The 136,202-nt window shown below is 45.8% G+C and overlaps 2 protein-coding genes and 3 pseudogenes across 2 annotated transcripts; 4 read left to right on the forward strand and 1 right to left on the reverse strand.

Moving 5' to 3' along the window:
* Window positions 1-5,570: 5,570 nt before the first annotated feature.
* LOC132477522 (PRAME family member 8-like) lies at window positions 5,571-9,957 on the forward strand. The gene is made up of 4 exons (XM_060079918.1): window positions 5,571-5,634; window positions 6,788-7,107; window positions 7,553-8,125; window positions 9,136-9,957. Exons 2-4 carry the CDS (start codon window positions 6,821-6,823, stop codon window positions 9,692-9,694), a joined length of 1,419 nt encoding a protein of 472 aa, XP_059935901.1. The 5' UTR covers window positions 5,571-5,634; window positions 6,788-6,820; the 3' UTR covers window positions 9,695-9,957.
* A 7,239-nt stretch (window positions 9,958-17,196) lies between these two features.
* LOC132483577 (cytochrome c oxidase subunit 2-like) lies at window positions 17,197-17,862 on the forward strand (annotated as a pseudogene).
* Window positions 17,863-18,111: 249 nt separating this feature from the next.
* Window positions 18,112-18,815, forward strand: LOC132483576 (ATP synthase subunit a-like; annotated as a pseudogene).
* A 1,591-nt stretch (window positions 18,816-20,406) lies between these two features.
* On the forward strand, window positions 20,407-23,964 carry LOC132502406 (NADH-ubiquinone oxidoreductase chain 5-like; annotated as a pseudogene).
* A 31,710-nt stretch (window positions 23,965-55,674) lies between these two features.
* LRRC38 (leucine rich repeat containing 38) lies at window positions 55,675-119,808 on the reverse strand. Its single transcript, XM_060118316.1, has 5 exons — window positions 119,667-119,808; window positions 118,511-118,579; window positions 90,301-90,464; window positions 89,063-89,882; window positions 55,675-55,928 (listed from the first exon to the last, which is right to left on the reverse strand). The coding sequence occupies exons 1-5, from the start codon at window positions 119,806-119,808 to the stop codon at window positions 55,675-55,677; spliced, it is 1,449 nt and encodes a 482-aa protein (XP_059974299.1).
* Window positions 119,809-136,202: the final 16,394 nt, after the last annotated feature.

Here is a 136,202-nt window from a genome sequence, read left to right on the forward strand (position 1 = left end):
AGGATAATCATATTTTTTTCTACTGATTATTAAGATTGTGTTGTAGTTTCAGTTTGCACATTCATTTTTATTATTGTTGGGGAAGAAGAATTCCTCTAACCTTCTACTTTCTTCAACTGATCTAATAATCAAGTTGACATAAGACAGATTAACACAAGAAAAAAAGAAGTTTAACTGGGAAAGTTCAGGAGTCCCACAAGCACAGTGAGACCCCAGGAGAAGCCAAGCAATGGAGGCTTATGTATGATCTCATGACACAGAATGCGAGAGGGGCCCCAGGCTTCAAAGGGGAGGAGGGTGATTCACAGAAGAGCAGGTATTTGGTAATTAGATGTTTGTCCAGCCATACAGGTATGTCATTCAGATGAAGTTATCTCTTGGTAATAACTCTCTCTCTGGCCAGAACCCCTTTCTAAATTCTTTTAGGTAGTGCAGAGAGAGGGAAAAGATTTTCTTTGTTTCAATTGGCTGTGTCTTGATCGTCTATAGCTCCAAAAATATGCATACTAATGTGGCACATTAGGGGGGTGGCGTTTTTAATCCCTTCACCCTCCTGCACTACTGTGGTCTAGGTACAGCTCTGCTTGTATTAAATTTATTTTTCAGCTTATGTGTTTTTTGCCTACCTCAATAGAATGTAAGGTCTGTACATGTGACCTAACATAAGAGTGGGTCACATTCATTGGATGGTTCCCCGACACCCAGAGTAGCAGTTGGCACACTCTAGATACTAAGTAAATACATTTTTCTAATTGAGTAATGATTGACAAATATAATCGTAGATATTTAAATTGCACAATGATGATGATGTGATCTATTGCACATATACATTGTGAAAAGGTTACCAAGATCAGGATAATTATGACATCCATCACCTAATAGTTAATTCTTTTTGTGTGTGTAGTGAGAATGCTTAAGATCTACTCTCAGCAATTTCAAGTATACAATATTATATTATTAACTGTAGTCACTGTGTGTGTCTTCGATTTTTGAAGAGATAACTGAACACCCATGTTTATTGCAGCATTATTCACAATAGCCACAATATGGAAACACCTAAATGTCTTTTGATGGATGAATAAATAAAGAAAAGGTGGTATATGTACATAATGGTATATTATTCAGCCATAAAAAGAAGGAAATCCTGCCATTTGTGAAAACATGGATAAAGCGGCAGGGCATTATGATAAGTGAAGTAAGCCAGAGAGAAAAAGACAACTATTATATGGAATCTTTATATGTAGAGTCAAAAAAGAAAAGAACAATTTCACAGAAACAGAGAATAAGATGGTGGTTGCCAGGCACTCAGCCAGGGGGAATGGGGAGAAGGGTAAAACTTTTCAGTTATATGAAGAATAAATAAGTACATTTAAATGGATCAAGTAGAAAGGAGTGAGGAGGCAGTATTGGGTATTAGGGGCTGTCATGTGCGCTAGATACTTCCTAGTGAAAGTGCCCACAGAGTCCCCACCTCGATGGGTTCCTGCTGTCCTCAACCCGGTCATTAGAGGAGTTTTCCCACAAATGGGAGGCCAGTGCCCCTGAGGCCACTGCAGGTCGTCCCTGCGCTCCTCCTTCATTTGTGCTGGGCAAGCAATGGATCCTGGTTTGACTTTTATTTCCCATGACCTTTCTATGGGTCAAAGTAGACAATCTGGTGTCACTTGGATGACAAAGACACAGTGTCGGACCTCCTTCTTTCTCATTTCCTCCTGAAAAGCACAATTCTCAAAGTATGGAGGCTGTGTTGAGTGACGACACTAAGTGGCAAAATTTCCAAAGAACATCCCTTTCCTTGGCCTAAATACCAAGACGGGGATCCTCCACTTCCCACCTAACTTGCGCATCATCTTTGCATCAAGAATGGGTGCTATTTACCCTCTCTCTCCAGACTGTCCATTGGACAGAACCTGTGACTTTGGGCTGGAGGTAGGGGCAGCCACTGGAGCCTAAGGCAGGTCAGGCCAAGCAAATCCAGTCTCTTGGGAACTCCCAGCCCCAAGCACTGGCCCTCAGTGCTCCCAATGGCCTCAGACACAAGTCCCAAGTCTTGAAGGGATACAGCCCTGTGAGTGCCAGAGGACATGGTCTCCTGCTCAGCTGCCATTTCTCTTTTCCCCCCTCATTCTGGGCCCTACAGCAGCTCCTCTGGAAATTCTCTGCCCTCTCCCTCTTCCTTCCTTCAGTCCCCATGGTCCAATCCCACCTGGCGAGGGTCCCAGATATCCTCCCCACCCACCATGTCTCTACAAACCTCTCCCTCGGGATTAATTGCCTGGACCCAGGGTAATGTTCTCATCAAACCTTTATTGATGAGGAAGAAAGAGCAACAGCTCCTTGTTTATAGCAAGTTATTAGTGGATCTAGAATGGAACCAGAGCCTGTTGAGAACTAGAGGGGGCAAGGAAGGCCAACACAGAGACCTGAACTTTAAAAAAGGCAGAGAGGACAAGACATCTCAGGGCAAGAAGGAATCTGAGTTGGGAGAGAAAAAAGACTTACTGGGCTTGAGCAGAACTTTGTCAGATCAAGGGTTGGAACAAGAGAACCACTGAGGGGAGATCCTCTGCAGGGGACTGGTCCCCAGGGCCTCCCGTCAGCTGTCACCTCTAGGAAGACCAGAAGAGTCAAGATCCTCCTCTGTAACTTGGGAGGGGTCTCCCCCCAGCATTTCTGGGTGCCTCAGTGGATCCAGAGGAGCAGTGGGGAACTCTATGCCTTGGGGTTAGTCATAAACTCCAAAATAACTCAGAGGAATTAAAGCAGAATTCCTTGATTTCTGCTGATACCAGTGGAAGGGGGGCCCAGCATTGTAGCCAGGCTCCAGTTTCTAGAAGAGGTGATGTTGGTGGGCTGCAGAAAGAGAGGACTGCCGAGTTTCTTCATCCTGGAAAGGGAACTGGATGCACAGAAACATTCTAAACCCCTGAACAAAGACCCTGGAGCAATGATTTGGAATCCCTCTTGAGATCCTGTGACTGGAAAAGCAGGACAGGACGTGCCCCTGATGGGTTCAGAGGGCTGCTCTGACCTGGGCTGCAAATGAGGTCATGAAGACAGGGAATCAAGACAGGGTAGAAATGCGAAACCCAGGCTCCTCACCTGACCCTGGGAGTGCTGCTGGGCCCAGAATTGAGTGGGAAGGACGACACCTCTATGCACTTGTGCTCCCTCCTCCTCGATGCTCCGTGTGTCCCCTGAGCAAACAGGCTCTGAGTGGATGTGGACAGAGGAGGTTACACTCTACCCAGGGGAAAGGGAGAGGTCTGGGCTTTTTTCTAGGACATTCCAACACTTTGACCCCTCATAGCTCCTTGGATCTCACAGAAGCTATGATCCTATAGAAACATCCCTGGCTTGGACTCTGCTATTTGCCCATTTACACTGACATAACCTGAAGTCCATCAGTCAGTCCTTCCTACCACTTAGGTTGTCTGACAACTCGGGGGGCCTTCTGTACCCCTCACCTGAGGGAATCTACCAATTATTCACAGTGTGGAAGTGGGCAGGTTTCTCTTCCAAGCCCACACCTGAATCCACCAGCCTAAAAATGGGAGAAGAGCAGTGAACCTTTCATTTCCTGTGAAGGTTAATTGAGGTAGTGGATAAAAAGTGCTGACACGGGCCTCCTGGTGGCGCAAGTGGTTGAGAGTCCGCCTGCCGATGCAGGGGATACAGGTTCGTGCCCCGGTCTGGGAGGATCCCATATGCCGCGGAGCGGCTGGGCCCGTGGGCCATGGCCGCTGAGCCTGCGCGTCCGGAGCCTGTGTTCCGCAACGGGAGAGGCCACAGCAGTGAGAGGCCCGCATACCGCAAAAAAAAAAAAAAAAAAGTGCTGACACCATTGCTCACCACGTTGTGTTCAATAAACAGAGAGGTTTATGATTATCATTGTTACTAATCTCACTTCATTGCAGCTTATTAATAAAGGGGTTTGGTGGCCTGGGAGTTAAAATGTCTATTGAGTACAATCCAGTTTACCCCAATTTTATGCAAAGGTTATTTATACCTATAGCAGAAATGTGGTGAAAAGAATCTTCTGGAAAGATACCAAGGTGGAGAACACTCTTCAAAACTCCTAGCCTTCTTTGGCAGTTTTATAATTGAATTACTTGGACATCACAGTGAATGGAGGAAAGGAAGGCAAGAAGAGCTCTTAGGGGTGGAGGGAGGGTCACATTTTCTTTGCATACTGAAACTGCAAAAAAACTCCATGTGATGAAACCCAAGGTGGGAGTCATCCCTGACTGTGGCAGATCATTAAACACCCAATATAGCTTCTGAACTTTGTAGGGAAAGGTGTTGGTATTTGTGAACAGTGTTTGTTCACAAATATGAGAAGAACAAAATTTTATTTCTGTGCCTAATGGTGTCACTTTGATCAGAACTTGCGTTGAACTTTCTCAATTTTGAGGAAATAGTAATTATCAACATATACTTGGACAGGGGCCAATGGGGTAGTGATTCAGCTGCCAGAGGTCCTGGACAAAGGCTGTGGCTAATTGCCATCGGGGAGCGGCCTCTGTGGGAAGAACCTAAAAGAAAATATTTACTGGTAGCAGCCACCACGATGAGGACAGGGTTTGGTGCACCTTATCCACGTTCATGTCTCCCCCTGGGTCCAAGTTCCCAAACAGCGCACAGTGCCCACCCTCAGGGATCTCAGTCTTGGAAATGTCTGACTTCCCAGGACTCCCAGCCTCTCCCTCTGCTCACATTCTCAGATTTAGTCTTTTCTTGCCAGTTTGCTGTGCTAATCCCGTCTTTCTGTAAGGAAACACCCCAAACATGACACTATTTCCCTTTTTCATTGCTAAACTCCACCAAGAGAAAAGTCGTTTAGTCTCCCTCTTCCCCAAGAGAGAAAAAAAATATTTCACACTGTTTGGGTCATTCAAAGGGTGCCTTTAGGAATGGCCTACTCCACACTGCTCAGTCCCCACCCTTACTCCTTATTGTGATTTTGACCTGACTTCTTTCAGAGGAGCCCTGACTTTAGCCTGGGGGACCATGAACATCTCCAATTGCATTTCCCTTGCTCCCTGAATAGGCTCTTGATCTGCTATGTTTCTGTTGTAAAATCTAAGTGACAACTTGATACAGATAGGAGTTTATGTTGTTTCCTTTGGGAATGACCCCAATGTGTTTTTGAAGTTGCTTTAATTGTGGGACATTTTGATTAAGTTGATCTGGCCAAAGATTCCCCAACAATGATGCTTTCAAGTTTTTTCAATCTTTTCAATGTCAGGAACCAATAGTCTCTTCCCTGTCACACACCCTTGCCTATAACTGACCCTATTAGTAAAACTCAATCAATGTTTGTGCAGTGAATCAATGATTGAGTCCTTGAATCCCCTCCCCCCATTTATTCCCACCTGAATGAATACCAGATTCAATCAATTCATCTGGTTATAGGCAAAGATCCACTCAAGATTAACCTGATGGACAGTCTTGAATCTAATCAGGCATCGCTTTCTGATTGGATGGTAGTAGTTGCAAAGGGGGAAGATGTGATTAAAAAGCCTATAAAAGCCTCAGGCACCAAAGAAGATTTGCAGAAACTTCTTTCTCTGGAGTCACTGCCTGGGTTCTCCACCCCATCTGAGGTCTGAGCACCCTGCCACAACAGAGCTGGTAAGTTACAGACCTCACCTAAAGACACTCTCATCTTATCTATGGTCAGCAGGTTTTGAATGATGGCATGTAGCTATGGATGGCAGGGAGATTTTCTTTCTTTTCAGATGTACAAATGTAAGGCTTTGATTTTGCCTCTAAGTGTGGTTTTGCCTCTAAGTGTAATTTTGCCTTAATCCCAAACATGTTGATTTGTACTTTGGTTTATATCATTTAAAAATCTCTTGGGCTTCCCTGGTGGCTCAGTGGTTGAGAGTCCGCCTGCCTATGCAGGGGACATGGGTTCGTGCCCCGGTCGGGGAGGATCCCACATGCCACGGAGCGGCTAGGCCCGTGAGCCATGGCCGCTGAGCCTGCGCGTCCGGAGCCTGTGCTCCGCAATGGGAGAGGCCACAGCGGTGAGAGGCCCGTGTACCGCAAAAAAAAAAAATAAAATAAAATAAAATAAAATAAAAATCTCTTAACCAACCAGATTTTATTTTTTAATGAAAACATCTGTTTGGAATTTTAATTTTTTACATTAAAAAGCTTTAGTTTGCACAGGGACTTCCCTGGTGGTCCAGTGGTTAAGACTCCACGCCCCCAATGCAGGGGGCACAGGTTCAATCCCTGGTTGGGGAACTAAGATCCCTATGCCTTGTGGTGCGGCCAAAAGATTAAAAAAAAAAAAAAGATTTAGTTTGCACAAATGGTATTCATTTTAGGCATATCTGCTTCATCTTTCCCAATGCAGTTAACTGTGGAAACTGAGATTGGAGACTGTGTTGGGCCACAAGATGCTGCTATTCCCATAGTTTTAGGGCCCTAAGTGGTGGTCTGAAAGGCTTCCCCCAAAAAAGACTGGGGTCAGCCTTCGGGCTCATGGTAGCCACTTCCCAATGCAACCTAACTGAGCAAAGCAGTGAATGGAAATGGATGGACGAGTGGTTGGGTTTCTTCCTCCTTGGTACTTGTGAGAAGCTTGTTCTGGTGCCCACAAGGGCAAAGCTATGGCTTTGGGCCCACTGAGCCCAGAGTGGAATTCTGCTAAACAGGCTCTTCCACCACTGCCAGAGCAGTGACTTTGGCTCTGAGTTGGTTCTTCTGAAAGGTGGGGCGACCGAGTAAGGGGTGCTCATGCTTAACCTGAGAAAGATGCCTTGTTCCCTGCAAGTTTCCACAGGATTCCTTTAGGATCAGAGTCACGATGAGTGTCCAGAACCCCCTGAGACTCCTGGACCTGGCGGGAATGAGCTTGCTGAGGGATGAGGCCTCGACCATCACAGCTCTGAAGGATCTGCCCACAGAGCTCTTCCCCCCACTGTTCATGGAAGCATTCTATGGGAGTCGCAGTGAGACCCTGAAGGCTATGGTGCAAGCCTGGCCCTTTGTACGCCTGCCTCTGGGGGGTCTGATGAAGATACCTCATCTGGGAACCTTACAAGCAGTGCTGGCTGGGCTTGATATCCTGCTTGCACAGAAAGATCATCCCAGGTGAGTCTGAGCAAGGTAGCCTAGTAAGGTTTTGGGGAGCCCTGAAGAGAAAGCTGAAGTCAGGAGAGTGGATGGACAAGGGATGGACTGCAGGCTTCTGATGATGCCAATGAAGAAACACAGAGACTTGGCCATTGCTGAGCTCATTTTGGGAAATGCCTTCCAGCAGTGTATGAGTGCCTAAGATGTAGGGGAGTCTGAAAGTACATGTCTCAGCCAGGGATGCGTAAGGGTAATAGGTGTAGAAAGCCAGGAAGGATGGAAGGGGAAAGGAGATGGAGGAATGTGATCCAGAGAGGGAAGAAGAGAGCAAGACAGCAGGTGATGTCAGAGATGCGAAGTAAAAGCTCAAGTGGGAAGTCTGAATGTTGCCTAAATGCTGAGACTGTGGTTTCATTATGTGTGGATCTTAAACCATAGCTGCCAATCTGCTGTTTTCCCACAGGAGGTGCAAACTGCGGGTGCTGGATTTAAGGAATACCAGCCAGGACTTCTGGAGAATGTGGTCTGGATACAGTGTCCATGGATGTTCAAGCTCACTGATGGCACAAGTGGCTGAGGACAGGTCAAGGACAAAACAGCCCGTGGCTCCCTTGGAGGTATTCATAGAACTTCATCTCAAGGAAAGGACCTTGGATGGATTCCTCACCTACCTCCTCAGGTGGGTAGAGCAGAGAAAAGCTTCCATACACCTGTGCTGTAAGAAGCTGAGGATTCTTTCATTTCCCATGGAAAATATTATGAAGGTCCTGAGTATGGTACAGTTGGACTGTATCCAGGAGGTGCAAGTGAATTGCACCTGGCATCTGTCCACCCTGGCCATGTTTGCTCCTCTCCTGGGCCAGATGAATAAAGTGAAGAGACTCCTTCTCTCCCACATCCACATGTCTGCAACTGGGGAGCAGGAAGAGCAGCACTTTGTCCAAATTACCTCTCAGTTACTCAGGCTGCACCACCTCCGGGATCTCCATCTGGAATCTCCCTCTTTACTTGAAGGATGCCTGGACCAGATGCTCAGGTGAGTGTGCACCATTGGCCAGGTAACAGCGAACACAACACTAGAATATCCAAAGCACTGTCCCTTTTGCTTCTCTATCCTGAACTGTGATATCACATAACCACGCAAATCAAGGTAGGGGCCCAAACTGGGACAGAGCCTCTAGAAAGGGACACCCTGGTAGGAAGCTATGGGCTAGGGGTTAGGATCTAGTGGTGTGGGTATATGATTTCTTCTTTAGGAAGAGATAGCTTTGTTTAGATGACTTAGGAAAATAGGTAAAGGAAGGGGGCCTTAAAGAATGAAAACTCCATCAGGCCTGAACATTTCTAAATGGAAGCTCTGTGCGCACCAGTGTTGTGACCACAATGAGCCTGTCTCAAATTCCCTGTTTGCAAAAGGTCGTTTTTTGCTCCTGATGAGGTAATTAATATATGGATAATGCGTGATTCTGGAGATGATCATAATAGATCAGGAGCCTAAAGCAGAATAAAAACTGGTAGATGGTTTGCAGATGATGCAGGAATATAACTGAGCCCCTGCAGACTGGCAACCTCAATTGATGTCATGAGATCTTGCCCTGGTTGGTCCACTATGCACATCACCCAGAAGCCTTACCTGGCCTGAGCTATGCGTGCCTGTGGCCCAAACATGGGCTGAGGGAAACCTGAGTAGGAAGCATTTTATGTATGTATCTTACTATTAAAATTCAGTGATGCCCACTCTTTACTGAGACAAGATGTCAGGCTCTCCCCTGAGCGTGTTTTAGTGTACTCCATTATGTTCGTTCATCCTCATAAGAAGTGTAGTAAGTTTTTCTCTGCTTGACTGATGATGAAAGAGAGCCTTCAACTTGACTCAGTCACACAGGAAGGTGAAAGGACTCAGGTTAAAATGAGACTGGGCATTCTGGGTATTGATGGTTATCAGATGATCAGACTCACCTTGGGCTTGGGCAAATCACTCGTCTCCCTACTTGAAGTCAACTTCCACCTCGATTTCCAAGACCTAATTGCTCTGTTTCTCCCCAGGTGTCTGACAACCCCCTTGGACAGCTTCGCAATAACTCACTGCCTCATTTCGGATTCAGAATTGAGCCATCTGTCCCAGTGCCCGAACATCAGTCAGCTAAAGGGCCTGGATCTGAGTGGCGTCACCCTGACCTACTCTAGTCCTGAGCTCCTCCCAGTTCTGTTGGAGAAAGTTGCAGCCACCCTCCAGGAACTGTATTTAGAGCAATGTGGGATCATGGACTCTCACCTCGAGACCATCCTGCAACCCCTGAGCCACTGCTCCCAGCTCACGTTCTTCAGCCTGCGTGGAAACCTCCTCTCCATGGCCATCATGGAGAAGCTGCTGAGACACACCTCCGGGCTGCCCAGTTTAAGTCAAGAGCTGTATCCTGTCCCTCAGGAGAGTTACAGCTCTCAGGGCATCCTCCAACTGAGAAGATTTTCCCAGTGTCTGGCTGAACTGTTTGAGATTCTGAGAGTCTTAGGACGTCCCAGGATCGTCTGGATTAGTTCCAACCCCTGTCTGCACTGTGGAGATAACACATTCTATCATCCCCAGCCCATCATATACTGCTGAAATACCCCTAACTACTTGGGTGCATCTAAAAGCTTTCTTCTGAGCACTTGGAAACTGATATCTAGGACATAGTTCCATCGTGAAGGGAAAACAGACCCATGGTTTCAGACATCTGCTCAATGTGAATGGGAGAAGAGAAAGTGATGAAGGGGGGGTGCAGGAATGCAGAGGGAAAAGTTGACTCTGACAGATAATAGGCCTTTTGGGGAGATGTGTCTTATAGAGTCAGAAATATGAACCCAAATTTCTGGAGGTGGATTGAGTCTTGAGACCCACGTGTTGGAGTTATCCCTGGGCAGATGGTTGTAAACGAATGGTCAGAAATAAAGAGACCCTCAGTGTAAACTGACTGCTGCTCTCCATGCTGTATTATCCTGATTTCTCAGTTTATACTGCAGGAATCTCCAGATACTGATGGAAGAAAAAAATGGCTCTGAATTGTCTATGATCTCTAATCTTACCATTCCCACCAGTTCTTTAGTCTGGAGCATCTCTTACTTCCTTGCTTATTTCTGTGGCTGTTCAGTGGGTTAATACACACAAAGAGGAACATACTCAGTGGTCAATGAACCACTGGAGTGAAGAGCTCTTGGCAGGGCCTCACTGCTGGCTCAGGCCATGACCCTGGACATGAGCAGTCCTCATGGTTCTCCTGGTGGGTCCATAACTCTTAGTTCTTGAGTTTTCAGTGTGGGGGGAATGGGCTTTACTGCACAAGGCATGGCTCCCAGTTCTGGAAGGGGTCATCCACACTGCAGATAAGCTGAACCTCTGGACCCATGGTGAGTAATGGTCCTTCCTGAATTAATCCAGGTGGACCAGGGAAGTTATACGAATTTCTTTTAGCAAACTACTAAAATCATGCAGGCATGTGACATGGTTTTAGTGTTTTTATACCTCATTAAAAATTATATCCTTTCAGGACTTCCCTGGTGGAGCAGTGGTTTAGAATCCTCCTGCCAATGCAGGGGACACGGGTTCGAGCCCTGGTCCAGGAAGATCCCACATGCTGTGGAGCAACTAAGCCCGTGCGCCACAACTACTGAGCCTGCACTCGAGAGCCTGCGAGCCATAACTACTGAGCCCGTGTGCCACAACTATTGAAGCCTGTGCACCTAGAGTCCGAGCTCCATAACAAGAGAAGCCACCACAATGAGAAGCCCCGCTCGCTGCAACTAGAGAAAGCCCGAGAGCAGCAACGAAGACTCAACACAGCCAAAAATAAATTAATTAATGAATTTTAAAAAATGATATCCTTTCAGGGGCTAGATTATATCAATGAGAGATTGAATTTAGTCCCATAAAACCTCCTATGTCTCACCATCAGGGAAGACTAGATAGCATGTTTTGCCATCAGACAATCAGGATGTATAATGTATAACAAAACACTTGTGGGTGTACGTGACCTCCTGGCCTGTGGTAAGACTGTATTTGTCAGGGTTCTCCTGAGTAACCAACAGCGTACATCTGATTGCTGAGCAATGTGTCAGTGAGGGTTATCACCCCCTTCTCGGTTGAAAAATCCCCATATAACTTATCGTCTGCCCTCCATATCCTCATTTCCACACCCTTGGTTCCACTAACTAGATCCTGTAGAACTATATTTACTCTTGAAAAACTCTGTGTGTAAGTGAATCTGACCATTTCAAACCAGTGCTTTCCAGGGTCACCTGTATATATATTAAAGGAGATTTATTATGGGAATGGGCTTGCATGATTACAGAGGCTGAGAAGTCCCACAGCTTGCTGTCTGTAAACTAGAGAGTCAACAAAGCCAGTGATATAACTCAGACTGAGGATTAAGGCTGAGAATCAGGTAAGCGGATGGTGTGACTCCAAGTCTGAGGCCAAAGACCTGAGAACCAGGGAACCACTGGTTTAAGTTTCACAGTATGGAAGATTGAGAACCAGAAGGTTTGATGTTCATGGGTAAGAAGAGAGAGAAGGAGAGAATGTGCCCTCTTTGTTTCATGCAGAACCCAAGGATTGCATGATGCCCACCCATATTGATGAGGGCAGATCTCTTCACTCAGTGTGCTGTTTCCAATGTTAATTTCTTCCAGAAACACCCTCATCCAGAATTCATTTTTTACCATCATTGTTTTGCACAGCAATATTCATACACAAAAAATTTAACCATCATAGTGACCTTAACAAAGGGCATTCACAGAAAAGCTCCCTGCTGAGGATTCAGGGGCTGGTGTTGTTGACCCAGTAAGGGAGGGGATATAGGGTTGGGGGGACCTTAGGTAAAAGCTCAGTTTTCTTGTGAAAGAAAGACAATGCTACAAACCTAGTTTCTGGGATTTTTTTGTTTTGTTTTGTTTTGTTTCTGGGATTTTTGTAGGATCCAACGAAATGAGGCACTTGTGGGCTTGGCACCCAACCTGGCAAACAGTAAGACATTATTAAATGAGTCTTTTCCTTCATAGCAGAAGCCCCCAGGATTCTTTATCCCTCTAGCTTACCCTCTATTCCTTACAACAGGGGAGGAGAACAAACCCAGGACATGAAATGTGTCTCAGCATTTACATGCAGCCACCAATGAATCATGATTTACCAAGCTGCTCTAGTAGCCAGTGCAGGGAGGGTTGGGTGTGGACATAGGAGTGATTGGATTCATCTCTAGTTATAGACATTCTGAGCCTCAAGTCTCGTAGGCCACCTGCTGGTTGATCAGGCCAGAGGATATAAATTTGACCTGTTTGGCAGACAGCACAGCACGGTTCAGTATTTTTTTTTTTAATCTGCTGTTATGTAAATGCTAGTTGACTAAATAATTGTGCTGTGATTCATTTAAATATTAAAGATATAAATGTTCTTATAAAACTATAAAGGAAATTTAGTATTTTAAAGAATGCATGTGGGTTTAAAAAAATGTTTAACTTGATTTGGAGTCTCAAAACAAATAGGACTTAAAAACTGATTTGAAAAATCAATGAGCATTGGGACTTGCCTGGTGGTCCAGTGGTAAAGAATCCTCCTTCCAATTCAGGGGACAACGGGTTTGATCCCTGGTTGGGGAACTAAGATCCCACCCACATGCCGCAGGGAAACTAAGCCCACGGGCCACAACTAGACAGAGAAAACCTGAACACCACAACTAGAGAGAAGCCTGTGCGCGACAACAAAGAGCCTGCACTGCAACGAAAGATCCCGCGTGCCTCAAGGAAGATCCCAAGTGCCGCAACTAAGACCTGACGCAGCCAAAAACAAACAAACAATGAGCATTAATTTTTCTCCTTTAGAACACATTTAAAATAATAAAATTTTAGAGCTAGAAGGATTACAATTATATTTATAATAGTAGATTTTATTTATTTATTTTATTTTTATTTTTTAATTTGTTTTTGACTGCGTTGGGTCTTCATTGCTGCACACGGGCTCCCTCTAGCTGTGACGAACGGGGCCACTCCTTGTTGCGGTGCGCGGGCCCCTCACTGCGGCGGCCTCTCCCATCGCGGAGCACGGGCTCTAGGTGCACAGGCTTCAGTAGTTGTGGCACACGGGCTCAACAGCTGTGGCTCGCAGGCCGCAGAGCACAGGCTCAGTAGTTGTGGCGCATGAGCCTAGTTGCTCCGCGGCATGTGGGATCCTCCCGGACCAGGGCTCGAACCTGTGTCCCCTGCACTGGCAGGCGGGTTCTTAACCACTGCGCCACCAGGGAAGAGAAAGCTTTCGACAAAATTCAACACCCATTTATGAAAAAAACTCTCCAGATAGTAGACATAGAGGGAAACTTACCTCAACATAATAAAGGCCATATATGACAAACCCACAGCCAACATCATTCTCAATGGTAAAAAACTGAAACCATTTCCACTAAGATCAGGAACAAGACAAGGTTGCCCACTCTCACCACTATTATGCAACATAGTTTTGGAAGTTTTAGCCACAGCAATCAGAGAAGAAGAATTTTAAAAAGGAATCAAAATAGGAAAAGAAGAAGTAAAACTGTCACTGTTTGCAAATGACATGATATTATACGTAGACAATCCTAAAGACGCTACCAGACAACTGTTAGGGCTAATCAATGCACAGAAATCTCTTGCATTCCTATACACTAATGATGAAAAATATGAAAGAGAAATTAAGGAAAAACTCTCATTTACCATTGCAACAAAAAGAATAAAATACCTAGGAATAAACATACCTAAGGTGAAAAAAGACCTGTATGCAGAAAACTATAAGACACTGATGAAAGAAATTAAAGATGATACAAACAGATGGAGAGATATACCACATTCTTGGATTGGAAGAATAAACATTGTGAAAATGACTGTACTACCCAAAGCAATCTACAGATTCAATGCAATCCCTATCAAACTACCAATGGCATTTTTCACAGAACTAGAACCAAAAATTGCACAATTTGTATGGAAACACAAAAGACCCCTAATAGCCAAAGCAATCTTGTGAAAGAAAAACGGGGCTGGAAGAATCAGACTCCCTGACTTAGACTATACTACAAAGCTACAGTAATCCAGACAGTATGGTACTGGCACAAAAACAGAGATATAGATCAATGGAACAGGATAGAAAGCCCAGAGATAAACCCACACACATATGGTCACCTTATTTTGATAAAGGAGGCAAGAATATACAATGGAGAAAAGACGGCCTCTTTAATACATGGTGCTGGGAAAGCTGGACAGCTACATGTAAAAGAATGAAATTAGAACACTTCCTAACACCATACACAAATATAAACTCAAAATGGATTAAAGACCTAAATGTAAGGCCAGACACTACAAAACTCCTAGAGTAAAACATAGGCAGAACACTCTATGACATAAATCACACCAAGATCCTTTTTGACCCACCTCCTAGAGAAATGGAAATAAAAACAAAAATAAACAAATAAGACCTAATGAAACTTAAACGCTTTTGCACAGCTGAGGAAACCATAATCAAGACGAAAAGACAACTCTCAGAATAGGAGAAAATATTTGCAAATGAAGCAACAGACAAAGGATTAATCTCCAAAATTCACAAGCAGCTCATGAAGCTCAATATCAAAAAAACAAATAACCCAAGCCAGAAATGGGCAGAAGACCTAAATAGGCATTTCTCCAAAGAAGATATACAGAATGCTAATAAACACATGAAAGGATGTTCAACATCACTAATCATTAGAGAAATGCAAATCAAAACTACAATGAGGTATCATCTCACACCAGTCAGAATGACCATCATCAAAAAAATCTACAAACAATAAATGCTGAAGAGGTTGTGGAGAAAAGGGAACCCTCTTGCACTATTGGTGGGAATGTAAACTGATACAGCTACTATGGAGAACAGTATGAAGTTTCCTTAAAAATCTAAAAATAGAACTACCATACGACCCAGCAATCCCACTACTGGGTATGTTCCCTGAGAAAACCATAATTCAAAAAGAGTCATGTACCACAATGTTCATTGCAGCTCTGTTTACAATAGCCAGGACATGGAATCAACCTAACTGTCCATCAACAGATGAATGGATAAAGAAAATGTGGCACACATATATACAATGGAATATTACTCAGCCATAAAAAGAAACAAAATTGAGTTATTTGTAGTGAGGTGGATGGACCTAGAGTCTGTCATACAGAGTGAAGTAAGTCAGAAAGAGAAAAACAAATACTGTATGCTAACACATATATATGGAATCTAAAAAAAAAAAAGGTCATGAAAAACCTAGGGGTAGGATGGGAATAAAGACGCAGACCTACTACAGAATGGACTTGAGGACACGGGGAGGGGGAAGGGTAAGCTGGGATAAAGTGAGAGAGTGGCATGGACATATATACACTACCAAATGTAAAACCGATAGCTAGTGGGAAGCAGCTGCATAACAGAGGGAGATCAGCTTGGTGCTTTTTGACCACCTAGAGTGGTGGGATAGGGAGGGTGGGAAGGAGAAGCAAGGGGGAGGAGATGTGGTGATATATGTATATGTATAGCTGATACTCTTTGTTATAAAGCAGAAACTAACACACCACTGCAAAACAATTATACTCCAATAAAGATGTTAAAAATAAAATAAGAAATGTACATCTCAAATCTTTCCACCTCAGACTCCCACATTTTAATAATTCTCTTTGTTACATGGCTTTTACAATTTCTCATTTTCCATTTTTAAAGTGAATAGAAATAGTCTTTTCATGCCAATTTGTGCTGTTGATCCCAACTTTCTGGGAGGAAACACCCTCAAAGATGACTGTTTCCTTTTAGTCACTCCCTTTAATATCTAAACACAACCCAGAGAAAAGTCTTTAAATCTGACTCCTCCCCAAGAGAAAAAAAAAAACACCTATATTTTAGACTATTTGGGTTATTCACACTGTCGCTCTAGGAATGCCCAGCTCCACTCTGCCCAGCCCCCACCCTTACTTCTCATTATGATTTTGGCCTTACCTCCTTCAGAGAAGTCTGGACTTAAGGTTGGAAAACCAATCACGTTCCCCAAAGGAGTTCCCTTGCTTCTTGAATAGGCTCCTGATCTCCCATGTTGCAGACAGAACACACAAGTGACACTTGATAGAGGGACACATTTATTTTTTTCCTTTGGGAACAATACCACTGACTTCATGAAGCAGTTTTAATTCCAGGACATTTTGATACTTTTTTTTATGGCTAAAGATCCCCAAACAATGATGCTTTAAAATTTTGTTTTTCCTATCCACTATCACAAATGGATAACCCTTCCCCTGTCTCACACCCACAGTAGGTAGAGATGTTGACACACGAGCATATTTTACATCAGTCACTATAATTATTGCTATCCCAACAGGGGTAAAAGTGTTTAGTTGGCTAGCAACACTTCACAGGGATAATAGTAAATGGTCCCCAGCCATGATGTGGGCCCTAGGTTTCCTCTTCCTTTTCACAGTTGGTGGGTTAACAGGTATTTTCCTAGCTAACTCATCATATATTGTTCTTCATGATACCAACTACGTAGTTGCATTTTCACTATGTACTCTCAATAGGAGCTGTCTTCGCTAACACAGGAGGGTCTGTGCACTGATTCCCACTATTCTTAGGATATACACTCAACTCAACATAAGCAAAAATTCACTTTGTAATCATATTTGTAGGCGTCAACATGACCTTCTTCCCCCAACATTTCTTAGGTCTATCTGGCATACCTCGACAATACTCCAACTACCCAGATGTCTATACCACATGAAATACCATTTCATCAACAGGCTCATAACAGTAGTCATGTTAATAATTTTCATTATCTGAGAGGCATTCACATCCAAATGAGAAGTCCTAACAGTAGAACTTACTACTACAAATTTAGCATGGTTAAATGGATGTCCTCCACTATATCACACATTTGAAGAACCGACTTAACATCAATCTAAAACAATCAAGAAAGGAAGGAATTGAACCCTCTTTTACTGATTTCAAACCAACACCATAACCATTATCTCTTTCTCTATAAATGAGGTATTAGTAAAAATTTATGTAATTTTGTCAGAGTTAAGTCACAGGTGGAAATCCTCCATATCTCTATGGCATATCCTTTCCAACTAGGATTTCAAGATGCAACATCGCCCATCATGGAAGAATTACTACAATTTCACAACCACACATTAATAATTGTCTTTTTAATTAGTTCTGTGGTTCTTTATATTATTTCACTAGTGCTAGCAACTAAGCTAACACATACCAGCACAATAGATGCACAAGAAATAGAAACAATTTGAACGGTTTTACCAGCCATTATTTTGATTTTAATTGCCCTGCCATCATTACGAATCCTCTGCATGATGGATGAGATTAATAACCCATCCCTTACTTTAAAAACTATAGGTTACCAGTGGTATTGAAGTTATGAGTACACTGACTATGAAGATTTAAGTTTCGACTCCTATATAATCCCAACATCAGACTTAAAACCAGGGGAATTATGACTGCTAGAAATAGACAGTCGAGTAGTATTACCCATAGAGATAACAATCCGAATTCTAATTTCCTCCGAAGATGTATTGCACTCGTGAGCCGTACCCTCCTTAGGCCTAAAAACAGACGCAATCCCAGGATACCTAAATCAAACAGCCCTAATATCAACATGACCAGGTTTGTATTACGGACAGTGTTCAGAGATTTGTGGGTCAAACCACAGTTTCATGACTATCGTCCTCGAACTAGTACCGTTAAAATACTTGGAAAGATGATCCCCATCAATATTATAAGTTCATTAAGAAGCTAGGTAGCGTTAACCTTTTAAATTAAAGACTGAGAGCTAAGACTCTCCTTACTGGTATGCCACAGTTAGATACATCAACATGATTCATTACCATTTTATCTATGTTTCTAGCACTGTTTATTATATTTCAACTAAAAATCTCAAAATACCCTCATTACTCTAACCCAGAATCAACACACACCAAAGTACAAAAACAGTCCACCCCTTGAGAAACAAAATGAATGAAAATCTATTTGCCGCTTTCATTGCCCCAACAATAATTGGCCTCCCTCTAGACATTTTAATTATTATATTTCCAAGTATTTTATTTCCAACGTCAAATCGACTAATTAATAATCGCATAAACTCTCTTCAACAACAACTAATCCAACTCACATCCAAACAAATAATAAGCACCCACAATCACAAGGGGCAGTCTTGGTCATTAATACTAACGTCACTCATTCTATTTATTGGGTCAACTAACCTTCTAGGGCTGCTGCCCCACTCACTCACACCCACCACACAGCTCTCAATGAATATAGGAATGGCAGTTCCCTTGTGGGCCCGCACCGTGATTACAGGTTTCCATAACAAAACAAAAGCATCATTGGCTCACTTCCTACCATAAGGAACACCCCCCACCCCCACCCCCACCCCCACCCCCCGCCTCATCCCTATACTAGTAATTATCGAGACTATCAGCCTATTTATCCAACCAGTAGCATTAGCTAGCAATTGACAGCCAATATTACAGCAGGGCACTTGTTGATCCATCTAATTGGAGGGACAACTCTAGCACTAACAAGCATCAGCACTGCTGCAGCTTTTATTACATTCATCATTCTTATCCTACTTACTGTCCTCGAATTTGCCATTGCTCTAATTCAAGCCTATGTATTTACTCTCCTAGTAAGCCTTTACCTACGTGATAATACATAATGAGCCACCAGACCCATGCATACCATATAGTAAACCCCAGTCCTTGACCTCTCACAGAGCCTTTCAGCCCTCTTAATAACATCGGGCCTAATCATGTGATTCCACTTCAAATACTTATGTTTCTAGCACTTCAAATATTACTAATATTTGGCCTACTAACTAACACTCTAACAATATATCAGTGATGATGAGATGTCATTCGAGAGAGCACTTTCCAAGGCCATCACATACCAATCGTCCAAAAAGGGCTTCAATATGGGATAATCCAATTTATTACCTCAGAAGTCCTCTTTTTTGTCAGCTTATTTTGAGCCATCTACCACTCAAGCCTCGCCCCTATACCTGAATTAGGTGGGTGCTAGCTGCCAACAGGCTTCGCCCTCTAAATCCACTAGAAGTACCGCTCCTCAACACTTCTGTGCTACGAGCTTCTGACGAGTCTATTACTCGAGCCCACCACAGCCTTATGGAGGGGAACCACAAGCATATACTCCAAGCCCTTTTTTTTTTTTTTTTTGTGGTACACGGGCCTCTCACTGTTGTGGCCTCTCCCGTTGCGGAGCACAGACTCCGGACACACAGGCTCAGCAGCCATGGCTCACGGGCCCAGCTGCTCCGCGGTATGTGGGATCTTCCCGGACCGAGGCACAAACCCGCGTCCCCTGCATTGGCAGGCGGACTCTCAACCACTGTGCCACCAGGGAAGCCCTCCAAGCCCCTTTTATTACAATCACCCTAGGTGTATATTTTACATTCCTACAAGCCTCAGAGTATTATGAAGCATCCTTTACAATTTCAGACGGAGTATATGGATCAACTTTCTTCATAGCCACAGGATTCCATGGACTGCACGTAATTATTGGGTCCATCTTCCTCATTATCTGTTTCCTATGCCAATTAAAATATCACTTCACATCCAACCATCACTTCAGCTTTGAAGCCACTGCTTGATACTGGCATTGTGTAGATGTTGTATGACTATTCCTTTACGTATCTATCCATTGATGAGGCTCAATTCTTTTAGTATTAATTAGTATAATTGACTTCCAATCAGTTAGCTTTGGTGTAGCCCGAAAAAGAATAATAAACTTAATACTGGCCCTATTGACAAACACAGCACTAGCCTCATTGCTCGTACTCATTGCTTTCTGACTCCCCCAGTTGAATATTTATACAGAAAAAAACAAGTCCTTATGAATGTGGGTTTGACCCCATAGGATCAGCCTGCTTGCCTTTTTCTATAAAATTCTTCTTAGTAGCAATCACATTTCTTCTCTTCAACCTAGAAATTGCCCTCCCACTGCCCCTCCCCTGAGCAACTCAAACAAATAATCTAAAAACAATACTCACCATAGCCCTGCTCCTAATCTCATTATTGGCAATTAGCCTGGCCTATGAATGAACTCAAAAGGGACTAGAATGAACTGAATACGGTATTTAGTTTAAAATGAAAGAAATTATGTCGACTCATTAGATTATGACTAAGTTCATAATTACCAAGTGCCTTTAGTATATATAAATATTATTATAGCTTAACATATCTTAACACTTAATATCCTCATTATTATGTTTAGCAGGCATAATATTCATCATGGCAACCCTAATGATCCTAAATTCACAGTTCACCGTAGCCAGCATAATACCCATCATCCTGTTAGTGTTCACAGCCTGTGAGGCCACACTCGGATCATCCTACTAGTAAAAGTACCAAACACATACGGCACTGACTACATACAAAACCTTAACCTCCTCCAATGCTAAAATGTATTGTCCCTATGATTCTATTAATACCCCTGACTTGATTATCAAAAAATAATATAATTTGAATTAATGCTACAGCCCATAGCCTACTAAATTAGCCTCACAAGCCAGCTTCTCCTTAATCAGTTTAATGATAACAGCCTTAATTTCTCATTAATGTTCTTTTCTGACTCATCTACACTGCTATTGATCTTAACAATATGATTCATACCACTAATATTAATAGCCAGCCAATCTCACCTACTCAAAGAGTCACTGACCCGACAAAAACTATGCATCACTATAGTAATCATATTACAAACATTTTTGACCATAACACTTACCGCCACAGAACTAGTTTTATTTTACTTTATATTCGAGGCTACGCTAGTTCCTTCACTCATTATCACCACTCGATGGGGTAACCAGACAGAACGCCTTAATGTAGGACTCTACTTTTTATTCTACACACTAGTCGTGTCACTCCCACGTCTAGTAGCATTAGTATACATCCAAATCCCTACGGAATCTCTAAATTTCTTAGTACTCCAATACTGAACTCAAGCGTTACCCAATTCCTGATCTAATGTCTTCCTATGACTAGCCTGTATAATAGCTTTTATAGTACAAATACCCCCTCTATGGCCTCCACTTTTGACTACCCAAAACACATGTAGAAGTCCCCATCGCAGGCTCTAGAGTCCTTGCAACCATATTACTAAAACTTGGGGGCTACGGCATATTCTGAATTACAGTAATACTTAACCCACTGAGAGAATTCATAGCATACCCCTTTCTTATGCTTTCCCTATGAGGAATAATCATAACCAGTTCAATCTGTCTGCACCAAACAGACCTAAAATCACTTATCGCATATTCTTCCATCAGCCATATAGCACTTGTCATTGCAGCTATTCTTATCCAGACGCCTTGAAATTATATAGGAGCCACCACTTTAATAATCTCCCATGGCCTCACATCATCTCTACTATTCTGCCTAGCAAACTCAAATTACAAGCGAATGCATTAGCCGAACAGTAATCTTAGCCCAAGGCCTACAAACCTTCCTCCCACGAATAGCCACTTGATGACTGCTAGCAAGCCTAACAAACTTAGCTTTACCCCCAACTATTAATCTGGTTGGAGAGTTGTTTGTAGTTATATCGTCCCTCTTATGATCAAAATTTAACGTTATCTTAACAGGAGCCGACATTGTAATTACAGCCTTATACTCTCTCTATATATTAATTACAGCACAATGCGGTAAATACACACACCATATTAACATTACACCCTCTTTCACACGAGAAAATGCCCTTATAGCCCTTCGTATTTTACCCCTCCTACTCTTGTCACTAAACCCCAAAACCATCTTAGGCCCTCTGTATTGTAAATATAGTTTAAAAAAAAAACACTGGATTGTGATTCTAGTAACAGAAGACTGAAACTTCTTATTTACTGAGAAAGTATGCAAAAAGTGCTAATTCATGCTCCCATACCTAACAGTATGGCTTTTTCAAGCTTTTAAAGGATAGTAGTTATCCATTGGTCTTAGAAATCAAAAAATTGGTGCAACTCCAAGTAAAAGTAATAAACCTATTTTCCTCTTTCACTCTGGTCACACTGCTTATACTAACGATCCCAATTATAATAACTAATACAGATCTTTACAAAAGCGACAAATAGTCATCATATGTAAAAAATACTGTCTCATATGCTTTCATTACCAGCCTAATTCTAACAATAATATTTGTCCACACAGGCCAAGAAATAGTTATTTCAAACTGACATTGGATCACTGTTCAAACCTTTCAATTAACACTTAGCTTCAAAATAGATTACGTCTCGATAATATTCGTACCAGTAGCGTTATTTGTCACATGGTCCATTATGGAGTTCTCAATATAATACACACACTCCGATCCCTACATTAACTGGTTCTTCAAATATCTACTCCTCTTCCTCATCACCATGTTAATTCTTGTTACTGCCAACAACCTCTTCCAACTTTTTATTGGGTGAGAGGGAGTCGGAATTATATCTTTCCTGCTCATTGGGTGGTGATATGGGAGAGCAGACGCAAACCACGGCCGCTCTCCAGGCAATCCTGTATAACCGCATCGGGGAGACTGAACTTATTGTACCAATAGCATGATTACTGTTTAACCTAAATGCATGAGACCTGCAACAAATTTTTATACTCAACTTAAATCACTCAAATCTCCCCCTCGTAGGACTCATACTAGCTGCAGCTGGAAAATCAGCCCAATGTGGACTTCACCCCTAAATCCCGTCAGCAATAGAAGGCCCTACTCCTGTCTCAGCCTTACTCTACTCAAGCACAATAGTTGTAGCAGGAATCTTCTTGCTTATTTTATTTTACCCTTTAACAGAAAACAACAAACTTATTCAAACAATAGCACTATGCTTAGGAGCCCTTACCACCCTATTCACCTAAAACAACATTAAAAAAATTGTCGCTTTCTCCACTTCAAGCCAATTAGGCCTAATAATGGTAACAATTGGCATCAACCAACCCTATGTAGCATTCTTACACAACTGCACACATGCTTTTTTTTAAGGCCATGCTATGCATACGCTCCGGATCTATTATTCACAGCCTGAACAATGAACAAAGTATTCGAAAAAGAGGAGGCCTATTCAAAGCTATACCTTTCACCACAACAGCCCTTGTTATTGGAAGTTTAGCACTAACAGGAATGTCTTTCCTCACTGGCTTCTATTCTAAAGAGCTGATCACTGACGCTGCTAACACGTCTTATACCAGTGCCTGAGCCCTGCTCATAATTCTAGTTGCCACTTCCCTCACAGCTGTCTATAGTGCTCTCATTGTCTTCTTCCCACTACTAGGACAACCTCGCTTCTCTCCCTTAACCTCAATAAATGAAAACAACCCACCCCTAATTAACTCCATCAAATGCCTATTAATTGGAACTGTTTTTGCCAGGTTTATTATCTCCGACAACATCCTCCCAACAACGGTCCCCTGTACCTAAAATTAACCACCCTTACAGTGACCATCCTGGGCTTTGTACTAGCACTTGAAATTAATCTTAACACACAAAACTTAAAACTTATTTACCCTTCAAATACCCTCAAATTCTCTAGTCTTTTAGGGTATTTCCCCACTGTCATGCACCATTTACCTCCCTACCTAAACCTATCAAAAAGCCAAAAATCAGCATCCTCCCTCTTAGACTCAATCTGACTAGAAAATATTTTACCAAAACCCACATCCCTTATTCAATTAAAGCTCTCCATGCTAGTCTCAAGCCAAAAAGCCCTTATCAAATTATATTTCCTATCATTCCTTATTACCTTCATCCTTAGCTTTTATTTAATTATCACGAGTAATCTCCATAATAACCACAACACCAATAAACAGTGACCAGCCCGTAACAATTACCAACCAGGTACCATAACTATATAATGCTGCAATCCCCGTAGCTTCCTCGCTAAAAAAACCAGAATCACCAGTGTCATAAATAACCTAGTCTCCCAGCCCATTAAACTGAAACACAACTTCCACCTCTTCATCCTTTAAAACACACAGTACCATTAAAAACTCTATTACCAATCCTGAAAGGAATGCCTCCAAAACAGTCTTATTAGAAACCCAAACTTCAGGATAATGCTCGGTAGCCATAGACATTGTATAACCAAACACAACCTATATTCCTCCTAAATAAATCAAAAACACCATCGAGCCTAAAAATGAATCACCAAAATTCAACACAATCCCACACCCAGCACCACCACTCACAATCAACCCAAAGCCCCGATAACTAGGTGAAGGTTTTGAAGAAAACCCACAAAACTAATCACAAAAATAACACAAAATAAATACATGTCATCATCATTCCCACATGGATTCTAACCATGACTAATGACATGAAAAATCATCGTTGTCATTCGACTATAAGAACACCAATGACCAACATCCGAAAATAACATAAATAAAAATCATCAACAATGCATTTATTGACCTCCCAACCTCATAAAATATCTCTTCATGATGAAATTTTGGTTCTTTATTAGGTATTTGTTTAATTCTACAATTCCTAACAGGCTTGTTCCTAGCAATACACTACACACCAGACACAATAACGGCCTTCTCATCAGCAACACACATCTGCCAAGACGTTAACTATGGATGAATCATGCAAACGGAGCTTCCATATTCTTTATCTGCCTTTACATTCACATAGGACGTGGCCTATATTATGGATCCTACACCTTTCTAGAAACATGAAACGTTGGAATTGTTCTGCTGTTTACAGTTATAGCCACTGCATTCAAAGGCTACATGCTACCATGAGGACAAATATCATTTTGAGGAGCAACAGTCATTACCAACCTTCTCTCAGCAATCCCATATATTGGCACTACTCTTGTCAAATGGATCTGAGGTGGCTTTTCTGTAGATAAAGCAACACTTACACGATTTTTTGCCTTCCATTTTATTCTCACTTTCATCATTACAGCACTAGCAGCTGTACACCTACTATTTCTCCACAAAACAGGATCCAGCAAACCCCTGGGGAATCCCGTCCAACATAGACGAAATTCCATTCCACCCCTATTACACAAAGACATCTTAGGCACCCTGTTACTAATTCTAGCCTCACGAATACTAGTCCTATTCTTACCCGACTTACTAGGAGACCCTGACAACTATACCCCAGCAAACCCAATCAACACAGGACCACACATTAAACCAGAGTGATATTTTCTATTCGTATATGCAATTCTATGATCAATCCCTAACAAACTAGGAGGAGTCCTAGCCCTAGTGCTTTCAATCCTAATTTTAGCCTTTATCCCAATATTCCACACATCCAAAAATGAAGTATAACATTCTGACGCCTTAGCCAATGCTTATTTTTTGAGTGCTAGTAGCAGATCTACTAACACTAGCATGAACTGGAGGACAACCTGTAGAACACCCCTTCATTGTTATCGGACAACGAGCATCTATTTTATACTTTCTTCTAATCCTAGTACTAATGCCAGTAACTAGCATCATTGAAAAAAATCTCCTAAAATGAAGAGTCTTTGTAGTATATCATGTTACCCTGGTCTTGTAGACCGGAAAAGGAGAACAGCACACCTCCCCAAGACTCAAGGAAGAAGTCCCAACCTTCGCCACCAGCACCCAAAGCTGGAATTCTACTTAAACTATTCCCTGAAATTTTATTATAGGACATTTACAGAGCTGTTAAGTACTATGTCTGTATTAAAACAGCCCATCTTATCACAAACTATTAAGTACATCATGCATAACTGTACTACCATATCAATAAGTACATATACCCCATATGTACATATTACATTATATGTATAATCATACATTGCATTATTTACCCCATGCTTATAAGCATGTACATCATATTATTAGTATTACATTATTAGTATTACAGATTATTAATCATACTTAGCACATTATGTCAAATCACTTCCAGTCAACATGCATATCCCATCCATTAGATCAGGAGCTTAATCACCATGCCGTGTGAAACCATCACCTTGCTTGCTATTACTATCCATATTGGTAAAACCCAATCAGTATTTGTGGAGTGAATCAGGGAACAAGGCTTTGGCTCCAATACCCCTGGGCATATACCCTGAGAAAACCATAATTCAAAAAGAGTCATGTACCCCAATGTTCATTGCAGCTCTATTTACAATAGCCAGGACATGGAAGCAACCTAAGTGTCCATCAACAGATGAATGGATAAATAAGATGTGGGACATATATATACAATGGAATATTACTCAACCATGAAAAGGAATGAAATTGGGTCATTTGTAGAGATGTGGATGGAACTAGAGTCTGTCCTACAGAGTGAAGTAAGTCAGAAAGAGAAAAACAAATACCAAATGCTAACACATATATATGGAATCTAAAAGAAAAAAAAATGGTTCTGAAAAACCTAGGGGCAGGACAGGAATAAAGACGCAGACGTAGAGAATGGGCTTGAGGACACGGGGAGGGGGAAGGGTAAGCTGGGATGAAGTGAGAGAGTGGCATGGACATATATACACTACCAAATGTAAAATAGACAGCTAGTGGGAAGCAGCCGCATAGCATAGGGAGATCAGCTCGGTGCTTTGTGACCACCTAGAGGGGTGCGATAGGGAGGGTGGGAGGGAGACGTGGTGGGAGGGAGATGCAAAGGGAGGAGATATGGTGATATATGTATATGTATAGCTCATTCACTTTGTTATAAAGCAGAAACTAACACACTATTGTAAAGCAATTATACTCCAATAAAGATGTTTTTTTAAAAAAGAACATATATATTTAAATAACAATGAAAGCATTATTTATAATATGTCATTGAGTTGTTATAGTTGCACAGTGTAAAGGGGATGTGCGTACATATCATATTGTATATGAACATGTAGGCTATGGCCACTTAATAGTGTGTCCAATAAAATGTGTGTTTGTATGTATGTAGAAAATAAAAATTAAAAAAAAATAAAGTCTACGATTTGATGAGTTTTAACAAATGTATACACCTGTGAAACCAGCACCACAATCAAGACACAGTATATTTCCATTACCCTCAAAAGTTCCTTTGTACCCTTTGCTCTCAGTCACCCCTACCCTGGCCCCCAGTAACAATTAATGTGGAGGTTTTTTTTTGTCACCATAGATGTACATTCTAGCATGCCACATAAATGGAATCATACAGTATGTTGTCTTTTGTGTCTGGCTTCTTTGACTAAATGTAATACTTTTGAGAACAACCTGCATTGTGTGTGTATAAGTGGTTTCATTCTTTTTATTACAGTGTAGTATTCCATTGTATGGACATAACACACTTTATTCATCTCCTGGTGGACAATTGGATTGTTTCTAGGTATGAATGTTATAAAACAAGCTGCTGTGAGCATTATGTACAGCTCTTTGTGTGGACATATCACTTCTTTTATTTTGGGTAACTGCCTAGGAATGGGATTCCTGGGTCAAACAATAAGCTTATGTTTACCTTTATAAGAAACTACATTTCCCTGATAACTAATGATGTTGAGAACTTTTCATGTGCTTAATTTCCACTTGCATACCTTCTTTTGTGTTCAATTTTTTCAGCCAATTTTTTTCTTATTATTAAGTTGCAAGAATTTTTAGACATACTCCAGATAAAAATCCTTGTTCGATATATGTATTGTGAATGTTGTCTCCCAGTCTATGCCTTGTCTTTTTATTTTATTAGTGGTGTCTTTAGAAGACCAAAAATGTTTAATTTTAATAGTATAATTTATCAATTTTCTCTTTCATCCTTTGTGAGTTTGTGTCCTATTTGAAAAAATCTTTGTCCACTCCAAGCTTGCAAAGACTTTAAGTTTTTTCCTAGGCGTTTTATCGTTGTAACTTTTACATGTAGATCTGTGGTCCATACAAGTTAATTTTTATGTATGGCATGAGGTAAGTTTTAATATTTATTTTTTTCCCATGTGGATATCCAGTTATTCCAGCACCATTTATTGAAAAGACTTTTCTTTCCCCATCAAATTACCTTGGCACCTTATCAAAATTATGACATGTGTGGGTCTACTTATGGATTCTCTATCCTCCTGCCAACACCATGCTGTCTCAATTACTGCAGCTTTGTATTAAGTCTTGAAATCAGGTAGTATGAATCTTCCAGAATATTCTTCTTTTACAAAATCAATTTGGCTAAACATGGTCATTTGCATTTCCATACAAATTTTAGAATAAGTCTGCTAATTTCTACCAAAAAATCTGGTGGAATTTTGATTAGGATTGCATTGAATCTATAGATTTAGAGGGAATTGACATCGTAACAATTTTGAGTCTTTTAGGGCCTGAGTATGATGTATCTCTCTTTTTATTTAGCTATTCTGTAATTTCCTTCAAAAATGTTTTATAGTTTTCAGTGTACAGGTCTTGAACATATTTTATTAAATTAACCCTTAAGTATTTCATATTTTGGATGCTATTGTAAATGGAATTTTTATTTCAATTTCCAGTTGTTTGTGGCTAGTTACTAGCATAGAAACAGAATTGATTTTTTCGATTGACCTTGTATCCTGTGACTTTGCTAAGTTCACTTAGTTCTAGTAGCTTTGGCATGGATTCTGGAAGCTCTTCTTTGTAGATATTCATATTGTTTGCAAATAAAGACTGTTACCTCTTCCTTCCCAATTTGTGTGGATTTTCTTTCTTTTTGTTGCCTTGTTGCAATGGGTAGAGTCACCAGAGAACTACGTTGAATAAAAGATGTGAGAGTATGCATCTGTACCTTGTGCCTAAGGAGAAAGGATTCAGTCCTTCAAAATTAAGTATGAATTTGGCTATAGATTTTTTTCATAGTGGCCTTTATTATATTGAGGAATTATATTTTATTCCTATTTTGCTGAGAGTTTAGAAAAATCATGAATGGATAATTGAATTTCATCAAATGCTTTTCCTGCATCTACTGAGATGATCATATGTTTGTTTGTTTGTTTTTTTGTTTGCTTTTGTTCTATTGAAATGGCTAATTCTACTGATTGATTTTCAAATGTTAAACCAATCTTGCATTCCTGGAATAAGTCTCTCTTAAATCACTGGAAGAGATATAGGGGTATGGAATTGGCAGGAGGGGAGGGATGGGGACACATAGCAGCCCTAAGATGGGTGATGCATACATATGGGCCTTCATTTTACTATTATTTTTTCAACTGTATACATATATGTGTGTGTGTGTGTGCATGTGCATATACATTACATATAGTCTTGTTTGTATATATAGTTCATAATAAAATGTGTTATAATAATAATATTAACAACAATACGTTAATAAGTTTTGAAAACCAAGACCAAAAAGGACACATTTCTAGAAAAATATGACATGACAATTTTGGTGCCAGAAGAAACAGAAACTGGAATAGACAAATTAAAGAAATAGAAATGGTAATCAATGAGACTTCCCTCCCCCAAACCTGCAGGCTCAGATGTTTGATGTGATTTTTCCACTCCTTTGGGAAATTCCTGCCTTACACAAGTTGTTCCAGAAAATACAGAGAAAACTGTGCAATTAATTTCATGAGGCTGTCTGTAACTTATATTTCAAAGCTGAATAAGTACATTAGAAGAAAAGTAAATTATAGGCCCATTTGGCAAAAATTCTTAATTCAGCTTACTGAATCCAACAGTGTATTAAAAAGTAATATATCATGATTAAGGTTCATTCTAGGAATATAAGACAACCTCTGAAAAATCTATCAGTGTAATTCACAATGACAGGCTAAAGAAGGAAAAGTATAGTTTCCTCCAAAATTCAGAAAAGAATTTTATAGAAATCAAACCTTATTTTTGAATAAAAATTCTTGGAAAATGAAATGTCATATACAAAAAACTCGTATTAAACATCAGATGCAATGTAGAAACTTGAGCTACCTTCCCACTGAGTTATGAACTAAGACCCTCAGAACAGTTGGAAGGCAGCTATGCTCACCACTATGCAACCAGTCCTGCCAAAGGCCCTCAGAATATTCTCTTTGTATTCAGAGGCAGCTATGGTATTATGGTTAATAGCAGAGACTCCAGAGTCAGACTGACTAATTTAGGTTCGAAACTGGCTCAGTCCTCTTTGGTTGTGTGACTTTGTACAATTTGCTTAATCTCTCTGTGCTTCAGTTCACACACCCATTAAATGGGGATAATAACAATGTCTACCTTACAGAATTGCAAAGGTGTTTTCCATATAGCAAGTAATATTATTGTCATTGTCATTATTATATCTTAAAAACATGTTACCAAGTGAAAAAAAACTAAGTAAAAGAACAAGGTCTACAGTTAAGATGATTATAGGTCCAACAGGGTTTCCCTGTTGTTCTGGGAGTATTAATAATAACAGCACTTCTGTTCACTCTCCAAAGTGTTTCTGGATTGGGCAGCTAATTGTAGGATCAAGCTGTCTGTAGCACTATGTACTATACCATGTATGTGAATTAAAATAAATACACACACAAAATGACACTATATATATATATATATATATATTTTTTTTTTTTTTTTTTTGCGGTATGCGGGCCTCTCACTGTTGTGGCCTCCCCCGTTGCGGAGCACAGGCTCCGGACGCGCAGGCTCCGGACGCGCAGGCTCAGCGGCCATGGCTCACGGGCCCAGCCGCTCCGTGGCATATGGGATCCTCCCAGACCGGGGCACGAACCCGTATCCCCTGCATCGGCAGGCGGACTCTCAACCACTTGCGCCACCAGGGAGGCCCAGACACTATATATTTTATAAGGACACATGCAAATTTAAGGTTAGATCAAATGGTACAGTAGTTATCTATGGTGGGGAAGGGAGTGGAAGGGAATAAGGGGAATAAAAGGGAATCTATACAAATGTATATACATATACCTGTAAGAGAGGGGCCTCTCGTGGACCAATTATGATAATGAGCCATGAATGAAGAATCTAGAATAGTTCAATTCTGAAAGATGGAGGAAGGGAAAAGGGAGGGAAAAGAAGAAATAAAAAAGAAAGAAGAGAGAAGAAAATAAAAGAAGTAAAATATAAAATTAGTGCTTCTATCCTCTTTCCAAACAATAGAAAAATTTTAATGCCAGTTACCCCTCTCCCTTTTTACATTATATTACATTGTTGGCTAGGGTTTTAGGATTTTAATTAGCCCTTATTTTTGTATCTGAACCTTGTCATTATTTCTGTTTTATACAGTTGAATTTGTTTAGATTAACAGCCTGTTTTTAAATTTCTTTACTTACTATTCCTTTTTGAATCTCAGACCTTTTTATAGATGGGATTTTCTTTTTTAATAGAGCGAAAAGTGGGAAATTCTCTCAATCCTCATCTTAAAAGGCTTTTATTCCACCTCATTCTTGAATAAGCTTTGCTGAATTTAGAATTCTAAGATGGCAATTACATTCTTAGCAATATGGAGATACTATTCCTATTTGAAGGACTTTTGATTTCCATTGGTGGAGTTGAGAAACCAGCTGTAAGGCAAATTGCCATTCCTTTGTAAGTAAGTAATTGTTTTTTCTCTCTGGCACTATTAAGATAAGCTTTTTGCCTCTGGTGTTCTGGATTTCATATAGTTTATCTAGGTATGGGTTTATTTTCCTTTATTCTGCCAGGGATTCATTGGGCTTCCTGAATCTGAGGGTTGGTGTCTTTTACCAATTCTGAGAAATTTTTAGTTTTTATCTCTCGGATGAAGAGTTTCAAAGAGTTCTACTTGCTTCTATTTTTAAATTTTTTTCTTTTTTTTTAAACTAGTATTTTTTAAGCATTCAATTCCTTTATGTTTTTATTCATTTCTAATATCTTATTCTAGAGCCTTTTCCAGATTGTACTATCTGTAGTTTCCAGGGTTCTAATCCTCCTGATTATTATGGTTTGCTGACCCTGACTCTTGGAGGAATATTTTAGAATGAGTGTTTTAATCTTGGTTTGTGGGCTCATCTTCACCAGGCTTTATTTGTGGGAATGTCTCGTAGCTCCTGCTCTTGGATCATCCTCCAAGATCATTTTGCTCCTGTGTTTTTCAAGTGTCCCAGTGATGTCAGTTTCATGGGACAAATTTTAACTATGTTTCTCATTTTGGAGTTTTCTAGACCACATAGTGAATATAAAATAGGCTGCAAACCTACCTAAGGAACAGGCTGGATGATTGAATTTATGAGGGGAGACAATTTTTCCCCACCCAGAACCATCCCTGCAGTGGCAGGTGGACTTCCAGAATCCATTCTTTCACTTAAGGTAAGATCTTGATGGCACAGTTTTATGTAGTGATATTAATTCCAGTTGCCTGTCTTTTGCAGACTAGTTTCCTACTCATTCCCCATGTGGGTCTTAAAACCCAGGCACCTAGGTTCCTGGGCTCACAATGATTCCCTGCACTACCTCTCCTTTGCCCCATCAGACATTCTGTTAGTTCACTTTCTCACCACTCTAGTTTCAACTCCATTTTCTTCCAGAATATAAATACTTCCTTTTTTCCTTTATGGGTTCAGCTATGCATTAAAAGCAGTTTGCATTATAGTTTATCCAATATTCTTAAACTTGTAGTTAGGTATTTGTTCAAGAACTGGAAGTCTGAGAGGTCCTGATTTGTGTACATTAATTTTGTACCTGCCCATCTTGCTGAACTGACATGTTAGTTCAAATAAGTTTACTGGTGGATTCTCTTGGATTTTCTATGTAGGCAATCGTATCATCTACATTATTCATTTCAAATATTTGTACCTATTATTTATTTGTCTTATACCTATTATTTATTTGTTCTTTTCTTGTAAAACTGGCTAGGACCCTTAGTGCAATATTGAATAATAGCAAAGACATATTAATGCACATAGCTTGTAATGCTTCTGTCGATTCACCATTAATTATGATATTTGCTGTAGGTTTCTGGAAGATGCTCTTTATTAAAAAAAACTTTTCTGAACCTATAAAATTTAACACTCACCATATAACTCAAGTGATGTTAAATGATTCTGCTAATGCTATCATAAGCCAGAATTTTTACCTTAGGTATAACATATGTACCATACAAACATAAGCAGTGGTACTATGGAGATTTCCATAGAGATATCAGGGACTGGGTACATTCTGAGGGTCTCAGACCACTACTGAATCTATTCCCCAAAATAGTGCAAGCACTGTCGGAGATGCCCATTTTTAGCTCCTTGGCTGTTTGTTACCCTTGCCACTATCCTCCAGCCATGTCCAATCCTGACCCACTCAGTCTCATATTACTGTATAGCCATTACTGGTAGAAGAGTTTACTTATGAGAAAGTTACTTATTCCCCACGTGAACGGAGCTGCAGCTGCAATCTGCAATCCCCCCATGGGATGAGAAAACGCCCTAGATGTTCATTGTCAGGCTCCGTGCTTTCAAGTGCAAAAGCCTTTCTGCAAAGATAATGAAGATGAGTTTCCTGTCTCTTGGTCAGTGTGCCTTGTTGGTGACTTTTGGGTACCTGCATATTCAAATGTCTTAGGTCCTGTTCCCTAGAAGCAGAGATTAATACAGGGATGAAGGCACACAGGATTGACTGGGGGAGGAGAAGATCATGAGGTACACGGGACAACACAGGGGAAGAGCCAAGCAAGGACAAGGTCTTAGCTGGAGCACGATTCCACTTGACCTCCAACCCCCCGGGCCCCTGCAGTGCGTGGGGGTGATTTGGAGCTGGGAGCGTATCACAGCATGGATCCCAACTGGAGGCCAGGGGGCTGACTTTTGTTCTCCTGTGTCAGTGAGTCATGGCTGTGGGATGCCTGGGTCAGGGCTGTCAAGAGGGCTCCACTTCTGCTGGGGGTGGTTCTCTAGAAGAAGCAGGAGCCATAGGTCATCAACCCTCACAGCAGCTGGGGATGAGTGTGCCCAGCACAGGGGTCTGGATGGGACTCTTAACAGTCCACTACACCTAACCAAACCTGCTTCTAGTTGAGGGCACTGCTGAGTGACCGAGAGGTAGACATCGGATTCACAGGACAAAAGACGATGACAACAATACCAATAGTCAGCATTGCTCCAGGAATTTAGGACCTGGGCACTCAGCCTGTTGGAGAAAGCTGTGAAGTGCCAACGGGTGACGGCATTTCAAGAAGACACTTTAAGAAACCCGAGGAATGTACTGGAAGTAATTACTTCTCACTCAACTGCTCTTTAAACATATACATATTCATGAGCGGGCAGTGGGAGAGGTTGTCTGAGAGTTAACTCGCTGTCAAAACATGACATTTTTTTCTTCCACTTAACACTGTGGCCTGCTTTCATGTCCCCAACATCTCCACGCGATCCAAAGGCTCCAGGATGAGAACTATCCTATTAACTTTCCATCATGCTGGGCCTGGCGCCAGCTTCCTATTTGACAGTGAAATCTGTTAGAGCAGATCTGTGACCCACTTTGATGTGGTTACAGATGGAGGGCTCAACCTCCTTGAAAATTCAAATCCCTCTTTGCTCCCTTGAGGGAGAAAGTTAGTGCAGAAACTGCATTGGCTTTAATGATGGCTGCTGTACTTCTCTGAAAAGTCTTCAACCTCATAAGACCCCTTTTCCCCTCAGAAAAAAGACATGATAACAAAAGGAGAGTCATTTTAAAGATTTATTACATTTTCTCCCTTTGTTCTTTCCTTAAGTGAGGCAAAGTGACATTATTTTTAATCCTTTGGTTAACACAGAGCATAACCCACAAATTCACCAAGTCTAGTATGAGTCCTTCAGTTTTTCTTGTGATTGTCTCTATGTGGGACAAAGTAGTAAATCCAAGATAGTGAGCAAGACAAAGAAGGGAAAGAGAAGGTATAAGGCGATTTTGTTTTTTTTACATCTTTATTGGAGTATAATTGCTTTACAATGGTGTATTAGTTTCTGCTTTATAACAAAGTGAATCAGTTATACGTATACATATGTTCCCACATCCCTTCCCTCATGCATCTCCCTCCCTCCCACCCTCCCCATCCCACCCCTCCAGGCGGTCACAAAGCACCGAGCTGATCTCCCTGTGCTCTGCGGCTGCTTCCCACTATCTATCTACCTTACGTTTGGTAGTGTATATATGTCCATGCCTCTCTTTCGCTTTGTCACAGCTTACCCTTCTCCCTCCCCATATCCTCAAGTCCATTCTCAAGTAGGTCTGTGTCTTTATTCCTGTCTTACCCCTAGGTTCTTCATGACATTTTTTTTCTTAAATTCCATATATATGTGTTAGCATACGGTATTTGTCTTTCTCTTTCTGACTTACTTCACTCTGTATGACAGACTCCAGGTCTATCCACCTCATTACAAATAGCTCAATTTCATTTCTTTTTATGGCTGAGTAATATTCCAGTGTATATATTTTATCTGCCAGGGTCATGCAGGAAAGTCAAAAGGAAAAGTTAGCTTTGAGGAAGCAAATGCTATTTCCAAGGTCGGAGGGAAAGATAAAAATTGAAGACACTTTAGAATGTTACTCTAGTGCTCCATATAAACAAGCATTAAAAATCACTTAATTTTTCCTAATTCAGATAGCACTGGAGGTTCAAATCTGTATTCTGGTATAATCAAGGAACATTATTTATAAAATACTAATTAAAGGTCGTGGGGTTTTTTTCTTTTGTTTTTGTTTTGCAGAGAAGCTCAAAATTGATCTTCCATATTATTATTCACTGAGGCTTTCTTGAAGAGAATCTAGTCATATGATAAATAAGTAATCAAGCTGGCAGCTTGTCCTGCATCCATCCTCAGTACACGGATTTGGCCAAACCCTTTCAGTTTCTCAACAATTCATTTTGCTATCGCATCGTTTCTTCTTTGTCCGGAGCAGTTTCTGCTTCCTGAGTAAATACATATGCAAGTGGGTTTCTCCGAATGCACTTCAGGTCTATTTAGGTGCTGCCTTGTCACAGATTGGGAGGAATGTCAGCGAGAGATAAATCAAAGAGTTGTCACCTTCTTCCGTGGTACATTGTAGGGGACATTAACTCACCTCCAAACAAGACAGAGGTGGCCTTTCTGTCTCTGGGTAAAATCTCCCACTGCCGGAGGCTGGGTGGGAGTTGGTGCAGGAGCTTCAATGGACTGCATAACCTTGGCTCTGGCAGGTGGGGGCAGTGGAAGGAGACAGGCAGGAGACCTCTCCTCTCTGTCTGGAATCTTCTCCTACACCTCCCCCACGCCGTTCCCCTTTTACTAGACCTGCTCCTTCTCATCCTCCAGGTCTCAGCTTCAATGTCAGCTCCTCAAAGAAGCCTTCCCTGAGCACCTCTGCTGTTCCCCATCACTCTCCCTATTGGTTTCCTCCACAGAACAAACATATCACAATTTGAAATGATGTGCATTCTTGTTTCTTCTGGAAGGCCAGCTCCAGGAGGGCATAAGACCTCACCCATCTTATTCATCAACGATGACCCAGCAGTGACCCCATGTCTGGCCCATGTAGATGCTCAATACATATTGCTGATGCTGTTGTTGTTGAGACTTGAGGGGTAATAACTCGAGGGGTCATGCCTCTTCCCCCTACCCCCATATTCAGAACTGAGTGAGAAGATGCAGGAGCTAGGAGACTGCACGTCCAAATGTTGGCTTTGTTCTGATAACACTATGACCAGAGACTGTGCCTTGGATCTATGGCCAGACAGGCACTCCAGGCCACCCTCTCCACTTGAACTGACCCACGCAAACTGAGTTGCAGGCTTTGAGGATGAGGGTGGAGGTGATGGAGGGAGAAGGCAACGTAAGGAGGGGAGGTAGAGGAGGGAGGGGAAAGGGGAGGAAGTGTGGGCCAAAGGTGTGGAGAGCCAATGTCCTCCTCCAGGAAACCTGAGGATCTGGGAGAGGGCAGTCTCCCCACTTCTGGGCTCTCTCCTGTCAACCTTGATCAAGTGGCCAAACACATGATGATTTGAGAACCTTCAATTCAGCAATTCTTTCTTTTATCTTTTCTATTATAGTTTATCACAAGATATTGAATATAGTTCCTTGTGCTATACAGTAGGACCATTCTATGTATACTAGTTTGCATATGCTAATCCCAAACTCCCACTTCATCCTTCCCCCATCTCTCCTCCTGCTTGGCAACCACAAGTCTGTTCTTTATATCTGTGAGTCTGTTTCTTTTTCATTTGTGTCATATTTTAGATTCCACATATAAGTGATATCATGTGGTATTTGTCTCTCTTTCTGACTTACTTCACTAATCTCTAGGTCCATCCCTGTTGCTGCAAATGGCATTATTTCATTCTTTTTTATGGCTGAGTAATGTTCCATTGTATATATATACCACCTCTTCTTTATCCATGCATCTGTTGATGGGCATTTAGGTGGCTTCCATGTCTTGGCTACTGTAAATAGTAATTCAGTAATTCTTTATGGATCTCTCTGGTGTTGGACCTGGGGCTGGAAGCCTTTGTCTGTCTTACTCATGTCACAATGTGCGTTTCAAGAGTAGCCTAGGCTGATCGCATCACTCATTCTTTTCCCTCAGGTTTCATTGAATGGAGGCAGTACCACTACTTTCAGCTCTCTGTCCCCTCACCTAGGACCCTTCTGTAGACTGAGATGTCCCCTCAGGTTACCCCAAGGGGTGGGAAAGTGAGGATTGTCTTCCACTTCCCCAGCCCTCTGCCCACCCAGCTCCCACAAAAGGGGCACGCGTAGAATCTATATGAGGGCATCACCACGTCTGTTCAGCAAATATCTGCTGAGAGTCAGGTACCGGCTAAGCCCTGCGGGATTCCAGAGATGGGTTAGGCCTGAGCCAGGCCTTGAGGATCGTCATTCATTCATTTATTTATTCTACAAACTGAGCATCCGCTCCTTGACCAGCAGTGTCCAGAACTCAGGCTGCAAGTGGTCAAGACAAATGCTGTTCCTGTACTCACAAGCTTATATTCTACCAAGCAAGACAGACTATCAAGCAAATCAAAATCAAGGCAATCACAAGATGTGGGAAAGAGCTCAGGGGAGACGAGATGAGGAACTCGTAAGGCAGAGGATATGAGGGGGGCAGACGGGAGGATCTACTTTGGATCCGGTGGCCAGGGAAGACCTCTCTAGGGACATGCTGCTCAAGCTGACTGATGAGAAGCCAGCCCTCTCAGCACCTGGGGAGAGCCGTCCAGGCCAGGAGAAGAGCTTGTACTGAAACCCTGGAGCAGGAAAACCCCAGCATATTCCAGGACCTGATAGAATGTGGCTGGGGCAGTTCTTGGCACAAGAGGGGTGAGTTGGAGGGGCAGCAGGCTCCCCAGCCCTCGGGGGCCATGGTAAAGGGTTCAGGTTTGCTCTAAGACTAATGGGAAAGCTTTGAAAGGTTTTGAGGTTTCTAAGCAGGAAGCAGTGTGACCCGATTAGTAAGATGGCTCTGGCGCCTCAGTGGAAGACAGATTGGAGGGGAGCCCAGTTAATTGGCTCTGGAAGGCCAAAAGGTGATGTTGGTGTGGGTTAGGACGGGGGATGTGCCAACTGGCTGTGGTTGTATAACAAACTAAAGCTCAAATCAACAGCCAATGTCAAATCAACAGCCATTTTTTTGGTGTTCATTATTCAGGAATTCAGATGGGTAGAGCAGGAACCACTGTCTCTGCTTCCCCAAGTCTCATCTGGGGAGCTTTGATCAGCTCAACTGGGACCAAGTGTCTGTGGCCTAGTATCGCCATGAGGTGTCCATGGTGCTGGAATGTCCAGATGGTTCCTTGTTTCCCCTGTGTGGCTCCTTAGTGCTCCTGGCCTCTTCCTCTCTCTCTATCCATGTGACCCACCAGTTCCTCCCCCCATGGCTGGGCTTCCCACCGCTTGGTGGTCCTAGGCGATTTGAACTTCTATATGATGCTTGCTTCAACAGAGGCAGGAAGCAGAGCCTGCCAGACCAATTAAGTTCCTCTCCAGAAACTAGCCCAGCATGACTTCCCCATAGTCTATTCCTCAGAGCTCTCAAGGTCCCTCACATTCTTGATGGACCCCACCTCTTGATGGAAGCATGACAAAGTCACATTGCAGAAGGCCATATAAGGTGGGAGATGTCATTGCAGCCATTTTCAGAAACTGCCATCAGCCACATGGGAAGTGGAGAAGAGAGAAGTGGACACATCCCAGGTACTTTTTTCTCTTAGGAGGTAAACTCAGTAAGAGAATAGTGTAGTAAAAGACAGAAGAGCTAGAGATTTGAACACCCCTGTGTGGAAAACTCTGAATCTAGGTAGAAACAATACTTCATAAAATAAAAGTATATTTTTTTAAGTTCAGAGAAAGGAGAAGTAATTTGCATCTGGGGGCAGGGCAGCGTACTACATTTGGTTGCCCAGGTTGTACACTGTACAATTCTGGGGGATGACATTCACATATGCAACATGCCCCGTGGAGGAGGATCCAGAAAGCTTCATGGAGGAGATAGTATTTGAGATGTAGTATTTCGATAGGTGGAAGAGATTGGTAGATGGATTTCCAGGTAGAAGATGTAAGGGAGCACTACAGAGGTGGGAGTGCTTGTGTGATCCAGTGTGAGCGCTCTAGTTTGGCTGGTGTGTAGGAAAGGGAAGGGCAGTAGTATGGGATAAGGCTCAAAAAGGGGCTTGAAGAAGATCACAGGAGGCCTTGAATGCCAAGCTCAAACTGTAATTTATTCTCTAAGCCAGGGGTCAACAAACTATGGTTCACAGCCCAAATCTAGCCCACACTTGTTCTCAGGCCTGGTCTGTGGACTGATGATGGTTTTTACATTTCTGAAGAGTTGTAAAAACAAAAGAAACAAAAAAAGAGAAAGTTATACAACAGAGGCAGCAAGTGGCTGGAAAAGCCTAAAATGTTGACTGCCTGACCCTTTACAGAAAGAGTCTTAGGAGGTTCTTGTGTGCCTCTCTGTGCTTGACAAATGGTGATCTGGGGACAGGACCTGGGGAAATAGGATGTGGGAGGAGAGAGGAGGCAGGAGAACAGGTAAGAGGTGGCCCTAGTCAGCCAGGTGCTCAGAAGGGTGAGCTTGTGCTAGGGAGGTAGTGGGTACACAAATGAGCCCCACCAGAACCATTCATGGGTGATACTGCTGATTTCTTCAATATCAGGGAGAAAACAGTGATGAACACACCTGCCAGGAGACAAGGATGTGTTGGGCGGCCCATCACAGGGCATCCCACACTGTTGGGCTTCTTCACAGCCCACTTGCATCAAGGGTTCGGTGTCAGGTTCTATTTGAAGATTAAAAAAATTTTATTATTATTATTTTTTTTTTTGCTAAAACTAAATACAGTTGAAAATCATTGGTAGAGATGACACGGTCCCCCTTTCATCCCAAGAAGCCCAAGGAATTGTTTCTAATCAAGAACTCACTGTTACAGAGGAATTATGTTTCCCTGCTCATCCCATCCAGAACTATTAGCTTCTGGATGGTTCATGATGTTGATGGCGGGGCAGCATAATGGGAAAGACATGGACACTGACTCTGGCATCTCACTGGGCACATGGCTTTCCATCTGAGCATCAATGTCCCCAATGGAAAAACACAATAATATCTATGTCACAGATAATGTGACCTGTCAGTCACAGAGATTTGAAAAATGTATGGAAAGTACCTGGCACGTGGTAAGATCTCGAAAGGTAATTATTATCATTATTCTTTACATCCTCTCCATTCAGGGCCAGCATCACCCTAGGACATACCTTTGTAGCCATTTTGCTTGAAGCATCCCAGGGCTGGAAGGGATCTGAGCCATGTGAATTCTTAGTCCACGACTCCCCTTCCTCTCCCTACAAGCAAGAGTGGTTTCTAACAATTAGAACGGGGCCCAAATAGAATGGATGTTGCCTTGCAAAATGTTGCTAGTGATGCTCCAACAGGGACCCTGCCACATCACCAATCATCGATGGTCAAACCCCATGGGAAATCCAATGGGCAAGGCAGCCCATTCCACATGGGGGGCAAAATACCAATGATAAGAAATACTTAGAATCATTTAAAGCCATTATTTTCTACCTGCTGGCTCTGAGGGTCCCACAGCTATGTTAATTTTGCTTCTATCTCAGTGTTTCCTCCAAGTCTTCCTTTTCCCTGTGAAACAACATAAGCTCTTTCTGCCTTCGCTGTCTGCTGTTTTTATATTTTTCCAAAGGTCTTCCTCTTCCTTTTACCGTGGTCAGCACCCTTCACCCTTCACCGTGTGAAGGAACTCACTGGCCAGTACCTGGGGCTTAGGGCAGTGGTGCAGGGTGAGGCTGCCAGCTGCTGGATTTGTGTAAAGATGAAGGATGCCAGTCTTCAGTAAGGCAGACGGAGGGCAGAGAGACAGTGGCAATCAATCCTTGGTTATATATAACTGTTCACGTGCAGCGGAGCCAGCCCCATGCCGACAACCCACTCTGCAGCTCAGCCTAGAGGCCGCAGGCAGCAGGCCTGTTCACTTTTCCTGAGGCCCCTCGGCAGATTGTGGAGCCAGAGAGGGTAGGAGGGGGGCTCTGGGCTCCTCTGCTCAGCGGAGCTGGATGCATGACCTCTCTGAGCATAATTTTCTCCCCTGCCACCTCCATCCTGGTTTTCGTCTTAACTCCAACTCTCTCTATTCTGCCTGGATGGGGCAAGAGGGAAAACTGGGGTTGAATTCAGGACAGAAGTGAATTCAAGCTCACTTTCTGACTGTGCAGCTTTGGAGGAGCCACTTAACCTCTCTGAGCTGGTTTTCACATCTGACAAATGAGCCTAATGATCCCTCCTTCATGGGAATATTGTGAGGATTAAATAAGGTGTGTGTGTGTGTAGTTGTTTGAAGCAACCTCCCTGTCACTCAGGAGGATCCAGTAGAATGTAGACTATGCCTCAGGAAGGCAGAGATGTCCTCCCAAAAGCCTCATCCAGGGTGCCACTTATGCCTGTCTCTTTGGGTTAGTCTGAGGAAATCCTCTCCTTACAGAGAAAGTCCCTGGACCCCATGCATCAGAGTGCTGGGAAGGCACTGGTTGGAACGGCAGAGCCGGGGTTGCAAAGCTTATGCTGTTCACAGTGGGGAACGGCCAGCCTGCCACAGTCCAGACAGACACTGACCAAGAGCGCCCATCAGCACTTCCACCTGTAGTGAGCTGCCTGCTCCCTTAGAACCCCCATTGCTAAGAGCACCTGCTCCCCTAGACTCTGCCCTGGTTGGGAAAGGACTTTACAATACAAATGTGACGTTCAGGAAATTCCCAGGAACTGACTAAATGATCAACTCTGTCTAGTTGATGGGTGGCCCGGGAGCTCTTCCTCCTCTAATTACCCTCTCATTACTGTCAGGAAAGTTTGCTGTAAGCTGGAGAGGCATCAGAAAGCCTAGAGATTCAGCGAATGTCAGCATCCTTCCTGCTTTGGAGCGTGTTAGCCGGTGTCACCATGCCTTTGATGAAGAACTTTCAATGACTCCCTACTGCATTACATAATGAGCCCAAACTCCTCTGTCTGGCTTTCAGGGACTCTATTTGGGATGTAAAGTGACTGCTTATAATGGGCCATCTTTTGAGGGTTGCCAGGCACTCTGGCTCTGGGGTTCCCCCATGTTGAAGGACCTTTTGGAACCTGCCACTCAACTAGGACCTGCTGAAAGTGCTGTGCCACTGATGGGGTTGGTTATGAGCCTCTCCCCCCAGGGATGGTGACTTGCTGCCCCCTCCCACATTTCTGCTGCTTCTGCTTGCTTCTCCCACCCTTAGGTCTTGTAGGAGCTTCTGCTTATAGCAGTGAGAACAAACAGAGGGATTCAGAGGGAACTGCCTCCATCTAAAGACAGTGGTTGAGAGGGGACACAGTTATGAAGGGGAGGGAGGTAAAGCAAAACTGATGTGTCCCCAGAAAAAGAATTCGATGTAGTTTTCCTTTCCTTCCCTTAAAATAATAATGATAGTACTGACAACTTTAAGAAAAATAAGAGAAAATATATTTGCACACTTCTACACACATATAATTGGAAAGTATAATATAAGTAGACTTTTTTTTCAGGATAAAGAGGTTTGTGGGGAATTCAATCCATATGGTCTCCTTACCATAGTGTAACAAGTGGCCATGACAGTTTAAGGTTCATAGATTTTCGGGTATGATTTTGGCCCCCAGGGGATGTCTTGGCAGAGTCTGGAGGTATTTTTGGTTGTCACAACTGAGGAGGGTGCTGCTGGCATCTAGTGGGTACAGACCAGGGATGCTGCTCAGCATCTCCTGTAGGGCACAGGACAGCCTCCACGACAAAGAATGATCCAGCCCAAATTTCAGTGGTGCCAAGGCTGAGAAATCCTACCCGAGAATACAGTTTCCCCCCTCACCTGATAACAGACTGTCCAGAGGTGTTTGTTAAAGAAGAAAGCACCCCAACCTGGCATAAGGAACTCGAGTTTCCACTAATGGGGCCTAATGAAGAATTTCAAAGCTTCTTGGCATGATGAAGTCAGCACCCGTCCTTCTCCTGGTGAGAATTAAGAAGATCCAGTGGAAGGAACTTGTCCAGGGTCAGCAGTGGAGCAGGACCCAGATTTCCAGCTTCCTAGTACAGGGCTATTCTGACCACCTCACAAATATCAGGGATGGTCATGTCCTCCCTCCGGGACACTCTCAGAAACCAGCATGCAGGTGGGGAGACCTCCCAGCCAACCTCAGGACAGAGCCTGATCTGGGCCACCGCTTGGCAAAGAGGCCTGTCATGGGTTGGGACCCCTAGAAGCTGAGCCTGAGACCAGGGTCTGTGGGCATGTGATTTATCGAGTGAGAGCCCTTGGAAGAAACCAGTAAGGGAGTGAGGGAAGCAGAAGTAGTAAGGGGAAGGAACACAAGTCTGGTTTCAGCAGAAGTTTAGCTATGGCATGTCCTCAGGGAGCACGACCTGCCCCCCGGGACCCTTCCCACCTTGAGGCAAAGGAGGGGGGCTTCTGTACCCCTGACTACCTTCTCCCCATCAGTCACTGCTGTTGGCCTGGGGGACCCTGGGGAGGAAAGCAGTGATGTGCTGTTGCCAACTCCTATCAGCTGGTGAGACCAACTGCACTAGTTCAGTGACATCACATTGGGAGCTTGAAATTGGCCAAGGGGGGAATATTTACACTGGGAATATTGGCAAATGATACAAACCAGTACTTTTTTCCATGAGCCCTTGTTCCAGCACACCCCTGGGGAGAGGGCTGTGTGACTCCCAGGTGGTGGCTTCAACGTGCCACAACTAAGGAGCTGGCAAGACGCAACTAAGAGCTGGTGAAACCTAATTAATTAATTAATTAATTAATTTAAAAAACAGTACAACTGTAAGTACTAGAGAAGGCTATAGCTGTTAGGCGAAGCTCCAGCAGGAATGTAAGGATGGGCAAAGCCTAACTAACCCGAAAATGCATCTAGTGATGCCACAGCATGTGTCCCTCCCCAACCCATTGCAATGTCGGTGTGAACAAAGAATGTTGCCTGCCATTTCAGTAAACAAAAGATGTTGAGGTCATCAAGCCACCAGCCTCTGCAGCCATCCCCAACAGTGCACTCTGAGGGTATTCAGGATGGAGAAAAACAGGATACTGGCCCTAGATAATTAAGGTACATATCAAAGGAATAATTTCAGTAAGCCCAGACTCTTGCATCTTCCCGCACATAGAAAAGTGCTAAATTAATTAACTTGAGATGTCTGGTTTTCTTGGGTTGGTCAGTGTGCATGCGGTTAGGAAAGCTGTGTCTGCTAGCCGACAACTATGGAAGTCAGGATTCCATCCTCCCACGGAGGATGTGAATAGAGGTGCAATGAACATTGTGGTACATGACTCTTCTTGAATTATGGTTTTCTCAGGGTATATGCCCAGTAGTGGGATTGCTGGGTCGTATGGTAGTTCTATTTTTAGTTTTTTAAGGAACCTCCATACTGTTCTCCATAAAGGCTGTATCAATTTACATTCCCACCAACAGTGCAAGAGGGTTCCCTTTTCTCCACACCCTCTCCAGCATTCATGGTTTATAGATTTTTTCATGATGGCCATTCTGACGGGTGTGAAGTGATACCTCATTGCAGCTTTGATTTGCATTTCTCTAATGATTAGTGATGTTGAAAATTCTTTCATGTGTTTGTTGGTAATCTGTATATCTTCTTTGGAGAAATGCCTATTTAGGTCTTCTGCCCATTTTTGGATTGGGTTGCTTTTTTGATATTGAGCTGCATGAGCTGCTTGTAAATTTTGGAGATTAATCCTTTGTCAGTTGCTTCATTTGCAAATATGTCCTCCCATTCTGAGGGTTGTCTTTTTGTCTTGTTGATGGTTTACTTGGCTGTGCAAAAGCTTCTAAGTTTCATTAGGTCCCACTTGTTTATTTTTGGTTTCATTTCCATTTCTCTAGGAGGTGGGTCAAAAAGGATCTTGCTGTGATTTATGTCATAGTGTGTTCTGCCTATGTTTTCCTCTAAGAGTTTTATAGTGTCTGGCCTCACATTTAGGTCTTTAATCCATTTTGAGTTTACTTTTGTGTATGGTGTTAGGAAGTGTTCTAATTTCATTCTTTTACATGTAGCTGTCCAGTTTTCCCAGCACCACGTATTGAAGAGGCTGTCTTTTCTCCATTGTATATTCTTGCCTCCTTTATCAAAATAAGGTGACCATGTGTGTGGGTTTATCTCTGGGTTTTCTATCCTGTACCATTGATCTATATTTCTGTTTTTGTGCCAGTACCATACTGTCTTGATTACTGTAGCTTTGTAGTATAGTCTAACTCAGGGAGTCTGATTCTTCCAGCTCCGTTTTTCTTTCTCAAGATTGCTTTGGCTATTTGGGGTCTTTTGTGTTTCCACAAATTGTGCAATTTTTTGTTCTAGTTCTGTGAAAAATGCCATTGGTAGTTTGATAGGGATTGCACTGAATCTGTAGATTGCTTTAGGTAGTACAGTCATTTTCACAATGTTGATTCTTCCAATCCAAGAATGTGGTATATCTCTCCATCTGTTTGTATCATCTTTAATTTCTTTCATCAATGTCTTATAGTTTTCTGCATATAGGTCTTTTGTCTCCTTAGGTAGGTTTATTCCTAGGTATTTTATTCTTTTTGTTGCAATGGTAAATGGGAGTGTTTCCTTGATTTCACTTTCAGATTTTTCATCATTAGTGTATAGGAATGCCAGAGATTTCTGTGCATTAATTTTGTATCCTGCTACTTTACCAAATTCATTGATTAGCTCTAATACTTTTCTGGTAGCGTCTTTAGGATTCTGTACATATAGTATCATGTCATCTGCAAACAGTGACAGTTTTACTTCTTCTTTTCCAATTTGGATTCCTTTTATTTATTTTTCTTTTCTCATTGCTGTGGCTAAAACTTCCAAAACTATGTTGCATAATAGAGGTGAGAGTGGGCAAACTTGTCGTGTTCCTGATCTTAGTGGAAATGGTTTCAGTTTTTCACCATTGAGGACGATGTTGGCTGTGGGTTTGTCATATATGGCCTTTATTATGTTGAGGTAAGTTTCCCTCTATGTCTACTTTCTGGAGGGTTTTTTATCATAAATGGGTGTTGAATTTTGTCATAAGTTTTTTCAGCATCTATTGAGGTGATCATATTGTTTTTCTCCTTCAACTTGTTAATACGGTGTATCACATTGATTGGTTTGAGTATATTGAAGAATCCTTGCATTCCTGGTATGAACCCCACTTGATCATGGTGTATGATCCTTTTAATGTGCTGTTGGATTCTGTTTGCTAGTATTTTGTTGAGAATTTTTGCATCTATGTTCATCAGTGATATTGGCCTGTAGTTTTCTTTCTTTGTGACATCTTGGTCTGGTTTTGGTATCAGGGCGATGGTGGCCTTGTAGGATGAGTTGGAGAGAGTTCCTCTCTCTGGTATATTTTGGAAGAGTTTGAGAAGGATAGGTGTTAGCTCTTCTCTAAATATTTGATAGAATTCGCCTGTGAAGTCATCTGGTCCTGGGCTTCTGTTTGTTGGAAGATTTTCAATCACAGTATCAATTTCAGTGCTTGTGATTGGTCTGTTTATATTTTCTATTTCTTCCTGGTTCAGTCTCAGAAGGTTGTGCTTTTCTAAGAATGTGCCCATTTCTTCCAGATTGTCCATTTTATTGGCATAGAGTTGCTTGTAGTAATCTCTCATGATCCTTTGTATTTCTGCTGTGTCAGTTGTTACTTCTCCTTTTTCATTTCTAATTCTGTTAATTTGAGTCTTCTTTTTTTTCTTGATGAGTTTGGCTAATGGTTTATCAATTTGTTTATCTTCTCAAAGAACCAGCTGTTAGTATTATTGATCTTTGCTATTGTTTCCTTCATTTCTTTTTCATTTATTTCTGATCTGATCTTTATGATTTCTTTCCTTCTGCTAACTTTGGGGTTTCTTTGTTCTTCTTTCTCTAATTGCTTTAGGTGTAAGGTTAGGTTGTTTATTTGAGATGTTTCTTGTTTCTTGTGGTAGGAGTGTATTGCTATAAACTTCCATCTTAGAACTGCTTTTGTCGCATCCCATAGGTTTTGGGTCATTGTGTTTTCACTGTCATTTTTTTCTAGATTTTTTTGATTTCCTGTTTGATTTCTTCAGTGATCTCTTGGTTATTAAGTAGTGTATTGCTTAGCCTCCAGGTGTTTGTATTTTTTTACAGATTTTTTCCAATAATTGATATCTAGTCTCATAGTGTTGTGGTCAGAAAAGATACTTGATACAATTTCAATTTTCTTAAACTGCCCCTGCATTTCTTACCTTCTCAAGCAGCTCTTAGGGTGTGGAGAGCCCAGCACTTCCCCCAGTCTCAGCAGAATCCGCACCCTCCCCCATCAATCAGGAAGGAACAAAGGTGCTGAATGGCTTTGATGTCCATATCCCCATCCTACCTGAGCCTTCTCTGGTTCATTAGCTGGCTGGTTGCCGTGGCTGCAGGTGGTGGCAGCCCTTCCCAGGGAATCTATTTGCTCATGTTGATAAACCTGAGTGGAAACCTGAGGGAGGAGGCTGGAGAGATGGGGAAACTGGAAGGCTCTTAGGGGGTCTGGTTCTAAGCCTGGCCTATGGTCTAGTCTGACCCCACACCTGGGATGTTGTCTCCATTTCCATGGGAAATACACTGTGGTTCTGCAGGGGGAGTGAGGGATGGCAGTCTGGGATTAAAATCCTGGACAGGGCAGGGATGGTGTGGGGAGGGGCCCCACAAGGAACCACCACATGGCTGGTGGAGGCCACAATGCCCAAGGCAAGCGTGAACCCTCAGCAGATGTGATGGATGCTTGGCGGATGCCAGTTCATGCTAAATTTCGAGCCTGAATGAGGCTCTCCATTCCCATAAATACATAGTGTCTGTGGGCTGGGAGATAGGCTGGGGTGGTGGTACTTCTGCTGACTTGCAGTCAGGCTGGCAGGATCCACCAGGACAACATAATCTGAGTATTGATGTGGCCACATGTGTATTCCCGGTGAGTGGACCCTGGAGACATGCAAGAAAAAGTGGCCTCTGACATTTATGCAGGTTCGTGAGCCTCAGATACAGCTGGGACTGTTAGGTCACTGGCAGCGGGGCTGGGGGCTGATTACAACATGTAGAAATGAGAACTGAGCTCCTGTGATACCTGCTGAGGTCTTCAGACTGCTGGAACTCAGCTCCTGTTATCTGATGCTGGGATTCGAGCTCTGATCCTACTGTTCTCTTTAGATAGCACCATCTTTTATGAATGCTCAAGGATTCTGGAGGAAGATTCTGGAAGAGGAGGGAAGGTGTCCCTCCCACCGTTTCACTGTATTCTCATCAACTCTGCCAACAAGTCAGTGTTTCTCTGCTCACAGGGGAGGGCTTGAGGCTCCCAGAGGGTCCCTGGCACAGCCCAGGGCATCAGGTATGAGGATAGGTGGACACTCCACTGGAGACTGAGCCTCCACCCCCGAGGGCTCCTTTTGAGGCTGGTTGATGTGTGGTTGCCTCACTCTGATTATTCAGTCAGGGGCTCACTTGGGGATGGTGGATCTGTACTGCAAAAGCACTCGCAGCTCTGGTACCAAAGATCTCCAGAGAGCAATTGAGTTCATGACTAACGTCCTGAGCATGCATGTGACATTTTACCAGAAAAGCACATTGTATGTTTTCCAAGGCTGTCTCACTTATACCCTGGAAAGGCATGTTTTCAGAAAATGGATCACGTTTGCAAACAACAGAGAACAATGTTCCTTTCTGTTTTTAAAAATTCTTTTATGTGGAAAAATAATGTAAAGTTTGGTTGTGTTTTCATTAGCCTGGAGTCTTAAAGAACAAGGCTACCTTGTTGGTTGCAGGCAAATGAAATCCACAGGGGTCTGCTTTGGGGAGGTTTCGGTAAGAGTAGACCACTTTGCAAATAATAAATCACTTAACCTTCAAGGTCATTAGAGACCACTAAAAAGAATTTTATGGCCAAGGCCCAGGGCCTGCAGCTGACTCAGTTGGTGGTGGTGAGATGTTAAGGAAATAGAGCCTTGATGTGTTCCAGGGTCCAGTTAAGTGTAATAAGGGTGTAAAAACCACCTGTCTCCAGCCACTGACTGCACTTAGAGTTCAAGCCTATAGCATTGGTGGGCAGAGGAGAAGGAAAGGAGGAGGGGGAGGGAGAGGGGGAGAAGGAGTAGGATGGGTGGATGGGGAGGGGGAAGCATGGATGTTCAATGCAAACCTCTCCATCACTGGTGAAAGCAATCAGTATGCATGCATTTTTCAGCCTTTCTGTATAAAGGCTTCCCATAGGGAAGAAGCAATATTCAGTTCTAGGGCCAGAGCCAGAGTGTGTGGCCACCCTTTGGTCTCTACTGTGGTACCCAGGCCTACCTGTACCATCTGTGAAGCCAGGACCAGAGTACAAATACCCTCCACACACCCATATCTAATCATTCATAAGTCACAAAGATAAACTGCTAAGAAAATGTTCCACCCAGCTACCTTGACAAAAATACCTTCTTAATGACTTGGAAGACTAGGTTTAAATGATGATTCTTGAATTCCTGGAAATTTGCACCAGAATATGGCAGTGTGGGGAGAGCTGAGCCGTATAAGACCTTCCCCTTTCTCTTCTCAGCCCTGGCTCCTTTCTGAGCCTCTAAGGGTCTTGTGTACCCATATGTGGATATCCCAGCTTACACATCAGCCTCTGTTCACATGCCCAGCCAACATCCACTGCCTGGCCACTCAGTTCACCCTGGAGGAGGGATGCTGGGAAGGGGCCCACCCCCGAGCTTGGGGTCATTTGTGCAGAGAATTCTGGGATCCTGAGGATGTGCTACAATAGGGCACTGGTACTGGGTGGGTGTGTGCCCTTGGCCTCACAGATTCTTTACCCCAGAGGAAGAGGACAACTGGAGGAGAGCTGGAACAGGGCCCTCTAAAGCACTGGACCCAAATAGGGGCCCATTGCCCAGGTCCAAGGGCTGCACTGGTGGTTCCTGCTGTGTTCATGATGAGATGAATTCATTTGTGATGCTGCCAGAACCTTCTGGTCATCAGATCTTAAGGAGAGCAAGATGGTAAGACAAGATACTTTGGTGGAAAAAAAAAAAGATACTTTGGTGGTTTTGATTCTCCTGAATGGGTCTGAGATGTTGAATTTGAGGCTTAAAATATACTCATCCTGGCTGCACCTAGCAAGTGCAGGTTGCTTTTCCTGGAGTCTCACATACAACTCCAGGAAATGTGCCGTTCTGTGCTGTCCCTGCCAGGCCAGCTCCTGCTGACCCGAGAAGGGAATATGCAGTTGGGTGTAGAGAGGGCATGCAGTGGTCAGAGCACAAAGCCTACTCCATCACTAACTAGCTTTGTCCCACCAGATAAGTTATTCCCAAGACAAAATCAGATCTCTCAATGACCACATGGAGGTGATGGATCCATAAAGGTGAGACAATAATGATACCTGCCTGTAATAGTTTATTTTACATGTCAAGTTGGCTGGGCCATGGTGGCCAGACGTGAGGTCAAACATTATTCTGGATGTTTCTATGAGGGTGTTTTTAGATTAAATTAACATTTCAATCAATGGAATTTGAGTAAAGCAGATTGCCCTCCATAATGTGGGTGGGCCTCATCTAATAAGTTGAAGGCCTTAATAGAATAAAAGACTGACTGCCCCTAGGGAAGAGGGTGTGTGCAGCAGATGCCTGCAGACTTGAACTGCTACATTGGCTCTTCCCTGGGTCTCCAGCCTGCTGGCCCGTCCTGCAGATTGTGGACTTGTGAGCCTCCACAATCACATGAGCCAATTCCTTAAAATAAATCATATATATATATATACATCCTATTGGAGAACCTTGACGAATATACTACCTTACAGGGGTGAGTTGTACAAAGGGCTTGGTTCAGCACCTAGCATGGACAGTGCTCTCGATACACATAAATTATTATTATAACCAAGAGCACAGCTTTGGAGTCCAACGGCCACAAATCTGTTCTGGCTCTTCCATGTCCTGTCATCCACCACCTTCTCTGAGCTTTGGTTTCCTCACCTATGAAACTGAGAAATGGAATATTGCCTGCCATATCAGTAAACAAAGGATGCACAGTCATCAGTGATTGTAGCCACCGCCGATGGTGAGCCGGTGAGCCCTGACGGAACTCAAGAAGGAAAAGAATACCTGCTATCTAGCAGCCATCAGACTGCAGCCACTCCCCCTCGGTGAGCCCCGAGGAAACACAGGATATGAAAACACAGGATACTGGTCCCAGATAGGTGAGGTGCATATCAAAGGAATCATTTCAGTAAGCCCAGACTCTTGCATCTTCCCATATATAGAAAAGCACTAAATTCCTTGAGAGGTCTGGTTTTCTTTAATTAACAATAATCTTTTGACGTTCAGACTACCTACCCTTTGTTGCAAAATTCCTATGTATCCTAGCTCCCCACCGTTGCCTCCTTGGAGCAGTTCTCAGGGCTACTTGAGATGTTGCCTCGTCGGCTTGAAGTCCTAAAAATTCCCACCGAATAAAACATAACTCTCAGTTTTTAGGTTGTGCAGTTTTTTTCAGTCGACAAAATGAGGATGATAGCAGCTCTCCACTTGAGTCGTGAGGATGCTTAAGTAGAGCTCAGGTTTGTAGAGTTTCTAGTACTGTGCCTGGAATTCACTTGTTTGCTCTTTCACCCCACATGCATATTGGTTGTGCCACTACTGTTCAAATGCTGGAGACACAAAGGGCCTGAGTTCCTGCCCTTGGGGAGCTCATGTTCTAGTCCAGAAAAGGTAGACAATAAACAAGTAAACGAACAGGTGGGATAACTTCACACCATGGTACATGCTGTGCGAAAAATAATACAGGATGGCGTGATGAGAGTGGCTCTGAGGAGGTGACACTCGAGACCCAGATGACACTGGTGGAGATCTGGGAGAGGGGACTGTCCGGCGCAGAGGAGGCCCTCAACCTGTATGCAGCATTACCACTGTTGTTAATAATAACTTGAGGTGCTACAGCAACAGAGAGCACTAAGTCATCGCCTGCTGCTTATGCAATGTCACTTCTCAAAGGCGTTTCCCCAGTTGAGCTGTGGCTCCTGGTCAGTATATTTCCTTGGGTTTGACCACAGATGTCCCTAATGTCCCCATGTCCCCAGTGTTTCACGGGAACTTTATATCCAGGAGATGACTGTTTCAACTGCCAATACTTGAAAACTCTTCTTCTTCCCTCAAATCATGTTCTTTTCAAAACTCTAGGTTGCAGTCCACAGAAATGATGGTTAATTGGCACCCAGCAAGCCTTGGGGCCCCTCCCTTGCTCACTCATTCATTCAGTAAATGACCACCGGCCCCTACACTGGGCAGGGTGTGTGTCTTCTGAGCAAAGAGCTGAGCCTGCTGACCACAATGAATCACTTGAAGTGGACCGAAGGATTAAAATAGACTCATTAAGAGGGAATTCATCTATCAGAACCTATTATAACAAGGGTCTAGTGCTGTTTCCACAACTTGGGGTACCACCTCCCTAGGATTCTGGGAGAAACACAGTGTGCCTTTGGTGGGGGCCCAGTTGGATCCAGGGCCTTTAGTTGTGTCCCTGGTAGGATGCTCCCGGGAATGGCGATTGGAGACTGTGATGACAGATCGCAATTCCAACCCCACACAAATCTCAGCTGAGTCTGTGGCCAGGCTGGGGAGGTGCTGGTGTTAGATTGTTTCGTGTCCTCTGAGCCCTCGGCCCCCTACCCCATGGTCTTTTCTATCTCCCCTATGATGGCCCAACATCAGTGCAGTTCTCTCTCCTGATTGAAAACTGTCTCCAGAAACCTTCATTCACAATAAGGTACAAATGATGACTGGAGCCTTTCGACAGGAATTCGAGCAGCACCTAACAGTTCCCGATGACCAATTTGTTTGCTTATATTGTTTCCTCAATGGAAGCGTTACCTGCACTGAGGGTGGGGCCCACAGAGGTTTCCATGGAGTCTGGGAAGATGCTGGCCCACTTCTCCATTTGCCCAGCGACTCTGAGAAGACAGCCCCTCTGAGCCAGGGGTCTCCTCCACTGGAGCCAGCAATGCTGGGGGCTAGAAAGGTGACCGGGAGTCTCCTCGAGGGTGAAGAGGAGAGAGAAGAGTAGAGACAGAGAGTGGAAGAGGAGGAAAGGAGAGAAGGGGAGAGGGAAGCAAGGAGGTAGGAGAAGGAGGCAGGATTCAGCTCAGAACGACCCAATCAGAGGCCCCCGAGTGACAGCTGATTTTATGCATCAATTTGACTGGGTCATAGGGTGCCCAGTTATTTGGTTAAACATTCTTTCTGGGTGTGTCTGTGAGGGTGTTTCTGGATGAGATTAGGATTTGAATCTGTAGACTGAGTAAAGCAGATCTCCCTCCCCAAAGTGGGTGGGCAACACTGAATCCATGGGGGCCTGAATAGAACAAAAAGACAGAGAAAGGAGGAATTTCTCTCTCTCTCTCTCTGTCTCCATCTCCATCTCCCTCTCCATCTCTCCCTCCCTCTCCCTCCCCCCTCCCTCTCCCTCTGCCTGACTACTTGAGCTGAGTTTTCTCCTGCCCTCAAACTAGAACTTAACCATTGCCTCTCCTGGCTATCAGGCCTTTGGACTCAGACCAGAACTGCACCACCAGCATTCCTTGGGCCTCCAGCTAGCTGGCTGCAGACTGTGGGACTTCTCAGTTCCCACAACTGCCTGAGCCAATTCCTTATAATGCAGATAGATGGATAGACAGACAGAGCTCCTATTGATTCTGTTTCTCTAGAGAGCCCTGCCTAATACACCCATCCATCCACTCTTGACTGGTTCCTCCCACTTACTCTTGTCACAAGGCCTCAGTTATTTCCTTCGTGGCGCTTATCACTACCTGCAATTATAGTTTTGTTTACTTGTTTGTTTTATATTCCACCCATAAGATTATTGAGGCCCAAGCAAGCCAGGGCCCCACCTTCCTTCTGGAAGGTGTACCCACAATTCCTGGACCAGAGCACTTAGCAAGCACTCAGTAATTCTTTGTGGAGGCAAAGATGCAAGAGAGCAATGAGGAAGAAACATAAGGAATATATTATGGGAAACAAAGGAAAGATGCTTCCCCAAATATCCCAGGAGCTTCTCACCAGCCCCTCGTCTAAGTGTCAGTCCCCAGCAAGGTCCGATGCTGCTGATACCCATCATCTTGCATCAATCTGCTGGGTGCATGGCATTGTTTCATACTGTCTCTGAACCAAAGTGCTGCAGTCCACATCCTGGAAAACACTGCCTGGCACAGCCTATGCTCCAAAGACTGTCACACACACCCTAAGGCCACTGATGGAGGTTTAACAGAAGCCAAGTCCCAGGTTTTTTTGTTTTTTGGGTTTTTTTTTTTTAACATGTTATTGGTCCGATATAACCTGCTTTTTGGAATCCTGGCCTCCAGGAAAGTTTATCACAAGTTCTGGAGATGACAAGTCTGGAACGGTGCCAGCACAGAGAATGAACAGGCGTTATTCAGTTGAGGAGGAGGTGGCGGGGCAAGATGGAAACAACTTGGCTGTGCTTCAGAGGGAAGAGTGACTCTCAGCAGAGGCCATCACAATTGTACAACAACGACTGTTCTTGCTTTACCAGTTGCTACCTCTTAGGATAAGGATCAGGGTTTGAATTCTGTCAACAAATGTTTTTCTGACCCGCTCACCAAAATATAACAACAAACACCCTTTGGCCAGGTCTTAGCCTTTGCCTCGGCGCCATTTTAGCCAGATGTGGGGTTGTTCTCTGCGTAACACCCTAAGGTGACCTAGGTCTATTCCAGAAGGGGCAAAAGTTCTGCTCCCATGGAGACGGACCTGAACTCCAATCCCCACTGTCTGAGCTGCCGCCTCTCAGGAGGAAGGAGAAGCTGCCTGGTCCTGCGGTCCAGGTCAGAGAAATGGACGGCACAAAGCCATCTTTGCAGGTGAGAGCCGCCAGTCTTCACATCCCCTGCGCTGTTTTCAGCTGTCACCTCTGAAACCTGACTCGGTCATCTTCTCCCCACACGCACCTCGAGCCGAGAGGCAGGCTCTCCTCGGGGAATCCTTCCTGGGCTCCTTCGCTCTGCGGATTCTAAACTCTGAGATCAGAGGTCTCAGCGGGTGCGCCCACGGGGCAAGGCTCAGAACAGGTGCTGCTCTGGTCACTGATGGTCAATTCTCCGTTTTCAGCACTTCCCTCAGGGGAGAGCCACCGGCTGGGGTTCTGGAGAGCGAGGAAGGGGTGCAGGTGGTTCAGTCGTCCTCATCCTCCTCTTCGTCCTCAGCGTCTTTGTTGGGGGCGCACCTCTGGAAGCACTGCACCACGGTGGCCAGAAAGAAGCTGGAGATGATGGCGGCGATGGACACAGCCACGCCGGAGAAGATGATGATGAACAGGTCTGTGAGCGAGAGGCTGAACTTGCACTCGCTGAAGCTGGCCTCCGACAGCTCTTGCAGGAATATCCTCCTGTTCTCCACGGGCAGGGAGCACTGGATTTCGTCAAGGCCTGTGAGAAAGGCAGGCAGAATGAGAGAGAGGCTTAGGCTGCAGCCCAGGATTGCCTACAAGTTAGCAAGGTGAGTGCTTACCAGGTGCAAAGCAGGCGTGTGCCCCCAAACACAAAAGGGGGAAAAAGTTGACTTCAATGCAATTTAAACGTTTGCAAAAAGCCTCAGGGGAATCACATGGAAGAAACTAGAATGTGCTGGTCTCCCTTACTTTAAGGTGTGGCACTCTTGATTTTGAATCACTCAAGGTGGTGACGGAAGGGAGCATAATCTTTTTAGGGTTTAGAAGCTCTGTAGACCGTAATCCAGATCTGGTAATACCCAGCGCCCTCGGGGCAGAGGGCGGGGCAAGGCTGTGGGATGCGGAGGGGCGGTGCCAACCAATGGCAGTACCCTCCGGTTTGTAAGGCAGCTTCCCAAGAAGAATGCCAGCCTCCTCTCCACTGCCACCCAGGAGAAACTGAACAGAGGATCAGTGCAGTGCTGTAGAAACTCCACTCACTACCCTAGAAGGGTTTTCCCTTGGCAGGAGTGGGGAAAATAAATATGTAGTTATGATGCTTGCATGAGCTCCTCTGTGCTTCAGAATCACCTGAAGACTATAGTGAATTCCAGATTCTAGGCTCCGCCCCCTGGAGAATCCAATTCAGCAGGCTGCACTGGGACCCGAGCCTCTACATTTTTAAAATCCAAGTGATTCTGATGCTGCTGGGCCACGAGGCACACGTGAGAAACATTATCTTTTAGCCAGTGAGAGAGACTGACGGGTTTGAGAGAAGTTCCTGGGACACCCACCCCTCTACAACCAGAAGAGCCCTTGTAAACTCTGTTTTATATATTGGGGTTCCCTTTAAGATCTCACTTGAGGGCCTCCCTGGTGGCGCAGTGGTTGAGAGTCCGCCTGCCGATGCAGGGGATACGGGTTCGTGCCCCGATCTGGGAGGATCCCATATGCCGCGGAGCGGCTGGGCCCGTGAGCCATGGCCGCTGGGCCTGCGCATCCGGAGCCTGTGCTCCGCAACGGGAGAGGCCACGACAGTGAGAGGCCCGCGTACCGAAAAAAAAAAAAAAAAAAAAAAAAAGATCTCACTTGAAAAGTGTTTGGCTAATTTAAAAAGAAGTTTCAAATCCACAGGTCAAAAAAAAAAACGTTACATCTGGGTATGTGCTGAGACAGTGCTTCATAGCAACAGCATTAAATGCAATCTAGAGCTTATCATGGGCCAGGCACTGTTCTAAGCACTTCACACATAATAAATTGTTTAATCCGCACAACACCGTGAGATAGGTCCTGCCATCATCCCCATTTTACAGATGAGGAAGCAGGCTCAGAGAGGTAAAGTAATTTGTCCAAAGTGGCACAGCTAGTAAGTGGCCTAGCTTGGACTCTAACTCAAACAATTTTCCTCCAGAGACCTGGCCTGCAGCCACTGTGCCTCCAAAAGGAACAGAAAGCAGGTGTGGGGCTGGAGAGGAAAGCCAGGAAGAGAGGGGCCAGGGGCACAGGAAGCCAATGCTGTCTTCCCATGGCTGCCACCAAGAGGAGTGGTGGTGACAGCAGTTGTCGGTCACCTGGGGGTGAGGGACATGTTCCTAGTGTAATGGATTTATGGCATGTTAGAGATACCGCTGTATGACTGCTCCTTTATCAGTTAGCTGTTCCTCTCGGGATACCCCATCTGCCATCAAGTGAAATGGGAGGGCAGCTACGAGAATTGCAGGCTGGTGAATTTAACCTCTTCTACTTACTCGTAGGAGCCTAAAGCTGAGGCTTGCCTGGGACAAAGGACCATCTGTAGATAGGGTGTCAGCTAAGGTCTAAAGGGTGAGATGGAAGCAGTTATGGAAGAACAGTCCAGGTAGAGAAGAAGGAAGCTGGCAAAGGACTCGGAGTTCGGGGAACCATGCAGCTGGGGCATCAGAGTGAGCCAAGGGGAATTCAGCATGAGTTGGGGTAGGAGAGATGGGAATGTGCTGAGATGAAGCCCCTGAGAACCAGGGTCTTCAAATAAATACTATGAAGAAAGGCCCACCTCCACCCCCAATCCTGTTATGGACTGGATTTTATCTCCCCTCACCCCAAATTCATATGTTGAAGCCCTAACCTCCAATGTGACTATATTTGGACATAGGGTTTCTAGGGAGGTAATTAAGGTTAAATGGGGTCTTAAGGGTGGGGTCCTGATCAATAGGACTGGTGTCTTTATAAGAAGAGGAAGAGGGCTTCCCTGGTGGCGCAGTGGTTGAGAGTCCGCCTGCCGATGCAGGGAACACGGGTTCGTGCCCCAGTCCAGGAAGATCCCACATGCCGTGGAGCAGCTGGGCCCGTGAGCCATGGCCGCTGAGCCTGCGCGTCCGGAGCCTGTGCTCCGCAATGGGATAGGCCACAACAGTGAGAGGCCCATGTAACGCAAAAAAAAAAAAAAAAAAAAAACAAAGAAGAGGAAGAGATAACAGAGAGCTCTCTCTTTCTCTCTGTGTGCACAGAGGAAAGGCCATGTGAAGAAACAGCGAGAAGGTGGCCATCTGCAAGCCAGGAAAAAAGGCCTCAGCAGAAACCAAGCCTGCACACACCTTGATCTTGGACTTCTAGCCTCTGGAACTGTGATAAAATAAATTTCTGTTGTTTAAGCCACCCAATCTGTGGTATTTTGTTATGGCATCCCTTGTAGACTAAAAACAATCCTCACTGGACAAGAACAAAAGATACAGACTTTGTTAGTATTAAGCTCTAAAGACTGTTCGTTATCAAGCATAATCTGCACATCCTGATGGATATACAATATGAACTACATACAAAGTCAAGTTACTGTCATAATTTCACAAACTTCGAATATAAGAAAATGCAAGATATTAAAGTGCATAAAAAGGTCAGACCTGTTTTTGATCTGGAAGAGGAGAGAAAAATAAATAGTACCTAATATTCATATTGCACTTACTACATGCAAACACTGTTCTAAGTTCTATATGCATATTAACTCTTAATTCTCACAACAACTATTCTTACACCCATTTCATGAATGAGAAAACTGAAGCATAGAGAATTTACACACCTTGCCTTCAGCAACACAGCTTCACAGGGATGTGAGGACACCGTTTTGACAAGCTCACCTGCCTGCAGTTTCTGTTTATCTTTGGCGTCCTTTCAGTTCTCAGGAAACCTTCAATTATTCTCTTTTTCAGTGCTTCCTGGTTTCAGAAAGCTGCCTTCAACCCATAGCCAGCATAATCTGAAAGTCAGAATGATTCCTCACACCTCACTAATTAGCTGGTTTCTGTTCTGCAAAGAGCAGCCTTGCTAATTGCACAGCAATCCTGCCACCACCCTTTGGGTCTTTATTGTGTATCTTTCCTTCTAGCTCAGAAAACAGAAGGTGGAGGAAGAATGACTGAGCTTCCTCCTTCCTTCTGTCCTGACCCATCTTTTATGCAGTCTATAGCCACCCCACTGATGCTCTTCTCCCCATGGGAACTGTTGCTTAGCAACCATACTCACGTTTCCTCCTCTTCCTGAATGGATGCCTACCTTAGATATCCAAGGAATTAGCTGGACCAAAGCTCTGCAGCTTTCTCCAGTTTACACTTGACTACGTTTTTGACTATTTCTTTTCTTAAGCCAAACTTTTGTTTACTTCTGAGCATTTTAAATGCATTTGAACAGAACAGGAGAGATTTATGAAGAGTTATTGTGGGGTTCCCTTGCAGACATGACTTTTTCAATGGAAAAGCAGGAAAATCAACTGACCTGTCTCTTCTTAACATCCACCCCACCCCTCCCCGTCAGCCAAAGATGTTACAAAAATAAAAAAGATGGACACCGATGGACACCATTGGACTATGTGAAGCTCAGGCAGTTTCTAAAACGAAGATAATATTTGCCATTTTCAAACCCGTAACAGGTCATTATTACCGAGAGAAAAGGTCTAGAAGTCAGTTTTTCAATGAGCTGTATTAACTAGCAAACATCACCCCAACAAAACAACACAAGCCCACAGAGCCTGCCATTGAAATCCAACCTTTGCTGGCCACGACTCCTGAAGTCGATTCTGATTTCTACGGTGCTCTTTGTGCCTTGAGATTACCCCTGGCATTTTTACAAAGTGACACTTTTAGAAACTGTCATCTCACATTTCTCTGTGGTTAGAGGAAACAGGCTTGCTTGAAAAACACCACACACAAGCCCATCAGGAGTGGGAGGCTCTGGACCCATGCTCAATGGAGCCATCACAAGATACACTGACTTAATGGATTTTCGTAGCTCACAAAGGGCAGAGAAATGAGTCAGCAGGACCCAGCAGAGGGCGGCAGGGCACCGCTGCCAGCTGCTCTAAGGACACAGTCAAGGCCGACGGCAGAACTCAGGAGTTGGAGTAATCTGACTTTGGGGTCCCCTCTTCTCTCCTGCAGGAGCTACTCTAGACCAGGGTTTCTCAACCTCGGCACTACCAACATTCGGGCCTGGATAATTCTTTGAGGTAGGAGGCTGTCCTATATACCGCAGGATGTTTATCATTATCCCTGTCCTCTACCCACGAGATGCCAGTAGCATCCCCACCCAGTGTGACAATCAATAATGTCTACAGACAGTGCCACATGTCCCCAGGAGGAGGTCGGGGAACGAGACAGAATTCCCTGGTTGAGAACCGCTGCTTTAGACTGAAATGCTCAGCTAAGTAGGTAAGCTTCTAAGGCAGGGCTGCTCTTGGCTACTAGGCAGACATTTAGTTGTTAAATGGCTTTTAAATTCATGCATTAAGCAAAATGGGTAAGGCTTAATGTTAGATACCAAAAAAAGAAAAGAAAAGAAAGGAGAGAGAGAAAGAAAGGACAAAAGAAAGAAGGCAGGAAGGTGGTGGGGAGTGAGGGAGGGAGCAAAAGAGGGAGGAGGAAAAAAGAGGAAGACGCAGTCCTGGCCTCACGGAACTTAGGTCTAATAGGGGCAGCAGGACACAAGCGTAAATAGTGACATTTTAGGAGCGAGAGTGAGAAGTCACACAAGAGGTCCAGTGAAAGCCGGAGAGAAGTTGCGAGGAGAGGGCGGGGTAGGGGTCTCTGGGGGGAGGCCCGGAGGGACAGAGGGAGGATGGGTGGTCGTGAGCACGTGGAGGGGAGCAGGGGAGGCCATGTGATGTCCCTACTTGATTTGGAATGTTCTCCCTCCTTTTCTGAGCCCACCTCCTCAGCTGTCTGAGTTAAGAATAGTGAACAAGATCCAGTATTTATAGGGAACTTCATGTGTGCCAGGCCCTGCTCTTAGGGCTTTATACACATTAGCTCACTGAATCCTCAGGCCAACCCAAAGAGGAGCCTCTAGTCATCCCCACTTTACAGATGTTCAAACTGAGACACAGAGAAGTCAAGTGACTTGTCCAAGGCCACACCGCCAGGAAACAGACAGAGCCTAGACTGACGCCAGCCACTATGCGGTCCCACCCACTTTCCCGGGCAGGGAGACCTAAGGCTGCACCAGCCCCACCCACTGCCTCAGAACAAGTTCCCTCCTCCAGGCAGCGACTTTGTTTTTTTTTTTTTTTATGGTGTAGAGCATTCCTTTCTTTCCTTTTTTTTTTTTAAACATCTTTATTGGAGTATAATTGCTTTACAATGGTGTGTTAGTTTCTGCTTTATAACAAAGTGAATCAGCTATACGTATACATATATTCCCATATCTCCTCCCCCTTGCATTTCCCTCCCACCCTCCCTATCCCACCCCTCTAGGTGGTCACAAAGCACCGAGCTGATCTCCCTGTGCTATGTGGCTGCTTCCCACTAGCTATCTATTTTATGTTTGGTAATGTATATATGTCCATGCAACTCTCTCACTTTGTCACAGCTTACCCTTCCTCCTCCCCATATCCTCAAGTCCATTCTCAAGTAGGTCTGCGTCTTTATTCCTGTCCTGCCCCTAGGCTCTTCATGGCCATTTTTTTTTGAGATTCCATACATATGTGTTAGCATATGGTATTTGTCTTTCTCTTTCTGACTTACTTCACTCTGTATGACAGACTCTAGGTCCATCCACCTCACTACAAATAACTCAATTTCATTTCTTCTTATGGCTGAGTAATATTCCACTGTATATATGTGCGACATCTTCTTTATCCATTCATCTGTCGATGGACACTTAGGTTGCTTCCATGTCCAGGCTATTGTAAATAGAGCTGCAATGAACATCATGCATGACTCTTGTTGTATTATGGTTTTCTCAGGGTATATGCCCAGTAGTGGGATTGCTGGGTCATATGGTAGTTCTATTTGTAGTTTTTTAAGGAACCTCCATACTGTTCTCCATAGTGGCTGTATCAGTTTACATTCCCACCAACAGTGCAAGGGGTTCCCTTTTCTCCACAACCTCTCCAGCATTTATTGTTTGTAGATTTTTTCATTTTGGCCATTGTGACTGGTGTGAGGTGATACCTCACTGTAGTTTTGACTTGCATTTCTCTAATGATTAGGGATGTTCAGCAACCTTTCATGTGTTTGTAGTCAATCTGTATATCTTCTTTGGAGAAATGCCTATTTAGGTCTTCTGCCCATTTTTGAATTGGGTTGTTTGTTTTTTAGATATTGAGCTGCATGAGCTGCTTTTAAGTTTTGGAGATTAATCCTTTGTCAGTTGCTTCATTTGCAAATATTTTCTCCCATTCTGAGGGTTGTCTTTTCATCTTGTTTATGGTTTCCTTGGCTGTGCAAAAGCTTTTAAGTTTCTTTAGGTCCCATTTGTTTATTTTTGTTTTCATTTCCATTTCTCTAGCAGGTGAGTCAAAAAGGATCTTGCTGTGATTTATGTCATAGAGTGTTCTGCCTATGTTCTCCTCTAAGAGTTTTATAGTGTCTGGACTTATATTTAGGTCTTTAATCCATTTTGAGTTTACTTTTGTGTATGGTGGTAGGGAGTGTTCTAATTTCATTCTTTTACATGTAGCTGTCCAGTTTTCCCAGCACCACTTATTGAAGAGGCTGTCTTTTCTCCATTGTATATTCTTGCCTCCTTTATCAAAATAAGGTGACCATATGCGCATGGGTTTACCTCTGAGCTTTCTATCCTATTCCATTGATCTATATTCCTGTTTCTGTGCCAGTACCATACTGCCTTGATTACTGTAGCTTTGTAGTATATTCTGAAGTCCAGGAGCCTGATTCTTCCAGCTCCATTTTTCTTTCTCAAGATTGCTTTGGCTATTTGGGATCTTTTGTGTTTCCATACAAATTATGCAATTTTTGGTTCTAGTTCTGTGAAAAATGCCATGGGTAGTTTGATAGGGATTGCACTGAATCTGTAGATTGCTTTGGGTAGTATAGTCATTTTCACAATGTTGATTGTTCCAATCCAAGAACATGGTATATCTCTCCATCTGTTGCTTTCATCTTTAATTTCTTTCATCAGTGTCTTATAGTTTTCTGCATACAGGTTTTTGTCTCCTTAGGTAGGTTTATTCCTAGGTATTTTATTCTTTTTGTGCAATGGTCTTTTAAAGAGATGTTCTGGAACTCTCCAGCAACCCTCCTAGTCCCCAGGCCCTGACCTGGCATAGCCTGGAAAGGTCAAGGTGCTGGCATAGCCTCTCCCTGGTCAGGAGAAGTGCTCCGTGGATACTGTGAAGTGCAGATGTGGAGGGAAACCATCCTGTGAGTGTTCGAACAGACCCCCGGGGGGCCCTGGCTCTACCTCCTGATATCCTATGACCCTGGCTGAGGCCCTGTCTCCCCATGCACTGCCTTGTGATAATGCTGTGAGCATGTAATGAGCGGATATCTGAAAAGCTCTTACCAGGTTGCCTGGCCACCATTCAAGCTTGAAAAAGCCACTGTTAGTATCATTCAGATTTTCAAGTTTTCAAATTGTGCCCAGGCCTGACTCCAGGTATCTGATGAGGGTGCCTTTTTTAGTCAGGGTTCCCCAAAGAAACAGAACCAATAGGATGAGTATACATGGAGATACTTATTATAAGGAATTGGCTCATGAAACTATGGAGCTGACAAGTCCCAAGATCTGCAGTCAGGAAGCTGGAGACCCAGGAAAGCTGGTGGTATAGTTACAGTATGAATGCCCACTGGCTCAGGACCCAGGGAGGGCCAGTGTTACAGTTCTATCCGAAGGCAAGAAGTAACTGATGTCCCAGCCCTAGGCAGTCATGCAGGAGGGGTCCCCCCCTACTCGAAGGAGGGTCAGCCTTTTTGTTCTAATCAGGCCTTTAACTGATTGGATGAGGTCCACCCACATTAGGAAGGGTCATCTGCTTTACTCAGTCTACTGATTCAAGTGTTAATTCCATCCCCAAACACCCTCACAGACACACCCAGAATAATGTCTGACCAAATATCAGGGCACCCACGACCCAGTCAAGTTGACACATAAAATCAACCATCACTGTGCTCTTTATACTTTCAGCAGCAGAAGGAGAGATGCTTCTCTAATTACATTAGGATGAGGCAGAAATTTAAATGAAACTCTCCTTTCCTCTACTTGCTCAAGACATCTGAGATAGGGAGGTGGAACTCGTTAAGGATTCGCAATGCCAGAAAGATCTGCATGTCCAGAGTCATCCTGACTACAGAGCCGGTGGAGGCTCCTTCTCTGCTCTTCCTCCGTCTCCTCCCTCCTCCTCCTCCCTTCCCTTTCCTTCTCTGTCTTATTCTTTGTATTTTTAAAATTTTGGTAAAATATGCATAACATAATGGTTATCATTTTAACTATTTTTAAGTGTATAAATTCATTGGCATGAAGTACATATACCATGATGTACGACCATCACCACTATTTATTTCCAAAACTTTGTCATCCCCCAAACTCTGTACCCATTAAACAGTAACTCCCCTTGCCTCATTCCCAGCCCCTGGTGACCACTCCCTACCTTTCTGTCTCCATTAATTGCCTACTCATATAAGTGGAATCATACGATATTTGTCATTTTGTGACTGGCTTATTTAACCTAGCATAATGTCTGCGATGTCCAGCCATGTTGTAGCATGTATCAGAAGTTCCTTCTTTTTTTTTTTTTTTTTTTTTTTTGTGGTACGTGGGCCTCTCACTGTTGTGGCCTCTCCCGTTGCGGAGCACAGGCTCCAGACGCACAGGCTCAGCGGCCGTGGCACACGGGCCCAGCCGCTCCAAGGCATGTGGGATCTTCCCGGACCAGGGCACGAACCCGTGCCCCCTGCATCAGCAGGTGGACTCTCAACCACTGCGCCACCAGGGAAGCCCCAGAAGTTCCTTCTTTTTTAAGGCTGAATAATATTCCATTGTATGGTGACACCACATTTTGTTTATCCATTCATTACTAATGGGCACTTGGGTTGTCTCCACCTTTTGGCTATTGTAAATAATGCTGCTTATAAACCTTGGCATACAATAGACTTGTTGAAGTCTCTGCTTTCATTCTTTTAGGTACATAACTGAGAAGTGGAATTGAGGGATCATATTGTAATTCTACATTTAATTTTTTGATGAACCACCATAGTGATTTCCGCTATGGCTACACAGTTTATACTCCCATAAACAGTGCACAAGGGGGGTCTTCCCTGGTGGTGCAGTGAATGAGACTCTGCACTCCCAATTCAGGGGGCCCGGGTTCGATCCCTGGTCAGGGAACTAGATCCCACATGCATGCCGCAACTAAGAGTTTGCATGTCACAACTAAGGAGCCTGTGTGCCGCAACTAAGGAGCTGGTGAGCTGCATCTAAGGAGCCCACGAGCCGCAGTTAAGGAGCCCACCTGCCGCAACTAAGGAGCCCATGTGCTGAAACTAAGGAGTTGGTGAGCATCAACTAAGGAGCCCTGGAGCCAAAACTAAGGACCCCGCCTGCTGCAACTAAGGAGCCCACGTGCTGCAACTAAGGAGCTGGTGAGCCGCAACTAAGGAGCCGTGGAGCTGCAACTAGGGAGCCTGCCTGCCACAACTAAGACCCGGCACAACCAAATAAAAATAAATAAATAAATAAATAAATATTAAGAGAAAACAAAAACAGTTCACAAGGGTTCCAATTTCTCTATATCCTTGCCCACACGTGTTATTTTACATTTTAAAAAATGGCCATCCTAATGGAAGTGAAGTAGTATTTATTTGCTTGGTGGTTTTGATCTGCATTTCTCTACTGACTAGTGATATCCAGCATCCTTTCATGTGTTTAGTGGCCTGCTCCTTCTTTTTAAATGAAGGCCATAGTCTCCTAAACAGCCTGCATGGGGCATTTCATCAAGGATTAGCAGCCATGTTGCAAGAGGTTGGTCCCAGGTAAGTCAAACCTGGGTAGAAAACAGGGCTGAGAAACCCTGGGGGAGACCCAGAGGCAAATGGGGCAGATTTCTGAAAAGGAAGACTAGGCATATCTCCCAATCCAGTATCATTCACCTACTACTTCCTGCGCCTTCATCCATGCCCTAAACTGGGAAGAATGTGTGTGCAGGGTGTGGGTAGCCTTTATTGAGCACCTGTTATGTTCTGATGCAGTGCACACCCCTTAACACACGTCATTTATAGTTGACCTCCATCTGGGAGGTGAGCAGCATTATCCTCAATTCATAGCTGAGGAAGCGGGTCTCAGAACTCTTTGGCAATTCACGTACTGTTAAATAGGGAAGCCCGAATTCAAACTATCCTCTCACTTTGTTTTACTCCAAAGCCTGTGTTTTTCCCGTCACTCTATGTTGTCTGTAATGCTGAAGAAAGTGACATCCTCAGCCTCAGGAAGTTTATAATCTGACAGAGGAGCCCAAACTAAAATACATCAGGCAATGGGGAAGGAAGACAATATGTGATTGAGAATTGACTTTGGGCTTTACAAATTCAGAGAATGAAGAGCCAAGTGTGTGGAAGGTCTGGTAATACTCATCCATATTTATGGAATGAACACATACCTTTGAGTTCAGGGGATTACTGGGGAGGAATAAGAAAGGCATCGCAGGCAAGAGGCCCGGGTGGAATCTGGAAGTGTGGGTGAGAATGACATTAGAGGCGCCCTCCTGGGCTAGAATAGCACCCCCCAAATACAATATCTCCCCAAATGGCTACCACTGGCTGATGTCCAGTGGCCGCGTGTGGAGTCGATGGAGCATCATTGCCAGGATCTGAGAATCTGGATTAAGGGATTAAAGGATGGCAACCCTGAGCCAGGCTCAGATTGCAAAAGTTTTTTTTTTTTTTTTTTTTGTCAAAGCAACAATAGTGGTCTTTTATCTTAAGAATCTAAAAAAACATTCAAATCAGCAGATAAGGCAATGTTGTCACATGGAGACAACTGTCAGGCTGCCCTAATGAGACAGGACACATGCTGTGAGCCTGCTCACTCATTCATGTCACCTGCTGGCCCCTGTGCAGGCATGTGAGTTTGTAACCCCCTGGGGCAGTGGGTTTCTGCCTGTCCTGCATCCCAGAGGCAGCCAGGGACTGCAAGGCATGGGCATAAGTTTAGGGTAAGACCATCCGCCTGTGACTAAGATCTCTCGGAAGCCTAGAGTCTTCAGCTATGATCCTCAGGCTTTTGACTTTTACATAATGGTAAAAATTTTTTTAATAATAAGAAATAGAGGAGACTGACACAGGGCTGCAGCTGATAATTCTTCTCAGGACATTAAACACACACACGCCATCATCATTTTATAAAAGCGAGAACATTGGTACACCATTAAAGTTAAGAAAGGCAGGATAACAGCAAATCAGTTAATACATTGGCCTTAAAAAACACTCCCCACAGTGCCCTCATTCCTCTCATTTTGCCTGGAAAAAAATGACCACTGATAAAGGGCCACATTTGGGAAGCATCATCATATTCCGTACTTTCTATCCCACCTGGAACAAGAGCCCGGGGACGGTTTCCTTATTCTACAAGACCAGAGATACAGCTGCAAACTACAGCCCCAGGCCCAAATGACCCTTCCTTCCCTCTCCCATATGTATTTGTAAATAAAGTCTTACTGGAACACAGCCAGACCCCCTGGTTTACACATTATCTAAGGCTGCTTTCGAGCTACAATGGCAAGTTTGAGTGGTTGCAAGAGATTCTATGGCTCACGAGGCCTAAAATATTTACTATCCAGCCCTTCATAGAAAGTTTGCCAACTCCTGTTCAAAACTCAATCCAGGAAACACCTCCTCTGGGAAGCCTGCCCTGATTGCTTCCTGTGTTCCCCCTTCCCCTGAATCAGACCCTTCCGTTCTTGGCCCCCCACACCTCCTCCAAAAAAGTCAACTCCTCCATGGGGTGGCCTGTGTCTCTCACATCTGCAGACACAGCTGCCAGCTCAGGGCCTGGCACACAGCACACGAACATCAGGAAAACTGGGAAAATCTAAAACAGCTCAGAAATATCTGGGTGAGAAGGATCCTGGTGCATGGTTCCCAGCCGGGGTGCTGCAGGTGGGCTAGGGTTCCGTAAGCAAGGACTAGTTGTCAAAAGGCCAATCAGTCACTTGTTTGTGAGAAGGCCGCAGGGCTATTTACTCAAACATGCAATTTGGTAGACAAAATCTTTCAAACTCAGGGTCTGGAAACATTAATACAGTAAGTTCTTTAGTGGCAAAAATGTTGGGAGCTCTCAATTTTTGTGATTTCTCTGTCTTCTTCAGTGAAGTGCATCCAAGATGTGGAGACCTCTTCTTATTTATTACACATGATTTCTGAAATAATACTAGTAATAGCTGGTGGGTTCAATAGATAACTCAGTTCCCACCCTGAGTTTAGAACTGAATGGTTGAGAGACACAGGACTCAGAGGAAATAGGTGAGAACGTCAGTTTTGTTACTGATAAAACTGTAGGAGCCTATGCTGTCTTCCTCTGTCTACCCTACTGGCTGTCCCAATTCTCCCTTCAGCAGCCAGAATGAGTCTTTTACAGAAAAACTTATATCCCATCATTCTCCTGCTCAACACCTCCCACCACTGCCGCCACTAAGGCTCCTCATCTTTCCCAAAGTGAAATCCACGATCCCTACCACTGTTCCCGCAAACCCCTCACTCCACCTTGCTCGCCATTCCTCAGACACCCCATGCACAGGCCTACCTCAAGGCCTTTGCACCTGTTCCCTCTGCCTGGCTCACTCCACTTTCTTAAGGTCTCTGCTCAGATGTCACTTTATCAGAGATGATGTCACTTTATCAGAGATGCTCTCCCCAGCCCCACGATCACTCCCCATCCCCTGTACCTGGCTTTATTTTTCTCTATGAGACCACCTGACATGGTATATGTGTATCTAGCTGTTTATTTCCTGCTTCCCTGCCCCTCTCCACTCAATTGTCAGCTCTGGGAGTTTGGGCTTTTGGTTTTGTTCCCTGCTGTATTCCTAGTACCTAGAACTTTCAAAGGTATTTTTGAATGATGTATGAATAAAGGCAGGATTGGAGAGTGTGGCTTAGCTGTGTGGCTACAGAGGGGTTTCTAGAGCACTCCCCAGACAGTCCATCCCACCTAATGGCTGATGGTGCTGGACAAGCACAGGTCCCTCCCTTGCAGGACAGAAGTCCTTTACCCTAAATTCATCGCCATATACCTTGCAGCTCGCTAGGAAGAGGAAGAAGCTGTATGTATTTCTCCCATGCTTTTCCCTCTTGGGAGGTGGAAACGTTCACCGCTTTTTTTTTTTTTTTTTTTTTTGCAGTACGCGGGCCTCTCACTGTTGTGGCCTCTCCCAATGTGGAGCACAGGCTCCAGACGCGCAGGTTCAGTGGCCATGGCTCACGGGCCCAGCCGCTCCGCGGCATGCGGGATCTTCCCGGACCGGGGCACGAACCTGTGTTCCCTGCGTTGGCAGGCGGACTCTCAGCCACTGCGCCACCAGGGAAGCCCATTCACCGCTCTTTGGACACAGGTGGAGCAGAACAAAGAAGCTCCACAAACAGTGAGGGCAAATCAGTTAACCCCCTGCAGCCTTACCACATGCTGGATAGTCTTCTAAGCATTGCACTGTCTACACTCCTCTTATCCATAAAACAAGCTCTGTGGCTAGTACTATAGTGACCCTGGTCAGCAGACAAAGAAACTGAATGCTACTTCTGTTACCTGCTTCTGGTTCTCTAGCTGAGAAATGATGGAGCCAGGATTTGGAGTCAGGCGGTCTGACTCCAGAGCCTACGCTGTTAGCCATTACCCTCCCCTATTGTCTTAAAAATGCTTGCACAAGTAATTGTGGGGATACTGAGACCCAGTGAGTCATAGACTTAAGCCAAAGCTGCACAGGAAACTTGTAAACCCAGTTTGGAACCCACGTCACCTCCAGTGGTGGCCCAAGCCCAGAGTACTCCACAGGGAGAGGTCATTCTAAAGGATCTGGGTGTTGTCGTATTTCCTAGGACTGCAATAACAAATAATCACAAACCAGGTGGCTTAAGACAAATTCGTTCTCTTGTAGTTGCTGAGGCCGGAAGTCCAAAATTAAAGTGCCAGAGGGCCAGGCTCCCTCTGAGGGCTCGAGGGGAGGATCCTTCCTGGCCTCTTCCAGCTCCTGGTGGCTTGTGGCATTCCTTGGCTTATAGCAGCATCACTCCGATCTCTGCCTCTGTCTTCATGTGGCTTTCTGCTCTGTATCTCTTTCATATCTCTCTCTTTCTCTTACAAGGTCACCTGTCATTGGATTTAGGGCCCATCCTAAATCCAGGATGATCTCACCTCAGATCCTTAACTCAGTTATATGGACAGACTCTTTTTCCAAATGAGGTCACCTTCATAGGTTCCAGGCATTAGGGCTTGGACATATCCCTTTGAAGGATGCAATTCAACCCAGTCCAGGTGTCTTATGTGTAACAGTCATTTGTCATCCTTCAGCTTCTCACCTCCATCTCTCCTCATTTGGGGTCAGCTCCCAGATTTCATTTTGGGCAATCACCTCTCACCCCGTGGGTACGTCTAGTGCGACTTTCTTCAAATGCATGGCCCCTCACCAGAGTCTCTCTGTCCCAGTACACTGAATCTTGAGTGGACTGACCAAAAAGTATGGCCAGAGCCCGTTCAATCCAGCAGCCCCGCCCCAGAGAACTCCTCAACTGGTGTTTGCTTTCCTGACTCCCAGGCTGCCTCATTCTTTTCTGAGCCTGCTTCCCCAGCTTTCTCTTCAGTTCTGTGAATGGCCTGACATACCTGCAATGAGTCCTTTTCTTGCTTACATTAACCAGAGTTGGCTTCTGTTGTTTACAGTCAAGAGGCCCAATTAACCAATGGATTATCTGAAAACAGAGTCAGGTCAGCCCCTGTTCCACAGTCACACATCATCTCACTCTGCTCTGCTGTCCCACAAAACCACGTGTTTGGTGGTTCCAGGCTCTCGAGGAAGTGTAATTGATTCTGTGCAATCCATCTCCCCTCCTAGGGAGACAACTCAGCGAACAGGCACGACTGATGGGGAGCTGAGTTCTACCTGCTGTCTTGTTAGGGGTCTTTGTCCAGCACCGACTGACCTTCCACTAAAACAAAGTGGGCTCTGGCTCGTTTGGGTCCAGGCGTAATGTGGTTCACTGCTCCTTTGCTTCAGAACCACCTCTTTCTTTTCCACCAGGCACACTCCGAAGACATGGGCCGTTCCTTGTGCAGAGGGTGGCTTGGCTGCCTGCCTGCTGTCGCCCTTCCTGGTCCTCTCTCCTTGACTGATGACTTCTCCCCGGCAGCTGACACCTGAGCCAGAGAGGGCGAATTGCTGCCACTCTCCCGAAATAGATGGTGACACAGCAGAAGGCAGAGTAAGATTTATCTCTCGCCCATGCCAACAAACAGGGCTGCAGCCAGAGGCTCTCTTGGGGCCTTTCCCCTGATCTGGCCTCTTGGGAACTGCCTAATGACAGGCTCTCCTAAGCGCTTTTTGTCATTAAAAATATATTTCTGCTTTCCTAATTCCACTAATTATGCAAAGCCTCTGTATACATTGAAACAATAGAAGTAAACAAAAAGAAGCGGGATAAAAGAACTCACAAATGCATGTTTAACATACTGGCTTACACCTTGTTAGATTTTTTCTTCTGTGTGTGCACGTACATAAATCCCCAGAGTAGAAATACACTCCACCACTCTGGTGGATAACCATTCTGGGAACATCTTTCATTCCACCAATATAATTATCGAACATCATTTGTAATGGTTACAAGGTATTTTATTGTGCAGATGAGCCATGATTTACTTGCCCAATCACTGAATGTTTCCAGTTTTTTTCTTACTAGAAGCAAAGCTGCTATGAGTACCATGTACCCATTTTAAGTTATTTCCCCAAGACACATTCTGCCAAGTGGGAGGTTGTGTGAGAGCCCCTGAACTCACGCCCACAATGGATTTTGTCACTTTTTCATCTTTGCCCACCTGATAAGCCATAAAAGTGCACACTGGTGATTGAATTTGCATTTCTCTGATGATCAGGAGAGCTGACCATTGTATGGTGTGCTCACCACCCACTTGGAGTTGTTTTTCTGTAAAGTGCCTGCCCAAGACCTGTGCTAAGAGCTTCTCAAGCCTTACCAAGGTATGAGAAGGCCCTGATGACAAGACTCACTGGGGAGAGAGTCAGGCTGACCCCTCCACCCAGCTCACTGCTGGAGCTACAACTCCCAGGGAAGGGGTTTCCCTGTCCCACACCCGGGAGGAAGGACATCGTCCAGGACCACTGCTGTCGGTCCCATTGCTCTTGGCCAGAGTTCTCCACTGCCTCTTCCACTCTCCTCTTCTGCTCATTACAGTAAGAGGGCTCAGCCTGGGCTGGTGAAACACCCAGCCAGGCCCTCCCTGCCAGCCTTCCAGAACCCAAACCCAAAGGACCAGGAAAAAGCAGCAGCTTTGGTTCTTTTACACGCACAGCCAGACTTTCAGTCTCCTGGTTTCACAGCATCATACAAAGTTAGACTTGAAGGTGCTTTGGACAGCTAATACCCCTCCCCAACCTCTCTCCTTTACTTTACAGATGAGAGGCCCAGAGAAGTTTGGCAACTTGTCTAAGGTCACATGGAGTCTAGACAGAACCCAGGTCTCCTGACTCCCCGTTTAGTACTCTTTTGAGGCATCAGGTTCTTAGTTCACTACAAGCACCTGCAGTTGCATGTGCTGTGGCCCCTGCTGCAGCCACTTCGTGTTACACGGGAAGACTGCACGAGGGGGCATTGCAGATGGCAGGCAGGGCTCGCTCATGCTTCTGGGGAGCAGGATGCCGGGGAACACCAGCTCTCATGTTTCATAGTGCTGACCTTTGCTCCCTACCACCACTTTCATTAAGTATCACCACATAGGGGAAAATTCCCAGTTCTCCTCACTGTATCAGCCAGCAGATACTTCATCTGATTATGTAATCAGCTGATTTCTACTAGAGGAAGACGCATCTGCAGCATTGGGTCCTGCTTGGTCCTGGCTCCGCAGAGCATGTCCTGTAGAAAGGGCAGCACAGAAGAGTGGATCCTGCACCAGGGTTGAGACTTGTCTCTGCTGTCCTCCACTCCAGCCTGACTCCCACCCCGAACCTCAGGACACTGATATTAGTCACACACACAAGCATGGAAAACTGACTGACTCACAATGCGGTTCTCCCAGACTGTCCTCCCCCAGTAAGAAATGAGCAGAGATGATCCTGACAGCTTACACTTTTATTCTCTGGGAAGCTTGCAAGCATTGCCACTCACTGCCATCATCTTGACCACCACCACTGCTACATCCACCATCTCTGCCGTGATGCCCACCTTGGCCAAGTCCACCATTTCAAAAATGATGCCCACTCCCCCATGTCCTCCACCTCCACCCCGAGGACCACCTCCTCATGTCCACCATCTCTACCTCCCCCATGCCCCCATCTCCACCCTGATGCCCACCTCCCCACGTCCACCACGTCCACCCTGATGCCCACCTCCCCACGTCCACCATCTCCACCCTGATGTCCACCTCCGCACGTCCACCATCTCCACCCTGATGCCCACCCTGATGTCCACGTCCCCACGTCCGCCACGTCCACCCTGATGCCCACCTCCCCACGTCCACCACGTCCACCCTGATGTCCACCCTGATGCCCACCCTGATGCCCACCCTGATGTCCACCTCCCCACGTCCGCCACGTCCACCCTGATGCCCACCCTGATGCCCACCTCCCCACGTCCGCCATCTCCACCGTGATGCCCACCGTGATGCCCACCCTGATGCCCACCTCCCCACGTCCGCCATGCCCACCCTGATGCCCACCCTGATGCCCACCCTGATGCCCACCTCCCCACGTCCGCCATGCCCACCCTGATGCCCACCCTGATGCCCACCCTGATGCCCACCTCCCCACGTCCGCCATGCCCACCCTGATGCCCACCCTGATGCCCACCCTGATGCCCACCTCCAGCATTTCTACCACCATCACCACCAGTGCTGCCACCTCCATCATCCATTACAGACATTTGTTACAAGCTGGGCCCTGGGCTGAGGATACCAACCTGTGTCTAGTTATTATAACTGATGAACTGGTTAGAACCTTCCAACAAGGCCAGCATGAGGAAGTCTAAGACTGGCCTCGTGAGTCTGGTACCTCCCACGACTCATGGTGATTGATGCTCCATACTGCTCAGAGACACCCACTGGGCCTCCCTCCTGAGACCTGCCCCTCTGAGCACCCAGTGTCCCAAGTTAATCTCTGTCAGTGGGCTCACTGGCCAGCTGGAAGAAGCGGTCCTGGGGGTGAGGAGGGGTGTGTGTGTTAAGCGGGCCCCCTCAGATTTCACTGTGGAGATGACGTTCTATGGGGACGTAATATTTATTGAAACTCATCATTTGCCAGGAACTATGATAAGTACTTCACCGTTACCATGTCATTTAATCCTCTTTCTCCACAGCCCTTTTGAAGAGTGGTTCTCATCTGGGGGTGATTTTGCCCCTCAGTGGGCATTTGACGATGTCTGGAGATATTTTTGGTTCTCACACTAGGTGGGGTGCTACTGGCATCTACTGGGTAGAAGGAGGGATGTTACTAAACACCCAACAGTGCCAGGGTGACCCCCAAGGCAAAGAATTAGCCAGCCCGTAATGCCAATAATGCCGAGGCTGGGATGCCTGCTTTGGAGGTTTTTTTGTAGTCCCATTTTTCTAATTTAAATTTTGTGGTAAAATTTGCCGTCTTAACCATTTTTAAGTGTGCAGTTCTGTGGCATAAAGTACATTCACATTGCTGTGCAGTTATCACCACCATCTGTCTCTAGCACTCTTTTCATTCTGCAAAACTAAATCCCTGTTTCCATTAAACACGAATCCCCCATTCTTCCCTCCTCCCAGACCCTGGCCACCACAGTTCTGTGTCTATGAATTTGCCTCTTCCAAGGTGCCTCAGATAAGTGGGACCATACAGTATTTGTCCTTTTATGACTGGCCCCTTCCACTTAGCATCATGTTCTCAGGTTCATCCATGTTGTAGTGTGTGTCAGAATTTCCTTCCTTTTAAGGCTGAATAATCTTCTGTTGTATGGACGGACCACATTTTGTTTATCATTCATCCATCGATGGACACTAGTGTTGCTCTCACCTTTTGGCTATTGTGAATAATGCTGCTACGAACATGGGTGCAAATGTGGGGTAGGTTTTAGATGCAGAGACCGGGGCTCTAAGAAGCTGTGTGACTTACCTGAAGTCATACGACTCGTCTGTGAGGGTCTGGACTTTAGGGCAGGTCTGGCTCTCACCACAGCCCATCCTCTCTCCACGACACCACGGTGCCCTCAGTCTTGATCAGGCTCACTCACATATGGGTCATTGGTTGGACTTCACTTGCCTGCCTCTCTCTGGAGTGACCTGGTGGCTGTCCCATCTGTGCTGCTCATGACAACCACTCCAGAACGTCTTCCCACGAGGGCTGGCACTTCCCTCTCAACCCATAAAGCTCTCTTATGCCCCGGATGGCTCCGAAACAATTTACCAACACAGAAATTCTGATTTTTCTGGGAAGTCAGGAACCAGGCTGTTTTGGGTTTTTTTTAGATTTATGCTTCCTCTGGCAGCGGGGACGAGGGGAGCCCCAGGATCTCGGTGGCAGACACCTTCACCCTGAAGTTTTCAGCAGGTCCTGGCACTGTGGCAACTGCTGTCACTGGGGCCAGAGTTGTGGGCTGTTGGGAAGTGACTTCAGGGTATGGCATTTGGCGGGGGGGTGGTCGTTAGAAACAACCTGTGCAGGTGGAGAGGATGCACCGTTATCTGACCCTCTCCTTTCACAGGTGGAGAAGCCGGCCTGGGGAAGTGAAGTTACTTCCCCGTGGTGACAGAAAAATGTCCCCCAAATGACCACGTCCTAATCCCTGGAATCTGAGAAAATGTTACCTTTGAAGATATGATTAAGTTCAGGGTATGGATTGTCCAGGTGGGTCCCATGTAGTCACAAGGGTCCTTATAAGAGGGAGGAAGGTCAGAGTCAGAGAGGAGATGTGAGGATGGACACAGAGATCAGAATAATTCGGGGCCATGTGCGGAGCCCAACAGCTGGCCGGCCCTCCTCACAGAGTGTCACAGTCAGTGTCCTTGTAGTTCGTAACCATGGGTCCATCTTCGGAGGCCAAAACAAGTTGTTCACATTCAGTGACAGCTCCTCAGACACCAGGAGACGGGGCTACGTCCTTCCACGTCTGTCCTTAGTTAAACATCCATTTTCCTACGTCAGTATGCTCTTATTCTCCAAATACAAAGAGTCTCTGGCAATTTCCAACAGACAGGAAGCCCAGGGAACTGCTTACAAGCTGCAGTTTGATGAGGCCTGGGGGCTCCGACCTTCCCTCCAGGCCTCCCCGCATCTGAAATTCTACACAGACTGTGCCTCCATAGTGAGCAGAGGTCCCTTCCTTCTGCCTTTACTGTATTTATTCCTGGTTAGCCCTCAAGTCACTACCACTTTGCTGAGAATTAGTTTACCAAACTGTTTTCTCTAAGCAAGGGGGATGGTTCTGGAGGCCACCTCCTCTCTGCTCTTCTCTCCTTTACCTTGTGTTAGCATCCATCACTGAGTCATTCATTCAGTCAACAACTACATATCGAGCACCTAATATAGGCCAGCTCTGGGGTAAAAATAGTGAAAAAATCATTTGTGACTACAATTTAGTGAGGGGAACCAGACAGACCACGAGTAAATCAGTAATATGTATTATGCAGCAGAGGGTGACAGGTGTTATGGAGAAAGAGAAGCAAAGTGGGGAGGGAAGGAGAGCTCGAAGCGGTGGGTCGCAGGATTCAGTGGGGCTGGGAGGAAAGGCTTGGTGAGAAAATGGTACTTGAGCAAGCGGCTAAAAGGAATGAGGGAGAAAGTCATGTCGACATCAGGAAAGGGTGCTCCAGGTGGAGGGAGCAGCAAGTACAAAGGCCCTGAGGTTGAGATATGCCTGGTGTGTTTGGGGAACAATAAGGGGTCTGGGTGCCTGGATCAGAGTGAATGAAAGGGGAGGAGTAGGAAATTAGGCCAGAAAGAAAGGAGGAGGCCAGATCATGGGGGTGGGGGGCTGCTTATAAGCCCCTGGAAGAACCTTGGCTTCTAATCTCAGTGACATGGGAGTTACTAAAGAGTTCTGAGCAGAGGAAGGACGTGACTTGATATCTTTCTGGCAAGCAGGGAGGGGTCATTGTTCCAGATAAAGCTCTCAGAAGAGCAGATAGTAGGAGTTGAACTTGCTTTCAACAGGTGTTTAGTCTACTCTGTTTTCCACTAATATGTTCAAGTCAGCTTTGACTTCCTCCAAGTCAAGGTTCTGTGTTGGCAAGACTCACTAAGTTTGGTTCTGCACCTAAAGCAGGAGCTGAGGACCTGAGAGGGTGGGCTTGCAGATAAAGGACCTGGTTCTGACATGATATTTAAGAAGTCATGCAATGGTTGGTGACAAAGACTCTGGCTCATCCCTCCCTCTATCACTTCTTGGCTAGTGACCTTGGCCAAGTTACATTAACCTGTCTGTGCCTTGGAGTTCTCACCTGTAAAATAGGGTGCGCCTGGCACTGACCTCTTTGGAAGACACTCATAGACTTAGAGCTACACTGTCCACTACAGTAGCCACCAGCCACATGTTGAGAACTTTATCACGGCCAGTCTGGACTTAGATGTGCTGTAAGTATAAAACACACCCAGATTTTGAAGACTTTCTATGAAACAAAGAATGGAAAAATATCTCATGAATGAGTTTTCTATTGATAAGTTGAAAGAATAACATTTTGGATACACTGGGTTAAATAAAATACTGAAATTCATTTCACCTACTCGTTTGATTTATTTAAATGTGACTACTAGCAAATTTAAAATTCTAGACGTGCGTTGAATTCTATTTCTACTGGGTGGAGCTGCCCTAGAGTGCTTAGTTCAGTGCCTGGAACATCGTAGATGCGCAATAAATGGAGCCAATGGGAGCAGCCTGCTCAGGGCAGGAAGCAGGGACAACCCTCAGCCACATAAACAAGAGCCCGATTTGTTCCTTTAGAACCTTGTTTTCCCACATGCAAAGGAAGTGAAGCAATTGGTTCTTGACATCATAAAATCCAAGGGCTGGATGCCATTTGGGAGGCTACCGAATCCATCCCCCTGCCTCTGGCAGAGAGGGTGGTTATCATTATCCCCTGCAGTATCTTCTCAGGGCTGCCGTAACACAGCACCACAGACTGGGGGCTTTACAACGGAAATGTTTTGTCTCATAGTTCTGAAGTCTAGAGGTCTGAGATCAAGGTGTGGGCAGGGCTGCTTCCTTCTGAGTGCTGCGAGAGAGAGGCTGCTTCCTCTCTCCTAGCATCTGGTGGTTTGTTGGCAATTTTTGGCGTTCCTTGGCTTGTAGAGGCATCACTGAGCTCAACCTTCACCTTCATCTGGTGTTTTTTTCTGTGTCCACCTGTGTTCAAACCTCCTCTTTTTTATTTTTTAAATTTTCTTTCTTTATTTTTTCTTTTGCGGTACACGGGCCTTTCACTGTTGTGGCCTCTCCCGCCGCGGAGCACGGGCTCCGGACGCGCAGGCTCAGCGGCCATGGCTCACGGGCCCAGCTGCTCCGGCATGTGGGATGTTCCCGGACCGGGGCACGAACCCGTGTCCCCTGCATCGGCAGGCGGACTCTCAACCACTGCGCCACCAGGGAAGCCCCTCCTCTTTTTTATAAGGACACCAGTCGTACTGGATTAGGGCCCACCCTAATGACCTCATCCTACTCAATTATATGTGCAATGACCCTTGTAGTAATCATGATTTTTACATTCTATATTTTATTTAGCTTTGGCATCTTGGGGCCTTGCCACCGGGGATGGACTGTCCCTCCCGGGGTTGGCCAGTTCCTAGAGACAGTAAACCCTCACCAGTGAACACACGCTTGATATGCAAAGCTACCAACCCAAGTCCATACCCCACCCACCTCCTTTTATCAGGTTCTTGCAGTCCGAGGCACTACCTACCTGCCCTAAGTCACCACAGGGCCAGGTACTAGACAGCTAAGGGTCACCCTTTTAGCCAGAGCCTCCTGAAATTATCCAAACTAGCCAACCCTTAACCTGCCTCCTCTGCTTACCCTGCCTTGCCCATTCCTTCCTGCAAAAGCCACAATAAAGACTCTCACCGGTTTTTCCTTTCATTCCTTCTGTCTCCTGAGCATCCCTAGTGCTTCCCCGTGTGGCCCTGCATGGCTTCCACTCTTCCTGTTTCTAGAGATCTGTGAGTATAAAACTTCATCCTTCAGGACAGTTACTCTGCATGCCCCCATTTTCTTCTAAAGCTCTTTTACATCAGTATTTCCCTGATCTTCCAATAAACCTCGGGGTAACAGATGAGGGAACCACAGCCCAGACGAGTCAGGTGACCTGCCCAGGTCAAGGAGGTGGCAGGAGGTCCAGGGTGTCCTGACTGTCAGCTCTAAGCTCTCAGCCCCTCAACGGGACCACGTGACGTCTTCATGTCTGATGCAGACGATCATTTATGTTGGTTATGGTTAAAAAGAGACATCATCTCGTTGGTGTCTTGGGCAAAAGCAATGCCATTCTTTCTAATAATGTGAGGGGAGGGCCTTTTCTTCACATGAAAAGGGAGAAGAGAGGAACATACTTTGGCACCTACTGATTTGAAAGAGAGCTACTGGGGTGATGGGGCCTATATGCCAAGGGAACCCACCCAGGAAACCTGTGCTGGGAGCTGGGGGCGAGCGGCTTCCAGACCCTCTCATCCCACGACCCGGAGGAGGCTGGCTGGGGAGGGCACGGAGCAAGCCAAAGTCAGAGATAGAAGAGGCCTTTGAGGTCATCTAGCCCCAGGGTCTAAAGCGGGTGGCTGGGGAAAGGAATGCAGCCACCACCGCCAGCGCGGTGCCCTCAGTTGTTTCTCATGTGCATGTGGTTCTCCTCCTGCCCCACCCTCTCTGATGACTCCCACCTACAGCCCCCAGGGGCATCTGGGGTCACCACTCATGATCTAGAGCAACGGAGAAAGAGGACATGACCCAAGTCGACTGCTGGCTAACAAGGAAGTGGGGACAGGGACCCCGATTCCTAGCTCTCTGGATCCCGAGTGACCCGCAGCTCCCTCAAGGTCCTGACTCCTGCCCTTGGCATTTATCCCATGACCAGCCCAGAGGATGGAAGAGATGAGGCACCTGGGGGCATCTGGATGGGCAGCCTCTGAAGCAGAGGGGAAAGGCTGAGAGCCACTGGGAGGGTGGGCTGTGAACACACAGATAATGCCCGTCTACGTGGATTGTAGGCATCTGGGATTTGACAGGAAAGGCTTAAATCCGGTGGGATTTGTAAGCCTGTTTGCCCCTTTCTATGAATTGGATAAGGAAGAAAAGAACAGCTTCTATGTGCAGTGCTGGAGGAAGCTGCCCTCTGAGCACCCTCACATGACATCACTCGAGGTCAAAGGGCAGATGCTATCACTTGCATTTGACAGAGGGAACACCAGGGCCCAGGAATGTCGCGGGATTTATCTGCCGTCAGACAGTTCACTGGATGCTCGGCCACGGTCACGGCTGCCTAGCTGGATGTCTAGTGCATGGCCTGCCCAGCCCTCATCCCTAAGCTCTGCCCCCCAGAGCCTCCTCCCGGGACCTGGATATTGGGACCAACACAGCACAGTGTCACCCAGCCTCAGCTGGTCTCGTGAACGGAGCAGCGTATTTTTGGCCACATGGATGGAAAAATACAGAAAGGCCATCAGTATATGAAGGGGGGTAAAAAAAAGTGTGAGAAGCAGATGGTGAAAAAAGGAGGCGCTGTGTTCCCTGCAGCCACTCGGGTCTCAGCCACGAGCTCCCCGAAGCCTGACTGTTCAGGACTTGGGTTCCTGGTGACACACACATGCTTACAAGACACCCTTCTGTTTGCTTAATGTCAGAGGCAGCTGGTTTCCGATTTATCGGGGTAAACTGAGATCGGCGGCCTCAGTGTCCTGAGTTCCCCCCACCAGCCATTCTCACTGCACCTTGCAGAGCAGAGGCTAACGGACTCCCAGGACGAATGGCCGCCCCGCCATCTTGCCAACGCTGCTCCAACAGATGGGGCAGGCACAGCTGGCTCCCTCCCGCCTTCACGGTGGGGAGCCTGAGGCGCAGGATTTGACCAGGGTCACACAGAATCTGCTGAAGGAGCTCAGAGAACCCCCATTCTGGGTCTCTGTCTTTGCTAAAAGGTGATCTGGATAGCCTTGGCTGACCAAAGTCGGAGAGGGGGTATTTGGTGGGGATAAAAGCCAAGGCCAGTGATGTTGGCCTGTCCCCCCAATGGCCCTTGTGACACAGCCCTCGGGAGTGTGCATTTGTCCACTCACTCACATATGCCTACTGCCCCACGGAGCCCCTTCTACACTGGGCATGGCCCCAGGCGCTAGGGACGCAGCAGGGAGCGTGCTGACCTGGCCCTCATGTTTCTAGAGGGACAAGACTTGCGAACGAGAGAATGTGGACTCAGTGAGCGAGACGCCACAGACAAAACAAGCAGATATGACAACGATGAGAGGGTGGGGACAGGACTGATTGGGCGGGGTGGTCAAGGAAGGCCTCTCTGAGGAGGGGACATCTCCTGGGGACATGATGATGAGGAAGACGCAGCCATTTGGGGTGGGAAACGTCTTAGCAGGAGAGGGAGCCGTAAGTTAGGAGGTCCTGGTTGGTCACTGGCACCTGGCGTGTTCATGGGACAGAGGAAGGCCAGCGTGGCTGGTGTGGGGATGGAGCCTCGTGGGACATAGGAGGGAGCTGGCTTGTTCTAAGTGCAATGGAAGCCATCAAAAGGTTTCCAAACATGCCATAGACCGCACCAGCTGCTGGGGACTCAAGGAGAAAAAGACACAGTTTGTGTCCTCAAGACAGGCCAGACCTGTGAACTGACAAGCTCAAGTAGTGGCCATAGAGATAACACAGCATCCAATGAGATCACACAGGCCAGACTCCCAACCCAGCCTTGAGGCCCAGAGGGTTGGAGGCTGGAAAGCCAAGTAAAAACCAGAAAGGTAGAGAAGTAGAGGTGGGGAAGGGCGGGAGGGAAGAGTCGGGGACCTGGCTGGCACCGTTTGGGCAAAGACCCGAGGGCAGGAGCCCAGAACACTCCCAGGACTGGACTGACACACTCTGCTGTTATCCTACAGTGACCAAGTTCAGGATGCGCTTTGGCCTACGTAACCGTGAACATACCCAATTCCGGTCCTCACGACAACCCCCCCACGAGGAGGTCCTTCTGGGCCATCATCACACTGCCAGCTCGAAGGTGACAAGGCCTGCCAAGCACCTCATTCCCAGCTACCTCGGAGACCACAGGATTCTGGGACAGCAGGCACTGGACGGCCACTTGGCTGAAAGGCCTAAGCCTTTGGGTATCTGAGTCAGATGGCAGCCTGTCAGCTTCAGGTAACAGTGACACTGGCCTCTCCAGAGCAAATCCGCAGCTGCCTGTGCTCCCCCGGGGCTGTCCTAGCTGGGCAGGAAGGCAGGTCCTTTGTCCACTAGCCCGGCAATGAGGTCGCCCTTTGAGTTAATTGATAGAGCAGCAGGATGAAGCTGACATGTCCAGAAAGATCCAATGTTTGGGACAGGGTAGCAGGACCGGGTGGGGCTCTCCAGGGAGAAGAGAGACAGGGCAGGGTTGTCTCAGGTCTTGTTTGCAGTTGACTCTCCCCCGGACTCCAGATCGTGGTGTCTGTAAAAGCTGACACCCGGCTGGGACACTGGGGATGGTGAGAAAAGTGACACCGGGGACCCAACTCTAATTAAGACACAAGTTAAAAACACATGAGTCTATGACACCAGGACATGTACGGGCCTGTCAACTGCAGGAGGAGGAGGAGGAGGCCCCTTGCAAGAGCGAGCAAGACCTCAACCAACCTCTGCCAGGAACGTGGTTCTCTTAAGTGTATAGACATAAGGGAGCGGTCCACTCCGCTGGCGAGCAAATCATGCAAATTATAGCAATAAGGGGATGTCATTGTTCTGTCTATTAAATTGGAAAGCATGTTTAAAAATAATAATACGTAAACCTGGGGGAGGCACGGCGAGACAGGTACTTTCTATTTGCCAACAGAGCCTGCTGTCTGGGGTGCAATTAGGTAAAAATGTATGCAGAGGTTTAAAATAACCGTAGACTCTGACCTGGTGATTCCACCTCAAAGAATCCACCCCAGAGAAATAACCGGAAATGTCCACAAATTTACATGAATGAGGATGTTCAGTTCAGCACCGTGTATATTACAAAACAGAAAAAACAGAAAAAAAACAATGGACATTTCTAATAACAGGAGACAGGTTCAATGACTAGACATAAAATGACCTTTTCCATGACCATAAAATGTTAACTTTTCAAAGAGCTATAATGACAGGTAACTCACAACTCAGTAAGAGGAAAAGAGTCAGTAATAAGATATATAGTATAATATCAATTTGTTTAAAATATATATATATGTGCATAAGAATAAAACCAGAACTAAACACAGTAAAACTTTCGTAGCAGTGGGATTCTGGGTGGTTTTTATTCTCTTCATGATATTTATCTACATTTCCCAAGTCTACAAAGGACCTGTTATTTTATAATCAGAAAAATAAAAGGCTTTTATTTTCAAAGAAAACGAGTCACCTGGGAGAAAAGGACCTGTGTGACCTCCAGGCAAGCATCAGCTTGTGTCCCTTTGGCTGAATTACTGTTTCTTTTGTCAGTATGACAACAAGTCCCCACTCATCTGACCAAACCAGGCCCTCATGGCATCTGACATCAGGAAAGGGAGGTGGAGTTACTGGGAGGTGGGGGGCGGGCTCCCCCAGAAGGCCACGAGTCTGGCCTGCTAAGCAGGCAGGGTTAGTGATATAACTGGTGAGCACCCCACTTGCCATGAACCCCCTCCTCGACAGGACTCTGCCTGCAGGGTCCACCCTGCAGTGGCTGAGCCACAGAATGCCCGGACGCTCCGGGCACTACAGTGGACCTTGTCTCGAAGGCTGGTACCCACCCAAGGGGCCTGGGTGAACAGACTCAAGGCATGACATGCAGCCGTGTTTAATTTTCCCCCAGTCCCCGCTTCTCCCAGCCCTTCCCTCCCCACAGCCTCCCTTGTCAAGGTCCCAGTTGCAGCTCAGATCTCTCCTCTGGGGCTGTGGGCTGTGTCCTGCAGGCCACACGAAGCCACGGCTGCAAAGGGAAGTGACAGAAAGTGCCTCACTATTCGGCACCCCTCACCCCCAGGCCCCACCTCCTGCTTGGGTTTCTCCCATAGTACACTCTCAGGGCGCGGTGTGGTCTGTGTCCCCGGGGAAGCCTGCTGGCTCCACGCACCTCTGAGCACAGAGACAGCCCCTTGCCTGCCGGCTATGGTTCCTCATACCCAGTGGCCTTTCCTGCCTGAGGCTCCAGGCTCAAGGCTGGGGCACGGGAGATGTCCTGGGAGCCCAGAGCCCCGGGCTGCCTGTGTGCTCCACCCTCTCCCCACTGCACAGAGACTACGGCCACCTGGACTCCAGCAGAGGGGTCTCTGGAGGGACCTGGTGTCCCCAGGCCTCAACGTCCCAACCTTTAAGACACAGACAGTCTTCCCTTCCCTTGAAACCATAGAACTTTAGAGTTGGAAGGAACCTTAAAATCCTCCTACCCATACTCCTTTGTTTACCAAAGAAAAATCTGAGACACAGAGACACAGGAAAGTCGTATAACGTCACACAGCGTTTCCACAGCTGCAGCAAAATGACGTCCCCCTCCAGCACGGTTTTCAAGCTTTAGTGAGTGTGCACTGCAAGCCCCTTTCAGGGGCTGAGGGTGGGGGGAATTAAAATGCAGATCCCCGGGCCTCACCCCCCAGGCACACATTCAGTAGGTCTGGGGGCCCAGGAATCTGCACGTCAAACAAGCTCCCTAGGTGATTAGCACACTGGTTTCTCATCACCCGTGTGTTTTCACTCCCTACCCACCTCACTGGGCTGCTGTACAGGGAAGGCAGTGGGAGGGACTGGAGGGCTTTTTAAAGATTGCTGTCTGCTGAGAAGGTGCCGATGCTTCCCTGTCTCCCCACACTTTCCCCATCTCTCCCTCTCTATCCTGCTGGTTACTTGAGCGATTTCCCAGGTCTCTTGCTTCCAGGTCTGGAGCCCTTCTACTGAAAGGGGGATGGTCACTGTTCCCTTGACAGTATACTGTCCCACTTGGCCCAGGACCTACTGTCTACTGGGGGAACCGCCAGACCAGGTGCAGAATCTGGGGCTGGAAGGTCAGCTGTCACCCATGAGAGTCGGGGACGGTAGGACAGCGCCGGGGCTATTCTCACCCTCCAGAAAGAATTAGGAGTGGGGTCAGACACTCCTGAGCACAAGCTCATCTCAGTCACTAACGATGTGACCGTGTGCAAACCACTTCATTTCTTTGCACCTCGTGTGCTTCTTGTCAGGTAAGTTGTGGGTAAAGCCCAGGCTCAGGTATTGTATTAAAAGAGACGGCGCTTGTAAACCACAAACCGCCACCATAAGGTAGGGCCACGGGGTAAAACACAGGACGGCCAGTGACGTGAATTCCAGAAGAACAACAAGTAATCCTGTGTGTGAGAATATCCCAAACATGGCACGGGACATACTTATACTAAAACATTATGCCTCCTTTATCTGAAATTCAGAGTGAGTTAGGCATCCTGGAGTATTGTTTGTTTGTTTTCTTGTTTGGGGTTTGTTTGCTTGCTTGTTGTTGCTAAGTTGGCCAGCGGGCATTCTGGCTGGCGTCCCCTTGCTCTCTTCCTTCAGACCCAGCACCAGCAGGCCGGCTCCCCCTGAGTCCTCAGACCCAGATGCCTCCGTGCCCCGCTTCCCCATCGAGCCCTGAGGAACCTGCACAGAGGGGACCGGCTGCCCTCGACGGGTGACTGAGTGCTCCCATCAGCAAGGAGGCTCACTGGCAGACGATCACATGTTTTGTGCTGTCAGAGCTCGTCAAGGTCACTTGCTCCATGCAGTTTGCTTCTCTGGGGGAGGAGGGACAGGGGAGGTGAAGGAAAGACAGTGAGGGCGGGTCCCCTGTGCGCCTTCCTCTGAATTCCCTCCCCTGGGTGCCTGCCTAGAAAGCCTTAGAGCTTGTGCCCCATGGTGCCTGGCTTTCCTTGGTGGGAAGTGGGTAGTCAGCATGGCCAGGGGCAGGTGGGGGGGAGCCAGGAGGTCCTGGTGCACTCCCAGCTGTTTCTAAGCCTCTGTGTGACCTTGGGCAAGTCACTGGCATCACCTCTCTGGGCCTTCCAGAGAAAACGGGGTAATAGTAACAGCACTAATGCTTATTAGTACTCACTGTGTGTCAGGCTCTGTTCTAAGTACTTTATAGATAATACCCTTTTAATCCTTCCAACTAGTAAGAAGTAGAGGCAAGATTTGAACCAAGCAGCTCTGTGCCAGAGTCTAGGCACTTGGCCCCCTTGCCTGCTGCATCTGTGAACATATGAGAGGCCCAAATGCAGGAGGAGGAGGGAAGGGAGTGGCTGACACCTAGCGATCACCTACTCCTTGCCAAGGTGACCACACCCTTGACAGAGCTGACTTCGTACAGCCCTCGCCGCAAACACGCTGTGGGATTCTGATCTTCAGTCTGAAGTCAGAGGCAGGGAAACAGAGGCACAGAGAGGTCAGGGACTTGTCCAGGGTCATCATCTGAGTCTACATGGGAACTCAGCTCTCCCACATCAAGGCCTGGGCTAGGTGCTCCACAACCGCCCCACTTTCGGTTCACAGAGCTCGGGACACTGCTCTGGCCACAGAACGTGGGCAGTGAGGTCAGAGCTGCTCTTGGTGCTTCAGCCCAGGAGGCGCCGGAAGCCCCCCTGCTGCCTCCATCCTCTCCCCCCTGAATGAGACCAACCCTTCCCCAGGGCCTGGACACTGTTCCTTGCTCTGGACCTGTCCATCCTTACCCCCCAGCCACACATCCTCATCTGGTGGCTCTTCGCTTTCCTACATTACAGACAGTAGGAAGGATAACATTTTATATTCTTTGCTCTTTAGTTTACCCACAGTATCCTGACAATCACTGGTCAGATGGATGGGTCAGCATCACTGTGTCCCAGTTTCACACAGGAGGAAGAGGAGGTTCAAAGGACTTTCCCAGAGTCACCCAGCTTTTAAGCCAGGACTCCAGTGTACACCTTCCAATCCAGGGCTCTGTAGAGGCCTCAGAGGTCAATCAAAGTACTGTAAAGATGAAGAAACCGAAGCCCAGACAGGATACCTGTCCTGGTCAAGGTCACAGCCATCCACGGCAGAACTGAGACTGAAATCCACAGCTCCTGACCCGTAAGCCCTAGCCCTCGAGTGAATGATGGTGGGAGCCGGTGATAGCACCTCAACTGACAACTGGGGTTCATGATGCCAACTCTACCAAGAAGCAAAGGCAGAAGCCATCAGAACCAAGGGGAACCCCCGTTCAGCAGTGAGGCCTGCATCTGGACCTTCCAGTCTGCTGGTGGGGAGGGTCTGGGGAGTGAATGAAGGCAAAGTTTAAAGTTAGGCGACTCTGTACCTTGCAGGTCAGATCTTTTTAGGACTTGCTCATGTGGGAGAGCCAGCCTGGGCTTCACCTGCCAGCTCAGGGGCCCGTGTCAGCAGAGAAGTGACTGCCCCTAATGCCTGGGATTTGTGCTTAGTGACAGCACAGAATGAATAAGCGAGCACAGGCATTCCGGACATAAATGAGCAGCATTTTTGAATTCTCAATAAATGGAAAAAATATATATTTACCCGTGATAAATCCACATCTATGTCACCTTTTAGACTGTGGGTCTTTCAGCTCTGGTTCCTGTTCTGACAAACCCTCGGGGTCAAGGTGGGAGGTGGAGTCTGGCTCTGAGAGGTCGCTGCTGGGACCCATGCTCACATGCTCACCAGTGGAAGCCTGGAATCCACTGAAACTAAGGGCATTTCACCTGCTCCCCGTCCTGGGGCTCATCCTTATGGATGCTGGGGTCCCCTCTTCTCAGCTCTGCCTTTGCTTCCTTCCCACTGGCCTTCACAGGGTCTCTTACCTGCTGTGCCCTTATGTTCCTGTCTGCCAGGTGGGGACGTATGTCCATGTCACTGCCAGCAAAGTGCACCAGGCAAGCAAAGGGTGCCCCAGCCCACAAGATTTTGTTCAGCAATTTCACGTCTGGGCTGAAAAGTTACTGAACGGCAAATCTTTACTGCATTACTGGCTCTTAGCAGGCTGCGGCTTTTCCTCACCAGGAGTATCCCTCACCCCTTTTAGACAGAAGGGCAAACTGGGAGCTGAGAAACGAAGACCTACTCAGGTTACAGAAGCCCTTGGGGAGCTCTTAGAACCGGCCGGCTGTCTCTCCATGTTCAGTGTAGTGAGGTGGGTGCCGAAATGCTACCCATAGAGTAGGGTGTGTTCCACTTAGGAGGGGCCCAGAAATAACCCACACCCACCAGTACTAGGACCCAAAGCCCCATAGGATGGTCTCGGAAATCCAGGTACCAAACACTGTTGGAGAAACAGGGGGGGAAAGCAGGGCAACAGGCCCAGAATCTCCAGAGAATTCCAGATGTGTCCCTCCCCCCTCCCCTTCCCTAGCAGAGTCCCAGGAAAAGTTCAGACTGGAAACCTGGGAGGGTTACACCGGGAGCAACTCTCATCCAGGGCAGTGGCCGTGGGCGCCCAGGCCACCCCTTCCAGGCTCAACGCGAGGCCGCTCGCTGCCCTAGGCTCCCGGGCTTTGTCGGCCTCTCCCCGCGCTCTCCCTCACTCCTTCCCGCTTCCCGGTCCGGCCGGCAGGCTCACCTTTGGGCAGCTTGGACACGTTCTCCTGGATCCAGGAGAAGAGGTGGGCGAAGTCGCAGTCGCAGAGCCAGGGGTTCCCGTCCAGGCGCAGGGTGCGCAGCGCAGGCAGCGCGGCCAGGGCGGCCACGTTGAGGCTGCGCAGGTTGTTGTCGTTGAGCTCCAGCACCTGCAGCGACTCCAGGGTTTCGAAGGCGGCCTCGTGCACGCCCGCCAGGTTGTTGTTGGCCAGGCTCAGCTTGACCAGCCTCTCGGCCGAGCGGAAGGCGCCGGCGCCCAGCTGGGTCAGGTTGTTGTAGCTGAGGTCGAGGAAGGCGAGCTTGGCCGAGCCGCTGAACGTGCCCTCCTCCAGAGAGCGCAGAGAGTTGTTCCTGAAGTCCAGGTAGACCAGGTCGCCGTAGAAAATGAAGAAGCCCTCGGGGATGTGCTGGATGCGGTTACCGGCCACCAGGAGCTTGCGCACGTCCAGGGGGAAGGGGTCGGGCACGCTGGGCAGCCCGCGGTCGCGGCAGTCCACGGTGTGCGGATCGGTGCAGGCGCAGCCCGCGGGGCACGCGGCTCCTGGCGGAAGCAGCAGCAGGAGGCTGCAGAGCCCCAGCGCGGCGGCGGCGCCGGCGGGGGCGCGGGGGGCGGCGCGGGGGCTCATAGCCGGGACCCACGCGAGCGGCGGCGACGCGGACGCGGCTCCGGGGCCGAGCCCTGGCGCGGGGCGGCGCGCGGGGTCCCGGAGGACGGGCGCGGGGAGCCGGAGGGCTGCCGGGGCGGAGAGGGCTTGCGCCCGGGCGCGCGGGGTCCCGGAGGCCAGGCGCGGGGAGCCGGAGGGCTGCCGGGGGGGGGGGGGAGGGCTTGCGCCCGGGCGCGCGGGGGCGATGGAGCGCGGAACGACCAGGGGAGCCCGGGAGGCTCGGGCGGAGGGGGCAGCTCCGGGGAGGGAGGGCCGAGGGACTCGCGAAGGATTTACCCGAACAAGAAATTAACCCGCTGGAAAATCCCGGGAGAGAGGCGGGAGCGGCAGGGGTGGCAGAGTGGCCGTCCCAAACGCGGCCCCGCCCGGGCAGCTTATTTCCGACACCGGGCAATTAGACCTGTCGCGCGGACTTGGCGCGGAACACTCGACAAACAAGTTCAGTGACCAAGCGCCCCCAGCCCCAGTGGATTTCAGAGGGCGTGTCACGGCCGTGCGCCCCGCACCCCCGCGCCCGCCTGGTGCCAAAGCGCGCTCCCCGCGCGCCACCCCTTACAAAAGGGAGCGCGACCTGGGTCCCTCTGGCTCTGCGCCAGGGCATTCCCGGCGGGCTCTCGGGGACCGCGCCAGGGGCTGTTGATCCGGGGGTGGGCGGGGCTCCAGGGAGCTCCTGGGTGGCTGGTCTTCCTTCCTCCTTTCCCCCACCGGCACTTAACCCATCTGAGTGAGGCAGGCGGGGTCAACCCGTGGGCGCTGCCAGGGTCCCCGCTGTGGCTCGAAGGAAAGCCAGGGGCCAGTCAGCAGTTTCCACGCTGGCCCTGAGTTTGTCGGGGAACTGGCAGCCACCCGGGCGCGGATCTGCTGCTGATCTAACCAAGGCCCAGCCGAGAGGCACCCTCAGAGGCCTCAGAGGCCAGGGTTCCCAGCTGTGTGGCCTCAGTTCCAGTGCTTCCACACTCTAGACCCCGTGTGCCCCATCTGTTAAATGGGAAAAGGTAATATGCATGACACCAGCTTTGGAGGAGGAGCACAGAGTCAAGAAACAAAGTTTAAAAATGATCTTTTCCGTCTAATTTCTACTCCATCCTCAACAAACCCCCAGCTTTGGTCCCCAAGGAAGGTGGTCAGGGCGGCGCCAAGGCTGGAAGGACAGCAAGGAATGGTATGTGTAGCCTCAGACCCTTCACCAACCCCCAAGTCAAACTCCTTTCCCTTCCCAACCCCATTTAGAAACTTTTCTAAGGAGAAGTCCCCACAGAGCCACCAAGAGATTGTCCTGCTGTTGGCTATTTTGGTCCAAGTGTCCTGGAATTGATAAGCTCCCCCTGGACCAAAATAACCCAGGAACAGCTGTTGGGCAGCAGGCCCCCAGAGCCCCTGCCCTGGCCCCTGGCCCCATGCAGATTGATGGAGCCTTGAATTCTGAAGCCACAAAGCTAAGCCCTGGCCTTTTTCCAAAGGTACACGCAGCTTGATGCCTTCCGATGGATCAAAAACCTGAGCCTCTGGGACCGAGCCAAGGGCTCAACAGAGCCCTGGGTGAGGAGGGGTACAGAGCCCTGAGGGAAGCTCTGAGACACTTGGGGTCCTGCTTACACCCCAGGCCTCCACACCAGACCTCCTGAGTCTCCTGTCTGTGTCCCCACTCTCCCAGCGTCCCCAGTTTGTCTTTGTCATCCCCAGCTGCAAGGGCTCATCCCCCATTCTGGTCTCATCCCTTTGATGAGGCAGGTCTGGGGGAAACGTCTGAATCGTCCCAGAGTGGGTGAACACCCCAGGCTGCATAAATAATGCATTATTGCCATGTCAAGGCAAAGGCAGGTGGCGGAACAAACGGGTCCCCGCATTACAACTCTCCGGGTACACCCTGGAACGATCTGTTACTCCCTCCGCCCCTCCAGCCTCAGGCTTGGCTCTGGTTCCTTGCTCTAGTACTGAAGGGAACCTATTCCTGACCCGTCTGAGCCCCCAGCATCGTTGCTCAGGGCATCTGCGTTTGGCTGGGCTGCCATCCTACACACGTGCCCCCCTGGGCCTGTGTGTCTGAGAGTGCCATACCTCCCTGCCAAGTGGTCTGGTAGGCTGGAGCCCTGGCCAGAGTGTCAGACCCCTGGACCTGGTCCTGGCCCTACCACTGGCCACAGAACCTTTCCCAGGCCACTCGATCTCTCTAGGGAAATAATTCCCAGTCGGGGATCCTTGGGCCCCCTGAGGATCAACTCTTTTCAGAATTTCAAAAACTCTGGTGAAAATTGGGCCTTTTCCTATAAGGAGGTCACCCAGAGCAAATGCCGCAGTTCTTGGCAATGAACTCCGTGATAGCCCTAGGTCTTTTGTATTGGGCAGAAACTGGTGATTTTGATGAATGGAAACAGATGAATGTCTACCTAATAAGTTCAGAGCATTTAGCAAGGGGCTGCAAAACAGGGGGTTGCACAATTGTAAAATAATCACAGGGGTCCCCAGGAATGAAAATGTTGAGAAATGACACTCTGGACCTTGATTGCCTCATCTTGAAACTAGAGGGAAAATACCTTCCCTCTCCCCTTCCACAGCCACTGTGAAGGCCACGTGGGGAAATGTTGGTTTGGAACGTGAGCTGAAAAGTGTTTGGAGAGACACTGCATATAAAAGTGGCCGTAAGTCGTGCTGTGGCAGGAACGCCTTGCTTCTTGCTTTGTGTCCCCCAAGGTGCCTTGAATCCAAATCGAAAGGCTGTTTTCATGGATAGCAGAAGGAGCAGACATGGCTGGGGTTCGTGGGGAGCAGGGAGGCCCCCCATATTCCAAGACTCCCATGCCTTGGAAAAATGCAAGCTTTGCCACCTCTGATTTTCCCCCAGCAAGGAAAACATAGCTGTGACCTCGGCAAGGTCACACCGTGAGTCAGTGGTAGCTGCTGGAAATAGAACCCAGGCATCCTGACTCCCCTGCCACCCCACTCACCTTGCTGCCTACCTGGGAAGGGGGCCTCTTACAGCTTGAGGAAAAACACTGCAGGTGATGTGGAGAGACACCTTCAGAGACTCAGTTTATCGGCTCCATTTCTGTATTTATTCCCAGAGTCAACACACTTTGTGATGCCTGATCAAGAGGTTCAAGACAGGGGTGGGACAAATACCGGAGGTATCCTGATGTTTTCGGAACCTTCCCCAAATCACCAAGCAGAATCCCTCACCCCTCTTCTATGCTCCCCGAGCTACAGAACACTTCCTGTCTTATCTTGTAAGTGGCCCCTGTCTGACTCCCCCTGAGGTTGGGCCTTGGGGAGCTACATGGTTGGGGTCTGCAGGAAATCCCCCACGTGGTGGCTGGTCCCTAAGCAAAAGCAAAATCAAACCGGGCATGAGGGCTCCCCTTTGGTTGCCTCTAAATTAGCCCAAATCCTAGGCCCTAAATTGTAAACAAGATGATGCCAGTATGGTATGTGCAGGAATCCGAATTTAGGTGCAGAGGCTAGGTTTGAATGATAAGACTGTGGATGGTGTTTGGTGATGTCATTTGGGTTACTGGCATGTGTCACCTGTAATGAGTGCCTGGCTGACCTGGCACCCCGTGGGCCCCAGGAAGGGAGATGTGCTCTGGCCCTTTGCCTGGGGGCAGGCTGACTCAGTGGAACCGGCTCTCTGCTCCGAGGACAACACTGCTCTGTATCCATCCGCCCACTAACTGGCAAACCCCAAGCTCCAATTTGTTCCCACCCACTGCCCTTCTCCACCACCACCACCAGGGGGCACCATCCGCCACTTGTACAGGTGAGAGCTGAACCCTTCCTCTCTCAAGGCAGCAGCTCTGTCTCCTCCCATAAAACTTGCTTTGGTTTTGCTCTCCTCTGGCAAGGCTGGACCCACTTTTTAGAAGAAAAGCTCCTGCCCCTGTTTTACCCCTGGTACTAGGAAACGAGTCCTTAACCAGCCTCAATGGAGTCAGGGTGGTAGTCGTGCTTAAGAACATGGGTTTGGAGTCAGACAGACCTGGGACAAACCTGGTTCTCTTGATCCCTGGCTCTGTCACCTTGAGCAAGTTGCTTAATTTCTCTAAGCCTCAGTTTTCCCATCAATGAAATGGGATAATACTAGTGCCTATTTCACTGGGTGGTTATGAGGATTAAATGAGATCTATCAAGTGCTTAGCAGTGAGTCTTGACATCATAAATGGCCACATAATTATTTATTTCTTTGTTTTTTCACATATAGCAGGTAAATTTTTAATGGAAGTGGTATTCTTTAGGTAAATAAAGTGTTTATCTGGAATGTATTTGCTAGGGATGCCCTACATTCTAGGATTGGGTTTAGTAACTCTCTCTGCCCTGAACCTTATTCCAAATGTAACATTTCTCAGACACACACACACACACACACACACACACACACACACATCCCCACCCCTTTAGCCCCCTCCAGCTCTGGCTGACTTTGTGAGCACAGTCATAGGTGAGCAGCTTCCAGCATCCTGGCTTGGTTGGCCTGAGAGTGGGCACACCAATGAGACCAAGGACATGGGGTCAGTCCCTCAGCCTGGCACAAGGAGACATCTGTTCTCTGCTCACAGCCGGTGTTCCTAATGCTGGCCAGCCATCCAGCAAATGAGTGACCTTGGGTAAGGAGGATGGGGATACTGCCACCCTGTCTCTCCAGGAGAAAAACACAGAGCACACGTCCCAAGAGTCAAGGGCACCACCATTCCACAGGCAGGAGGCACATGATCTCCAGCAAGTTCGGGACTCACCCCCGCTTCCTCTTCCCTCACAGCCACCTCCTGTCCACTAGCAAGACCCTTTGGTGCTATGTCTCTGCCTCCACTGGGACCTCCTTAGTCCAAACTGGCATCGTCCTTTACAGAAGTCCCACTGGCCTTCCTGCTTCCAGCCTTGTTCCCAACAAGGGAACACTCACGCTCCCCACTCACGCTCCCAACACTCAAGAAAGCCAAAGTGAGCCTTTGAAAATATGTTACCTCCCAGTTCAGACACCCCCAGTGGCTTCCTGTGAGTGGTAGGCAGACTTCTAAGATGACCCCCCAATGATCCCCACGTCTTGGTACTCCCTGAGTGAGGGCAGGACCCGTAACTTGCTTCTAACATATTTAGCGAAGGTGACGGATGCCATTTCTATGATTAGGTTACAAGAGAGGGTGACTTCCATCTTGCTATCAGACTCACTCGGCTGCCTCTTTGGCTTGTGTGCTTTGATGAAGCAAGCTGCCGTGTTGGAGGGGCCTGCATGGTGAGGAACTGAAGGTGGCCTCAGATCTACAGCCCATGAGAAACTGTGTCCTGCCAACAACCACATAAGACCAGCAAACATTTTGGTTGCAACCTGTGAGAGACCCTAAGCAGAGAACCCAGCAAAGGCCTGTCAGACCCCTGACCCACAGAAACTGTGAGATTGAAAATGTGTTTTGTTTAAGCTGCTACATTTCTGGGGAATTTGTTACGTAGCAACAGCTAGCTAATACACCTCGGCACTTGGAATAAAATCATCCCACCAGACCCTGCATCCTCTGGCCCCACGTGTTTCTCTCACCCTATTTTGGACCCCTCTCCCCTTGGCTCACCACCCTCCAGCCACTCTGGTCTTTTCATACATTTAATTCATCATGTTTGTGCCAACCCCAGGACCTTTGCCTGTGCTGTGCCCTCTGGCTGGAATACTTCCCGCCCTCACCTCCCCCAGTTTTTGGCATGGTTGGTGCCATTTGGTCATTCGGCTCTTCTCAGCCCAAATGTCACTTCCTCTTACTGGCCTCCACTGACATCCCTCTCCCCCACCCATCACTTCTGTGCTACCACCTTGTTTTATTTTCTTCAGAACATTTGTTACCACCTGATATTATCTAGCTTGCTTGTTAGTTTACTTACTTGCTTTACTTCCTGGCACTAAAATAGAACTTCTATGAGAACCATTACATTGTCTCAGTTCGTAGAATCACCCCAAAAATATAATAGGCATTTGAAAAACGTTTAATTAACTAATTGCCACCTACAAATGATGTTTCTCAACTAGGCCACCAGTTTCTCAACAGCTTCCAGTGGTATCTCACCTGGAGATGCCTATCTACCTCCTAGGGGGAGCAAGGACCTTCATTCCTCCAAAGGTGGTCTTGGCTCTGGGCCCATGGAGGGGGAGGGATTCATGTGTGGAGCACAAAGTGTGCCAGCTGTACCCCTGAAGTAGCCTGGGTGTTTGGGGCTCCCCCCAACACATTTCTAGCTTCTCTCTACTCCATCAAAGCCCACAGCACCCCATAAATCGATTTAACACATCCACCTTCAAGCCTTCACGCGCACTCCCTTTCCAGCTTGCCTCTCACCATGTTCCAAGTTTGACTCAAGGAAACTTGGCCTCCTCCAGGAAGCCTTCCAGAGTTGCTCTGAACAAATTCCTGGTCCCCTTATTATCCATCCCAGGAGAATACGTGCTATGCTAGGTATGGGGGTACAAGGATGAAGCAAGCACAGCCCCATGCTCAAGGAGCCCCTGACTTAGGAGGCAGCCATAGGAAGAGGTAATCACAATTTAGTTAGAGCTCAGGACTTACCTGTCAGCCTGAAAACTCCAATTCATGCTGCTTTATTAAGCACACTGAAATAGGGGCAGTAAATTTGGCTAGAGTCAGAGCTAAAAGCATCAGCCCTTGGGCCAGTCAGCCTGCATTCAAATCCTACTTCCATCATTTCTAGACTGCATCTCTTCTGCAAGTAATCTCTCAAAGCCTCAGCTGCTTCATCTGTAAAATAGACACTCATAGTATCCACCTCTTAGGGTTACTGTGAGGATTAAATGAGATAATGTACAAATTAGCATGCGGCACAACATCCAGGTGGGTGCTCAAAAGTAGCAGCATCCTGATATTGTCATCCGTTTGGATGCCTCCTGCAACAAACGTCTTTTGCCTGCTTAATATTCACAAGAAAGGCATTGACCTGGGTTCTGGGGAGCTAAAGATAGAATAGAAAGCCTCATTTGTCAGCTGACTCACAATCTCTATGAAGAGACAGGACACACAGCAGCAGCAGAGGGCAGACAATTCAAGGACTCACTGTGTATGATAACTGCCAACAAGCCTTATGAGTTTATAAATGTCACAGGCATTTGGAGGAGTCAGAGATGCCTGGACTGGTGTGACTGGAAAAGGTACATCTCGACACCATTAACCATGTTTTCCAAATCTGATTTTGGAGCACGTGGCCATGTGGCTTCATGCTCTGTACCCTGGCATGCAGCGTTCCCTCTGCCGGTCCACCTGGCAGGCGCCTGCTTGCCCTTCAAGACATCATGCATTTCTCCAGGGGGCCTTGACCTTCCGAGGTGCAGCCCCCTTCCCCTCTCTTGCTCCCCAGGCTTCTATCACTGCCCCCTGCATGTGGTGTGGCATTTATCGATGACATGTTTGTCTCCCCTGTCATCCCCTGCTGGATGGTTAGTGAGCTCTTGTGTAAGAAAAAGGTCCTTAGGAACAAGGACAGCAGGAAAAGGTCCTTGTGAGCAAAGATCGTGTCTTTTCCATCTTTTAATCTTGGAACCCAGCACAGGACCCTGCCCAGGGCAGATGCTCAATGTCTTTGCTAGATGAACAAATGAGTACATGCCTGTATGAATGAATGATTCTGTCATGTGGAATGATAATCGAGCGAACACTATTTGAAGTCTGAATTGCTTTGGAAAGCTCAAGAGGTATGAGTCTCTGTAATTATACTACAGAACTGTTCATTCAGCCCCATAAATACTAAACACTGTTCTATGGCCCCGTGGCAGCTGCTCCTTGCAAATCCTCCCCCTCCCCCAGTAATAATGATGGTGATCCCAAGCCCTCTCATTAACCATTCACAGGACTGCAAAGCCCCTTTACACCCATAATCTCAGTTGATCCTCAAAGCAATTGTCAGGTACGCAGGCCATGCGTCATTGTGTCCATTTTACAGAAACCGAGCCTCAGATGACTCACTGATTACTCAGCTTGCACGGCTGGGGAACTCCAAAGATATTTGACATTCCCGCTCCAGGGACAAGTTTCCTGTGCTCCTTTTGCAGCTCTTGTGGTCTAAAGGGAGCTGTTTAATAATAATGGGTGGTGGTTAGATGGCTGCTGATTACATGGACCGCTGACTGATTGGATATAGGGCCTCAGAGCCTGGAATTTTAAAGTTTATTTTGGACCAGCCACATATATCTGATTGCAGAGCAGTATTTCAGCTGCCCTCACTAGCCACCTCTGCCCTCCATCCCACAAACGCGCACACAACCCCACAGGCATACATCCACCTGCACACACCTCCCTCCTTCCAGCCAGGTGTGTCTTTCTGAGAGTGCAGATGAGGAACGGAACGTGACATAACCCGAACAGAGTATAAAGCCACCAGAATTCTTTCTAGTAAATGCAGAGGCACAAAGCAGGCTACTTTTATGTGGATTTCCATGTAATTTGCATACATACCTGCATGCATTTCCCAAAGCCATCACACTGAGTTCATGAAGTGAAATGAATTGTTCATGAAATGAACAATTAATGGGTAAATCCACTTCATCTGTGCCAGCCAATGGCAGATATGGACACATCTACTATCCAAGCTGCCATGGCTTCTTTATCCCTGAAGTTTCTTCTAATTTAACATGAAATTGTTTTCAGAATTACTGAAGACCTCAAAGGAAAACACACCATTTATGCAATAATCATGCTAACAATATCTAACACATACTGAGTGCTTACTGTGCCTTAAGCACTGCTCTAGGAGCTCTAAATATATTAATCTCAGTAATCAAAAAGGTCCAATAACTATCCCCATTTTACAGGTGAGGAGACTGAGTTCCATGGGGTTAAGGTCAAATGTCTTGTTAGTGACTCAAACACGGGCAGTCTGGCTCGGTTCGCTTCTGTAGCAAATATTAGTTTGAGCACCTCCTATGAGCCAGGTTTTATTCTAAGCACTGGGAACACTGCAGGGAACACTGCAGTGAACAAAGAAGACAAAGTCCCAGCTGTTAGAAAGCATCAGGATATGTTAGTTAGGGTGAGGTTGGATTGCTGGACAAAGAGACCCCAACATTCATTAAATTAAAGAACAAAGAGAGAATTCCCTGGCAGTCCAGTGGTTGGGACTCGGTGCTTTCACTGCTGGGGCCTGGGTTCAATTCCTGGCCGGGAAACTAAGATCCTGCAAGCCGTGGGATGCAGCCAAACAGTTAAAAAAAGAAAAAAGTTAAAGAACAAAGAAGTGAATCTCTCTCAAGCAGTAGTAATTTAAGATGCGTGTCCCAGGCTGGTGGGCAGCCCCACTCCACCTGGTCACTGGGGAGAACCCAGGTTCCTTCCAAGTCCTTGCTCTGCTAAGCACATACGATGCTGTCCTCTCCTGCTTGCGTGGAGCTGGGTTGCTGCCACGTCTGTGTAGCTGTCAAGGAGAGTGGAAGGGAACATGCAGGGGCCACCCCAGCTAAAGCCCAGGCTGGGGGTGGGGGTGGGGGAGGGGAAGGTAACCATCGCTCCGTTTCCTCTTTGGGAGTGAAAGCCTAGCCCCTGGCCACATCCAACTTCAAGAGGGGCTAGGGATCAGGGTCTGGCCGGGGACCAAGGAGGAGGAGAGGATGGATCTGGGTGGGCAACCATCCGCCTTTGCCGTGGAACCACACCCACCAAGCAAATGACTCTACTGGATAATGTCAGAGAGTGATGAGCACAATGAAGAAAAACAAAGCAGGGGAAGGGGCTGGAGGGTCATGTTTTTAGACCGTCATGAGCTCTTAATCATTCTCCTTAACAAACACCCGAGCTCGCAGTGAGGGTGAGGCTTAGGAGACTTCCAAGCACTCCCTGAACCAAAGTCAATTCACGTCCAGCTGAGAAACCAGGGGCTCTGGCTAAGCAAGAGCTGATTGGATTTGACCTTCATGGAGTCCCTCATGCCTTTTACTGAGGTATTTTTATTTATCACTCATCTTACTCTCTTTTTAAAAGGCCTTTAAGGTAGTTAGGGCAGGTACTGTCATCCCCCTTTGACAATGGAGGAACTTGAGACTTGAGAATGATGAGTTCAGTTAGAAAGTAAACTACATTGAACTCCTTTGTGCCAAGGAACTGGGATAAAAAGGCAAATGGGGGGACTTCCCTGGTGGTCCAATGGTAAAGAATCCGCTTTCCAATGCAGGGCACGCAGGTTCGATCCTTGGTCGGGGAACTAAGATCCCACGTGCCGTGGGGCAACTAAGCCCGTCACCACAACTACTGAGCCTGTGCGCCTCAACTAGAGAGCCCACGTGCCACAGACTACAGAGCCCATGCGCTCTGGAGCCCGCGCACCACAGCTAGAGAGAAAAAACCTGCAGAGCACAACTAGAGAGATGCCCTCACGCCGCAACAAAGAGCCAGTGCTCCACAATGAAAAATCCTGCATGCCACAACTAAGGCCTGACGCAGTGAAGAATAAAATTAATAAATTAATAAATTAATAAATAAAAATTTTAAAAAAGGCAAATGGGGCGTGGTTCCCTCAGATACCTTGACAGGTAGCTTAGTGTTGTATGCAGACATACAAGCAAAAGATTTGTAAAGCAAACAATGATAAAACTGTGTGCAAAATACAATCATATGGCAGAAGAAGGGAATGATAATTCTACCTGGATGGAAAGGATCAGACAAGGTATCACAGAAGAGGTGACACCTGACTAAGGTTTTGGTTTTTTGTTTTTGTTTTTTTTATTGAAGTATAGTTGATTTACAATGTTTCAGGTGTAGAGCAAAGTGATTCAGTTACTACACATATAGCTGACTAAGGTTTTGAACGATGAATGAGAATTCTCCAAGCAGACTGGGAATCTGTTCCAGGTAAGGAAAATATGTTCCAGCAAGCGGGAGCTGTGTACATAAAGACATAGAGGTCTTATGAAATAATTTAGAATTTGGCCATGAACATTTGAGAAAGGCTTACTAAACCTCTAAAATCAGTGCTGGAAAGTAACCCAGGCCTCCTGATTCCTAGTCCACACTAGTTTTGGATCTTCTTTTGCAGCTGTCCCAGGGTCTGGTGGTCAATCTCTGAGTTTTTGTACAAGCATTTTAAAAGATCACAGAGTTGCTATTTCCATGCATTCACCCAACAATACTGACTGAGTGCATTCATTCTAAATGGACTTGAACGCTGGGGACACAGTGACAACCCCACCTGGCCTGAACCCCAGCATGAGAGAGGGGCTTGAGAGGGAAAAGCAGGCTGCACCAGGAAGGCCACTGTATATTTTGAGGTCAGGAGTCTGGACTTTGTTTTGAGCTCTTGAAAGGTTTTATCCTGGGAAGAGACATAACTGGGTGTGCCTTTTAAAGAGATGACTGTGGGAACAGCATAGAGATTGAGTTGGGGGGAGGCAAGACTTTTTCACAGCAATTCAAGGGGGTGTTGATATCACCAGCACTCCTAGGACTCTACCCAAGAGAAAGAGCAAGGTAAGTGTACCCTCCAAACATCTAAGCTAATGCTCCCAGCATCATTATTGATCATTGCCCCAAACTGAAAACAACCTAAATGTCCATCCACTGGTAAATGGATAAAAAAAGTGCAGTATGTCCATACAATGGAATACTACTTAGCAATAAAAAATTAATGAGGGGCTTCCCTGGCAGTCCAGTGATAAAGAATCTGCCTTCCAATGCAGGGCACACAGGTTCGATCCCTGGTCGGGGAACTGAGATTCCCACATGCTGCAGGGCAACTAAGCCCACACGCCACAACTAGAGAGAAGCCCGAGCACCACAACAAAAGATCCCACATGCCTCAACAAAGATCCTGCATGCCACAACTAAGACCCTACACAGCAAAAAAAAAAAAAAAAAAAAAAAAAAATTAAAAAATAATGAACTACTGGTTCATTTTACAACATGGATGAACCTCACATTATGCTAAGTGAAAGAAGCCAGACACAAAAGATCACAACTGTAGGACTCCATTTACATGAATTGTCCAGAATAGGCAAATCTTCAGACAGTAAGCAAATCTGCCCACAGAAAATAGTAGGAGTGGGGATTAACACACACAAGCATGAGGAAACTTTTTGGAGTGGTGAAAATAGTCTGAAACTGGATCATGGTGATGGTTGCACAACTTATAAATTTACTAAAAATCATTGAGTTGGACAGTCACAATGAGTGAATTTGGTGGTATATAAGTTATAGTTGAATAAAGTTATTTAAAACAAGAGTGATGATGGAGTCCTGGACTAGGGTCTTGATCGTGGAGGATGAGAGGACAGAAAGCCATGAGGGAGAGGATGGTGGGAGGATTTGCCCACCACAGTCCCACTGACCTGTGCTCTGATACCCCAGATACCCACAGCCCTGCGTTTCCTGATCCTCAATGGATAAGTTAGGCATTTCACACATCTTACTGTTTACCACAAAGCAGAAGTCGGTAATCGGTTTTAAAAGTGTGAGTTTATGTAAGGGAAACAGTTAAGCACATAGAAGGAAATGGCCAATATTGACACTGTTAAGGGCAGCAGGAACTTTGGGAAGCAACACTCTATCTGGCCCAGTGGAGTTGGAAACAGCAGAATCTGAGTCAGTGGAAGATGAAGATGGAGCAGTGATGAGGGGGTGGGCGGATTGGGGGCTGGAAGCTCCTGGGTGTCCCTGGAGGTCACTGCATTTCCAGTGACTGCCTACTTCACCTGTACCTATGGCTGACCCCCACTCCCTGGCAGGAGGTAGGGGCAGGAAAGGAAGACACAGATGCAGGGAGATGCTGGAAGTTACCTGTCAACTGCTTGGCTGATGGCATTTTCCCTCTGCGGCATCTCATCCCAGCCGCCGTCACGGTGAGAGCCACAGCCCTGGGGCAGCAGGGTGGCAAGCTGCCCACTGCTGCATCCTGAGTCTTCTGGTCCAGTGGCGCTCCATGAATGTGGTTCTGAAGATACACTTGGACCCCTGCAGACCCAGCCCACAGCCCAGGTGGTCCCAGCCAGTCCCAGCCAGGAGTTGTCTTCTTCCAGCAACACCTGGTTTCTGGGCAGAACCCATCATTGGTCACTTGGCCATGCACTCGTTGGACAAATCTTTACCTAATACCTGCCATGCAAACCAGGTACTAGGCTCTGCCCTCGGTGGGGTGAACAGGTATCTTACAAGCTGGTTCAGGGCCACAGAGACTTTGTGCTCCATTTTGAGGTAAAATGCCTACAGGCCTGCTCTTCCCCATGCCTCCTCTCTCGTGCTAGCTGGACCACTTCCATCATGTGTGGTCCAGGCTGGGACAGCCAGGTGGGGACAGTGAGCACAGAGCTAAGCTGGCAGATTGTGCAGTCGCCCTGCCTGCGTTTGAATCCCAGGTTGTCGATAACTAACTATATGATCTTGGCTCATTATTTAAATAGTCTGTGCCTCGTTCTTCTCATTTGTAAAATGGGAATCATAGTACCTCCCTCAGAGGGTTGTGTGAGGATGGAAAGAAATAATATAAGCTTAGAGCAACCCTTGATAAGTGTGAGTTCTATTATTATTATTATTATTGTCTCCATCATTATCACTATTATATCCCTGGCTGCTGCTGCTTCTCTCTCAATCCCATGTCCATTAACACCAAGTCCTGGAGATTTGCTTCATATTTTCCTTGTATCCTTTTTCTTCTCAGCTGACCACAGTCCTGGTCTGGGAATGTTGACTTCACATTCTCGGTGGTTGTAAAACATTTCTTCTTCTAACTGGTTTCTTGTCTCCAGGCTTTGCCACAACCTAAATCACACCTGACATTCCTATTGCTGTGATCTTTCAAAAGAGAGCTGACCTTTGCCTATAGCCTTCTGGTGACAAGAGATATGCACAAAGATGTTCATTACATTGTTATTTATAATGACATAATTTTTTTTAGAAACAACCTGAAATATTATCTTAGTCCATTTGGGATGCTATAACACAATACAGGAGACCAGGGCAGTGGGCAGTGGGAGGGTGGTGTTATAAACAACAAAATTTATTTCTCACATTTCTGGAGGCTGGATGTCTGAGATCAGGGTTCCCACAGGGTCAAGTTCCATAGCTGGGGAGGACCAGCTTCCTGGTTAATAAATGGTATTCTTCTCGCTATGTCCTCACATGGTGGAAGGGGCTGGGAGCTCTGTGGAACCATTTATAAGGGCACTAATCCTATTAACGAGGGCTCCACACTCATGACCCAATCACCTCCCAATGGTCCCACCTCCTAAGGCCGTCTCCTTGGAGATTAGGATTTCAACATATGATTTGATGGGGGACCATTCAGACCATGGCAAAGATCCAACAATAGAAGATTCATTACATAAATGTCCACCTAACGACATGCTATGCAGCTCTTAGAAATCTTATTTTAGAAGACTGCTCAGTGACATGGAAAATATTAAGTGAACATAAGCAGTTTACAAAACGTTATGTCCCAATTTTGTTTTACAGACATGCACACAGAGAAAAAAGAATAAAATAAAACCATTTATCTCTAACTGGCATTTTATAATGAGGAAAAGGGTATTGAAATCAAAATAAAAATTTTGATGGCTTACCTTTGTCTTTAGAGAAAGTCTGAGCACATATCGAGGTTTCAGTGTTAAGATGTGACCTCATCCTGGGGTGTCTTTCCACCCTAATCTCCAGCCACCCTCCCTCCTGCTTCTAAATGCACTGGTTACTGGCCCTCTGTGCCTCTCTCCGCTATTGTCTCCATGCTGAATGCTCTTCCCTGCTCTGTATCACCTCCTTCCTAGGGCCCCCTTCCACCTGCACAGCTCCCCAGGATAGAATGGCTCCTTCCCTCACCTGTGTTCTCCTGGTCCTTGGTAAATCCTCAGATGCAACTCTAGCCTCACTGAGTTACAATTATTTGCTCACCTGTCTGTCTCTCACATGAAACCATGAGCTCTGTAAGGAGAGATTCCAAGACTCACTCTAATCATCAGCTCCTGGCACATAGAGGCCTGTCGTTTTACTATCTAGGGCACCCTAGTTATAAGCCAGGAATATGTGTAAAGAGTTTCTATGGTGTCAAATTCAAAGAAACACCATCCTGTCCCTGAAAGTAATTACAATACAGGTTCAGTCCTTGCTGCTGCTTCTCCAGTGACACTAAAGGGGATCTAAGTGACAAGCCAGGGCAACTCTTTAGAAATCTCTCCCTGGTTCTCTTCTCCCCACTCTCTCTCTCTCTCTTTTTTTTAAATTAATTTTTATTGGAGTATAGTTGATTTACAATGTTGTATTAGTTTCTGCTGTACAGCAACTTGAATCAGTTATACATATACATATGCATATATCCATTCTTTTTTATATTCTTTTCCCATGTAGGTCATTACATCGTATTGAGTAGACTTCCCTGTGCTATACAGTAGGTTCTTATTAGTTAACTATTTTATATATAGTAGTGTGTATATGTCAATCCCAATCTCCCAATTTATCCCCTCCCCCCTTTCCCCCTTGGTAACCATAAGTTTCTTTTCTACATCTGTGACTCTATTTCTGTTTTGTAAATAGGTTCATTTGTACCATTTTATTTTTAGATTCCACATATAAGCAAAAATCCGCACAGCTGTTGCAGAACGCTCCACACTCCAAATCCCTCACTCTCCATGCACTCTGAAGCCTCAGCCCGCTCGCTTTTCCTGTCCTTTCCTGTCCTGTCTCTTGCTTTTCTCTACTCATGCTCCCAATTTGATATCTCAACAGCCCAGAAAAGACAGAAAGGACAGAACCCTCCCAAGCAGGTGGAGAGGAAGTGCTGAGAAGGTGAATACACACTCATTCCTCAGCTCCTGGGCTGTGCAGGTGGGAAGGGACTTGCTCCTTTCCAATTCCAGTTGCTGGAATGCACATTGTCACGTGACAGGTGAGCCGCAGATTCAAGGCTGGCTAAGAAAGGGGCCATGAAACACGCAGACCAGCCAAGGCCATAGTGGCCACAGTCCTCAGTGGCTGATGGTGGGCAATGCCTCCTGCGACCTGGAGGGAGCTGTCCTCAGTGGGCTCACCCATCCCTCGCAGAGGAAGAAGAGCAGCTTGGAGAAACTGAGTCTGGCTAACCCAGCCCCTCCCCTTGCTCTCCCCTGGGATCTGTGCGCCTCCAAGCTGGGGGTTTACAGAGGCAACACCAAACTGGCCCAGCTCTGCATATACGTGGCACCTTCATCTGCCTGTTTCCACTTTGGGATGTCCACCTGCTCTCAGGTTTAAGCCACCTTCTCCAAAGTCTTAGTAATAAAGAGAATGTTCCAGACATCTGTCCACTGACAGTTCTCTTGTTTCTCAGTTGATCCAGACCTCAGGTAGGGACAAGGGATGGTATTTATCAAGACTCTCTGAACCTCACCACTTCCCTGCTCAGCCTTCCACCTGCTCCCAGCAGCCTTATCAGTGCCGACTACATTTTCGTACTTTCTTTTCTAAGCTATACAGGAGTTAGTTTTAACCGTTCCTGCCCAGAGCAACCCTCTTCATCTCTAGGCATCAGTAATCAATAGAAAATCCATAGTGCTATTTCTCTCTCCTTTTTATCCGTTGGCCCTTGCTTGTCTCCTGGCTGAGTTCAAATCTGATTTTCCCTAAAGTTGCTTGAGGCTAGACCATTAGTTTCTCTCTCTAAGCCCCAGTTTTCTCATCTCACATGCAGTATCTCAATAATACCCTCCTTTCAAGTTTGCCACAAGGATTAGATGGGATAACATTTGTGAAGCTCCTGATTGATTCTAAAAAGCTTCAAAAATATCGGGTCCTCTCTTTCCTGAGCCCCTGAAAACTGTGATCCATCCATCATTTATTCAAGTATGAAAGAGCAGAAAAGTCGGACAAACCTGTTTTTCACCAAAAATGTTCCCTTCCTTGGATGGCATGATAAATCAGATGAGTTCTGAGTCCTTTGGAGCACTTTGTACTGGTCCTTTGGTGGGAATCCTACCAGCTTACTTACCTAGAAGACTGTGTACTTCTCTTGACAAGCATACAAGGAACCCATAGGTTTGGGGGATACCAAAATATTTGGTTCTAAATTTTCTGCAGCATACTCTAAACAATCGTCATTTTGCTTATTCATTTAAACATCAAACAACTTGGCTTCCCAGTTGAACTCTGGGAGGCAAGGCTGAAAGAATATACTGCAGATTGGTTCTCTGAGTGGAGAAAATGATATTTCAACTGGCAGGTGGAAATAAATTGAACCAATTCTGAACAAGAAGTCTCTTACTCAATTTATCCTAATTTTTCCAAGAAATACCAGTCCCCCTTATTCCCAGCGCTGCCAACATTCTGTTTCTGGGTCTTGATGATAATTTATGATAGCTCTAATGGGATTGTCACATTTGAGGGACTCTTTCAAGTGCTTTACCCATTTAAATTGAGCCCTATCATGTTAGAAAGGTGTTGTAGCCAGTGACGTGTTGGTAAGTGTTTAACCATCTGCCTCTCCAGAAAAAACATATTCCAAATATACTTATGCATAAACGAGTTAAAATTTTGCTGACATTGGGCTTCCCTGGAGGTGCAGTGGTTGAGAGTCCGCCTGCCAATGCAGGGGACACGGGTTCGTGCCCCGGTCCGGGAGGATCCCACATGCTGTGGAGCGGCTAGGCCCATGAGCCATGGCCGCTGAGCCTGCGCATCCAGAGTCTGTGCTCCGCAATGGGAGAGGCCATAACAGTGAGAGTCCCGCGTACAGCAAAAAAAAAAAAAAAAAAAAAAAATTTTGCTGACATAAAGGATGTAGAGCACACAATTTACAACTAATAATAAATTATGCAATACCTTTTCTTGTAAATTCCATACACCCAACTAATTCTCACAGAATGTTTTCACTGATTTTTATAGAACTCTTGAGCTGTAGCAAACCTCTGGTCTCAATTCAACCATAATTTGGCAAAATCGGACTACAAATAACTTCTTGATCTCTGTCTGATCCAGCAAAGCAGTCACTCCTGTAGTTGGTTGCTGGGTATAGTTCTAGCGTGGATATTGATTGATCTCTTCATTTGCATTAATAACTAAAATAAAAGTTAAACAATGAAGGTATATGTTGAGACTTCATTGATCATGTGAGCAACTTCTTTGCTGAATCAGGTAACTGTTTTCCTAAACTAGAATATTTCCTTAATTTTTTTGGCTGGTCTCAATATCATAACCACAGACACAAAACCCTTTTCAGTTGAATCTGAGTTATTGGTGTTTTCCCATCACTTTCTTAAGTCTATGCATTTTTCAAAAGCCCAGCCAAGTAAGCCCTGATTTGTAAGTGTTTTCCAATTTCTGTGGTACAAATATTCCAATCATGGTAACGTCTAGCAACCAGCATAACATTACTGAGTATGGAGCTGCGGAGAAATGTACAGTAAGTAGAACATTGTTTAATAGACTTTCTGCCATGCAGACATCTGAGATATAAATAACCTCCCAAGCATAGATACTAGTAAAATGTAGTTAAATAATTAGAAAATGATGTTTTGAGTATTTATTGCCTTTTTAAAAAAATCATTTTAATGGGTTCAATTCAGTAACATTAAGTACATTCACAGTGTTATGCAACCATCACCACCATTTAGTTCCAGAATTTTTCAGGACCCCAACTGAAAACCCACACCCATCAAGCAGGACTTCCCATCACCACTCCCCCACCTCCACCCCCAGACTGCAGCAACCACTAATCTGCTTTCTGTCTCTATGGATTTGCTTGCTCTGGATACTTCATATAAAGGGAATCATACAATATGTGGCCTTCTGTGTCTGGCTTCTTTCACTAAGGATAATGTTTTCAACGTTCTTCCATACGGTATCGTATGTCACTACTTCATTCCTTTTCATGGCTGAATAATATTCCATTCCATATGTGGATAGACCACATTTCATATATCCATTCATCTGTGGATGGACATCTGTGGGTGGGTTGTTTCTGCCTTTTGGCTATTGTGAACAGTGCTGCTATGAACAGTTGCAATTGCCTTCATTTTTGATATAATTTATTTAATTGTAAGTTTATAGCATTTACTTCTTAATAATGGCTGTGTTTACCACCAGCTTGCAAAATTCCTGATCATTTAATGATTGGCTCTTGGGAGCAGGCAGGAGCTGGTTCCAGGGGGACCACTGGTTAGCATTGTCCACCTAGCTCCAGGCAGGAGACAGAGTTCTGAACTTTGAGCCAGCAGATCTGTGTTCTGGGGTCAGTACAGCCTCCTCCACACTGTTATCTTAAGCAAGTCATGACGCTCTCTTGTCCTCGGTCTTATCCCTGAAATGACACTCTTAGGCTAGATGATGCCTGACATCCCTTCCTGGGGTTCTGTAAACAGATAGGGTGGAGGGGGTGGTTCCTGGAGAAAGAGAACCAGACATGGCTTTGTGGACAGAAGAGAAGCCATTTTTGCCTAAGCCATTTTGTGATCTAAGCCTGGCCGCAATCCTTAACCTAGAACAGGTCTCAGTAAAAATGATCTTAAGGGACTAAAAGAAGAAACTGTTATCAGGCAAAAGAAGTAACGATAGCAAAGATAACAAATCAGCTGTAAAGACTCCCAGTTCTCTTTCAGTGGCGAAGGTGAGCCTAAAGCACTTTCCTTGAGCTATTTTGCAGAATTTAAACCCCCCTCGGGTGCTCAACCACCAGGTCAACTGGAACCTAAGGGATGAGGATGGTGACCTTTTCTGCCCCTCGTGACTTCAATCAGCCAAAGCCTGGACTCTGCCTACTGCCCAAGACCCTTCATGAGTATGCATGTACCCTTAGCTTAAAACTTCCCCAATTTTTCTGCTAGGGGAGACACTGCTTTGGGAAAGACGCCTGGTGTTCTCCTTACTCGCTGCAAGTAATAAATCCTTCCTTCTCCTGACCTTGGCTTGGCTGTCTCTTTTGGCTTGACACCCACCAAGAGGCGAACCCAGTTTTTGGGTAACAGTACCTTCTAATGGCTGGCCGTGCTGGATAAATAGATGAAACAAACTCACGTTAACCGCCCCCCACCCCCGCCATTCAGGAGACTGAGCATCACTCTTCTGCAGGTTTGGAGCATTGGCTCCATCCCCGTAGTAGACATGCTTTGATTGTCACCCCACCATCCCTTCTTCTCTTCTCTTCCCAAGATTTTTCCTGTTGGTGAAATCAGCCCCTCCCCCATTCTCAGACTTGCGTTTTGGGCACTGACCTGAAAAGATTCTCTTCTTGACCAAATTCTAGTCAGGTTCCTCTGACCTCTTTTCCCACCAGGTCTTGTCCTTGGGCATGTCCTCAAGAGCTTAATTTTAGCAAGAATCTTGTTAAGTCAGTTTAGCCAGAACCCTCACTCTCAATATCTGACCAAATTCCTCACTGCCCCCCCACCATCCCCCAGGTGATATATGATCACCCTGGCCTGATTTCAGCAAGATCCTGTGAGGTCAGTTTACCCAGAATCCCCCCTTAACTCTGATGTTTCCTCTCAGTAATTTTCCATCCACTGACCATCCCTGGCCCCTGCTTCTTGGCTATAAATTCCCACTTCTCCTTGCTGTGTTGGGAGCTGAGTACAATTTCTCTCCCTTGCTGCAAAACCCCATGGGAGAAGTCCCTACATCTATTGCCACAGTCCTGAATAAAGTCTGCCTTTCTTTTCTATTTATTTATTTATTTATTTTATTTTTGGCTGCTTTGGGTCTTTGTTGCTGCGTGTGGGCTTTCTCTAGTTATGGCGAGCGGGAGCTACTCTTCACTGCAGTGCATGGGCTTCTCATTGCAGTGGCTTCTCTTTTTGTGGAGCACAGGCTCTACGCAGACGGGCTTCAGTAGTTGCGGCACGCGGGTTCAGTAGTTGTGGCTCGTGGGCTCTAGAGCACAGGCTCAGTAGTTGTGGTACACGGGCCCAGCTGCTCCGCGGCATGTGGGATCTTCCTGGACCAGGGATCAAACCCGTGCCCCCTGCATTGGCAGGTGGATTCTTAACCACTGCGCCCCCAGGGAAGCCCCTGCCTTTCTTTTTTAACAAGTGTCATGAACAGTTTAACAGGCCACACCCCATCTCCATGTGACTCTTGGGTTCTGAATACATGACTCATTTGGCTCTAAGAAGATGCCAGAGGCTGTTTTGCTGGGGCTTGTGGGAAAGAGGAGCATCCTCTCCCTCCCTCTGTTGAGATGCTGTGGTGTGAGGATGTGGTGCTTGCAGTTTCTGGGGCCATTTTGTGGCCATGGTGAGTATTTATTAAGCACCTTCTGTGTGCAGGCAGGGCCCTGAACCAGTGTGGAGCTTGCAGATGAATTGTTGGGAAGCAGAGTGGAGCGCCAGTGAGAAGATGTGCAGTCTCTCTGGGCCTCTCAGTTACATGAGCCAATAAAGTCCTACTTTTCTTGAGGCAATTTGAAGTTTGAGTTGGGTTTTCTGCTTCACACAACTGGAAAAACAATAGTAACAGCAAACAATGGATACCTCCTCCATTGGAATGAGAAATGGAATATTTCCTGCCATATCAATAAACAAAGGATGTCACAGTCATCAACAATTGCAGACCTGCAGACCTCCAATGTGAGCCGGTGAGCCCTGAGGAAACTCAGGAAGGAAAGAATACCTCCACCTAGCAGCCATCAGACTGCAGACACTCCCTACGGTGAGCCCTGAGGAAACACATGATACTGGCCCCAGATAGCTGAGGTGCATATCAAAGGAATCATTTCAGTGAGCCCAGACACTTGCATTTTCCCACATATAGAAAAGCGTTAAATTCTTTAACTTGGGATATCTGGTTTTCTTCAATTTAACAATAATCTTTTGATGTTCTGACCACCTGCCCTTTGTTGCAAAACTCCTGTATATCTTGGCTTCCCCTTCACTTCCTCGGAGCAGTTCTCAGGGTTACTTGACATGCTGTCTCCCGGTGTGAAGTCCTAAAAATTCCCACCAAATAAAACATAACCCTCAGCTTTTAGGTTGTGAATATTTTTTTCTTTTTTCTTCTTTCTTTTTTTTTTTTTTTTTTGCAGTACGCGGGCCTCTCACTGTTGTGGCCTCTCCCGTTGCAGAGCACAGGCTCCAGACACGCAGGCTCAGCGGCCATGGCTCACGGGCCCAGCCGCTCCACGGCATGTGGGATCTTCCCGGACCGGGGCACGAACCCGTGTCCCCTGCATCGGCAAGCAGACTCTCAACCACCGCACCACCAGGGAAGCCCGTGCATATTTTTTAAGTCGACAGGAACCAGCAACTTCACTGTTGTTTCAATCTCAGACCCCTTGTAGTCAGTGCTCTTGATCTAAAGAGGTCCTGGGGAAACAGTGGGAACAATTAGAAAGACCATCCCCAGTGTAAGCTGCACGTATAGAGGGCTGAAAAAAATCACCTTTGGATATTGGCCTTTGTCTCCAGTTCCTGGCACAGAGTTCCTAAAACCCTTGGAATTTCCCGAGTGATGGGAGTGTCTTTTGCTATTCGTAACAAAACGCTCTTTTATATCTCTGGTGTGTTTTCTCTGACACCACACAGTTCTTCAGTTCTTTTCATGCCCAATCATTCAATTCAGTTCTGACACAAGCCCCTTTAGATCACACCTGAGTTCGTGCTAATGCAATGACTTAGGGTGGCACCCTTAGACAGCCTCAGGATAGGGCTGGTCACCAGAAGGACCAAGTAATTAGCGGGTGGGAAATTTCAGCCCCACCACTGACCTCCTGGGAGGGGAGAGAGGCTAGAGATTGAGCCTTATAAAAACTCTTGAATACTTTGATTCAGAGAGATTCTGGGTTGGTGAGCACATCGGGTGCTGGGAGGGTGGTGCTCCCAGAGAGGGCATGGAAGCCCTGCACACCCCTCCCCATGCCTTGCCCTATGTATCTCTTCCATTTGGCTACTTCTGAGTTGTCCTTCACAATAAGAGTTTTTTTAAGTTCTGTGAGCTGTTCCATCAAACTGTCAACCCTGAGGGAGTCATGGGAACACCAGATTTATAGCCAGTCAGTCACAAGTTCAGGTGAGACTTAAGAACTCCAGGTGGATAGTGTCAGAATTGAACTGAATATCTGGGCACACTGTTGGTGTCCAAAGAATTGGAGAATTGTGTGATGTCAGAGAAAACACACCAGAGACATAAGAGAGAGTTCATTATAATCTTTCCCTTCACTGATTTCTAATTCTTAGTAAATTAACCAAGTAAAGAAAACATGAAATTAATAACTAGCAGTTTGCAATCTGCTCATGAGATTAGAAATTGAATTCAGGGATGTCCCAGGAAGCACACTCACTTCTGTTTTCTCTTCCCCAGAGAAACCAAGGTGGACAAGGTGCCAGGTGCCAGCCTCCTGAATAAAGCAGCCTTTCCTTTCCAACCAATACGTGATTGTTGAGCACTGGCTTTTGGGAGCAATAAAACCTGAGTTCAGTAACAATATTTTATGGCAAGACAAGAAAAATTTAAACATAGGAAAATTTTCTCTGCCCTTTGGGCTCCTCTCTCCCCTCGACTGTTGTGTATCTGCATTATGCATCCACCAAACCTCCCCATTGGCAGAAATATCTGCTCAACTATAGAAAGCAATATTCTCTTAAGCACCAAGAAGACAACTCCTTAAAAAATAACATTCCGGGGCTTCCCTGGTGGCGCAGTGGTTGAGAGTCCGCCTGCCGATGCAGGGGACACGGGTTCGATCCCTGGTCCGGGAAGATCCCACATGCCGCAGAACAACTAAGCCCGTGCACCACAACTACTGAGCCTGCGCTCTAGAGCCCGCAAGCCACAACTACTGAGCCCACGTGCTGCAACTACTGAAGCCCGTGTGCCTAGAGCCCGTGCTCCGCACCAAGAGAAGCCACCACAATAATTCCGCACACCACAACGAAGAGTAGCCCCTGCTCACCGCAACCAGAGAAAGCCCACACTCAGCAACGAAGACCCAATGCAGACAAAAATTAACTAGCTAATTAATTAATTAATTAGTTAATTTTTAAAAAGTGACCAGGTGGTGGAATGGAAAGGTGAGTGGACACAGTTAAACCTACAATCACTCAAGGAAAGGAATAGACTACACTAAACGAGCTATGTATGTGTGTGTGGAAAGAACCGTGTCAGTCAGTAAGCATTTACTGAGCACCTCCTCTGTGCACGCAGAGCCCTAAACCAGCCCTAGAATGGGAACTCAGGAGAGGAAGGCAGTGGAAGACACAGTTCTGAGCCACAGGTGTGAGTCCTTGGTTCTCAACAGTCCTTAAACTCTAGTCTTCAGTGGCTGGTTCATCATGGAAACGCTCTTAAGCATCACTGGGTTTAAGTGAGAAGCGCTTAGGCAGAGTCACTCAAATCAGACTGGAGATGCTGCATTAGGAAATTCTCCAGAGGCTATTAGGAGGCTAGCTGTCTGATTCTTTAGGGAGCAAAAGACCTCAGTGGAGGGTGGTTTTTATCACCTGAAAATATGGGAAGAGGTAAAGGGAAATGCTTCATAAGAAATGACACCTAGTTACCAATTTTCCATTCCATTTCCAGGCCCTACAGGCAAAGTCCCTCTGGACATCTAGTCTACCCTCCACCTTCAAATGCAAGGCACACACACACACCAACACAGAAGTTGACTCAAGGCCCTTTTCTCAGCTTCATCACGAGCCCTGAAAGAGCAGAAAATGAACTCTGCATTGTGATGCTCCATCTCCCACTCCTGATTAGTTATTCTGGAGCTGTTGATGGGTGACACTTGCCTTGGCATTACGGTGACTTTCAATATCCTGAAGTGTAGAACTCAGGGAGGGAGCCCTCTGCACAGAATGACAATGCATATTTAAAAAAAGGAAAAAAAGCAGAATTGCTGCCTTGAAAATAGGAATGTATCTTTGATGAGAAAGCACCTTGCAGATGAGACTCTCAGAAAAACAATTTTTGAGGCAAGTGTTTCTGAGAAATTGTACCTGTAGACAGGCAGCTATTTTGCCAAAAGACACTACAGTAGTGTCTGATTATGAAGGAATGAAGGGACAAAAAGGGAACAGGGGACTTTTCATCTCATCTGGGATACACATGCTCCTCACCTAGGGAATAGATGTGTTCCTGAAAAGTTAACTGCAAATTGGAATTTTTATAACCTAAATCATGCTTTTTCCAATACCATCCTTGAAAAAAATGGGTCCACAGAATACTTTAAGCTCTAGGATGTAATAAAACCACAGCTAAAACCTTTTAACATGATCACTTTTATAGCTAAAACTGACCATTTTCTTATATTAAAAAAGTTACATTTCAAAAAAGCTGAAAGACATGCAATAAAATAGCTAGGGTTATTTCTCTATATGGTACAATAGTTTCCATGTCAACCACCATTTCCTAGGTAGGTTCTAAGTTTGGGGCACCAAGTGAGGCATTTTCACATGATATCTAATTTAATTCCCACAATGATTCTGTGAGCTAGATCATTATTTCCATTTTTTTAATGTAATAATAAAGTTTAGGGAGATTAAGTAACTTACCCATGCTCATGAAATGGAAATTGCAAAGCTGGGATTCAAGCCAGGTCTGGATGTCCCTAGGTTTGGTATATTTCCCCTCCACCTCAGATACCTGGTTTACAGGTCTTAAGTAAGAAACCAAACGAGCAATACCCCCAATGTAAACAACCTCAGCTGCTACAGAACACGGTCCCAGATTCTAACACTTTCTTTTCTCCAGAGTCCTTCATGGAGGTGAGAAACCAGTCACACCTTTTGCCATTCAGATGTCATTTCCAAGCCATTGATGGAATTTGTTGGCTTTCAAAACAGCATGGGCGAGGCTAAATGGGTGACGAGACAAAGACCCCACCACTCAGAGCTCAACTGGAAACGAACAAGAGTGAAGCCCACCCATGGAGCATATATCAGGCATGAAAGGGTTCAACTACCGAAAACCCCCAAGGCCTGCAGAGTCTGCGGAGCCCAAGCTAGGCGAGCAATTACTGGCTTTGCATGTTGATTTTCTAAGGATGCTTGTGTTCCTGTTTCACAGCTGTGTGGAAGCTGGCCTCCAAGACAGACTCTAGTGGTCCCCTTCATGGCTTTCTCACCCTTGTGGCCTCTCCCACACTGTACTGAGGTGGTCCCTGTGACCACTAGCTCATGGCATGTCAGTTCTGGTATTAGTTATAAGACTACAGTGTCCATCTCAGATCTCTCTCTCTCAAAACACTCTCTGGGAGGAGCCAATTGCCATTGATGAGGACACTCAGGCTGCCTATAGAGAGCTTTGCAACATGGCAAAGAGCTTGATGACAAAAACTCAGCCTCTGTGCACCGGTGCTGAATTGAATCCAGGAGACAGTTCGGAGTGAAATAGAATAGCTTTATTGCTTTGTCAGGCAAAGGGGGACACAGTGGGCTCATGCCCTCAAAAACTGTATGTCCCAACTTGGAGGGATTGGTGAGGAGTATTATAGGAATGGTTCAAGGGTGGGGTTGCTAATAAAGATCAGGGTGTGTGCAGGGCCTGCATTCCTTTAATCTGGTCTCAGGTGGTCTCCTGATGAGCTGTGTTTCTCAAGGTTAGCAAACTAGGACCTTCTCTCTCGAATGAAGAATTCTTCATTAAGTAGTTCATCTTCCAGTTGTTGGGGGGTTTAGTTCTGTGGAAGAGCTCAAAGATATTGTTATGTGTATCCTTTGAGGAGGAACTTGGACCCTGCCCCAAAGCTGCACTATTGTTTCTTGACTACTCCTCCCTTGTCTCTGCATTCCTTCCCTTCCCTGATTAGCAACTGTTCGAGAATCTGCCCTTTGGAACTCAGGGAAGGTCATGGAGGCTGGAGTCTATTCCCTACAATCAAGAAACAGGGAACACAGAAAGGCTTCCATGCCCAGGAGCCCCACAGGGTCCTGCTTGGTTTCAAGCTGAGGTCTCCTACCAATGGTCAGCAAGAAATTGAGGCCTCCCACCAACAAGCACAGAAGTGAGCTTGCACGTGGGTTCTCCAGCCGCAGATGACCTCAGCCCCATCCCACATGGCAACTGCAACCCCCAGAAAGATATTGAGTCAGAACCACCCAGCAGAGGCACTCCCAGATTCCTGACCCACAGAACCTGTGAGATAATAAGAGTTTGTTGTTTTAAGCTGCCAAGTTTGGGGGTAATTTGTTATGCAGAAATAGAAAACTGGTATAAGTTGTTTCCTTTTCAAAGCTTCCTCACTGTGGACATTGAATCTTACCTGGCCAGGTGGTACCCACACTTGACAATTTCTCTCCTCCTTCCTCAAGCTCCTTTTGCCCTCTTGCCCCTTTATTTTGAATAACTTCATTAAGGCAGTGAATCTTAACTCAGGGCCACTGCAATTAACCAGTGCACTACTTCAAGGGACAGTAGGTTATGTGAATGGTGCTCCCTGGAAGTGTGGGGTGTACAGCTTGTTGTGGCATCCCTACCCACACTCCACCAGAAAAAGTGCCCGTTCTGTTGGATGGAGCAAATGGGGCAATTCCTCCAAAGATTACAGATGAGAGGGGTGGTGATAAAGTGATTCCTTTTCACTGGGGCTGGCGGACCCATCTTGAGGCTGTGGGCAAAGCCCAAGGATTTAGGTCACCATCCTTCTTCCCACCACCATGATGGGGTAGTGATCATGAGCTTGGAGGCTGGAGTGGCACAGACAGGTCCACTTCCAACTGTCCATGATATTAGCTGGGCGACTCAGCACGTGGCTTCACCTCCCTCTAGGACTCAGATTTCTCAGCTGTCAAATGGGAATAAAAATAACACACCCCCTCAGGGAGTGGCTGGAGGTTACAGTGAGTTCACATACATAGTGTACCCCGTTCAGTGTCTGATGCCTAAACAACAGCAATTATTATTATCTTTTGGTTCCCCCAGATGAGCCCCACATCCTGCTTATTACATAGCAGACACTCAATAAAGATTTCTTGAATTAATTGAATAAAAGTCTTCATTTCTCCAGGAAGGAGACAGCCCTCTAGTTCTGGGTAAATCAAAAACCAACAATAATGATAATGATTATGATAAAGTCACACTTTCAACTGAATAATACAAAGCATACAGTACAATTTGAACCCTTTGTCTCACAAACCACAGCCTTAACCAAGTCATTCTTTTCCACACTGGAGAAATTTTAGAAGAAAAGAAACCACGTCCTTTGGCAAAATACAGAGTCAGAGGCAGCAGCTGTGTAGCGCCAGATGCCCTTGGAGGTTCTGGATAATTCTAACCTGAAGATGCGCATGCAAATATTTAGTCAAAAACTTAAGGCTGACTTAACTCAAATCGAGCTGCCAAGCGCCCAAAAGCTATAAACAACCCTACCTGGATACTTGGCCCTCCCTCTGTCTCCAGGATTACATCCGCAAGGCTCCAAGTGGGAGAGAAAATGCCAGTCATTCCTTCTCAGGCTTCAGGACACATGTTGGATCAGCCACTGACGTCAGAGGGGAATTCACTCCCCCTGCTCTGGTCTAGAATTTCACAGCTCCTCAGCGGCAGGAAGGATGGGCCACATACTGGACACACAGCGGCGCTGGTGTGGCAGTGGAGGGAGAAGCCTTGCCTGGGGCTGCGCAAGAGAGTTTAGTAAACTATATATAAAATAGAAAATCAGCAAGGACCTACTGTATAGCACAGGGAACTCTACTCTGTATCTTGTAATAACCTAGAATGGAAGAGAATGTAAAAAAAAGAATATGTATATTTACATATATATGTATAACTGAATCACTTTGCTGTACACCTGAAACTAACACAATGTTGTAAATCAACGATATTTCAATAAAACTTTGAAAAGAGAAGAGAACTGCCCAGGTCTTGGGGCCCCAGCTCCCATGCCCACCTCCTCCCCTGCCCCATCAGGCTCACACTCACCTAGGACCCTCCCTCCTGCAAAGGTGCCCCAGCGCCCCCAGGGCCGTCTCTGCACGGGCACGCAGCCGGCTGTGGACAGGTGGTGTGAACAGGAGGAGACAGACAGCAAGCACGGGAGAACTAAACTATAAGGTCACTGCAGACAGGGATGGTATTGTGGGGAGAGCAAGGGAGACCAGGTAGGGCTGCTTTGGGCAGGTGCCCAGGGGATGGGCCCTCTGAGGAGGTGACATCCGAGCTGAAAAGACCTGGGTGACTCAAGGAGCCAGACGTGCCAAGACCGAGGTCTAGGCAGAGGCAGGGCCGGCCATGTCATTCTCAGGGTCCTGGGCTTGAAATGAAAATGTGGGATCCTATTCCACACGTATTAAGAATTTCACGTTGGTGACAATGGGGCATTAAACCAAGAGTGAGGCCCCTCCAAGCTCGGGGCCCTGTGTGACTACATGGGCCGTATGCCCACTAAGCAGGCCCTGGATAGAAGGAATAGTCAGCCTGAGAGCCCTAAGGCTTGGCTGCTCTTGGAGAGTTCCAGAGTTAGAAAGAAGGCCAGTGTTATTTACAATAGCCAGGACACGGAAGCTACCTAAATGCCCATCGACAGACGAATGGATAAAGAAGATGTGGTACATATATACAATGGAATATTACTCAGCCATAAAAAGGAACGAAATTGGGTCATTTGTAGAGACATGGATGGATCTAGAGACTGTCATACAGAGTGAAGTAAGTTAGAAAGAGAAAAACAAATATCGTATATTAATGCATATATGTGGAACCTAGAAAAATGGTACAGATGAACCAGTTTGCAGGGCAGAAATTGAGACACAGAAATAGAGGACAAACATATGGACACCAAGGGGGAAAAGTGGCCAGGGTGGGGGGAGGGTGGTGGTGTGATGAATTGGGCGATTGGGATTGACATGTATACACTAATATATATTAAATGGATAACTAATAAGAACCTGCTGCATAAAAAATAAATAAAATAAAATTCAAAAACAAAAAAAAAAAACAAAAAAGAAAGAAGGCCAGTGTGTCTGGAGGGCAGAAGAGGGTCAGAGGGTATGCAGGGAGGGGACCCCTGAGTGAGATGTGACCAGAGCCTTTGCACAAGGGAGGGACTGGATCTGATTAATATTTTTAAAGATCCTACCGGCCACTGGGGAGAGACTGGTGTGTGGCGAGTCTGAGGGGAAGCTGGGAGCCAGGTTAGAAGGCAGAGACGGCGGTGGTGGAGACGGGCGGGCCCAGACTGGCCGCAGGGCCTGATGGTGCTGTTTCAGGCCGGCACTCATCCCCTCCCCTGGGCCTGGATGCTCCGAGTGCCCTGCACACTCACACTCATCCCTTAACTCCGTCTCAAACCTCCACACCCAGCCCCGTCAGTGAAGCCCAGCCTGCAGCCTGGCCCTGCCTGTGCCCTACACAGCACCCACCGCCCCGCCAGGACCAGAAAATCCTTTGTATTTCCGGTGTCTTGCAGAGTGCCTGGCACGTGCTGGTTTGTGCTCAGTAGCTAGTTGTCCAGTGAGTGAATGAACCTATTAACTCATTTTAGAAAAATTAAAAGGGCCCTGCTCCAACCAGACAAATCTGAGCCTAGACCTTGGCCTGAAAAAGAGAGCTTCTCTTTCCAAACCCAGCACACTTCCCTCTCATTAGATGTTTAAAAAAAAAAAAAATCAAAAAAAGAAAGAGGAGAAGCTGACACCCGAGGCTGTGGCACCCAAATTATAGCCTCCGACTATTGTTTATGCTATATTTGTCTTGTCTCCAGGCGTCATCCGGGGGGACAGGGCTTAACATGCCAAACGGTCCCTCTGGCTGCAGCACCACAAGGAGGAATGTTGCCCTACTGCACCCTCTCGTGGCGAGGGTGGACACTGCATATGTCCCAAGCGGTTTTTCCAAAGACTGCAGGAAGAACAGTATGATTTTGATGATGAAGACTTAGAAGGAGGGCTGAGCTGCCAGAGAGGCTTGGGAGCTGAGGTCCTCTTGGGCTGGTGGTCTCTATTAACCTGGGAGGTTACTTATCCTGGGTCGTCCCCCAGTCTCAGGGTTGCCAGACTGTACAAAAGCTGGAGGACAGTTCTGCTGGACAGGGGATGGCAGCCTTTGCCAGAGGAGGACAGACACACTGAGCCTTTACATGGCTTTTTATGGTCCCTTCACAGAGCTGTCTTATTTACCTGCTGCATGGATGAAGTCTAAGAAAAACCCATATCCACCATATAATTTGGAGCTAAGTACCTGACGGATGCCCAGAGATTTAAAATTAGCCAAGTAAACTTAATACCGGGGCATTATGCTTGCTTTCAAGCGCCTGGATGTCTGTTAGGGAGGCATCACTTGGGAAGGACTCTTGAAAAAATAATCAGATTCTATTCTCCTTAGAAATTAATAAAAGGGACCCACTCTGAAGGGGACCAGTTGTCCCAAATGTCCTCCAACTAAAGCAATGAGTAGAGCTGGTAGTCCATGTGGGATTATTTTGCGGTTTGCACAAATTAAAGTGAGGTTTGAGGTGATTTCCAAAAGGCAAATATACCTTTGCTATTTTATAAACACATCCCACTCAGCTTTCAAAACTGAGTCTCCCCCCAGTCTATGGTACAAGGGATGGTAGGTGGGGTGGGGCAATGGAGAGGCTCGACCCTTGACACCTCCTGCAAGTTAATGATAAGAAAAGGGATGGCATCAGTTCACATTAAAAACTAGCATATGAGGGAATGCTTATCCTCATGTTCTTTACTTGCATCATTTCATTTATTTCTTACAACTTCATGAGGTAGATATTATTATCTCCACTTACTTAAATGAAGAGGCTGAGGCTTAGCCTGGTTAAATGATGTGCCCACGATCACGCAAGAGGAAGTAATGGCAGAGTCAGGATTCACATTCAGGTCTGCAGGACGGATGCTCAAGCATCCTGCGCTATTTTCTCCCAGAGTAGAGTGGAGTCCACCAGTCCACCAGTTACACCTCAGATCCTGCCTTCTGTTGGAACTGTAGGGAGCCAATCAATCACACCCTTTATTGCCCTTTAAAGTGTGCAAGCGATTGAGAAATAGATTGTATTAGTATCTGTTGCTGTGTAACAAGCTATCCCAAAATGTAGCAGCTCAAAACAACAATGAACATTCATTACCTCACGGTTTCTGAGGGTCAGGCATCTGGGAGTGGATTAGATGAGTGACTACAATGCAGGGTTTCTTATGACGTTGCAGTCAAGAAGTCAGCCAGGGATATGGTCGGCTCAAAGCTCAGTTGAGGCTGGAAGATTTGCATCTAAGCTCACTCGCTTGGTGTTGGCAGAAGACCTCATTCCTTGCCATGTGGGCTTCTCCCTAGGGACACTCATGATATGAATGGTGGCTTCACTTAGAACAAGTGATGGGGAATTAGAGGGCTCAGAAATGACATACTATTATTTTTGCCATATGCTTATGGTCACAGAGACTACCCTGATACACTACGGCACTATACCAGGGCAAAAATACCAGAAGGTAGGGATTATTGGGCGCCATTTTGGATGCTGCCTATCATGTCGACAGAGAAGTTGGAAAGATGGAGAACAAAATGATGGCTTTAAAACTGGAAAAGTTGGGGCTTCCCTGGTGACGCAGTGGTTGAGAGTCCGCCTGCCGATGCAGGGGACACGGGTTCGTGCCCCAGTCTGGGAAGATCCTACATGCTGAGGAGCGGCTGGGCCCGTGAGCCATGGCTGCTGAGCCTGCGCGTCCAGAGCCTGTGCTCCGCAACGGGAGAGGCCACAATAGTGAGAGGCCCGCGTACTGCAAAAAAAAAAAAAAAAAAAACCTGGAAAAGCTGCATCAAATGATGCGGCATAAGGGACTTCTTAATATTTCATCCTTGAAATAAACCCTCTTAGCCACCTGGTCAGAGGGGGGACTGGAGAACCATAGCTCCCCCTGCAAGAGCACAGCAGGGAGGCTTAACACTTTAAGGGGCAGAGAATGTGTGCTGAGAACAAGACATTCTGCAAAGAGAATGGGCTGAGCTGGGCAGGCTCAGCAATACCTCCCACCTGCCCAACTCGGGACATTTCTCCTCCCCCAGGAGGCTGGGAATGCTCCTCTAGTAGACTTGTTCTCATATGAACATATGGCCAAAGAATGCATTTCTCACTAATACCATCCCTGGTCCAATCAATTCTCTGTTCCACCACCACCTGCTACATCTCACGGATGTTTTTTGGACCCTTGTAGGCAAGGAATGCTTCTCCTTGAGTTTGGTGTCCCCAGAACCTAATGTGACATGTACCATGATCACCATCACCAACACCACCATCATCTAGCATGTGACAAGCAGTGTACTAATTCCTTCACAGGAGTGACACCATTCCATCACCACAACCCTCTGCAGCAGGTACTGTTAACTATTTACATTGAAAGGAAAAGGCAAGTTAGCCTTAGCGAAGTGAATGTGCCCACGGTCACACACTTAGCAGGTGGCAAGGGTGGGAACTGAAGCGAGCGTTCTGACTCCACAGCCTTGCTTTTAAATCCCATGCCAGAGAGGCCATTCAGTCAATATTTGTTGAAAGAGATTAACTCAAAACTAACTTTTGACTTACAAAAAGAAAAGAAAGCCTAAATAAGTAAAGTTGTTGGACCACAGCAAGTTCTAGAGAAAACCTAATTCCCACAGTGCTTTTTCCGGGTCTTAGGAATAAACTTAAGGTTGAAAAAGTGACAACATCTTGCAAAATAAATAATTAGTTTCCAGGAGGCAGAAGCATAGGCCAGGGCATGGCTTCCATTTCAGTGTAGAGCTGCTTCTCAATCCCATTCACTTCTGTAGATGCTGCTTCCGGGGTTAAAACAAGGGCTGTCCATGAGATCTGAGCAAAGCAGGAGTAGGTGAGAACTTTGCTCCCCTAAATGACCACTGGAGGCTAGCGCAGTGGTCATTGCAGATGGCTTGTAGGCTGTGAGCACCAGGAAATGGGGATGGGTTCGTGCTGCACTTCCCGAGAAACAGAAACCCAGAGTTTGTTTGCTTATGAGACAAACAAATGAAAGGCCAAGAGACAAGATGCTTAGAGACTCAGTGCTTCCTCTTGAATTGCTGGCCTGCCTTGGAGCAACTGCCCACTTGCTGTTACCCACTGGCGTCTTGCATGCCTCTTAGGCATGCCTCCTAGCCCCCACCAGCTGTGTCCCTCTGGCTACGCCAACTCATTTAAATGTCTTAACCCAACCAGAGACTAGGGTTCATCAATGGCCACGAGAGCACCAATTTTGCGTAAGACACAGGGCGGGGCTTATGGGAAACAAGGTCTTGTGAGAGACATGGGGAGACAAGGCCTCCTTGCGGGAGATAAAGGGGTGATAAAACCTCGTGGGGAGACAAAGAGGTATAAGGGAGCACTTACCCTGTGGGGAGTTGATTTGGGGTTTTCATTTGTCCTCAAGGTGCTTGCTTCAGTCTTGGGGTGATTTAGGGGTCACGGCACAGAATAAAAGGGTGATTAGCAGGAGAGAGGCTAAGAGGCATTGGCCACAAGGCTTTAGTCCTTCAGAGGAAGGAGGGAGAGCTTGGGGCTGGGCTGAGGAGGGATGCTTTCAGGGGGGACATGGGATCTGAGGAATTGGGAAGATATAGCCCTGTGTTCCCCAACCCTCATTCTCACATGATTTTGGCAATATTTGGCTATAGCCTGTACTATTTTAAAAAAATATTTGTTTGTTTGTTTGTCTATTTTTGGCTGTGTTGGGTCTTTGTTTCTGTGCGAGGGCTTTCTCTAGTTGAGGCAAGCGGGGGCCACTCTTCATCGCGGTGCTCGGGCCTCTCACTGTCGCGGCCTCTCTTGTTGCGGAGCACAGGCTCCAGACGCGCAGGCTCAGTAGTTGTGGCTCACGGGCCTAGTTGCTCCGCGGCATGTGGGATCTTCCCGGACCATGGCTCTAACCCGTGTCCCCTGCATTGGCAGGCAGATTCTCAACCACTGCGCCACCAGGGAAGCCCCTAGCCTGTACTATTATTTATTTGAGATTTTCTTTAAATTGAATCATTTTTTCACATATAAATAGATTCCTCTTTAAGGGAAACTTTATATCACCACAGTAAATGGAAATCCAGTAGCACTTTCCATCATAGAATGTAGCCATAAGCTAGAGACAATGAAAACTAAACAGTAGTATTAAATTCTAGCCAGACACTATTGTTGGTGAAGTCTCTGACTCTTAACAGGTGTTACAGAGGTGTTAAAGACACAAGAACACTTAATTCACACTTTCTCCATGATATAATCAGAAGATTAGAAATGAACAGAATTCCTCTTGCAGGAGTATGGCAAATCAGTTCTTCCAAAGACCCCTCCCACTATACTATAACTAGACCCTAGCAAGATTACAATAAGCATTCTTGTATGATTGCTAGGTTTGTATGAAAATGAGGACAATCTCCAAGGTTGGTGGGGGGATAGAAGAGAATACTAAAATGACAGTAGAAGGGGAATAGTCAGCAAATGTGACAGTGAGAGATGGCATGAGTACCAGCCCCGGAATCAGGGCACTAAGCCTTGAGTCCTCTGCAAGATGGGAGAAATAAAACTGAGACTCCTGCTATAAGCCCTGATTCTTTGAATGGAGCCCAAGGTGCCCGCCCAATGTGGTAACAACTCAGCTACTGAAAAAAAGCAAACATAAATCGTCCCTGGAAGAAAGCATCGCCAATTTAGGCTCTCAGGATCTCTACAGATTATGTTCAACCAAATATAAACTCGCCATAAAAAATTGCCAAGTACTCAAGGAAACAAGCTTCATGGAGTGAGATGAGCAGAATTAAAAAGACATGAATTTAAAATCATATGAATTTCTGGTATTGGAATTGTAAGATAAAACATATAAAGTATGAAATGTTTATAGAACAAGCTATGTTATTAAAAAATGAACAAAGAACAATAAACTATAAAAATTGACCAGGAAAAGAACGAAATAGAACTTTTAGAAATGAAAAATATACTCACTGAAACTCAATGGATCTGTCTAGCTGCAGATTAGACAGATAGTGGGTGAACTAAGGAATAGATGTGAAGAAAGTATCCAGAATGCAGAACAGAGACAGGGAGGAAGAACGTGTCAAAGACAAAAAAGTTATGGGAAAGTGTTAGATAAAGTCAATTAAATTAGTGAATGTAGGTAAAGAACTTAGAATACTGCCTGGCAATTAATACGAACAAAGACAAATATTGGTTCTTCAAAAAGATCTATAAAAATTTAAGATCTCTGGAAAATGAATCAAGGGGAAAAAAAGACTGCCCAAATAAACAAGATCTGGCATAGGAAAAGAAACTGCAGATGTAGCTGAGATTAACAAAATAATGAGAGTATACTATAAACATTATACCGATTAATTGGAAAAGTACATGAAACAGACAAGTTCACAGAATATATAACTTATCTAAACTGACCAAAGGAGATATAGAAAATTGAACAATCATATAATTAGTATGGATATAGAAGTTTTAAATAATAGTTTAAAATGGCCCAAAGAGAATACAGCAGTCCTAGAGACATTCACAAGTGAATCCTACCAAACTTGCAAAGAAGAGATTATTGGAGGGAACATTGCCCAATTTATTCTATTAGACAAAGTTTGGACATTAAAGCCAGGCAAGAATAATGCTAAAAAGGAAAATTATAGGTCAATTTCACTCAGGAACATTGATGCAAAAATTGTAAACCAAATATTACCAAATTCAATCAACAATCTACGAGAAAAGTAAGAAAGACCAAGTTGGATGTAATCTAAAACTACAAGGGTAGTTTAACATGAGAAAAAGTTATAAGCACAATTTGTCACCTTAACAAATTAAAGGATAGAATCACATGATCATCTTAATAGATGCCAAGAAAATCATTTGAAAAAGTTAATACCTATTCATTAATAAAAACTCTCAGCAGATTAGGAATAGAAGGGAATTACCAACAGCAAGCATCCTTCTAAGTGGAGAAACATTAGAAACATTCTCTTTGAAATCAAGAGCCAGACAAGGGGGCCCACCCTTCCTATTCCTATTTAACATTGGACTGAAGGTACTAACTAGTCAGGGAAATAAGACAAGGAAAAGGGACAAGAGTTTAAGGATTAGGAAACAAAAGTGTCTGTATTTCAAGATAACATGATTATCTATAAAGAGATAACCCAGAAGATTTTCAGACCTAATTATTAGAATTAATAAAATAGTTTAGCAAAATGACTGAAAATGAGATGAATATACAAAAATCAATTGTATTTTTATACACAAGCAACAAATGAAAACATTACTTTTTAAAAAGACGTTATTTACAATAGCAACAAAATAGAAGGTACACAGGAAAAAATATAACAAAGATGAGAAAGGAGTTGATAGAGAAAATTTTTTAACTTTTTTGAAAGACATTCTTTAAACACTAAATTAGTACTACCTTAAAAAGATATTATCTCCACATTAATCTATAGAGTCCATGTAATTTCAATCATAATCCCAAAAGGTTTGTCAGGGCTTATTTTCTTTTTTTGAGAAATTTAAGAAGCTGATTCCAAAATGTGAAGCTAAATCCAAAATGATTCCAAGCTGATTCCAAATTTGAAAGAAGTGTGATGGTCCTAAAATAGTCTAAAGCTTTTCTCAACTGAGTTATTCCTCTGAACTGTAGAACACAGAAGATGATTTTAGTCATTATTTTCTCAGTTGTCTCAGGGATGGAAGTAACTAGTACCAACCTAGATGCCTAGGATATAAATAATTCTTTATGTACAATCAGTGCTTCAGGGCATTAGAGTGAAGAAAGGCTGGCTGGAAGGTGAGGGTGGAGGAATTTGCCTAATTCCATATCAAGACTTATTACAAAATTATAGTAATTAAGATAGTGTGATGTTGAAGCAACTACAGACATAATAATCAATGCACCAAAACAGACTCCCAATTATTTGCAAACTTGATAGATGAAGAGGAGATGTAGCAGTTCTATGAAGACAAATCATGCAACAGATACTCAGAAAACTGGTTATCCATCTGGGGTAGGAGTGGGGTTGAACCCTTACCTCACACCTTACACAAAATCAACTCCAAGTGGATTAACAACTTAAATGTGAAAGGTGAATTTGTTAAACTTCAGAAAAAATTGTCAAAGAATATTTTTTATGACCTTGGGATAAGGAAAGATTTTTTTACATAGACTTAAAGAAAAACTTAACACACTGAGTTACATAAAAATTAATAATTTCTGTTCATCAAAAGACACCATAAAGAAAAACAAGCCATGAATTGGGGGGTATATTGCACACATATAACCACAAAGGATTGGTAGCACATAAAGAATATATATAGGGCTTCCCTGGTGGCGCAGTGGTTGGGAGTCCTCCTGCCAATGCAGGGGACACGGGTTCGTGCCCTGGTCCGGGAAAATCCCACAGGCCACAGAGCGGCTGGGCCCGTGGGCCATGGCTGCTGAGCCTGCGCGTCTGGAGCCTGTGCTCCACAACGGGAGGGGCCACAACAGTGAGAGGCCCGCGTATCGCAAAAAAAAAAAAAAAAATATATATATATATATATATATATATATATTAAATTCCTACAAATCAATAAGAAAAAGACAAATAGCCTAATAATAAAACAGGCAAAAGGATACAAGCAGGTCTTACACAGAAGAGAAAATGTATTTGATGGATAAAAATATGGACTGATAATCAGCCTCATTAGTAATCAGGTACTAACTTGCATACAGTACCCTAATGAACTGTGTTATTTTACACCAGACTCCAGAACCAGACTGACTGGGTGCCATCCTGGCTCCTCCAAGGCATGGGAAGGCAATAATTTCTCCAGGCTTCAGTTTCTTCTATGCAAAATAGGACACTAACCCAGTAAAACCTTATTGAAAATTGGCTCCCACCATCCACCCAGCCTGTTTTCATTCCATCAACCTTATAATAATGCCACCTAATATCTTAAACAATTGGGTTTTTTGGACCTTATTTATAGGATTAGGTGGAGTTTTACTGTAGTACCTATTTCATAAGGTTGTTGTGAGGATTGCATGAAAATTAGTAAATGGGAAATACAGAACAATGCCTGACACATAGTAAATATTATATAAGAATTAGCAGAAATAGGGCTTCCCTGGTGGCGCAGTGGTTGAGAGTCCGCCTGCCGATGCAGGGGACGCAGGTTCGTGCCCCGGTCCGGGAAGATCCCACATGCCGTGGAGCCGCTGGGTCCGTGAGCCATGGCCGCTGAGCCTGCGTGTCCGGAGCCTGTGCTCCGCAACGGGAGAGGCCACGACAGTGATCCCGCGTACCACAAAAAGAAAAAACAAAAGAATGAGCAAAAATAAAAAATTTAAAAAAAAGAATTAGCTATAGTGTCATTGAAAAGTCTGAAATTAACAAGTGGTGACAGATGGAGAGTAATGGCACTCAGCTGTTGCTCAGGGTTGGGGGAAGGGTGTCAGCTAGAACAAGGAATCACTTTGGGAAACAATTTAGAATTATCTCACAAAGTTAGTGTCTTTGTTCATTCTGGCTACAGTAGCAAAATACCATAGATTGGGAGGCTTATAAACAACAGAAGGTTTTTTTTCACAGCCCTGGAGGCTAGGGCATCCAAGATCAAGGTGCAGATTCAGTATCTGGTGAGATGGCTCTTTAGTTGTTGTCCTCTCTGTTATAAGGGCACTAATCCCATTCATGACCTAATCTTCTCCCAAATGCCCCACTTCCAAACACCATCACCTTGGAGGAATAGGTTTCAACATACGAATTTTGGGGAGACACAAACATTTAGCCTACAGCAGTTAAACATGTACTTGCAAATGCACTTTCCCTATAATCTTGTAATTCTGCTCTTAAGTTTATACCTGTGTGTTTTAAACTTTAGTGGGTATCAGAACGCCCTGGAGGGCTTGTTAAAACCCAGATTACTGGGCTCCACTCTGAGAGTTTTCAGTTCAATAGGTCTGATTTGGGGCCTGAGAATTTGCATTTCTAACAGGTTCCCAGGTGATGGTGATGCTGGTCCAGAGACTACATTTTGAGATGAACTGGTTTAGAGAAATTCTCAATTGCAGGCACCAAAAGACCTGTCCAAGAGTGTTCATAGCACCACCGTTTATAACAGCAAAAAACTAAAAACCCAGCCCAAATGTCCATCAATAGGAGGTAAAAAATATACTGATAGTTCCACACAATGGAATATTACACAATAGTGAAAAACAGATGACCTATGCTACATGCAATAACAATGAATATTAACAATGTAATTTTGAATGAAAAAAAGAAGCAAGTTAGAGAAAACTATACACTTTAGGAAACTTTTTAAGCTCATAACAAGAAAATTAACTAATCGTTGTTTAGCTACATATACATATGTGACAAATCTATTTTAAGAAAGTCAAGAGGAGAATAAATACAAAATTTGTGATCATGTTAGTTCTGGAAGTTGGCAAAGAGAAAATCCTATAGTATTGGTGATATTTTCGGTTCTTTTTTTTTGTTTTTTTTTTTTTGCGGTACGTGGACCTCTCACTGCTGTGGCCTCTCCTGCTGCGGAGCACAAGCTCCGGACGCACAGGCTCAGCGGCCATGGCTCACGGGCCCAGCCGCTCCGCGGCATGTGGGATCCTCCCGGACTGGGGCATGAACTCGCGTCCCCTGCATCAGCAGGTGGACTCTCAACCACTGAGCCACCAGGGAAGCCTGATATTTTCGTTTTTAAGTTGTGTAATGAATTCACAGATATTAATTCACTCTGCTGCTTTATAATTTATGCTTATGTTATATATGTTTTTGGCATGTGTCAATTATTAAATAGCTTTTTACAAAAGAAAATTAAAAAGAGAATAACGTTCTCACTGTGTGATTATTATTTGATGTAATGGAAAACACTTTGCAGCAGAGGTCAAAATTTCTAACACTTCTTTGGAGGTAGGTGGAGAATGAGTTTTCCTTCATTTTTTATAGGTGTCCTCACTTTGATCTAGATATTGGGATTAGAGGAACTGAGACACTCTAGTTATCACCAACACAGTCTCTTCTGGTTTGGAACAGTCCTCTAACATCTATCCATGCTCTTTTTGGGAAATGCTCAATTTCTCTCTCTAAATAATATCTGGGTGCAGGGGAAGTTTTCACATCTCATGGGACAGTGGCTGTGGTTATTAAATATGATGTGAGCACTCTGGCTTTGTCCTTTTGGGCATCCTGCTTGCCTTTGGGCATCGGTCTCTGTCCTTGCTGTATAGGCTGGTGATGTCTTTGGTTCTTCCTGCTCTTAAGCCACAAGCTGGCATCTGCTGTTGCTCCTGACCCTCACCTCTGCCACTTGTTCTGGTCATAAGGTCACTGCTGCCTGAGGTCTCCCAGACCTGACCCAGGGCTCCATCGAGACCACTGGTCCTCTTAGCATCTCTTTACTTGGGGGACATGAGAGACTTCTTGCTGTGGGAAGCCAGCTGTGTCATTTCAGGATCACCTACCTGGAACCTCTATGGACAGCTCCCTCCACCACACTCCTTCTTCCTCGCCCTGTTGCATGTTTCTGGAAGCAGAAGTTCAGCCCATATATTCTTGGGATGGGCCCTCAACCTGTCTGGGGTTTCTGTTTCCTTCCCATCACCCGTGACCTTGGGCAGAGCCCCAAGGGACCCAAGCAGCACCTGCTCTCCCCTCTTCTCCCTTCTGGGTGTCTTCTTTACTCTTTTTCTCACTTCAGAAATGTTTATCACTTCCTCCCTAGGCAAGAGCGGCCCAGGAGCTGCTGGACACATGAGTCTGGAGCTTAAGTAGAGATCTGTCAGGAAACATAAATTTGAGAGTTGTCAGTACTTAAAAACCATAATTTTGATGAGAATGGTTTGCAAAAATATATGCCACTGGGTCATTTGAGACATTTTCAGTTTCTGGAAAGTACTTATTAAACAAATACTAGTTTGCCTGTTATTCTTTCACTTAGAGACACTGTGTTTAGTTGGATATACTTGAAAACCAGTCGGGAAAATAAAAACATTTCTCATTTCAAGACACCTTTGCCAATACATTTACATAAATTGATTTTTATCTGATCACATGCTTTACATATATTTTCACAAAAACCCATAGAGCTGCGAACTTTGCTCATTGAATTAATGGGAAAATTCTGCCAGGAAACCTAATTCTCAAAGCCAGCTCTCTATCAAATCAGTAAACCAAATCAGACATTCCTTCTGTCAAGAGTCTAACTTTATTTCAGTTCAAAATAATGTGTTGTTATACACCTTCTTGAGAATTCTGATTCTTCTTCTGAATTCTAACATGAATATATGGATCTGGCAGGAGCCTTGTCCATGCGTTTGCCTCCTATTTGAAACAAGGGGCCCTTGTTTCTCTTCGTTCTCCCTTTGCTGTGGTCTCTCAGGGCTTTCCCTCAGAGCCATGCATCTGGGTTAAGAGCCAGAGTATGGAAGAGGCCAGGTCATAAAATTAAATTGTCATCACTCTGGCTACGTGAATTCAGAATAACCCAACGTGGGTCAAAATACCCCAATTCTAAAGCTAGATTTCACCCTTCACAGAAACATCCCTACAACAAGAAAAAAACATAAAGCTCTTCTGTGGATTTATGGTGTTTTGCTCAGAGGAGGCTATGTAGACACCAACATTTGAAATTGTCCCTCACTTGTCCTTGGAAGGTTTTTACATCCTTTAGGCGATGCACCATTGTAGGATGAAGGAGGATTAAGAGATTCGTCTTCCTACAGCAAAGGAGAAGAAAAACAGCTGTGGAAGGGAGGGAGATCCACGTTAGGAAAGAGAACCCATGTGAGTTGCAAACCTGAAAACTGATACCCTTTCAACTTTCCTGCCTCTGTGTGTCCCCTTGGTCGCTGCCACCTCCAGTGGTGTGCTTCCCACTTGGAAGGCTGCTATTCTGCTCCATTGACTTCTTTCTTTTCATAACCCTCAGCACAACCTCTGCAGACCTTATTTATTTCCTTATCTAGCATCTGTTTCCCCCACGGCATGTAAGAGGCTCAGAAACAGCCATCTGGATGCCTTGCTCTCTGCCACATCCCTGGAGCCTAGGACACTGCCTGGTACACAGTCAGATGTTCAACAGATCATTACTGAATGAAAGAATAAACAACGTGGGCTGTAGTTCCTTGCTGTTTTGCCAGTTATAAAAACGTGATCGGGTGCCCTGGCTCTGCTAAGGAAACAGTTAAACCCCTCCAGTAACATCTCCCAGAAACTCCCCTGCACCTCTCACCTATCTCCAGGACCCCTTAAACATGCTGCTCCAATATAAGGAGAGTCCATGCCCCATCTGAAGGCAGCTGGGGACAGGGATGGGGGCACAGAGGCTCTGAATATTGGACTGCTAACATAAAAGCTGTTTGCTTCCAGCTTTATTAGATTTTAAGCCTTTTCCTGTTTTCCTAGCATGGCCAAACCCACCTCCTGGCAGACACTAGAGTCCAGATTTTTGAATTAGATTCCTGAATGGTGATTAAAACAGATTTGGAACCTCAACAAAAGAGATTCCAAACTACCAACAAAATCCAGACTATTCCAAAGAAACCGTGCCCAGGGGAGCGAGGCAGGGTGGGGTCTCGTCCTTTAGACCTCTTGGCCTCATCTCTGGGGATGGCACCGTCTGCTCTGGGCACGGGATTCCAGGCTGGGATGGCACAAGTTCTGTGGTGGGGTTGCTGCCATCATCAGGGACGTGGGCAGCAGCTGGCAGCAGAAAGGGTGAGTGAAGTTGCTAGAGTCCTCGCTGACTCGCATTGACTTGCCACCAGCATTTTCACAAGCCCAGTTTCCACCCAGGGAAACAGAGGGAGAAAGACCAGGATGGACGTCTTTAAGGCCACCACCCTTCAAGAGAGCAGTAAGATAAACACCAGCCTCCAGCCCTGTCCCTACTCGACTTCCCAGCCCCCCACACGGAGACACAGTCATTCAGATTGCTTGCCAAGCAGTGCCGAGTCTCCATAATGAAGGGCCCTCTGAACACACCAATGAAAGGAGCTTTCTGTGTGTATCGGTCTGAATTTTAAAAAACAACCATCTGCCCCAATGCTTGTCCATCCATTAAAAACTCAGCGTTGATCAGGAAAAGAAAAAACAACCAACAACAAGCGAACAAAACAAAAAACAAAACCAACAAAAATCTGATTCTATGCTCTCAACCCATTAAAGGAATCAGCGACCCCTTTCTCCCAACCATCCAACATACCTGAATTCAAATCCGCTGATCGATTCAGTCAGCTTTTTCTTTTGGGTGGGGGAGGGAGGAAGGGTGGTATATAAATAAGCAATTTGTCGTTATTGCACTGGAAAAAAAAAATTACCAGTGGCCTGTGTAAGTGCTTTCTGCATTTCTTTGGTGCAGTGTGGAGCCAATATCAGATTCTGAGTAAGTAAAATGGGGCGTCTCACCTCCCCAGGTAAGGGGATGTTCACCCCCCAGCCAGGTCAGAGCTCTCTGTTCTCCTGGAGTCTGTGGATCCCTCTCTGTGGCCAGCAGAGAGGCCCAAGGCTCCCCCAGGACGACAAAGTGCACAGAAGCCTGTTGATCCACAGAGCTGAATGTTTTCCTTATTGCTTCAAGCAAAAGCTCCACGCTTTTAATAGACCAGGGAAAAACTGAACATCAAACCGCGTTCCTCGGCCCGAGACAGCCAGCCACAGGGTCCCACCTCGGCAACGAAGACTCAACCTTCCTCTACCAAGATGAGGGGTATGAGTGGAGAGGTTGATGGCATGTGTGTCCGTCCAGTGAAGACAGAGAGGGGACAACCAGCTCCAGGCAAATATCACAGCTGCCACTGCTGGGTGTGCAGCGTTTCCTGAATGAGTGAATCAATGAGTTACAACAGTGAATGAACGACAGCATGAATCCTGAGCTGCTGCTGGACCAAACGGAATTATGAACCAGCTAAAACGTGTCTTTAGCATCCCAGAGCTCTCTATTTTGTGCGCGTTCTCCTTCTTGGCAATATCCAAGAAACTGGTCTCCTTGACATCTTATCAAAACCTGCTCTTGGGAAAAGGAGAGAAAGCCATTCACAGCAATCTCTGCAAGACTGATAGTGCTACATGCCATACTTCCTACGAATGCTTGCATTCTCAAAGGGATCAGGTTTCTAAAAGGGATTTAAGCTAAGGAATGAATACTGTTTATGGAACTTTAGCCCTCAGCCCGTTTGCAGGGGGACAAGGGTATGTACCAAGATTTGGAGAGATGCCCCCAAGGCTTTTCCAGCATCCCAGAAATCTCACAAGCCACCTGTTCCTTTTGTCTTTGCATAGTCAGGCTGGCTGGAGGTATATCGTGTGCTGTTGACTACAACCTCCAGGTTGAGCTGGGCTGGGATTCCTCGACGGTCAGGATCTTCTAGCAGTCCAGATAAAATCACAGCTCTCCTTTCACAAATATTGATGGAGCACATAACAGAGGAGGATGAATGTATCAGCAAGCTCCTGGCTGCAGGGAGCTCAGGATATCCTCAAAGGGGGCAGAGAGACACCACAGCTTAGAAGACATTGGCTCAACCCTTTAACTACAGTCGGGTGGGGTGAAGTGGCCCTAATGCTGGGAGGAGATCCAGCCAGGCAGAGGGACAGAGTAGGGGGTCTTCAAACTGTGAATGCACACAGCTTTCCCCAGGGGTATGCCAGCAAGGGATGGGTTTCTCAAATTCTCAAGCTTCGTAGGTTTTCCTCTAAAACTGCTGGAACAAAGTGAAACCTTCATGATAACTCTTTTGCCACTTACGAAAGAAAGGCAGCTCCTCATCCATCCTGAATTTTATTATGGAGCATTTTTCTGGGGTGAAAAATTCTCTTTAGCCCCAGGGTACCAAGACACACTGTCTTTCCCTGTTTTGCATACCTGCTGTTAAGAGCAGAACTTGGCCTATGCTGGGGTGTTCTGAACTCAGGATCAGGAGGTCTTAACAAGGGATCGGTTAACGTTCACGTGTTGACGTTGGGAAATGACATCGGCGCCTGCTCAGGTGACACACTGAGAAAACGCAACATCCTTCTGTGGTCATCCAGGCAAAAATGCACACCTGAATCTAATCACGAGGACAGATCAGACAAGCCCAAACTCAAGGACAGTCTACGAAGTAACAAGCCCGTTATCTTCAAAAAGCATCAAGCTCAGGAAAGGTAAAGAGAGGCTGAAGCAGAGTTCTGAGATCTTCTGGAGACACGACAGCCAAATGGGATACGATGTCATGGATTAGATCCTGAAAAAAACCAAATCTATAAAGGACATTATTGGTACAATTGTTAAAATTTGAATATGGGCTGTGGATTAGACCATAGTACCCTTTTAATATTAAATTTTGTGATGTTGCTAATCCAACTGTGGCTAAGAAAGAGAAGGTCTTTGTCCTTAGGAAATTCACACCCAAGCATTTAGGGCTAGAAGACATTGATAATGAAACCAATATGCAAATGTTTGTAAAATGTCTGTAAAACAGAGATAACAATGAAGCAAATGGGGCAAAATATAAGCAAATTCATGAATCTGGGTCAAGGGTGTATGGAAGTTCTTGGGCTATTTCAGTTTTTCTGTAAATTTGAAATTATGTCAAAAGAAAAAGTTGCAAACAAACAACAAGGAAATCTGAGCATATGATAATTTTTCTATTTTCCTGTTTTTCCCATTTCCTTTAATGAATGC

Source organism: Mesoplodon densirostris, chromosome 2 (genome assembly GCF_025265405.1).
Source record: "Mesoplodon densirostris isolate mMesDen1 chromosome 2, mMesDen1 primary haplotype, whole genome shotgun sequence".
Lineage (NCBI taxonomy): Eukaryota > Metazoa > Chordata > Mammalia > Artiodactyla > Ziphiidae > Mesoplodon > Mesoplodon densirostris.

Coding starts and splice junctions, on each gene's coding strand:
- LOC132477522 (XM_060079918.1), top strand. CDS start 6,821: ATGAGTGTCCAGAACCCCCTGAGACTCCTGGACCTGGCGGGAATGAGC. Junction 7,108..7,552: donor GCACAGAAAGATCATCCCAG/GTGAGTCTGAGC, acceptor GTTTTCCCACAG/GAGGTGCAAACTGCGGGTGC. Junction 8,126..9,135: donor TGCCTGGACCAGATGCTCAG/GTGAGTGTGCAC, acceptor GTTTCTCCCCAG/GTGTCTGACAACCCCCTTGG.
- LRRC38 (XM_060118316.1), bottom strand. CDS start 119,808: ATGAGTGCCGGCCTGAAACAGCACCATCAGGCCCTGCGGCCAGTCTGG. Junction 118,580..119,666: donor CAGTCTCTCCCCAGTGGCCG/GTAGGATCTTTA, acceptor ACCTGTCCACAG/CCGGCTGCGTGCCCGTGCAG. Junction 90,465..118,510: donor TGCAGGAGGGAGGGTCCTAG/GTGAGTGTGAGC, acceptor TGCCTCACTCAG/ATGGGTTAAGTGCCGGTGGG.